The sequence below is a fragment of the Pelophylax lessonae genome (genome assembly GCF_965119305.1).
Source record: "Pelophylax lessonae genome assembly, chromosome: 1".
In the NCBI taxonomy this organism is placed as follows: domain Eukaryota; kingdom Metazoa; phylum Chordata; class Amphibia; order Anura; family Ranidae; genus Pelophylax; species Pelophylax lessonae.
Window position 1 is genome coordinate 313,312,112 of NC_138768.1, and position 144,179 is coordinate 313,456,290.

The window sequence follows — 144,179 nt, forward strand, 5'->3', positions numbered from 1 at the left end:
ACACAAACATTCCGTCAACTCCGAAAATTTTGAAGCCTTTGGAATAGCATGATAGCTAGCCAACTAGCATTTTCCAAAGTACATGTCGCCAACATCAGCCCCTTATGTCAGTCAATATGGGTTTATTTTAAGAAGTTGTAAAGACATACAGATAGCAACAAGCAGAATAAAAGAATATACTAATCTGTATATGTAAACCAATAACGGTACAGCAAGCATGAAAAGAGGGAAAGTTAGACCCAGTTCAGACATCGCATGTGATTTGCAGCGTCCAGCGTTGTGAATTCAGCCATACAGATTGTAAGGCTCAATTCGCATCGCATTCGGACCAAAGTCGCACAGAACCCTTTTTTGGATCCGCACCAGAATCAGATCGCATGGGTGTTTACACCTTTACGATCTGATTCATGTCCGAACTGACAGTTTGCACTGCAATATGCGAACTGATCTGGGGGGTGCCATTAACTTTGTATTGACACACCCAGGGATTCGCATTTGGCAGTGTGAACTGCCTGCGAGTCTAATGCGATGTGGGAACCCGCAGTGGATTCAAAGGGTTCCCGCATCGCATATGTGTGAACTGACACTTAAATCTACATTTATTTTTTAACATTTTAATAACAACTCAAAATACAGGCTTGTTGTAAATGTTTTGTTTCCTAGTAACAGGCAGAAAAACTTTGTAACTTTATCTGTACTTTGCAATAAACATTTTGCAAGTACAACATATAACGATCAACAAACAGGATTACAAAATGTACCTTGTGAGGAATTGAGTATCCATCATATATTTTTGATGTATGTAAAGGACATAGATCAGTTTACAGTGTACATTTCAGTAACTTTATTACCTTTCAAAATGAATGGATAATATTCATAGTATACAGCAACAATATCATTTTGCACAACATCTGTACCTTTTATTAATAAAAAGTCACGTACAATGGTGTATTGAAATGCCATTAATCTTAAATGGTACCAGAACGTATTAAAGAAAAGGAAACTTTAATGCACCTGTTTTGTACCACACTAATATGCACAATCACGCACTACCGCAAGCCGTGATGCTCTACATCTGGAAGTGTAGTTCCGGTGGGTTTTCTGGCCCTTTTTCCATCAACGGGCAAAGTGATGGAAGTCTTCTGGGATTCCGAGGGTGTGCAGCAGAAGTGCAGAAGACCGTTGCCATCACTTTGCCCACTGATGGAATGCTTCAAGCCTTTCTTCTCCACTTTCAAGTTGTCTACAGAGGGTGCCAACTGTTTGCAAATAGTGCATGAAAACCATATAGCGTGCATGTGCCCTTTTCTGAGCTTAACATCTGGAAAAGTGGCTCGGTGCAGTGATAAAGTATCATGTCTGTGAGGTCACTCCTTGAGTGTTGGCCGTGAAATTTTCAGACTACCCTTGTATACCAGTCTCTTCAAATGTCCCTTCTATAGCTTTACCCAGCCAGGCATGCCCCCCCGAAAACAGCTTTTTCCAGGTTTCACATATTGGTCACATAAGAGGACTCTGTCCCAGGCCCCCCAAGGACATAAACACCATGCTAGAGGTCCTACAGTAGAAGGTCAGTGGTAGACAGAGCGAATTCAGCTAGTCCTCATATGATCTGTACCACCTCACCAGGGATTTCAGTCCTGCATAGGGCCCTTAAGAACAGCTCAGTGTAGGTCTACATCTTGGCATTAAAACAAATGGCACTGCCCCCACCTATAACTGGCCTTTGCAACAAAGAGCACATGGAAGGGCGACTCATGTCAAACAAAACCAAAAAAAAATCCCAAATCAACTTAACAACCAGCCTGCAACCTACCAAATTATTCTCTCTAACAATATGCATTGAAACAGGGGTTTAGTTTGTACACATTTACAAATACATCTTGGCAGCTCTGGGGTATCCTGCTCACGTACCTTGACTGATCCCACTGGTCTCACCCACACCTGACATTTTTATAGGCTCTAACCAAATATATGACATAGCAACAGGAGAGATTAAACCTAATGAGCAATGCATCTGACAACACTTTGTAGTTCATTGACTGCTCATTCAATTAAAGCTGACCATTCCCCACCAAAACTAAAAAACACATGTGCATAAGGCCCCTTTCACACATTCAGTCCGTTCAGTTCAGTCACGTCAAAATGTATCAGTTTTTCATCCGTTTTTCATCCGTTTTTTTTACATCCGCTACCAATGCTAAAACGGATGAAAAATGGACCGTTTGTCCGTTTACATCAGTTTTTCATCCGATCCGTTTTTTTGACGGATGAAAAATAGGGCATTCATCCGTTCCAAAAAACGGACATTGACGGAAGCCGATGAAAACGGATGTTAACGGATGATCATCCATTGTCATCCATTTTTACATAGAGATGCACTGATGTCCGTTTTTCATCCGTCAATGGATGGATGAAAAACTGACAAACGGCCCGTATGTGTGAAAGAAGCATAAAGCTCTGCATGCTGGAAAACATATGCCATCTTATGTTCAGAGCTGAGCTGCAGGAATTATGTTTATTGCATACATACATTGGTCCAACTTGGCACAATGTAAGTATACATACTGTATCTCATACTCAATAGACCGCTAAGGAAGATAACAATCACTGTCAGGAATACTACAGTTATGGCCTTTTCCAGGTCCTGCTTGTGTTCTGCTCAAGTGGCTTTTCCTCTGCACAATGACCACAGGGAGCCACTTGATCAGCCCAGTGATTAATAGACTACCTTCTGTTTTTTCCTTGAATACAAGGTATTCTCTGTTTTGAGGAGGGATGTTCTATGAATGGCAGCAGTGGTGAGTGAGAAAGCTTGTGTGGTAAGTGTGCAGAGGGAAGCCACTCTTAAAGAAGCAGGACCTGTAAGATTGCAGCTATCACTGTAGTAGCACTGACTACTACAGTGATCTTCAGCTTCCCCAGCAGCCCCTCAGGTATGAGATAAGCATACTTACATTGTGCCAAGCTGGACCAATGTAACTATGCAATGCATATTAATCCTGAAGTTTAGCTTTAATGAATGATATTTTGCTGAATATAAATGTGCCTTTCTTCTTCTTCCTGTTTTTGTGTTTATTAAGAAGAGAGGTCCATCCCAACAAAATTCACACACCAATGCACAACTTATCACGCATCCATTAAAGCACCACACTGAAACGTAAAGTTTTGAATGGGCCTTACATATTGCTTCGTACGCAAGCACTAAACATGAAAAATATATCGGATTCCAGAAATTCTATATTCTGATATAACATGATACAGGTACTTGTAACGAAAAAATACATAAAGATGCAAAGAATAAAGTATTGTTAATTAAAGCACAGAGCTTGAAAATGACAAACTGTCCAAAGAACACAGCCATTAACTATTTTATATATGTTATTTGTGGACTTTATTTTGCAAAATACAAGGTATATTAAAACTCACAGCAAGGTTGTGTATGTTAACAATGCAAGCACTGCTATCAAACTCATTCTGTGTCCATACGTATAGTCATGGCCAAAAGTTTTATGAATTAAACAAATATTAATTTTTACAAAGTCTTCTGCCTCAGATTTTTTATGGCAATTTGCATATACTCCAGAATGTTATGAAGAGTGATCAGACGAATTTCAATCAATTGCAAAGTCCCTCTTTCCCATGAAAATGAACCTAATCCCCCCAAAAAACACATTTCCACTGCATTTCAGCCCTGACATCAGGTCAGTGATTGTCTCATTAAGGCTCCCATTCACCATGGCGTTCCTGATCACGGAGTAAATAGCTGCGATTCTGTCGCTCTCCTGAATCATCGAAAAATGCAGGAGGTGCTTGGGATACCAGTAACTTTTACTGACATCACCTACTGATAATCACCCGACAAATCTAGGTAAAATCGTTCCGAAACTTCTTTTGGATGACAGGTGTCCTTCAATTCTGTTTGCGTGATTTTACCACGATTCATCGGGGTGCTGTTGAAAGTAATGGGGATCACAAGTGCGTCACACGTTTTGCAGCGATTCAGGATCACAGGCAGAATCACTGCAATTCCGAACGCGAACCTGAAAACCATGGTGTGAACGGAGCCTAACACTGGTGTCAGTGATGATGAGGAAAAGGCTGGAAATCACTCTGTAATGCTGATTAAGTTAGAATAATAGACTGGAAGCTTTAAAAGGAGGGTGGTGCTTGAAATCATTGTTCTTCCTCTGTTAAACATGGTTACCTGCAAAGAAACACGTGCAGTCATCATTGCTTTGCACAAAAAGGGATTCACAGTCAAGGATAAATCTGCTACTAAGATTGCACCTAAATCAAACCATTTATCTGATCATCAAGAACCTCAAGGAGAGAGGTTCAATTGTTGTGAAGAAGGCTTCAGAGTGCCAAAGAAAGTCCAGCAAGCATCAGGACTGTCTCCTACAGTTGATTCAACTGCGGGATCGGGGCACCACCAGTGCAAAGCTTACTCAGGAATGGCAGAAGGCAGGTGTGAGTGCATCTGCACGCACTGTAAGGGGAAGACTTTTGGAGGATGGTGAAAAGTTACAGGGATTGGATTGCTGAGGACTAGAGTGAAGTCATTTTCTCTGATGAATCTCCTTTTCGATTGTTTGGGGCATCCAGAAAAAACCTTATCCGGAGAATAAAAGGTGAGCGCTACCATCAGTCCTGTGTCATGCCAACTGTACAGCATCTTGAGACCATTCATGTGCGGGGTTGCTTCTCAGCCAAGGGAATGGGTTCACTTACAATTTTACCTTGGAACACAGCCATGAATAAAGAATGATACAAAGACAACCTCTGAGAGCAACTTCTCCCAACTATGCAAGAACAGTTCGGTGACGAACAATGCCTTTTCAAGCATTTTATATAAGGATGATGGTGGGGTGCTATTCATACATCTGTGTGTTATTCATACATCTTCATAATCAACAGTGCTTGTTCATAATATACATATAAAGTTAATGACATAAAACAAATAAAAATGTGATAAATATTTGTTAACAATCCATAAATTAAAAAACAGTAATGATCTATTGTACAGTTCGTAATTATTATCAATGCATGCTGTGCTTTTCAATGCAGGTTCACATATATTGACGTTGTGATTAAAAGACTTCTTAGAACGAAAATGGTATAAAGTGCTTGGTGCTTAATCCTTCCACCTGCTGGAACACCTCTGTGTGCAGTGCCCGCTCACCTGCAGCACAAAGTGTTTGTGCAATAACCAAATTTCTCCACCTTCGAGCTTCATCAGCTTCCACACCTCTTATCACAATGGACCGATTTGACAGTTTATGTAAATAAAAGAGGATGTTCCGTAGTGCATTATCCTTTAAAACATTTAATCATCATAAACATTAGTAGATACACTCACATTTGGGATGTAGGGACAGGTGGAGTTGAATGTAATCTATAAACAATCTGACTGGTTTTATTAGCCTCTGCCACAATATAGTCCTGCTCACTCGCTTTGATCGCCATGGGACAACTGAGTCTAATGTCATTGGCTACTCCTACGCATTACATCACATGACATGTGACTTCATCAGGGTAACTAGAGTGAGGAGTACAAACACAGGTGTGTCTTGCCTACAGTCAAGCATGGTGGTGGGAGTGTCATGGTCTGGGGCTGCATGTGTGCTGCCTGTACTGGGGAGCTAAAGTTCATTGAGGGAACCATGAATCCCAACATGTACTGTGACATACTGAAGCAGAACATGATCCCCTCCCTTGGGAGACTGGGCCGCAGGGCAGTATTCTAATATGATAACGACCCCAAACACACCTCCAAGGCGACCACTGCCTTGCTAAAGAAGCTGAGGGTAAAGGAGATGAACTGGCCAAGCATGTCTCCAGACCTAAACCCTATTGAGCATCTGTGGGGCATCCTCAAACAGAGGGTGGAAGAGCGCATGGTCTCTAATATCCACCAGCTCCGTGATGTCGTCATGGAGGAGTAGATGAGGACTCCAGTGGCAACCTGTGAAGCTCTGGTGAACTCCATCCACAAGAGGGTTAAGGCAGTGCTGGCAAATAATGGTGGCCACACAAAATATTGAAACTTTGGGCCCAATTTGGACATTTTTACTTAGGGATGTACTTACTTTTGTTGCCAGCGGTTTAGAAAATAAGGGCTGTCTGTTGAGTTATTTTGAGGGGACAGCAAATTTAAAGCCAATATAAAGGAATAGTAGTGATAAAAAATAAATTTGTGGGGTTTACCTAATTACTTTTTTTTGTATAATTCTCCTCTAAGAGGGCGTGTCGGGGGGGGGGGGTGTCCTATGCCTACATACTTATGCTAATAGGTTTCCTTTGTTCGCGTCTCAAAAAGTTGGGAGGTATGTAGTATCTGAAATAAACATACAAATATATACATATGCTTTTCCTTCTTGGAATGCAGTGAATGATGAAGATATTTTCCAGCACAGCACGGAGCATTATGTTGAGTCCAAGTAAATTTTATTGAAGCATGATCACATCACAATACACACAGTGCAACGTTTCCAAGCCAAGCAAGGCCCCTTTGTCAGGCGTGTGATAACAGGCCTGATGAAGGGGTCCTGCGTGGCTCCAAAACATTGCACTCTCTTTATTGTGATGTAATCATGCTTCAATAAAAACGGCTTGAATTCAACTTGATGATCCATGGTGTGCTGGTAAGTATCTTTATTGTGGCTTTCTGATCCAGTCTCCAGCTGGTGGTTGCTACAGCACCCAAAACTCTAGAGTTCTCTCCTGGAACCTGTGCAATGGGAATATAGAGTATTACTACTTCACTCCACCTGAGTGTACAAAAAAAATCTATGAAATTACAAAGTAGCGGGCGTTCTCCACTTCAACCTTCAAAGGCACACAAACTTTTCAATTATACAAAATTCTCACTTAAAAATTTGAACTCAAGGAAGGGTTTCATTCATTTTTTCCCCACCAAGGATATAATCTCCTCGGTAGCCTTTAGTACAATTCTAGTCCTCCTCTGAAATACCCTTGTCATGGAAAAATCTCTTCCGATAGATCTCTTGATAGCAAAAAAAAGCCAAAAATAGCCAAATAGATATAAATAGACAAACATCATTATGTTTGTCTTCTTACTGACTGCTCTCACAGTTATGAGTTTTTGGAGATGGTTTTGCCTCTTTATTACCAACACTTTTATACAAAATTTTCTTAAGGCCCCCTTTTACCTCCTGATTTCGTAAACTATATATGAGAGGATTTAACAGAGGAGTTACCACGCTATAGAGCAGAGACAATATTTTGTCATTATCTGGAGTATCACTGGTCTTCACTCTTACGTATGTAAAAGCTCCTGTCCCAAAGAACAAAGTAACTGAGACAAAGTGAGAGGCACAGGTTGAAAAAACCTTTTTCCTCCCTGTATTCGTGCTGATACGAAGAATGGCAGCAATAATTCGTACGTAAGAATAAAGTACTAGAGAAAAAGGTAGTGGTAGTACTAAAAAGCCAGTGACGGAAACTGAAATCTCATTAGCTCTAACGTCAGTGCAGGCAAGTTTCAGCAATGGGGGTATATCACAGAAAAAATGGTTGATGAGGTTGGGACCACAGTAAGGTAAAGAAAAGATGGAGGCAGTCTGGCCAAGGGAGATAACATTGCCAGAGACCCAAGATGCTGCAGCCATTTTTAAGCATGTCGTTTTGTTCATAACTGAAAAGTATCTCAAGGGATTGCAGATGGCCACAAAGCGGTCATATGCCATGACAGCTAGGAGGAAACACTCAGTGACACCAAGGGTGAAAAAACAATACATCTGTGCACAGCAACCATAGAAGGGAATTGTCTTCTTCTTGGCTACAAAGGTTTGGAGCAGTTTAGGGAGGGTGACAGATATGTAGCACATTTCAAGAAACGAGAGGTTACGCAGGAAATAATACATCGGTGTATGGAGTAAGGAGTCCAAGGTGGCCACAGTGATGATAGTAAGATTGCCCAGTATTGTGAATACATAGATTAGGAGAAAAAGGGTGAACAGAATGAGCTGAAGCTTTGAATTGAAATTGCTAAATCCCAATAGGATAAACTCTTCAATATGAGAGGTGTTTGCTGATATTTTGTCATAGGAATATCTCATCTAGATATATAATGAAGATGTAATTAACTTTTTAATTTGCAAAAACACAAAGGATACAAAATGCCATGTTGTTATTGCTGTTTGTGAGCCCAATGGTGGAGACTTTTCTAAGCGTTCTTTGTGGTCACCAGAAAAGTAAATAAGGGGGGGTCACCCCAACAAAAATAAAGCAATAAGAGCATTTTTAACAAATTTTTACACTGTAACATTTGTAACACCACAAAACAAATACACCGTTTAATTAATTGTTAGTGATCAAAGTAAACTCACCTATCCATTCATGTCTCCATGCTTTATTTTGCTGAGAAATCACTTTGAAAAACACCCCCTAGAATTTCTAGCCATTGCCATCTTGAGTAAGGGCAGATGATTCACGAAGTATTTACTTCCTAGAATTCACCTGCCCTTAGCTTAGGCATGCAGAGAGGAGGGTGTGCTTAGCTGAGAAAACCCCTCCTCCCCCCCATAAAGACTTCTGGGATGTATGACATCATTTGCCTAGGCCTGGAAACCAGAAAGTAACTGACAAAATGGCTGAAAATGTTTAAAACAAGTAGATATAATATACTCTGTAATAGTGAAAAGGGACTGGGAAAGAAGTGCCAAGCCATCAACAGTGTAGCATGTTTTATTAGTAGAAAAAGTTAAAATACAAAGCTTATGCACTCACAGACATCACTGGTGTTAACCCCTTGGAACCGACACCTCCGAAGCCCTTTAAGGGGTTTAGGATGCCAGGAGGCAGGGTGGGGTTTATGATCATGTCACCAAAGCGATTGGCTGTCACGGGTGTCACATGATCGGAAAACTCCCGATCACAAGTAGTTTCCATTATCATCGGTAACTGTGTCGGGAGCGCTGAGGGTGCATGCTCTTGGTACAGCTATATTTACACTAAATCACACAAATAAGTGGGCGCTCTGCACCAAGGCCCACCCGCCGAGAGGCCACATATTTATATGCGGTTGGCACCATGTGGTTAAGCATTGAATCACGCTCCATGTAAAAGTCATCAGTTCCGAATCCAAACCACACCAGAGCCACTGACAGATTGATGGACTGGATGGTTGACGGTTTCCTGACAGCTTCTTGACAGATTGAGTCTCCCTCAATGGCTCACCGGCGGCTTGCTTGGAATACTCCCCCGGCTTCACAGTGCTCCTGTCAGTGGCTCTGTTGTGGACTGGATTGGGAGCTGATGACTTTTACATGGAGATTGTTTCAATGCTTAACACCAGCGATGTCTGTGAGTGCATAAGCTTTGTATTTGAACTTTTTCTATTAATAAAACTTGCTATATTATTGGTTAGCCACATACTGCCCGCCCACCGTCAAATGATGGCGGATCGGTGCAGCTATTGTTCTGGGACGCCGTCATATGAGGGCGCACCAGAACTGCCTCTCTCGTGTGCCCGTGGCCAGTGGGGCACGGCGCAACCCCGATCTCGGTGAAGAGCCAATGACTTGGCTCTTTACCCATGTGATCGGCTGCGTGCAATCACAGCTGGTCACATGTAAATTAGGAAGTGCCATTTATCGGCTCTCCTCGCCTCACACTGTCAGAGTGTGTGGTGAGGAGAGCCGATCAGCGGCTCCTCCTCACAGGCGAGACTAGGACAGGTAATTAGGGCACTGATCGTCAGTGCCCTGATTACAGAAATTTGGAAAACAGTGCCAATCAGTGTCCACCATCAGTGCCCACAGTGCCCACTATTAGTGCCCACAGTGCCCACCATCAGTTCCCATAATGCTGCCAGTCAGTGCCCATCAATGCCTGCTCATCTGTGCTGCCCATCAGTGCTCATCAGTGCCCATCAGTGCTGCCCATCAGTGCCCATCAGTGCCGCTCGTCAGTGCCCATCAGTGCTGCCTCTCAATGCCCATCAGTGCCACCTCTCAGTGCCCATCAGTGCTGCCTATCAGTGCCACCTATCAGTGCTCATCAGTGCCGCCTATCAGTGCCCATCAGTGCTGCATATTGGTACCTCCTCATCAGTGCCACCTCATCAGTGCCCATAAGTGCCACCTCATCAGCGCCCATCAGTGCCGCCTCATCAGCACACATCAATGAAGGAGAAAAATTATTTATTTTCAAAATTTACTCACAGAAAATAAGAAAAACTTTTTTTTTTTTCAACATTTTCTGTCTTTTTTCTTTTTTTTTGTAAGAAAAACCCAGCGGTGATTAAATACCACCAAAAGAAAACTCTATTTGTGTGAAAAAAATGATACATTTTTTTTTTTATGGGTACAGTGTAGCATGCCTGCGCAATTGTCATTCAAAGTGTGACAGCACTGAAAGCTGAAAAATGGCCTGGGAAGGAAGGGGGTGAAAGTGCCCGGTATTGAAGTGGTTAATTATACTGTAAGTGATGAAATCACTCTGTGACCAAACTGTAACATAATAAGAAATTATATGAAGACTTACAAATGCATTTAAAAAAAAAGGATCAAAAGATCTGGTATTTCATTTTAGCTATTGGAATTAACCTTTTAAAAGCAATACAAATTACCCACAAAAGTAACCGGAGTGACATATTTTTGGGCAACCAATTATCTGATCATAAGTTGACATCCTTTTGGTAAACTGAATTAGGGCACAAGAGAGAGATGCTATCCTTTTTGAGCTGTCAAGCCACTCATATGCAGAAATAATACCACAATCAGAGCTGCATCCCACAGAATGGAATAGCTTGGGCTCATTTATACTGTACCTGTGTTGCTCTGGAAGAGTAGTCCATGGTTGGTTGCTTTTTACAGAGCAGTACAGGCGTGGCTAAAAAGTCATTGCGGCAGTGATATTGCCCCTGCTGAATGTTTTGTTTTTTTGACAGCTGAATGGGCTTTTTGAATGAGAACACTGCTGTAAACGTAAGCCTAGTGTTTGCCATGCATTTAGGGTACAGCTTTATTCACTTGAATAGGTAGCATTCAGCAGCAGTGATAACTTTTGCCATGCAACAAAGCAAGCAATGCAGCTGTGGAATGTCCACACCCCCATATGGCTGCTAAGAGGGTGGCTGGAAGGTGGTAAAATACAGCCCATCCACCTAAGGGTCCATCCAGAATTTGTAGTGTAAATGCAAGTACAAACAATTGGGATTTGATCACAAATACTGTATATCTTTTCTCTGTTGCAACACAGGTCAGTGGCCCTATCTGAACCTAGTCGCCATGGGAATCCGCAGAACTTTTTTCAGGGGGGGCATCATTTTAAGGTCACCCATGCTTTGCCCCTTTTCGCCCCCGTAGATCCCCCTTTAGAGCAGGCCAGGCCAAGGTTCCCCATAGATCCCCTTTAGAGCAGGTTCCCCATAGATCCCCCTTTAAAGCAGGCCAGGGTCCCCTATGAACTCCCCCCTTTAGAGCAGGTCAGGGTCCCCATAGATCCCTCTTTAGTCTTACCTTTTCACCTATATTCCCCGTGCTACCAGGTTTTCCTGCACCACTAGGTACTCCAGGCTCTCCCAGCAAAGAATATATATATATGTATATATATATATATATATATATATATATATATATATATATATATATAGCCAATATTACCCCCTTAAGAGCAGGCCAGGATCCCCATAGATCCCCTTTAGAGCAGGCCAGGGTCCCCATAGATCCCCCTTTAGAGCAGGCCAGGCCAGGGTCCCCCATAGATCCCCTTTAGAGCAGAGTCCCCATAGATCCCCCTTTAGAGCAGGCCAGGCCAGGGTCACCCATAGATCCCCCTTTAGAGCAGGCCAGGCCAGGGTCACCCATAGATTCCCCTTTTAGAGCAGGCCAGGAAATTTCCAGGGGGGGCACTTTCCCTCCCTTGCAGATGACCATGCTAGTTTCTCTTCCCCATCTTGTGTCTCTATGCCCCAGGTTGGCATGGTGTCCACCGTAGCATTTGCAGTGGCATAAGAGGGATTACTTTGATGCAGTTGTCCAGCTTAAGCATGAATTGCAATATGTGTGAAATAAAAATCCCTGTTTTTCATTGCATAGTGTGCTGGAAAGGGTGTAAAGCCGTGTGCAGAGGGTCCATCCAGAATTTGTACTGTTATTATGTGACCACACCCCTTTAGCACCTAATAGTTTAAATACATGAACAAGCTATTGGGATTGGAGCACAGGTAAATCTTTTCTCTAAAGTAAAAATAACTCTCTATAAATAATAGTTTCAAGGAAAATTTAATAAATTATACACTCACCGGCCACTTCATTAGGGACACCTGTTCAATTACTTGGTAAGGCTGGCCATACACATTACAGTTTTCTTGATCAATTTTCCTTTAGATTTACCAAATCCATATAATATGAGGTCGAACCTAAACACTTTCAATTTGCATGCAATCAGGCAGGCCTTTGCACTACACAGTTGAAGGTAAATCTAATGGAAATTGAACAAGAAAATTGTATAGTGTATGGCCAACCTAACACAAATGGCTAATCAGCTAATCACATGGCACCACATCAGGGCATTTAGCCATCTAGACATGGTGAAGACGACTTGCTGAAGTTCAAACCGAGCAGAATGGGGAAGAAAGGGGATTTAGGTGACTTTGAAAGTGGCATGGTTGTTGGTCCCAAACTGGCTAGTCTGTGTATTTCAAAAACTGCTGATCTACTGGGATTTTCACACACAACCATAATGGTCCAAACAAGAGAAAATATTCAGTGAGTGGCAGTTGTGTGGACGAAAATGCTTTGTTGATGTCAGAGATCAGAGGAGAATGGGCAGACTGGTTAGAGAAAATAGAAAGGCAACAGTAGCTCAAATAACCACTCGTTACAACCAAGGTATGTAGAATACCATCTCTGAAACCACAACACATCGAACCTTGGAGCAGATGGGCTACAGCAGCAGAAGACCACACCGGGTGCCACTCTTGTCAGCTAAGAACAGGAAACTGAGGCTACAATTCACATTAAAGATTGGACAATAGAAGATTGGAAAAGCGTTGCCTGGTCTGATGGGTCTTGATTTCAGCTGCAACATTAGGATGGTAGGGTCAGAATTTGGCATAAACAACATGAAAGCATGGATCCATCCTGCCTTGTATCAACGGTTCAGGCTGGTGGTGGTGGAGTAATGGTGTGGGGGATATTTTCTTGGCACACTTTGGGCCCCTTAGTACCAATTGAGCATCGTTTAACCACCTCCCACCCGGGCCATTGTAGATATACGACCGGGTGGGAGTCTCGTCCTTCTGATCGGACGTTCCGGAACGTCCCTCAGAAGAAGAGAGATCGCGCCGCCGCGGGCGCGCGCAGCGGCGCGATCTCGATGTGCCTGTGTCCCTAGGACACAGAGCAACAAGACTCGGCAGGAGGGCCCTGTGATTGGCCCTCCTGATCACATGACGGCTGTGTCCAATCACAGCCGTCATGTAATGTCAATACAGCCGTTGTAACGGCTTCGATCTCTTCTCCTCCTGACAGATCCTGTCAGTGAGGAGAAGAGGAGAGGATCGGTGCTGCAGCCGGGGTGATCAGTGAGTATTTCTGATTACTCACTGATCACAGGGGGGGTCTGTGCTGGTAATCAGATGATTGATTACCAGTGCAGCCCTGGGGGGAGGGGGTGCCACTAGAGCCACCAGGGATGCCCACCCATGACCACCAGGGATGCCCACCATGGCCACCAGGGATGGCAAACAGGGCTCAGAGAGCCTGCCAGTGGTGCCCCCCTATCAGTGCTGCCCACCAATGCCATCTATCAGTGCTGCCCACCAGTGCCCATTATTGCCATCTATCAGTGCTGCCCACCAGTGCCCATTATTGCCCACCAGTGCTGCCTATCAGTGCCCATCAGTGCCCCCCATCAGTGCCGATCAGTCCCGCCCATCAGTGCCACCTATCAGTGCCCATCAGTGCCGCCTATCAGTGCCCATCAGTGCCACCGATCAGTCCCCATCAGTGCTTCCTATCAGTGCCCATCAGCGCTGCCTATCAGTGCCCACCAATGCTGCATATCAGTGCTATCTATCAGTGCCACATATCAGTGCCCATCAGTGCTGCATATCAGTGCTACCTATCAGTGCCCATCAGTGCTGCATATCAGTGCCACCCCATCAGTGCCACCCCATCAGTGCCACCCCATCAGTGTCTCCTCATCAGTGCCTGTCAGTGCGGCGTCATCAGTGCTCATCAGTGCAGGAAAAAACGTATCTATTTACAAAATTTTATAACCTAAACAAAAAAACTTTTTTTTTTTTTCAAACTTTTCGGTCTTTTTTTATTTGTGCACCAAAAAAGAAAAAACCTGGCGGTGATCAAATACCACCAAAAGAAAGCTCTATTTGTGGGGAAAAAATGACACAAATTTGGTTTAGGTACAGTGTTGCATGACCGCGCAATTGTCATTCAAAATGCAACAGCGCTAAAAGCTGAAAATTGGTCTGGGAAGGAAGGGGGTTTAAGTGCCCGGTATTGAGGTGGTTAAATGCCACGGCCTACCTGAGTATTATTGCTGACCATGTCAATCCCTTTATGACTACAGTGTACCCATCTTCTGATGGCTCCTTCCAGCAGGATAATGTACCAAGTTCAGATCTTCTCATCACTGGTTTCTTGAATATTACAATGAGATCACTGTAGTAGGGAATTACCGCTCCAGACATCTGTGAAAACGCCCACTGGGAGGGGCAAAACGTGTCAACGAGATTCCAGGCTTAGTAGCAACGTATTACTTTATATCCGGGCCGGTGGACCGCAAGCGAAAGTGCGCTGGAACGCGCACCGCTTTCTTTGCATGGTGATTCTTTCTAAGGCATCAGAGTCATCCTAACCTGCCTCTTACAACATCTCACATATATTGCGATGAGTGTATGGACTTCTTTTAAATTGTAAGTTCATATTTATATGTTTTTCCCAATAAATTTCTTGGAACGTACTACACCATTTCTTGTCTTCCCATGTCGAGTATTGAAGACTAGGAACACCTTAAGGAGCCCCATCCACACTTACCAGTACCAGGCTTGCTTAGACCCCTACGCAATACTGCTGGGGGGGGGGGGGGGGTGAACACAGAGTCACGGTTCACAAGAGTCACTTGGATGTTTATATTTTTTTGAGCACCTACTTGCGTTTTTCACTGGACACTTGCTTAAAAATTGGTTTATATAAAAAAAAAATGTTTCCTATATTAATTTTTTCTTTATACATATATTTATGAATATAAGGCACGTTTATGGACTGTTCATTTGTTATTTTGATTTAATCAATTAATCACGTATGTATAAAGATATACACTTTAGCGCTGTGGTTGAGTTATATGCTTTTTTGAGTTCTCTAAATCAGTGTTTCTCAACCTTTAAAAATTATGGACAGCCTCCAGGCACCCTTAAAAAATTATGGACAGTTTTAAGGCACTCTTAAAACATTATGGACAGTCTCGAGACACCCTTTAAAAATTAGGGACAGTCTTGAGGTACCCCATTCTAAAATGTAAAAACTAATATTAGTTTTGCCTAACACAGCAACATCCACACAAGTAGGAAACCCAACTTTAAAGGTGATTAATTCTTCCATAGCAAATACACTTTTGCAAACTGGTACCACCTAGTAGTCCACTTCATTTCCTCTTCTCCCTCAATTTTTCCCCATCACTCAGCTAAGGTGCCCTTATGAAGTTTGTAATGGTGCCCAATAGAAACTTGTGGCTTTGTGTAACTAAAAGGCAGCTTTATCCACACACTGGCTTGGTTACAAATTTGAGGCAATTTTTAGGCATTTTGCCAAAGCACCCCTAAAGAAACCTCAAGGCACCCCAGGGTGCCTGGGCACCCTGGTTGAAAAAGGATGCTCTAAATGCTGTATGGATTTTATTATATTTAATAAAGGTGTTTTCATTTGGAGTGCAGCCATCTAGAACTTCTTAATGAGATCACTGTACTCCAATGTCCTCCACAGTCACCGGATCTCTGAGGAATGTTACCAACGCCTTGTTTAACCACTTTACCACCGGAGGATTTTGCTGTCTTACGTCTGGGCCACTTTTTGCGATTCGGCACTGTGCGAATTTAACTGACAATTGTGCGGTCGTGCGACGCCGTACCCAAACAAAATTTATGTCCTTTTTTTTCCCACAAACAGAGCTTTCTTTTGGTGGTATTTGATCACCTGTGCGATTTTTACTTTTTGCGCTATAAACAAAAAAAGAGCATAAATTTTTTAAAAATAACAATATTTTTCACATTTTTTTTATATGCAATTCTTCCCCAAAAAAATGTAAAAATCTGTTTTTTTTTTTAAATTTTTGGCCAATTTGTTTTCTGCTACCTATGTTTGGTAAAAAAAAATCACAATAAGCGTATTTTGATTGGTTTGCGCAAAAGTTATTGCGTTTACTAACTAAGGGAAAGATTTCTGTCATTTTTGGTGTTTTTTTTTTTTTAACGAGTAATGGCGGCGATCTGCGTTTTTTTTGTGGGACTGCGACATTGCGGCGGACAGATCGGACCCTTGACTGACATTTTTGACACTTTTGGGGATACCAGTGACATTACTGCAGTAATCAGTGCTATATATATATGCACTGTTACTGTAAAAATGACACTGGCAGGGAAGGGGTTAATTTTATTGGAGAGGGAGGGGTTAATGTATGCCTGGTGCTTACTGACATGTGTGGGGGGAGGTGACTGAGTGACACAGGGACAGATCGTAGATTCAGCTATGCTGAACCCTGCAATCTGTCACTGTTTGTCACTTAGGAGATCCGCCCACTTGTGTTTACACAAGCGGGGGATCTCCACACTCGATTCCCCGATGATCAGGGAAGAGCAGCGGCGATCGCCGCTGCTCCTCCCCTGGCCCGACTCCCGCTGTGACTGAATACAGCGGGAGCGAGCCTCCGGCGGCACGCTCGCGCCGCCGAGAAAGGGGAATGTCTGGTGACGTAGTACTACGTCGCCAGACGTTATCGAGCCACTTTGTCACAGTAGTGCTCTAGTGAGCAGTCGGCAAGTGGTTAATCTATGCCACGAAGAATTGAGGCAGTTTTGAAGGGGTCCAACCCGGTACTAGCAATGTGTATCTAATAAAGTGGCCGGTGAGTGTATATATTTAAACTATTTGGCTGTTTACCTGGAGGTTAGCTTTAATTCCTTTGCACATCTACTATCTAACTAGTATCTATGATCTAACTAAATAGGGATATAGTAATTTTGGATTTATTTACCACTTTAACTGCCAACACATTGAGTTAATGGATAATGCTCGGTTCTGAATTTAATATCTCTTCTAATGTACTATAAATAAAGCAAGGAAACAGGATGTACACCTGATATTAGCAGATCATCTTCTAAGAATAACATCAAGAAAACAGCTATATGACTGATGAGCTATGGGACACTATGTACAATGAAACCACGTCCGTGTACCCAGACGAACTATCAAGTGATCTATCATCAGGTCATTCTGAGGGTGGGGGAAGGGGAGAGCATGAACAAAGTATGTATAATGCCCTTCACTGGCAGATATAATTGAAATACATTTTTAGTGGACAAATCAGGCACATGTTTTTCCTCTAATAATCCAAAAACGTACTGATCAGTTAACCAATTGCCGACCACCTGCCACAGTTTTACTGCGGCAAGGTGGCCCGTCTGCGCGAACCGTCATACCTGTACGTCGGTCACACGGGGGAGGGGGGGGAAGTGCCCACCGTTCCCACAATGTGCTGGTTCAGAACTGATCAGTCATCAGTTCCAGGCCAATGATTTTTAGCCTGGACCCGGTGATCGGTTCTGTCCAATTGCAGAATGTCCTGTGCCTGTGTAATGTAAACACAGGCACAGGACATGATGCAATCTCCCCTCCTGGAGCCCAAATATCTCCCTATAAAGATGTAACCCCTAATCACCCCCAGTTAACCCCTTTACTGCCCTGTCACAGTGTCACTATTATAGTGTGCAGATCTTTTTTCTGATCACTGTATTAGTGTCACAGGTGACATCGGTTAGTGTTAACGTTAGTTAGCGTCAATCCAGGAAAGCGTCAGATTGCCCACCACATATTTAGTAATACATTTTAACACTTTAATTGCTAGTGGCACACACACACACACACACACACACACACTATACCCCTCCATTACTAGTATAGTGTCTGAACAGATCAATATCTTTGATCAGATTAGAACTATGCTAGCGTCCCCAATAGTATCAGCCCTGACACCTGCCAGCAGCTGCGTTTAGCCCCTGCGCCCAGCCCCCAAGAAGTGCAGTATCAGCAGATCACTTTTACTTCTGATACACAGCGCACTAAACAGCAGCATTAGCAGAGTCAAGCCTGATCTCTGCTATTACTAGCAGCTCAATTTTTTGGTAGCAATTCAAACAGTCCTTGACAACCAGGTGCTTTTTTACCTGTGAGTCACACTAGGTACCTGTACATTTTTTAGCCAAAATGTCCAAACAGAGGTACACTAGTGAAGAGGCCTAAACGATGCTGAGCATGACAGATGAGAGCGATGGAGAGGCCTCACTGTCAGTATTCAAACCTGTTGAAAGCAGTGGCACCCTGACAGATAGCTCTGACGACAGAGTAGGGGTCCCTGCTAAGGTCATTCGTACCCGACCCCGTTCTTCTGTTGCTGAGGTGCAACAATCACAGGGTTGCAGAGTACTAGTGTCGCTTAACTTTCTGGTGAACTGGCAAGCACCAGCGGCCTAGTACATCGTGGTCATAGTCAAACCAGCACTGCAGTAACACTAGGTGACGTGGCGAGTCCCATAAGTGCAGTTCAAGCTGGTGCAGTGGCTAGCACAAGTAGTGTCCCGCAGCCACCCATAATTCGAAGACAGGCCCATAGAGCCAATAGTGTCCTTCCTGATGCACTTGCAAATCCTGATTGGGAGCCCCCCAGTTCTGCAGCGCCCCTACTTCCCTCATTCACCTGCCAACCCAGAATTCAGATGGAAACAGCCAATTTTACTTCCCTTGATCTTTGTGAGCTGTTTTTCATAGAAGATCTCTACAATGGCCAATGGCTCCCACTGCTGCCTCAACCAATGAGAAGTGACAGTCTCCGGAGAGTCAAGGATCTATTGCACATCGCTGAATGATGGACTCAGGTAAGTATCAGGGGGGCTGGGGAGACTGCTGCACAGAGAAGATTTTTTACCTTCATGCATATAATGAATAAAGGTAAAAACATTGAGAGCCTTTAGAATCACTTTAACCGATACCTGTAGTGCAATATTGTGAGACTATAAAAGTAATTCACAGCTACAGTATATATCAAATTTGACGGTCTGCAGGAAAACTACATAGTATTATATGTCTTTTTTCTGTCCCGAGCCTCTCCTTCCTGATTGGCAGAGATGCAGTGGCAGGAGTCATTGTCTCCCGCTGCTGTCAATCACAGCCAGTGAGGCAGGAGTGAGGGGGTGGGGCTGAGCCATGCTCTCTGTGTCTTATGAATGCAGAAATCTGACTCAGGAGCGAGCACGCATGAGTGCCCCCACAGCAAGCAGCTTGCTATGGGGGCACTTGGCAAGGGAGAGGGGCCCAGAGCGCCGGCGAGGGACCCCAGAAGAGGAGTATAGGGTCTGCTCTGTGCAAAACCACTGCACAGAGCAGGTAAGTATGACCTGTTATTTCTTTTAAATACTTTTTTTTTCCTTTACAATCACTTTAAGCTTAGATCCATGCATTGACCATGATAACCACAGGCTAAGCCTTTAGTGAAAAGGCTTCTGTCCGTACTTATCCATCTGTAACTCACATATATTATTAAAAAGACCTGAACATTAATAAGTGGACCCTGGCAAAGCAAATCACAAAACCCTGAAAAAGGGCAGTAGGAAAGTCATTGAAAAGACAATGCTTCATTCACAAAACTAAAACTATAGGATAGTATTCTTATTTTAAATATTACAGTTACGTGGTTAAAAAAAGACCCATCTCCTCGTGAAAAAACTTTATGAATTAAGCCTATTGTCACCTATTTTGATTTATTGCTTTTACTGTGATCACTTTAGATTAATTGTGTGGAATACATTGTATTCACACTTCCTGTTCTCTTCCTGTTTTAATATCTTTCCTACTGTTTATATAGGTATGAAGACAAGGGCCCTTCTGTCTTTGTAAAAGTAGGCATACTGGAAACACCTCAAAGCATTTATTGTACACTGCACTACCTTCATGTGATAGAAATCGTAGAATAAATAAAGATAGAAATATCCACGCTCAAAAATTAAAAATACGGATAAGAAAGCAGCCACTTAAAAAACTGTGATACCAGTCAAATAATTAAGAGACAAAAAAAAGCAGCGCTAACTCGCTCACAACGCGCTAATTAATAACTAATGTGCAAACACGAAAAAATGAAAAATGCAACTAACAAAAATGTGATACCAATCAAGTGGTTAAGTGAAACAAAATAGAGCCACGCTAACACGCTCACAATGCGCTAAATTATGATTACAAATATGGTGCTAAACACTGCAAAATAAATCTATAAAAAAAGTGCAAAGTCCAATCAAACCCTTGAACCTGTCCTACTGAAGCCTGGTTTTAGTGAATTATGGTTTTGGAGGGGTGTTTCCTAATCCTGCATATTTTGCGAATGGGTGGCCCTCATTTCCATCTCAAAATGTTGGGAGATTATGGATTCCCACACCTGCAGTCTGCCTTCCCATCCATGACATCCATCTGCCCGTTCTGAGCGTATCTGACCATTATAATTTATGGTCTTGGAATTCGGTAGGAGGCGCATGTTGGTGGTGGCTGGTGATGGCACTTTTTTACAGATTTATTTTGCAGTGTTTTGCACTATATTTTTAACCACTTTTGGACCGGAAGATTTTCCCTCTTAATGACCAGGCCATATTTTGAAATTCGACACTGCGTTACTTTAAGGGACAATTGCTCGGTCGTGCGACGCTGTACTTAAATAAAATTGCATTACATTCCCTTTCATTTTGACCTTCTCGGGTTCAGCCACCTGCTGCTTACATTATGCGAGAGTGTCCCTGTACCGGTAGGGCACTTTTTGCAATTTGGCACTGCGCTGCTTTAACTGATAATTCTAGGGTCATGTAAAGCTGTACCCAAACAAAATTTGTGTCCATTTTTTTCCACAAATAGAGCTTTCTTTTGGTGGTATTTGATCACCTGTGTGATTTTTATTTTTTGCGCTATAAACTAAAAAAGAGCGACAATTCTGAAAAAAAAAACAATATTTTTCACATTCTGCGATATAACATTCTCAAAAAATAAAAATAAAATTAACAATCAAAGTTTTTCTGCTACATATTTTTGGTAAAAAAATCGCAATAAGCATATTTTGATTGGTTTTCGCTAAAGTTATCGCGTCTACTAACTCCGGGAAAGATTTATGTCATTTTTTTTGTTTTTTTTGTTTTACTAGTAATGGCGGCGATCTGTGATTTTTTGCGGGACTGCGACATTGTGGCGGACAGATCAGACACCTAACTGACATTTTTAACACTTTTGGGGGTACCAGTGACATTACTACAGTAATCAGTGCTAAAAATATGCACTGTTACTGTAATAATGACACTGGTAGGGAAGGGGTTAACATTGTGGTTGATCAAAGGGTTAAATGTGAGCCTAGGGGAGTTATTCTAACTGTGGGGGGCGTGGCTTCTGAAATGATCATAGAGACCTGTGATCCTATTTAGAAGGATCACAGGGGCTCTATGATCATTACAGGGAGAAGAACAGTCAGCTGGTTTACAACAGCTGACCGTCCTTCTCTCTCAGTGGGGAACGATCACGGGTGTCAGGCGGCATTCGGAGCCGCCTGACCTGTGCATCGACTTCCTCGCTGCCGAGTGAGGGCGGAAGCGCGCCGCCCGCAGTGCGCGCTCGCCCCCTAGCTGCCTGCTCGCGATCTACGTCTATTTGCGCAGCAGAGCCACATTGCCACAGTAAATAGGCGGCGGCCGGTCGGGAACCGGCTAATCATCATCTCACGCATTGTGAGCGTATTAGCATGGCTATATTTTGTTTCACTTAACCACTTGATTGGTATCACATTTTTGTTAGTTGCATTTTCCATTTTTTAGTGTTTGCACATCAGTTATTAATCAGCGTGTTGCAAGCGCGTTAGCGCTGCTTTATTTTGTTTTTTTTATAGAAATAGTGGAATCCTCAATAAAATACATTAACATTTATGTTATAAATTGCAGAATTGTAATTTAAATTCTACCAAAAAGATTCATAAAACATTTACTTTATTTTATAGTAATTGTGTGTTACAATTTTTAATTAGATTTTGGCTAAAGTTCAGTATTTTCTCTTTAAATAGCCTTCACTGTTTGCAATAAAACACAATAGTTAATGTTTATAATGTATCATCTACTTAATAAACCACGCACCAATGACCTTTTAAATATGTTTATATCTTGCATTTTACTAAGTTAAAGTGTAGTCTCAGTTACAAATAAGAAAATGTCATGGAAAAAGTATTTTAAAAACACAGTAACAGAAAATGACAACTTTAAATTACCTGACCTAATCGTTTTCTCTACAGAACATTCTCACCTCTGCTATGAGTCTTGTTAAGGTTGATGTAGCACCCACAGTGTCTAAGCAAAGGGGCTGCATCTTAAAAAGTATGGCCTGGTATCTTTAAATTTCTCTGCTTTTCTACTGGGATGTCTATTTCCCCTGACATCTCATTAAATCTGTACAATTTTCACATTGTTATTGAAACTTTCCCCCTCTGGATTTAACAATTATATCTTTTTACTTTGTTCAGTTATGTATTTATGCGTTATAAACCTAAACTTACACTCTATACAGTATAGTGAGAATAACTTTTTTCAACAACGAGTTATGAGTTTGTTTTGTTTTCCATAACTTTTTATTATTTTCTGGATAATTTGTAGAAGCAAAAAAAAAAAAAAAATTATACAGAATGTGTCAAACTTAAATTGGAAGACTGGTCTTTATTTCCATATTAGTTTTATTAAGGAAAATTATACTTTTAAAGAAAACGTTAGCCCTAACTAAATGACATTTAGCTTTAAAAAGCACTGTTTATGATTGTGATAACTATACAATGCCTTGCAAAAGTATTCATTCCCAGTGGCGGCTGGTGCTCAAATTTTTTTGGGGGGAGGGGGGGGGTGCAAACAGAAAAATGTAATAGGCATTGCTTTGCGGCAAAAAACGCTGTAAAAAATTGCGTGACTTTGAGGTCACAAAAGTGTGAAAGGGGCCTTCAGTAATTAAGGTATAGTGTGCCCCCTTTCAATGCACAGGGACCAGCGTGCCCCCTTTCAATGCACAGGGACCAGCATGCCCCCTTTCAATGCACAGGGACCAGCGTGCCCCCTTTCAATGCACAGAGATCAGTGTGCCCCCTTTCAATGCACAGAGATCAGCGTGCCCCCTTTCAATGCACAGAGATCATCGTGCCCCCTTTCAATGCAGAGATGCCAGGGTGCCCCCTTTCAATGCAGAGATCACCGTGCCCCCTTTCAATGCAGAGATGCCAGCCTGCCCCCTTTCAATGCAGAGATGCCAGCGTGCCCCATTCAATGCAGAGATGCCAGCGTGCCCCCTTTCAATGCAGAGATGCCAGCGTGCCCCCTTTCAATACAGAGATGCCAGCGTGCCCCCTTTCAATGCAGAGATGCAAGCGTGCCCCCATTCAATGCAGAGATGCCAGCGTGCCCCCTTTCAATGCAGAGATGCCAGCATGCTCCCTTTCAATGCAGAGATGCCAGCGTGCTCCCTTTCAATGCAGAGATGCCAGTATGCCCCCTTTCAATGCAGAGATGCCAGTGTGCCCCCTTTCAATGCAGAGACACCAGTCTGCCCCTTTCAATGCAGAGATGCCAGCAGGCCCCCTTTCAATGCAGAGATGCCAGCGTGCCCCCTTTCAATGCAGAGATGCCAGCGTGCCCCCTTTTAATGCAGAGTGAACAGCGTGCCAAGCCCCCCCCCCCCAAGACCAGTGCACTTACCTGTAGCGGCGGCTTCTCTTCAGTCCCCCAGCGTCTCCTCGAGTCCTCAGTCCTCCCGCCTCCTCCTCGGCAAATGGCATGGGGTTTGCCTTTCGGCCAATCAGGAAGCGCGTATCGGACCCGCTTCCCGATTGGCCAGGAGGAGGATCCGTGTGACAATAGCCAATTTTAATTGGCTATTGTCACACAATGGGTGGGCTCGGGGCCCACTGCTCTGCGCCCCAGGTCCACCCTTTGCTGAAGCCTATTAGAGCCTCTGGCTCTAATCAGGTGACTGGAAAAAAAAAGCCCCATTGAACTGCATGTGTCTGGCGCCCCACATGCAGATTAGGGGGCCGGACGCATGGATAGGGGGGGGGCGGTGCCCCTGCGCCCCCAACGCATCGGCCGCCGCTGTTTATTCCCCCTGAAATTTTCCACATTTTTTCATGTTACAACCAAAAACATAAATGTATTTTATTGGGATTTTATGTGATAGGCCAACACAAAGTGGCACATAATTGTGAAGTGGAAGGAAAATGATAAATGATTTTCAACATTTTTTACAAATAAATATGTGAAAAGTGTGGTGTGCATTTGTATTCTGCATTCCCCCGCCGAGACAATACTTTGTAGAACCACCTTTCGCTGCAATTACAGCTGCAAGTCTTTTTGGGAATGTCTCTACCAGCTTTGCACATCTAGAGAGTGAAATTGTTGCCCATTCTTCTTTGCAAAAAAGCTCCAGCTCTGTCAGATTGGATGGAGAGTGTCCGTAAACAGCAATTTTCAAGTCTTGCCACAGATTTTCAATTGGATTTAGGTTCTGACTTTGACTGGGCCATTCTAACACATGAATATACTTTGATCCAAACCATTCCATTGTAGCTCTGGCTGTATGTTTAGGGTCGTTTTCCTGCGGGAAGGTGAACCTCCACCCCAGTTTTAAGTCTTTTGCAGACTCTAACAGATTTTCTTCTAAGATTACCCTGTATTTAGCTCCATCCATCTTCCTATTAATTCTTACCAGCTTCCCTGTCCCTGCTGAAGAAAATCATCCCCACAGCATTATGCTGCCTCCACCATGTTTCACGATTAGGATGGTGTGTTCAGTGTGATGTGCAGTGTTCTTCAACATGTTTGCTGGGTCCCGCACATGGCTTCTGGTAAACTGCAAATGGGAATTATTATGGCTTTCTTTCACCAATCGCTTTCTTCTTGCCACTCTTCCATAAAGGCCAGATTTGTGGAATGCATGACTAATAGTTGTTAAGGGGACAGTTTTTCTCATCTGAGTTTTGGATCTCTGCAGCTCCTCCAGAGTTAGCATGAGCCTCATGGCTGTTTCTCTGATTAATGCTCTCCTTGCCTGGCCCGTAAGTTTAGATAGACGGCCATGTCTTGGTAGGTTTGCAGTTGCACCATACTCTTTCCATTTTTGGATGATGGATTGAACAGTGCTCCATGAGATGTTTAAAGCTTAGGATATTTTTTTATAACCTAACCCTGCTTTAAATTTCTCTACAACTTTATCCCTGAACTGTCTGGTGTGTTCCTTGGCCTTCATGATGCTGTTTGTTCACTGAGTTTCTCTAACAAACCTCTGAGGGCTTCACAGAACAGCTGTATTTATACTGAGATTAAATTACACACTGGTGGACTCTATTTACTAATTAGGTGACTTCTGAGGACAATTGGTTCCACTAGATTTTAGTTAGAGGTATCAGAGTAAGGCTGGGTTCACACTAGCTGCGGCAGTGGCTCACAGCAGGGAGTGCGGTGCATCCCTGTTCTCCATTTCAGGTGTGAATCAGGTCCATATTTTTGCCTGTATTTGGACCTGAAACAGAGCCAAAGACGCATAGGACACTATTCCAGTGCAAACTGCAGCCGCCCTAGTGGTGTGTGAACCGGCTCCATTGAGAGCTGGTCACACTCTCCTGGCATGCAAAGTGGATGCGGTAAAACCCGTATCCAATTCGCATGAGTGTAAACCCAGCCTAAAGGGGGCTGAATACAAATGCACGCCACACTTTTCAGATATTTATTTATAAAAAAAATTTGAAAAACATTTATCATTTTGCTTCCACTTCACAATTATGTACCATAAAACAAAGGGACAAAGGAGATTCAGGTGCCCCAGGTGCAGCGCGACCATGGGCGGGAGGGGGGCCGTGTCATGGTAGGTGGCACCCTCTGTGATCCCCATCTGTGAAAGTTGGTGGAGTTTCTAAGGGGAGGAGAAAATGAGGCAGTGGAGGGGGAGAGTGTGCAAAGGTCAAAACTGAGGAGGGGTGGAAATGAGATGTGGATGGGGGAAGACGGTCGTGAAAGAGAGCTGAACTCTGCACTGTGCATAGCTTACTCCTAAACTCTTCACTCTTTGTATTGCGCATTCCTGAACTATTTTTTCTAGGGCCACCCTAATGTTGTCTCTGTGTCGCTATTTGAACTAACCAGTTGTCTTACCTACATAGTGTATGTCATGTGCACATTGGCACTTTAATATGTAAACACAGTAGTCAGTATTGCAACTCAGGTAATTCCATAAGCGGTATTGATTGCCCTTATGTGGGTGTGAAAATGTTCACCACATTTCAGTGAGTTACCGACATTGTAACTGTGGCATCTATAACATCCTGTCCTTTGCAGATTTTTATAAGGGACCTTTGTATATTTTTGTCTGGGAACTGCCTGTACCAAAAGATTAGGTAAGATTCTTTTACACCTGTCTGCAAGTAGGGGGCGGTATCTTGAAAATGTGTGAAGGAACTGTCTGCTCTGTATTGCTGCCTGTCTGATTATTTCTGGCTCATAGTTAAATGTATGCACAAACATTGGTCCGTCAGCCGTCCTGGGGTTTTTATATGACTGGCCAAAGATTTGGCCAGAGTTTGGTCAAATACTATAGTAGGATATCCACATTCCAGAAAGCTCTGATACAATATAACTAACTAATGTCTTCTGTCAGTGTCATTAGAGCAGGTGAGCGGGACCCTTGTCAACTGTGAGATAGGTAAGCTCCTTACAAAATGTTTTTAATGTGCATTCTGGTAATGCAGTAATCTGTTCCTGTCAGTGGGTATGCTATAAAAGGATGTCATCAGAGTACTTTGTGCATTGATGATCTTTATGTCAAGAAAAATAACACTTTGCAATGAGATCTCTGCATTAAACACGATCCCAGGGAAACGTTTTTTCAGAATCTCAGCAAAAGCAAAAAAGTTTTATAACCATCCCGAATGAGGAAGACATTATTTAAATAGTGCATCCATCATTTAACATGATCTGAGAAAGAGATGGGCAGATAGATGTCATATTCCTCAAGGTAACCCACAAATAAGGTTTCCAAATGAAGAGGCTGTAGAACTGTCCATGGCCAAGACAACAGTTGTCCCGCCCTTATCATTTGCCTCCTATTGGACGGCAGTCCGGTCAACTGGCATTGGTGACACTGATATGCAGTCTTTTCTCTTAATATCAGCATTCTTTTTAGTACCCATCCTACTCATTACCCACATTACCCACTGCCTATATCTGCTAGTATGGTTAACATGTATGTGATGTATGCAGGGCCGCTGATAGGGGGGACCACCAGCCCTCTTGTAGGGGGCCCAGCACACAGGGGGGCCCACACAGAGATGGGGATTAGTGATGGACAACAAATACAGAAATCTTCCTCCAGCACCTGAATCTGATCTGTCCCTCTCCCTGCTATCAGCTTTTATCTGTTGAGAAAGAGACAGTTGTGCCTCACTAATCCCCCTCCCTTGTGTGCCCCCCCCCCTCCCAGCTCTTATCTCTGCTCAGGAGTTTATTTGTAAATTGTAACTTTGTTTCTCTCTCTCTGTCTCTCTGATCACTGAGCTCCAACTGCCCAGCCTGTATATTTTTCTCATCTCATCTTCTTTTTTATTTAACATGGTTGTTTTTTTTTTAGATTGAGCAGGAATTATGCGAGTTATGTTATAGTTGTGTCTGATAATAGTGATTTTGTTGTAATTTTAGCTAAATATATCTTTAATATTTTCTTGGGGGGGGGGGGGGCCCTGCCAGGTAGTCTGTGCGATTTCTAACAGCAGCCCTGGATGTATGGATAGGTAGGGCCATTTACCTTATCTTTTGCATTTCTTTTGGGAAGTTTTTATGACATAACATGACATGAGGTCAGGGAGTTGCACCCTAAACTGTTTTTTTTTTGGTGGATGGCATTTTAAATGTTTTTGCACTGCACTATTCACATATCTCATGCCTAACAAAGGGGTCCTGGGTGTCCACGAAACACTGAACCTTATTGCTGTGTAGGGTATCAAACAGAGAAGGTATTGGCCAATCGACCATTGTAAAAGATAAAAAGGGTAAATTCTCCATGGTAAAGTACCGTTTATCGAGTAAAAAACCAAAGTCAGATGCACTTACAAAGTTAATTACCTGTGCTAGGAAGTGAGCTGTATCTGAATCCAGCATTTGCTCCAAGGAGCAAATGTGACTTCACTGGGAGTCCCTGCCCAACACGTTTTATTATCAACAAGGGAAGACTTCAAGAGTCCTGAAGACACCCCTTGTTGAAGGCTTCTGAAGACTTCCCTTGTTGACGATGAAACTTGTTGGGTGGAAACTTCTGATGAAGCCACATTCGCTCTTTGAAGCACATGCTGGATTTAGATACAGCAAAACTTCCTAGTACAGGCGTTTCTTGTCATTATCTATGTAAATGCATCTGCCTTTGGCCTTTTATTCAATAAACTGTACTTTACCATGGAAAGTTTCCCCTTTTTCCCATTACAATGGTAAATACCTGGGGGATGAGCCTTTTATACCTACCCAAAGAAAAACAACATAATCTGTGCCTGGGGTTGATTCAGAGCTTCATTTGACTCGCTTGGTAAAACAAGGAGTTAGTTCCATCCGGTGAGTGGTGGTGAATTTGGAGGTCACCTGGGTCGCACTTGACTTGCACCCATGAGAAGCTCACTTAATTGTACTGGCTGATTTGTACATATGTCACAACTTTTTTTAAAAAAGTTTTTTGGTTTTTATTTTTATGACATTTACTATAAAGACTTTTTTCCAGAATTGTATCTTTAGATGAAAATATATGTTTTACTTTAAATATAAGTTTTGTCAACTAGTTCTCTGGCCAATAATTGGCCTATGTTGTAAACTTAGGGGGACAAGGAATCGTTACATCATATATTTATTTATTTGCTATATATATTTTTGTGTTTATGTATTTTCTCCACATGTAATTTTTAACATTGACCACAAGATGGCGTTGATATTTGGACTTTTATCTGACCATCGTAAATGGCCATTTGCAAATAATGATTGGCAACAGTTTAATTAAATGCATAGGTGTGTTGTTACACTCATCCAATGGAAACATTTCCTTGTCTCCCCAGCAGTATATTTATAGTATGGTTCTTGGCATGTGTATGTACCCCTGATGATGTCACCTATGACAAAATGCATTGGGTGGAGCTACGTAGACACGCTACTGCGCATGCGCAACCAATGTTCGGCCATCTTAACTTTGGGAAACTGACCTGTTTTCAACAGGACATGTGTTTATGCTTGCTAATGCCGTTTTAAATGTAAGTGCACTACTTTTTTAATAAATGATATGCTTAATACAGTATTGCACCATGTGGAGTTTTATATTTTACATATACTCCAGCCATTAAACACGATTGAGGGTCCCCTGAAGCGGCTTCCTGGATTATCTGTTTATTTTAAACTTAAACTTACTATCTGGGGCTGTCCGAGAGAACACCTGAGCTTATGAGAGTGGATCTCAGGTCTGATTGCGCATTTACTGACCTCCCTGAGTAAGGGGGGGTCGCTGATTTTCTGGTAAGCCTCTATTGTGAACTTGTCTTGGGTGTCACAGTTGTGATGTCTGAATTTCTTTATTCAGCACGGATTTTCCTATGGGACTGTCTTTCTATGGACTTTTTTTGATTTACCTCCAATGGTACTTGATGATCCATGGTGTGTTGGTAAATATGTACTTTGACTTGTGATGTCTCCAGCTGGATGTTGCTGCAGCACCTGCTACCTTTGAGCCTATTGCAGGAATGTGTGTAATGGGAATATTGACACTAAGGTAAAACAGTGGGACAGTCCTGCATGATCCTCCACTGTTACTCTTTTTCATAACAAATCTTTTCTGGCAAAAAATGTAATATAAAGTAAATATGAACTGTGACAAGACAAGCCAAATTAAACCAAAGAAGGCACCATAAAATGCCCTTGCTTAAAATTACTGCAAAGTCTCACCATCCTTGTCCTTTGCCAGAGCCCCGAGAAAAACCTGGTACTGTTTGGTGTTTGGCACATGTGATCCAGCTGCTGCAATTCAGCACCTAGTGCCTGACAAGCCAATGCTGAGACTGGTAATACACAAAGAAAAAAAAAACAAAATATCAAAAAGGGCAAACTGGATTGATTGCTTGGTCTATATCTACTGTCACTTTTCTATGTATTACATATTTTTATTTTTTTTTATAACTGAATAGATTAGGTTCATCAATTTAGTGTCTGGATATTACTTGTTGTTGGGTGTCAACGTGTGACCATGGCACACACGAGTAGATTCAGAAATTCTATTTGCCACAGTTATCAGAATTAGTTAAATATTTTCCAAGACTCCATTATTTTCAAGAAGCCACACATGTTGCAAATTGAATGTACAATCCCCTTTAGATCTACCAGCAACTATGTAAGGTAAGGGTCTGATTGGATACAAATTGATTGTATAGATTAGGTAGGGCCTCATATTGCATTGTTTTAGTAAATCTACAGTTGATTGTACAAAGATTGTATAGACAGATTGTGTGAGGTCACCCTCTATAAGAAGCAGTGGGCAAGCCTATATACATTATGGACATTCTACATGTATCACCTTTGATGTTAGTCTAAATAATCACTATTCCACTCATCTATACATATAAAGTACAAGTGTCTCTGCGTCCAGTCCCTGTGTCCGTGGGATTGCGCTACTGCGCATGTGCCCCACGGACAGCCGTTGGGACTTGGAGCGCAGAGACTTTGGGCGGCCGGGCAAAACTGTTGGAGCGGCGGGTGTGCGCGGGCGCGTGGAGGGTGCGCGCTCGCGTGGACTTACTGCTAAGTCTGTTTTTACAAATGTTTGACCACATATGTTCTAGCTCCCGTTAATTTAACGGGCTTAATGTCTAGTAGCACATAAAACTATTTGCCTTACAGTTTGGTTTTGTGTGTGGTAAAATATTTATATGTTTGGTTCACTAAAATATGTATGAATGCCTAGATGTTGGGAGTTATTTTCCAGCAGTCTGACTGATACATAATAATGGACTGTGCAGGTTGTGCTATATTTTTGTGGCATTTCTGGAGTGAACAATGCCCTGGCCGTTGATCATACTGCAAGCAGTGAAGGGAGCCCACAGCAATGCTTTCTGTAAGAAACTTAAGTATTTCAGCTTAAATAACTATTACTTGAATAGGCTGGGCTTAGCACAGCAGATCAACACCAATATTTTCCATACAGGTCTGTTTATTAGGCAACAACATTACTGCCAGCAGTATTGAGTATCCTCCAAGCATCACAAATAAACCTTACACAAGCTAATGTATCAGGCTTGGTTAAAGGTAGCCAGATTTAAATATATCCAAAACACCTTGCTAAGCAGGATAGTAATAATCTGAACTTAGTCTTTTTTTTTTTTTTTTATATCAAAGAACTTTATTAAACATTGTGCACAAATGATACAAATTCCAGAGGACGCGTACACCCATAACACATAGTAAACAGTGCTTCAATCAAGGCCATGTAAGAACATTAGCAAATCAAAGTGATCATTCACCAAAGTATTTAGAAACCACTCTCGACAATTCAGCAAATTATTTTTGTCACACTATACCTAGACTACAAGTTGATGAATTCTCACCCCCTCCCAATCAACATGCAGTCCATGACCAGGTCTACCGGGGCCAGATCATTAGGCCCAAAGTTTATCTAATTTCCCAATGCACCCCCTATGTTGAAATATATACTTTTCCAGTTTTAGGGTATCTCCCATTTGAGCTATCCATTCCTTGCGCATTATAGCTCACAGATATGCCCACTTAATGCTGTCAAACGCTTTATGCTTGACAAGATATAATAGCGCCCTATATCCCCCATTATCAGTCCAAGAAACAATCTGCGTAGATTGATGAAGGTAGATTTTCGGGGCATAAAGCCAGCCTGATCAGAACGTATAATGGCTATAAGCTATGACTTTATTTAGCTGTAAGGCCAGGACTTTTGCCAGGATTTTAATATCACTCTGCAGGAGTGAAATGGGTCTATTTAAGCCCGGATCTAAGGTGTCCCTTCCAGGTTTTAACAGCAATACAATATTTGCCCTAATCAAGGATGGAGGTATAGTCTTTTGTTTAATTGGGGCTGGACTACCGGTATATCTTCTGCATTAAACTGTTAGAGCTGTCAACAGTGGCCAACCAGAGTTTAGGTAATGTGTTCCTAGCTGTTGTAGGAGACCTATTTCATTCAGTTTTTGGAAACTAGCTTTTCTAATTGTAGCCCTCTTTTGGGGAGGTTATAAACCATAATATTGCACTAAACCTATGGGTAAATAAGAGAACCAGAAGCTGTGCTAAGTGGAAGAGTGTGGCTAATAACAAAGTTGGCAAGACCCCCCCCCCGGTCCAGCTTTTTAAATGGGGGCATAGGCACACTCCTACATGCCCAAAATGCGAGAGGGAGCAGGGTACCCTTTTTCACATGATATGGAGCTGTCCCAAGCTATTTCGATATTGGGCTGTAGTAACTGACACAATGTCCAGAGTCTTTAATTTTCAGCTGCTCAGAGATCCAGTTGTGTGCTTGCTTGGTGCACTGGAGGTGGAGGCCCTGACCCCGAACGCTCCTATAGCCATCTTACGTTTGCTTTGCATGACTCACAAACTTATAGCTAGATATTGGATCTTCTCCCGTGTACCAACGGTGGAACAGTGGATCACACAAGTCAATGCTTTGTTAATTAGAGAAAAACTGACCTACCAGCATCGTAATGCCCATAAAAAATTTTACTCCCTCTGGCAACCATGGTTGGATGACCCCCACTGGCTCCACATCAGCTGGGTATGAACAGGCTCCTGGAGGGTTGAAGTGTTGATTGCCCTGATACTATGTTCTCTTATACTGCCCCCAGTGGAATGACCTACCCCCCCTCCTCCCTTTTTCTTTTTTTTCCCTCCCTTTCCCTTTTCCGTCCCCAATCCTCCTTTCCTCCTCTTTGACCCCCCCCCCCCCCACCCATCCTTGTGGTTCTTAATTCTGCTTTTTCCTTTTGATGTTAGGTTTGTTCATCCACTCTGTTATGGCGGTTGTATATTCTGCTGGACAGCTCATTGTCTTTGTACGTTGATATTGCTTTACAATACTGTGCCTATTTTTTGCATTTCTCATTGTACTAGATTTTGAGTTCCACATGTTACTTTGACGAATGATGCATGTACAATGCTTTTCTTATGCTCAATAAAATCTATTTTTCTTGAAAAAAAAAAAATAAGAACCTCCACCCAAGACAGAGCCTCTGTCAACAGAGTGGGCTCTCTTTCTGGGAAATTAACTAGTAATCTTATCAAAGTAATTGGGAGCGGTGGAACTAGTGAAACCAGCATAAAACATTACCCATAAGTATACAGATGCACACCAGAATGGAAAAAATTCAAGATTTATATAGAAAAAGTTTAATAATAATACATACATTCAATGTACAAACAGGTATTATCAGAAAAGAGCCCAAACATAGTCCTGGTGGAATTGTACACATATACTGGGTTATATAATTAATAATAGAGATAACTCCAGAAAAACATTGCAGCAAAGTCCAGTTGCAGGGGCCTATAAGGATGATCGTGACGCGCCATTGGTCTTTGAGTCAGAGACCTGAAAACAAGATCAGTGGGGAGATTCTCCAACTTTTGTCCAACCAGGCTGGAACGTAGCTTCTCACATTCAGAGACTGTGGTGTGGCACTGGAACTCAGAGTCATCCTACCTGCTGTGCTTTAGCCCCTCCCTAGTAGTTTCTAATCTGACATGCAACCAGTCCTATAACTACCAGAAGACCTTGCTACCTGGCACTGTGCATATGAGGTAATAATCTCTGTGAAAGATAGGTCTCATATGGAAACCAAACTTGATCACTGCAGACAGTGGAGCCAGGATACACAGACAATAGACCACGACTCAAGAGTGGATTTAGCTTACTGACAGACATACCCTAGATGTGGTACAGGAAGTTCCTAAGAGAGAATCAGGAAAAAATATATTGAAACTCCTGCCCCTTTTTTGAGCGGGCTTTCACAGAAAGAGGATGTTTAACCACTTGCCGTCCGGGCTATAGCCGAATGACAGCTAAAGCTCGGTCGGTTTAGTCTGGGAGGGCATACTACGATGCCCTCCCAGAATCGCGTTTCCTGCTGGCTGGGTCAAACGGATCATTGTAAAGACCCAATGACAGCGTCCCTTTACCACATAATCGCTCCGTCCTATGACGGAGCGATCACTTGTCAACAAACCTGTGCAGCGTGCAAGGAGAGGAGAGAAAGTGTAGCTGCACTCATCCTCTGCCTCCTCCATACCTCAATTATGCCCATCCGTGCCTCACCCATGCCTCATCCATGCCACATCCATGCCTCATCCGTGCCTCATCCGTGCCACATCCATGCCACATCCATACCTCATCCATGCCTCATCCATGCCCATCCGTGCCACATCCATGCCTCATCCATGCCACATTTGTGCCTCGTCCATGCCCATCCATGCCACATCCATGCCTCATCCATGCCACATCGATGCTCATCCGTGCCTCATCCATGCCACATTCATGCCTCATCCGTGCCAATTCCATGCCTCATCTGTGCCCATCCGTGCCACATCCATGCCTCATCCGTGCCACATTCATGCCCATCCGTGCCACATCCATGCAACATCTGTGCCCACCCATGCCACCTCAGTGCTCATCCGTGGCTCATCCATGCCACATCAGTGCTCATACATGCCACGACAGTGCTCATACATACCACGTCAGTACTCAACCGTGCCACATCTGTGCCACATCCATGCCATGTCAGTGCTCATCGATGCCACGTCAGTGCTCATCGATACCACATCAATGCCACGTCAGTACTCATCCATGCCACGTCACGTGTTCATCTGTGCCACATCTATGCCACGTCAGTACTCATCGGTGCAACATCAATGCCACATCAGTGCTCATCCATGCCACATCCATGCCACGTCAGTGGTCATCCGTGCTTCATCCATGCCATGTCAGTGCTCATCCATGCCACATCCATGCCACATCAGCATGTCAGTGCTCATCCGTGCCACATAAGTGCTCATCCATGCCACATCCGTGCCACGTCAGTGCTCATCTGTGCCACATCTATGCCACGTCAGTGCTCATCCGTGCCACATCAATGCCACATCCATGCCACATCAGTGCTAATCTGTGCCACATCAGTGCTCATCCGTGCCACATCAGGGTTCATTCGTGCCACATCCATGCCACGTCAGTGCTCATCTGTGCCACATCTACGCCACGTCAGTGCTCATCCATCCCTCATTCATGCCACATCAATGTCACAGCAGTGCCACTACAGTGCTTATCAGTGCCCTACAGTGCCTCACAAAATTGTAATGGGAAGTAAGGAAATGACGGTGCTCCCTGCATGTTGGACCTCTGTATGTGGCCAGGCTGTGTAAAAGTCTCACACATGTGGTATCGCCATACTCAGAAGGAGTAGCAGAATGTATTTTGGGGTGTAATTTTTGCTATGCACATACCATGTGTTAGAAATATCTTATAAATGAAAATGTAAAAAAAATGTGTTTTCATTTTCTTTCCACATTTTCCAAAAACTTGTGGGAAAAAAAATGACATGTTCAAAAGGCACATTGTGCCTAACAGATTATGTGTTGGAGTGTTTGCTTTTCAAAATGGGGTCATTTTGTGGGCATTTCCATTGTCCTGGTGCTCCAGGACCTTCAAAAGTGTGGGATAGGTTGTCAGGAAATGATATGTGTAATTTTTGCTCCTAAAACACCTGGAGGTGCTACTTGGATGTTGGGCCTCTATATGTGGTCAGGCTGTGGAAAAGTGCCATACATGTGGTATCGCCATACTCAGGAGGAGTAGCAGAATGTATTTTGGGGTGCAGTTGCAAGTATGCCTATACAGCGTGTGAGAAGTAACTTGGTAATATGACCATTTTGTGAAATAAAAAAAATCTTCATTTTGCAAAGAATTATGGAAAAAAGTTACAACTTCAAAAAACTCACCATACCTCTTACTAAATACCTTGGAATGTCTGCTTTCCAAAAGGGGGTATTTGTACTTTACTGGCTTGTTAGGGTCTCAAGAAATGAGATAGGCCGTCAGTACATCAGATGTGATCAATTTTCAATGATTGGCACCATAGCTTGTAGACTCTATAACCTTCACAAAGACCAAATAATTTATACTTATTTGGGTTATTTTTACCAAAGATATGTAGCAGTATAAATTTTGGCCAAAATGTATGAAAAAAAATTACAAAATTTGTAAAATTTTGAAACCAAAACAAAGAAAAATGCATTTGTTTACAAAATGTTTGGTCTTTTTTCATTTATAGTGCAAAAAAAAAAAAACCCCAATGATGATTAAATACCACCAAAAGAAAGCTCTGTTTGTGTGAAAAAAGGACGAAAATGTCATATGGGTACAAAATGTGAGAGCACTGAAAGCTGAAAACCGGTCTGGTTAGGAAGGGGGTTTAAGTACCCAGTGGGTAAGAGGTTAAATTGTGAGTCACAGCATTTGTTTGAGACTAAATGGAACCCCCTACAAATACAGCACCAAAATAAAAAAGGGTCTAGCCGACCATAGAGCATATGTTCAAAGTAACGCTTATTTAAAAAGAAGGGGGGCTGTCACAACTAGGTACTATGTGTGGATGTTCTGTTTCAATTGATTTTAAAATGTATAAATAAAATAAATTATTTTATTGATAAAAGCTTGTTAATGGTTGGGAAATTTTGAAAAAAGTTATATATTTCAGTGATTCGCCATCCAAAAGATACATTTTTCCTTGTTTGATTTAATAAGATAACACCCATTAAGTCTAATGCACACTGGGGCTCTTCTAAATGCTTTTCTCCTGGCAGGAGAAAAACAGCTGCAGAAACGCTCTTAAATCCACTTGCCAACCAGTCACATTGACTGTACTGCGGCAAAAGTGGTTCGTTATCGTCCAGCGACGTAGACCTACGTTGCTGGACTCCTCCCCTTGTAGGCGGCGCTCGCGCGCCGCCGGAGGCGCGCTCCCGCTGTTTTCAGTCACAGCGGGAGTTGGGCCAGGGGAGGAGCGGCGGCGATCGCGGCTGCTCTTCCCACGATCGTTGGGGAATCGAGTGTGGAGATCTGCCCGCTTGTGTAAACAGAGCGGGCGGATCTCCTAAGTGACAGGCAGGGACAGATAGCATGGTTGACAGCATAGCTGAACATGCGATCTGTCCCTGACTCACTCAGTCACCTCCCCCCACACACGTTAGTAAGCACCAGGCATACATTAACCCCTCCCTCTCCAATAAAATTAACCCCTTCCCTGCCAGTGTCATTTTTACAGTAACAGTGCATATATATAGCACTGATTACTGCAGTAATGTCACTGGAACCCCCAAAAGTGTCAAAAATGTCAGTCAAGGGTCCGATCTGTCCGCCGCAATGTCGCAGTCCCGCAAAAAAAATCCCAGATCGCCGCCATTACTCGTTAAAAAAAAAACACCAAAAATGACAGAAATCTTTCCCTTAGTTAGTAAACGCAATAACTGTTGCGCAAACCAATCAAAATACGCTTATTGTGATTTTTTTTACCAAACATAGGTAGCAGAAAACAAATTGGCCAAAAATTTTAAAAAAATTAGATTTTTACATTTTTTTGGGAGGGAATTTCATATAACAAAATGTTAAAAATATTGTTATTTTTTCAAAATAAACGCTCTTTCTTTGTTTATAGCGCAAAAAGTAAAAATCGCACAGGTGATCAAATACCACCAAAAGAAAGCTCTGTTTGTGGGCATTTATTAATTTCATTGGCCCAAATATTAATTTATTCCAGCCATTGAAATGAAAAAAGGTCAAGCACTAAACGTGCCTAATGTTAACAGGAGTTTAGACGCTTTTACCTGCAATTACCCATGTTTAGGTGCATCAGGTATTTTGCATGCTCAAAAGCTCCTCTCCTGAATGCACAAGTGATTGGGGTTTTTTTTTCTGCCTCTAAACTCCTGTACATGCCTATTGTGTGCATGAATACATAGGCTAACACGGAGGGGAGTTTAGAGACAGATGAAGAACAAAAAGCTCAAACACCTATAAAAGCAACGTGTTTGAGCTCAAGTATACATGAGGCCTTAAAGTAATTGGGGAATCGAGTGAGACGGGGGGGGGGAGGGGGGGGAGGGCCCAGAAGTAGAATCAGTCAGGAGGGAGCAAAGGACTGAAGGCAGTGGTAGGGTCAGCAGCGACAGTAGGTCCACAACGTCAATTGGTAGGTCTGTGCGGGAAAACCTCAGACCAAACAGGAATAAACATAACCGCCAATCACGCTTAACTTCCGTGAAACTAAGAGGGGTATATGCTAATGCCAGGAGCCTAGCTAATAAAATGGATGAATTGGAAATGTTAGTACATGAGGATGACATAGACCTTGTGGGAATAACAGAGACTTGGTTCGACCCCTCACATGACTGGCTGGCCAATATCCAGGGGTATTCGGTGTACCGGAAGGACAGGGTAGGAAAAAGAGGGGGAGGGGTATGTCTCTATGTCAAGAACAATATAAAAGTGATAGAAAGGAGTGACATTACGGATGGGATGAGCATGGATTTAGAATCTGTGTGGGTTGAACTCCATAGGGAAGGAGAAAAGGGAAAAGTAGTTGTGGGGGTTTGCTATAGGCCACCTAACCAAGGGGAGGAGGTAGAGCTGGAATTTTTAGCACTTTTGGGTAAAGTGGCAAAACTGGGATCAGTCATCATATTGGGGGACTTCAATTATCCCGACATTGACTGGGATGAGGGGACTGCACACTCACAGAAGGCCCGTCTATTCACGGAAACCTTACAGGACAACTACATGTCACAGTTGGTGGACTCTCCGACTAGAGAAAACGCAGTCCTGGATCTATTGATCACTAATGAGCCAGACATAATCTCGGAGGTAGGACTCCAGGACAACCTGGGCTCTAGCAATCACAGGATGATCACATTTAGTGTAAATAACAATATAACACGGCAGGTAGGGAGCATAAGAACCCTAAACTTCAGAAGGGAAAACTTTCCAAAATTGTACTCATTGATGGAAAGGGTAAACTGGGACCAAACCCTGGGATCACTGACCACAGAGGAAAAATGGGGAATGCTTTAGGAACATATTAAGCAAATGCATCTTGAAGTGCATTCCTATGGGAAATAAATTTAGAAGAGACAAAGCCAAACCTGGCTGGCTAAACCGTAGCGTCAAAAAACTTATTGGGGAAACAAAATTGGCCTTCAAGAAATATAAATCAGAGGGCACAGTATCGGCTTTCGAGCAATACAAGGAGGCAAATAAGAAAAGTAAACAAGAAATCAAGATGGCTAAAATCAACTTTGAGAGACAAATAGCGGAGGATAGTAAAAAAAACCCAAAGAAATTCTTTAAATATATAAACAGAAAAAAAACTAGGGCAGAGCATATTGCATACATAATTAACGATGATGGGAGGATGGTTACAGAGGACACTGAAAAAGCAACCGTGCTGAATGCTTTTTTCTCATCAGTCTTTACACAGGAAAAGGAGGGGTACACTGACCATGACTGTATGGTTAGTAGTAATACACAGGACTTGCCACTATGGCTAACAGAGGGTGAAATCAGGGAAAGGTTGGATAAACTGAACACAAACAAATCACCAGGCCCGGATGGCGTACATCCGAGAGTACTCAAGGAACTCAGTAAAGTTATATCGAGACCACTGTTCCTGAACTTTGCTGACAGTATTAGGACAGGAGATGTACCAGGGGATTGGAGGAAGGCTAACGTGATTCCGATATTCAAAAAAGGGCAGAGGCATATCCCGGGAAATTATAGGCCTGTCAGTTTGACATCAATAGTATGTAAACTTCTGGAGGGGATGATAAGGGACTATATCGTAGAGTTTGCTAAAGACAACAACATCATCAGCAGTAATCAGCACGGGTTTACAAATGGGCGTTCTTGTCAAACCAATCTCTTAACATTCTACGAGGAGGTGAGCTGTGAGCTAGATAGGGGCAGACCAGTGGATGTGGTGTACTTGGATTTCGCTAAGGCGTTTGATACAGTTCCCCACAAGCGCTTAATTTATAAAATAGGGTCTGCAGGTATCGACAGCAGGGTTTGCTCTTGGATACGAAACTGGCTAAAAGGCCGTGTCCAAAGGGTGGTAATAAACAGCGCTTACTCAGACTGGTCTGAGGTAGTAAGCGGGGTGCCCCTGGGCTCAGTCCTGGGACCAACCTTGTTCAATTTATTCATAAACAGCATTGAGGACGGGATCAGTAGTTCGTTATCAGTTTTTGCAGATGACACAAAATTGGCCAGGGCAATAACTACACAGCATGAAGCAGATATCCTACAGAATGACCTGGACAAAATAACGGAGTGGGCAACGACATGGCAAATGAGGTTTAACGTGGAGAAGTGTAAGGTTTTGCACTTGGGGACTAAAAACATAAAAACACAATACACGTTAGGAGGGAAACCCTTGGGGGAATCAAAAATGGAGAAAGATCTGGGAGTCTTGGTTGATGATAGATTAGGCAACAGCATGCAATGTCAAGCGGCAGCTGCCAAAGCCAGCAGAATATTAGCATGCATAAAGAAAGGGATGTATTCCAGAGACAAGACAATAATCCTTCCACTTTATAAAACTCTGGTCCGACCGCATCTGGAGTATTCTGTCCAGTTCTGGTCGCCAATCTTCAGGAGGGATGTGTTGGAGCTGAAGATGAAGATGAAGAGCGGCTGCAATCGCTCGATTTATTCTCCCTGGAGAAGAGACGTCTGAGGGGGGACATGATAGCAATTTATAAATATCTTAATGGGGATCTCAGCTTAGAAAAAAACTGTTCATTCGAAGGAATTGCATGAGGACTCGAGGACATACAATACGATTAGAGGAGAAGCGTTTTAACCTCAGGCAACGAGGAGGGTTCTTTACTGTTAGGGCTACAAGATTGTGGAATTCTCTACCACAAGAGGTGGTTTCTGCGGGTAGTATGGTGGCTTTCAAGAGACTCTTAGACTTACATCTCAAGGATCAGGACATTAAGGGCTATGTGAGATGATTACAGCCACACACACCTACACAGGTTGAACTGGATGGACTATTGTCTTTATTCAACCTCACCTACTATGTAACTATATGTAACTATGTAATTGTAAACCCTCAATTTTTTAAGCAAATTCAGTAGTTGAATAAAAGAGTTAATTGGTATGCCTCCTCTTTCTGTGTCCAAACTTTTCTTTATACCCGTTCTATACTTTCCACTCAGCGCTGGCCGCAGTTTCCTGTTTGAGGGTGGCTCCTTTCCCCTACAGGAACATATGGAGCCACCCTATGATCCCAGCATTAGGAATACATATCCCCATGAGGATGCTGCCTGTGCCATAACGCACAAGCAAACTGAAATCTAAGCATACAGGATCCCTCCCAGGGAAGGTGATTGACAGTAGCTCCATCCTGAGGCAGCATTGTTCCCTCATCGCCAAAGGATTTTTTTTCAAGGAAGGCAGACCAGAGATGGGTCTTCCTATAGTTGCCTTCTTGGAATACTGGGGTATGTCTTTAGAGAGCGCATTTTCTGTCTGGAAGTTCTTGTAACGCATGATATCTTTTATTGATTCATGATATGTTTCAAGAGACTTGTTTTAATAAAAGTTATGAGCCTTTAGTATTACTTTAACAATTATTCTGGCTTATTCTCAATAGGTATATTTGATTAACTTTTATAAGCTGAGATATGTTTTGGACCTTTGTTCTACTTCCAACAGTATAGTTACAGTGGCTAACATGACAGAATGTAGAGATACGTAGATGCTGGTATGGAAAATTCTGAGCTCGCTTGGTAGGATTCCAAAAGTAGTTTTACCTGCATATCTACATGAAAATGTATAAGCAGATTTTCCTTTCATGGCTTAAAGCTTTCATGCTTAGCAGTTTTAGCAGATTTTCATGTTTTGTATGTTTCCACCTGTATTGACGACCGTGTTTTTCTCTACAAGGACCTCAAACTGATGGCCTCTGACTTAATTGCTTTTGGCAAATAGAAAAGACATAAGCACGAAATGTATTTATGTTATTCAGGTTCTCATGGTCATTTGAGCCTAAACATTATACAGAACACACCTCATAATAATCAAGTTATTTTGTGTAATCTTATTCACTTTCTTTGCATATACAGTATGTTACCTATACTGTGTATGTGGTATCTATACTTGTAGCTGACCAAGCAACTAAAACAGAACCCGGTAGGGGCAGCAAAAGCATTTTAAAATGTTGTTTAAAATCATTATATTACGGGGCTTGGCCTGGACAGCAATAGAGTAGGATGCCCATGCTCTGAGCTCCGCTCTCGGCTTTTCCTGTGACTGATATCCTGGGTGCCCTAACCCCTCTAACGACTACCAGACCCGTGTGGTATGCTGCCTCGGTTCTCCCCGCCATGTCGCCACCTCGGTAAACTGCCTCCGCTGCTCCCTCGCTGGACAAATTCCGGAGACAAGATCCGGGCCCGCCGCTGGAAGATGGCACCTCCACTCCTGAGACCGCAGCTGCTGCTGACACTGCAAAGGTATTGGACGCGATCTCTTAAGAAGCAGGAAAGTGTAGCCGCTCAGGTGTATGTCTAAAAATCCGGTGCAGGTCAGAGCCGTAATCCGGAAGCATGCAAAATATGGGAGGATTGACCGCACTCTGGTAGAGATATTTCTTGAAATCAAAGATGTTTCCTTTATTGTTCCAATAAAATCAAGTGACAGACAGTGTACAAGCAGACAAAGGTCGACGCGTTTCATGACATTACCAGTCGCTTACTCATAACCACACTGTGAAATTGCAAAAAGCCGCAGGATATTTGTAAGAGAATCATCATTTAAGAAATATAAGAAACACATGAATAAACCTCTTCCCTGTTTTTTCTTGTTGTCCTACTCCTGGTTTCCTAACCAGCGTTGGTTCGTCCCCTTTGTTCACAGAACACGAAGTAGAGGTGGTTACCGGTTTTTCTATATTTGCCTGTGTTTGAACTGCCTATTTGGCTCTTCTACTTGCCAATTGTGATTACTATCTCTGCACTGGTTTTGGGCATCATGCTCCCGCCGAGTTTGGGTGGCGGAGAGCGGGGAGGGGAGTTTATTGTTTGACTCTTTATTACTGTTTAGTATATACTTTGTCCCTTTCTATACATGGTATGCACTTTGTGATAGCACTATTGTTTCTTTATTTTGTTTTCTACTCCTACGTTGTACCCTGAGCAGACCTGCCGTGGGGGCCCCAAATGTACCCATCCGCACTATTTACTTTAAGACTCCGACATGGGTGGCATAAAATTCCTTACATGGAATGTTCGTGGGTTAAGGGATAAGTTCAAACGATCTGCGGTCTTCCACTGCCTTAAGTCCTACCGGGCGGATGTGGCGGTCCTGGTGGAAACCCATGCCACAGGACAACTCCAGTTAGCACCTGGGTTGGCTGGGCCTATCCTGCTGTTTTTACTTCCCACTCCAGGGGGGTTTCGGTCTTGGTTGCCAAGACGGTCCAATTTTCCCTTATTGCTGTGCACACTGACCCCCAGGGCAGGTTTGTTTTCCTTCATGTCCTCCTCTATGCCAAACCGTATCTTATCCTTGCATGCTACATCCCCCCCCCCCATATAGCTCTGTGGTGGTCACTGAGGGTGTCTCATATATGGCCCAACATTCCACTGTCCCGGCTATTTGGTTGGGGGACTTCAATATGGTCTTGCACCCTCTGCTTGACTGTTCACACCAGCCCACATCCTCCCATCCACTTTCTGCCACCCAACTCCCCCGACTGTTGAGAGACTTTGCATTGACGGACACCTGGCGCCACCACCACCCTGACACCAGGGCGTACTCCTGTTTCTCCTCTACCCAATTATTGTTATCCCGCATAGATTTTATAATTGTCTCTGACCAATTACTCCCTGCATTGACCAACGCCGGATTTCACCCTAGGTCGCTGTCCGATCATGCTCCCTGCTGGGCGACCTGTGATCTGACCCCCCCAAACAGTGCCGCGCCCATGGCGCCTACACCCTTTTTGGCTTCTAGCCTTGGCGGACCAGGAGGACTTGTCTCTTGAGTGGCAATTCTTTTTTGCTGCCAATAGAGACTCGGCCTTCGTTGCTAGTGTGTGGGAGATCTTTAAACTCCGCGTATGCTCCACCCTGACTAGACGTATTAATCAGTTGAAGACATCGTCCAAAGCGCTCTTCAACAAGCACTTGCCCACTTTGCGGCGGTTACTGACTCCTGTACCCTAGACCCACTCCGGCCCATGTCTCTGCGCTCAAGTCCCAGACTCGCATTGTTGATCAACTGTACTATGAGCAGGCCAAGCACAAATTTTTCTTCTGCAGACAGCGTGTGTTCGAGCAAGGGGAACATGCGGGTAAACTCCTGGCTTATCTGGCTCATTAGGAGTTCACGCCACCGGTGGTAATTTCCTTGTTGGATGCTCACGGAGTGGAGGTCACTGACCCGTCCCTAGTCGCATCGCTGTTTCGCTCCTTTTATGAGACTCTCTACACTTCTCAAACAACTGTTTGTGACTCGGAGACCCGGGACTTACTGCACCGTCTTGTTTTTCCTCAATTGTCTGATTCCCATAGATCTGACCCTGAGGCCCCACTCTCTGCAGATGAAATTGCCGATGCTATTGCCTCCCTTGCCTCGGCTAAGGCCCCTGGCTCAAACGGTATACCTTCTCGACCTCTATGCCTCGTATTCCGACGTCTTGACCTCTGAAATACTGTCTACCTACAATCACGATACCGGCACTCTACCAAGCTCAATGCGGGAAGCCACCATCTTTGTGCTACCTAAGCCCGGTAAAGACCCCAGGTTCCCTGAGTTCTATCGTCCCTACTGCAGGCCGACATCAAGATCTTGGCTAAAGTTCTTGGTCGGGTTATCCTTTCCCTCGTCCACCCTGATCAGACGGGGTTTATGCCCGGGAAGAACGCAGCAATGAACATCCGATGACTATACTTAAATATTAAGGCGCAACATGAATGGGTGGGTGCTAGAGCGGTAGTTGGCCTAGACGCGGCCAAAGCCTTTGACTCTGTAGAATGGGGCTACCTGTGGGAATGTTTGGCAAATTGTTGCTTTGGCCCATCCTTCCTACGGTGGGTTAAGCTGCTGTACTACCAACCTCTTGCTAGCGTGGCTTTTTTAACGGTTGGATTTCTGACCCCTTTCCCTTAAGCCGCGGCACCCGGCAGGGTTGTCCGCTGTCCCCCTCACTCTATGCCCTAGCTATGGAACCCCTGGCCATTGCGCTCAGAGCTCACTCCAGAGTGCGAGGGCTCTGTACGGGTCCCCTCACTGAGACAGTGGGCCTCTACACAGACGATATGGTGCTTTACCTTGAAGACACTGGCCCGTCACTACATACTGCTCTCCAGACAATTAATTATTTTGGGCAACATTCGGGCCTGCAAATTATTTGGGCAAAATCGCAAATTTCATCATCATTAGACCCCTCCCACGGCCGCTTCTGCCCAACTAGGGTTTTACAAATATGCTAGTTAGGTGTACTGATTACTAGGACACCGTCAGACTATGTCGCTGATAACGTAGAACCCCCTTATCTCTATGCTCAAGCTGCGCGTCCAAACATGGGCCAGACTTCCCCTGGGTGTGATGGGTAGGGTGAATAAGATGATCATATATCCTAAATTCCTCTATGTGTTCTGGCACTCCCCCATCCTAATCCCTCTAAAAAAATTTAAGGTAATAGACAGTATTCTCAACTCCTTTGTATGGGGGCGGAGATGGCACAAACTTCCATGGTTGACACTAAAAAAACAGACTACAAGGGGGGAAGTGGCTATGCCTGATTTTCATACCTACTACTTGGCGTCACAGCTGCCCCACTTTCACCACTTCCATAACTCAGAGGCTGACTGATACCGCGCTCTGTTTTGTGACCGACCAGACCAGGCTGCTCGCACCCCAATGCAAATAATACTTTGAGGTCGCGGACTGGCGCCCCAGGTGACCACCCTGACTCCCCAGTGACTCTGCACAGACAGATTTGGGAATTGGCCCTTAAGAAACTGAAATTGATGCACATTCATGCCTATACCCCTCTGTGGCACAACCCCCACCTGCCTGAACTGTCCTCATTTCCGGGCGCTGAGGTCTGGGCGACTAGGGTGTGCTTTTCCTCCATCAGGTCCTTTGCGGGACAGGGGTGAGGTATTTTCAATCTCTAATAGACAAATTTGGCTTGCAACCCTACATGCTATTCAGATGTCTTCAGTTATGGCATGCGCTCCAGACTCAGTACCCGGATCAGCTCCCTGACACTCCCAACATACCGGTCCTTACTATTCTTATGGGGGATGACTCGACCAAACTGATATCTGCCCTATATCTCGAGCTACATTCCCGGACAGTTGATGGAGTGGTGGAGGGGATGCAGAGGGAATGGGAGACTGATGTTGCTCATCTAGACGAGACTGACTGGGATGCAATTCTCGACAGCCCCAATCTGTCCTCTCCCAAACTCTGGGATCGCCTGACACAATTGTACATCCTACATAGGTCCTACCTCACCCCTCTTAGGATCTCCAAGTATCAGGAGGATGTGGACTCTAGCTGGCCCAGGTGTCATAAGCAACCTGGCGCCTTTATGCATTTACTCTGGACTTGTCCTGACATTCAATCCTTTTGGCTACAGGTCATCACATTTTTTGCACAATCACATGGGCTCACCACTCCAACTGGACCCCAAGCCTTCTATCCTTGGTCTCTTTCCGGATGATAACACTGACAGATTCCTAACCATTTTTCTTCATGCAACTCTCTTTCACACCCGCAAACTAATAGCAAAGCTGTCGATGCGTGCACACCCCGTACCCTACAGGCATGGCTATCAGAAGTCAACTCCACTCTCCCATATAAAAAACTGGTCTACCTTCATAGGGGTTGCCCTACCAAATATGACAAGGTTTGGTGACGGTGGATGGAAAGCTCTCTTACCTGTGCTGACTATGCTCTGGACGACATCCCATTGGTTCTTATGAACCATGGTTGCTGGGTGCTACCGTGTGCATCCTCGTAGGATGGCCCTCGAGAATTCCTCTTTTGGATTTATGCTCTGGTACTCCTTTTTTTCATATGTACATGATAATTCTATTTATCCCAGCTGTATTCTATCTGTGCTAGCTGTTTAAGTGTATATGACACAGTGGTCCTTCAAGATTTAGTCTGTATTTTGTTCCACTCTGTTTTTAACTGTGTATTACTATGCTGTTCTGTTTTTTCCCTCAATAAACTTTGTTTTGAAAGTTAAAAAAAAATCATTATATTACAGTTAGATATCATTACCTTTATCTATCTTTAGCAAACAAAAGCACATCTGTACCAGATTTCTAAGGGTTTCAAAATTAGAAGGGCACCATCTGTCAACAGGCTTTTAAAAATGTGATTACATTTTTTTCCCTATGGACCTTTTTTGGGCATTTGTACATACATTTGGCAAATATCTATAGGAGAAAGGGGTACATATGTTATCATTCTTTGTAAAACTTTGCAGAAAAGGAGTAGCTCAGTAGACATGAACAACTCACACTTACATTATTGTTTCAGTTTAGCAAAAACTGAAAAAAAAGTATAAATAAACTTAAATTTACGCAAAAGAGGTTGAAAAAAGCTTCTTTTTTTTTTTTTTGCTTTTGTTTTTGACTATCTTCTTAACTGCAACTTTACCTATTCTCCTGGGTAAGCTCTTTTAAAGATTCTATTTTTATTTTTTTTTAGTTTTTTTTCCATAAAAGCTTTATTAAGAAATAGAACAAATATCAAGGGATATAGGTACTTATATCATAATGACGTAGTGCATCGGAAAACACAATATGTTGACAAAAGTATTGGGATGCCTGCCTTTACATGCACATAACCTTTAATGGCATCCCAGTCTTAGACTGTAGGGTTTAATATTGGCCCACCCTTTGCAGCTATAACAGCTTCAACTCTTCTGGGAAGGCTATACACAAGGTTTAGGAGTGTGTCTATGGGAATGTTTGACCATTCTTCCAAAAGCGCATTTGTGAGGTCAGGCACTGATGTTGAACAAGAAGGTCAGACTCGCAGTCTCCGCTCAAATTCATCCCAAAGGTGTTCTATCGGGTTGAGGTCAGGACTGCGCAGGCCAGTCACATTCCTCCACCCCAAACTCGCTCATCCATGTCTTTATGAACCTTACTTTGTGCACTGGTGTGCAGTCATGTTGGAACAGGAAGGGGCCACCCCAAGACTGTGCCCCCAAAGTTGGGAACATGAAATTGTCCAAAATGTCTTGGTATGCTGACACCTTAGGAGTTCCCTTCACTGGAACTAAGGGGCCAAGCCCAACCCCTGAAAAACAACCAAACACTATAATTCCCCTTCCACCAAATGATTTGGACCAGTGCACAAAGCAAGGTCATAAAGACATGGATAAGAAAGTTTGGGGTGGAGGATCTTGACTGGCCTGCACAGAGTCCTGACCTCAACCCAATACAAAAAGAGAAGTGGTGGGGAGCTGAAAGAATGAAATCATCCCAATTAATGTAGAACAAAGAAGATCCTCCAAAAGATGAATAGGGAATATCGGACCTCAACCCGATAGAACACCTTTGGGATAAATTAGAGCGGAGACTGTAAGCCAGGCCTTCTCATCCAATATCAGTGCCTGACCTAACAAATGCACTTCGAGAAGAATGGTCAAACATTCCTATAGAAAAACTGCTAAATCTTGTGGACAGGCTTCCCAGAAGAGTTGAAGCTGGTATAGCTGCAAAGGGTGGGCCAATTCAATACTGAACCCTACAGACTAAGACTGGGATGCCATTAAAGTTTATGTGCGTGTAAAGGCAGGCGTCCCAATACTTTTGACAATATAGTGTACAAGAACACTGCTTAGGAGTCTCACTCTCCTCAAGAAACAAGACAAATCCATATTTCTGGAAAGGCATTCAACCCCACATGCTATACATTGACAGTCAAAAGTTATCTAACGAAAACCGGAAAACTGATGAAGAGCATCCTTCAGAGTAGAAGTAAGGAGCGTAAAAATACGTATGGAAGTAAAAACCCCCGAAGGTTACTGAGTTCCGTATAGAAGTGTAACCCAGCAAAAGCCAGGAAAAAGTACAGGAAAGCAGATGAGGAGAGCGAATAGTGGAAACAAAGGGAGAAACCAGAAAGGAGACATAAGAGAAAAAAAGGGGGGGTGAGAAGGGGAAGAGGAAGGGAAAAGGAGACAGAAGAGAAAGAAAGGAAAGGAAAGGAAAGGAAATAAGGGAGAGGTAAGAAAGGGGGGGGGGGAGACTCCACCAAATGATTCTTTTTATTTAGACAATCTTTTCCATATTTTCATCTGACTTCCTAGCTAGCTTTTCTCTACAAGAGGAGCCTCCCAAGAACAAATCCTGGAGATATTCTTGATGGTACATTAATTATATCGCAATATACCTGATTTACAGGATTAAAAGTATCATATAATGAATCCAGACTAATTATCATTTATTACTATCATTTTGAATGAAGTATGCAACATGCATGTTCCTGCTGGTCTTATCTGCATAGATGAAACAAAACACAGATATTAAAAGCTGGATTTCTTCCAGTATAATAGAAGGAACTAGTTATGGCATAAGAAATGTAAAAATACTTTGCTACAATTATCTTACCTTTTTGTTATAACTGATCCCTAGGTGTACAAACGTTTCCCAAACCATGACTTGTAGATCTTGTTCCTTGTATGCTGTTAAGACACCTAAATGGATTAATTCAGTAGAACAAATTGTAATAAACAGCAGCCACCAATCACATTTATCCTTTTACTCATCTGACTACAATGCACTGAAATATGGCTGCTTGGATATTGGATGTTTATATCATAATCATGTATACTGTCCAAAATTGTCCATGGGCAATGATTTAATAACTTTCAGCTCATCAGTGTAGAGTTAACTAATGATGACCCTAGAATTACTGCTTTCACTCTGATGTTCACCTTTCATGTGTGGTGCAATCGCTCTTTACATACATGTGCACACCCACTATATGTGCGCCTTTGGAATTATATGTATGCTTTGGGAGACGAGTTCATTTAAAAAACAAAAAATTGTTCTAATCACTTAATTTAATTTATTGCAAGAGCACTAACAGGCTCCCTATGTAATAGCATGGGCAAGTGACTCTTTATGGAAACATCAGAGGTCTATTAGACCTCCTATGTACCCCTGCCCTCCACTGCAGCAAATCATGTGCAGATTATGACAGCTCTGAACCCAGAAGTGATAAAATGCTTGCCGCTTCGGGGTTCATTATTCACAGAGGAGATTGGGGAATGGATTTTCCCCAACTCCTCTAACTCAGCATCCTGACACCATTTACATGGCCTGGCCATTTGCCTGGTGGTAAGTGGATATGATTTTGAGCAGCAAATAAAAAAGAGAAAACAAATAAAAATACTTCTGTATCTGTTTGTTCCCCATGACAAATATGATAACCGGCCTGTCACCGCAAATTTAAGCTGCTTTAGTATAAGAGAACTTGTCCTTTATTCTGAAAAGTCAAGATCACATGTGTGGAATTCTGCTGCTTCGCAGGAATAATCACATCACTCTATCCTAGTTTCATCTTTCACCACTTGGAAAATTATTCAGCATTTTTCATTTCAAATATCCGTACTCTAAAAATGATTTCTTTAGTAATATGCTACCTTTAACTTAACCATATTTTCTGTCTGTAATTGAACTCATTATGCATCCATATACACATCTCGGTATTCTGTGTTACCTGACCTTTTGAGATCTTTCAGAAAAGCAGTTTCATATGCCTAGGTTTCACTTACTTTTATATGATGAGGGTTGTTGAGTTCAGGAAATGAGGCTAAACGACACATGCTCACTTAATTAGATGATACTCATCTAACTTGGCAAAATAGAAAAAATAAACCGCACTAGTGTGTGAACAAAAAACTTAATAAAAGTTGTAAATGAGCAGCAACTATTTTGTGAGATATGCACAATTTAAATTTTAATGTATATATAAGTTGCGCTAATAGTGAATGTCAATGTTAGATCAATTATCAAAATCGGTCCACAAGTGATGAAAAAAGGGTCCTTGATAGGAAAAACACTGCTGTCCATCACCTTAAAGTGAACTCAGGCACCACTACCAAAGGCTAAAATGCTTGCTTACCAGCTCTTATTGACCTTGTACTAGGAGGTCAATGGCGCTTTTGGCTTATTACCCAGCCGGGGCCTTTATGTAGTCCAGGGTCCTCTCAAACTCCACACAAAGATATCTCAAATGGTACCATCATAAGGACACCCAAAAACACAAAGAGCTCCACATAGCGTTAAATCGTTAACACTTTTTATTAAAATATCGTTTAAGATTGCAATTACATGGTATACAAATCAGAGTCGCTTTAAGAACAAACACACCAGCCAGCATGTAAAACACAGCCCGTCCTTCCGGGGTTGCATGATTGTGGTGACATCAGCAGGTTGCTCCACCCTACGCATTTTGTCATACGTTGTTGTCTTCCAGGGAGCCCCAGAATGCGTAGGGTGGAGCGACATGCTGACATCACCGCAATCATGCAATCCCGGAAGGATGAACGTGTACCTTACCAAAAGAGTTTAAAGAACAAAAATATATAAAAAGGCAATGCAAAAAATATTTGGTAATCTGTTAGGGGAAAGTACTAACATATGGAGGACAACTTTTGTGGATTATGGAATATTTTTGTTTTATAGGAAACAGGAATATGACTGAACAGAAAAAAAAACGTTGATTTGGTAATTTTAGGGTTTTTGCAATTGATTTTCAGAAAGCATAAACATCGGGACCAATTCAAAAAATGTGTGGCCTATTGTAATCATGATGATATTGGCAGCAAGTGTTAATTTTTACATTACATTTCAATTTAGTTATAGTCATAGTCTTTTGACTGAAATTCCATTTTAGGTTTAGTCGTATTTTAAGTAATCTCAATTGTTTTAGTTTTAGTTGTATTTTAGTGGTTTAAAATCTCCAGTACATTTTAGTTGACTAAAATCGAATGGGTTTAATTAAATTGTAATTTATTATTTAACCACTTAAGCCCCGGAAAATTTTACCCTCTTCCTGACCAGGGCCTATTTTGCGATTCGGCACTGCGTGACTTTAACGGACAATTGTGCGGTCATGCGACGCTGTACCTAAACTAATTTGACGTCCTTTTTTTCCCACAAACAGAGCTTTCTTTTGGTGGTATTTCATCACCTGTGTGATTTTTCTGATCATGCGCTATAAACAAAAAAAGAGCGTCAATTTTGCAAAAATAACAATATTTTTAAAATTTTTTATATGAAATTCCCAATAAAAAATTTAAAAATCAACATTTTTAACATTTTAGGCCAATTTGTTTTATGCTACCTATGTTTGGTAAAAAAAATGCAAAAAGCGTATTTTGATTGGTTTGAGCAAAAGTTTTTTTTTTTTGAAAATTTATATTTATTAAAGTTTTCCAACAAAACAAAACAGACAAATACAACACAACGCCACACAGGGAAGCACTAGAACAAAACAAGTGACAACAGGTCACAAGCAACGCCAGCACTCCGCAGAAGATGTCTGGTAAATACGTGCCAGCCTCGCCGGCATATAATAGATCCTATGTAGAAACTTAAAATGAATCAGGCGATCCCTTGCAGAGACTAAGTAAGCGAAAGGGGAGCTCCACATATCATCCCAGTCGTCACCATCCAAGTCAGGTACTTCCTCAACCCAGCGTTCCCTACACCTGCGCACCGCTAATGGAGTGGTAACAAACAGTTCTTTATACAACTCCGAGAGGGGTTTCCGCATATCCGCCGCTTGCACAACCGTTTCCAGCGTCGAAGCTTTAAGCTCCACACAGGGGGAACCGAACTGTGCCAGAAAGGCATGACGGAGCTGAAGATAGCGAAAAAGATATTGATTTGGTAGATTATATCTTGCCTTCAGGGCATCAAAAATGCAAAGTTCACCACCGGAGGTAACATCTCCCAGTGATTTTACCCCTCTAGTCGCCCAGATAGCAGGATCAGGAATCGTGGCAAAATGAGGAAACTTAGGATTCCACCACAGAGGGGAGGCCGGGGACACACCAGTCGCTCCAGGCTCCATCAGCGCCCGCATATGGTCCCAGGCTTTGATGGTGGAGTGCATCGTTCCGGTTAGCATAAAATTAGCCTTGGCCCCGCGATGTAAAAGAAGACGAAGGCTCTCATAGGAACCCAAAACAGCCGCCTCCAGCACCGTGGCAGAATCCCCATCATCCCCACGAAGCCAGCGACGCGCAACCACTCCCTGCCCAGCCAGAAAATATTTATAAAGGTCAGGCAAGGCCAGACCCCCCTGACCCCAGGGCTCCTGTAACACCTGCATACCAATCCGAGGAGGGGAGTTACCCCAAATAAAAGAACCTATCAGGCCATAGACCCGGCGAAAAAACGAACGGGGGACCCACACCTGAGGGTTCCTAAGGAAATACAGAAAGACAGGGAGAAGTTTCATCTTTACTAGATTAATGCGCCCCAAAACCGACAAAGGCAGGTGACGCCACACCTCCGCCCTGTGTTTAAAGACATCCAGTAACGGGAGAAGATTAAGAGCAAGGTAGTCCCTAGCCGACACCCTGACTCCCAGGTAGGTGAACTCAGTAACCCATTTCAATGGCAATGAACCATCAGCTGCAGCAATAGTACCCGGATCTATGGGGAGCATGGTAGATTTATCCCAATTAACCCTAAGGCCTGATAATCTGGCAAAAGTATCCAGGATAGTAAACACCGCATGTAGGGAAGCATTAGGATCCTTCAAGAATAACAGCATATCATCCGCATAAAGCGCCAGACAATCCCTAATGGAGCCAACTTCCAGCGCACCCACCTTGGGAGACGCGCGCAACGCAATAGCCAAGGGTTCTATCATCAGGGAGAACAGGAAGGGCGAAAGAGGACAGCCCTGTCTGGTCCCCCTACCCACTGCAAAAAAAGGGGACAGGGATGACCCAATTTTCAACGGCATACGAGGTGAAGAATACAAGAGGGAAATCCACTTACAAAACTTAGGACCAAACCCCATGCACCGCAGCACCAGCCCCATGTACACCCAATCCACCATGTCGAAGGCCTTGGCTATGTCCAGGGACACCACCACTCTAGTGCCCACAGAAGCATGCTACACCTGTAAATGTGTAACCAGGCGGCGTAGGTTAGTGTCCGTGGACTTGCCCGGCATAAAACCGGTCTGGTCAATATTTACCAGGGCAAAACTACTGCCAGTCTAGTAGCCAAGACCTTCGAGAGGATCTAGGAGGAACAAAGGGTGTGGTCCTTACCCGGGTTAGGAAGGAGGACAACATACGCCTCGAGCATGGAACCCGGCAGGGCCCCCTCATCAAAACACGCAGCATATAAGGCCTGGAGCCTGGGAGCCAGTGAATCCGAATACTGCCTATATCATTCCACCGGGAATCCGTCAGGGCCCGGGGATTTATTGGAGGGGAAGGATAGTATGGCCTTCTCAATTTCCTTCAAGGTGATGTCATTGTCCAACCAAGCACTATCATCACCCTGCAAGATCGGCACCGGCAACACAGACAAAAGGCGCTCCAGTTCTTCCAGGTCATATGCAGGCAGGGGTGAATAGGTGTCAGCATAGTAATCCATAAAGACCTGAGAAATTTCCCCCGGGTCCCTAACCAGCTCCCCAGTACTAGACGTAATACAGGGGACACTTACCGAAGTCCTCTGATCCGCCACCAGAAAAGCCAGCAGCTTACCATTTTTGTCCCCCTTCTCAAAAAGTGACTCTGCTCTATGTTTTAAGTTGGCATGCGTCTGGCCTTGCGTATCCAGCAAGGCCAGACGCCTCCTGGCCTCCTCCAGGGCCGCATAGGCAGCAGGCCCCGAAGCAGCCGAGTATTCTTCCTCCAACCTACGGACCTCCAATAGAACAGCCTCTCTGGCAGCATTAGCCTCCCTATGGGATGCCTTAATCGCAGAGATGTAATGACCCCGCATGACAGCTTTAAAAGCATCCCACAGGACCACCCCAGCTGTGGAGGAGGCATTATCCTCCCAATACGCGGGCATATGGGGTTCCCCATTTGCACCACCCTCTCCGTCTGCAGCCAGCCGGGCGACAGGCGCCATGCACCGCTACCCCCCCCCAGCCACCATCCGTAAAGTCAGAAGCAGCGGATTATGATCGGAGAGTCTGCCCGCCAAGTAGGTGGCATCCTGTACCAATGGAAGACAAGACACATTAGCAAAGGCCAGATCTATCCTGGACGCCGTCCTGTGCACCCCGGACCAACAGGAGTAGCCCCATACCCCAGGATTTTTCCAGCGCCACAACTCAGTAAGCTGAGCCACGGAAGACCAGGACACGAGGTCGGGGGCAGACAATCTTCCCGGGTTAGAGGAGTCCAGGCCGCCATCCAGGATAGCATTAAAATCCCCCGCCAACAGAAGGGGAAGGTGCGTGTAAGGAGCCAAGGTCACCAGGAGATCCACTAGAAGCTGAGAGTGAAACGGCGGAGGCAAGTAGACACTCACCAGTACCACCTGTTGGTGATGCACATCCAAGAGAACTATGACATATCGTCCTCCAGGATCCGTAATTACCTTTTGAACCGAGCAGCGTGCATTCTTACCAAGCAAAATAGATACCCCACGGGCATACGTGGAGTACGTGGCGTTGAAGATCCTTTGGATCCAAGGCCGCTTCAAAGCGAGCATCCTGCCCCCATCCAAATGTGTCTCCTGGAGGAGGATAACATGAGGTTGAACAGTTTTGATATACCTAAATACGGCTGTGCGCTTCACCTTATCATTAAGACCCCGCACATTCCAGGACATAATCTTAAATAACTCCATAGAACAGTAGAAGGGTAGATATAAGGAGGGGGCCAGGAGACCAGGGACAGCCCAAGGGCCAATCCGATCCCCCAGCCCCATCCACACATCCAACAATATATACATGTATGCAATGCAAAAAGTGACCACTAGATGGAGCCTGGAGCCAAGTACAAAAACACCCCTGCTGTAATACCCAAAACTGAAAAAAGAAAAAACACATCATGGTATCCAGCCTGATCCCAAAACCCAGAACAAAAATTAAAGGCATGGCTGCAACATAGAACAGCAGCCGGCAATACCCGCGTCCACAGAAGACAGCCCTAAAAAGAGGAAAAAGTGCACCAGCAAGTAGAAAAAAAAAACAAAAAAGTCCATACTCAAAAAGGGTCAAGTTCAACGACGTGTAGAAAACAGAGCTCCGATGTACTGCAGGCCACTCCACAGCCCCAGGGACAGAAGCAGAGGATCTAATCCAGGGCAGCCCAGGTAACTCCAGAGCAGGGCGGAAGATGTAAGACTGAAAAAGGCCCCCCCTGTAGTAGCTCAAACAGCTAGGTAGTTATTAGGCAGGAGCATGAATTAGGGGGTACAGCAGGACAGCTCACAAGAAACTGGAGACCTCAAGCAGTCCGAGAGAACAGACACAGGAAGAGAGATCAAATAGATTCCAGCCAGTCCGCAGCCTCCCCCGCTGAGTTGAAGAAAAGGACGGATCCCTTATAATCCACACGCAGGTGGCTCGGGTACATCATTCCATACTTCAGGCCTTTGGCCCTCAGGAGCTTACGCACTTCATTAAAGGACCTGCGTTTCTTCTGCGTCTCGACTGAGAAATCAGGAAACAACATAATCTTGCTGTTCTCAAACTGCAACTCCCCCCGTCTCCGGGCTTCAGATAGAATATGGTCACTGTCACGGAAGTTCAGAAAGCGAACCAGAAAAGGGCGCGGGGGAGCCCCCGGCGGGCGAGCCCCAGTGGGGACCCTATGGGCCCTCTCCACCACATACATTTGAGGAGGGGGAGGCAAATTGAGCAATCCCACCACCCTGATATTGTTGCGACGCTGCCGATTCTCTGCCTCCTCCATTTTATCCACCATAGCATTCACTTGGGCCTGCACAGCAATGAGTTGAGCTGAATGAGAAGCAGTAACATCCTCCACCTCAGAAATGCGACTTTCAGTTTCAGTCAGGCGCCCCCTTATCTTGTCCAAATCATGCCGGATCAGGGTACATTCAGAGGCCAGGTTATCAATCCGGAGCATCAAGGCAGTCTTACAGCCATCTATAGCAGCCAGGATAGGAGCTGTAATATCCCCCCCACTAGGAGACCCCCCAGGCTGTCCAGCGGTTCCCAGCAATGGCCCCGGGGTACCTGACTCCGCAGACTGCTCCACAGGAGGGTTCCCAGCCCCCGCAGACATCTTCTCCGATCTGGAGGAGGCTCGGGTGCCTGGAGATGCCGATGGAGAGGGGGGAGGCCTGCACAGACAAGATGGCGGCGGCCGCACTCGCGCCTAACAGTCCGTTGGGGCCGCGGGGTAAGTACCGAAACTCCGGATTTTCTCCCCGGCATTCGTTCCCCACCAGTGCCCGATGCGAAGGAGGGCAAAACCGCCGCGATCCGAGGAGCAGGGGCCGCAGATGGAGCTGGATAAGTTCAGGATGGTGAGGAGCTCTGTGCAGACACGTCCGGCGCCGTCTACATCCCGGCCACGCCCCGGTTTGCACAAAAGTTATTGCGTTTACTAACTAAAGTAAAGATTTTTGTCATTTTTGTTGTCTTTTTTTTTAACGCGTAATGGCGGCGATCTGCGATTTTTTTTTTGCGGGACTGCGACATTGCGGCGGACAGATCGGACCCTTGACTGACATTTTTGACACTTTTGGGGTTACCAGTGACATTACTACAGTAATCAGTGCTATACATATGCAATGTTACAGTAAAAATTACACTGGCAGGGAAGGAGTTAACTGTATTGGAGAGGGAGGGGTTAAGTGTGTCCTTAAGGGCGCGATTCTTACTGTGATTGGATGTGGCTAATGGTGTAAGAACAGAGATCCTACATAGTAGAACCGTGTGATCTCCATTCTTACACAGGGGAGAATGACAGGCGGCTGTGTTTACATTAGCCGCCTGCCTTTCTCCCGCTCTAACGGACGATCGTGAGTGCCCGGCGGACATCGGGTCCACCGGCACACACGCGGGGGGTCCGTGAGGGAGCGGGAGTGCACCTCCAGCAGCGCGCACTCGCTCCCCAGAGCCTCGCAGGCTACCGACGTAGACCTACGTTGCTTTGCCTGTGAGGGGGACAGCCGACGTAAATCGTCGTTAGGCAGTCGGCAAGTGGTTAAGCAATTCTCTAGAATTGCCAAACTAATTATATACTCCTGGAGTAAAAATCGAATAACATGTTAATATTTATGGTATTAAGGTTTGAACAGGCACTACAGACACACATTTAGCCATTGTGATATAACATCTGGCGCAGAGACAGTTGCGGGAGCCATTGGGAGGACGAGGCCAAGCCTCACTGTCTGTATCTATAGACACAGGCAGCATGGCTCAGGCGCGAGCCTGCAGGTGCGCTACCTTAAGAAGCAGCTTCCTATGGTGGCACACCAAGGAGAGGAGGAGCCAGGACCACCAGTAGGGAATCTAAAAAGAGGAGAGTCTGAGCTTTTCTTTGCAAAACCATTGCACAGAGCAGATTCGTATGAACCTGTGGGTTATAAAGAAAAGAAATAACCTTTTCAATCACTTTAAAGCAGTAGTAAACCACCACAAAAATAAAAAAAGGTGCCCCCTGCAGGTTCAAGTCATAATGTACTAGTATGCATTGCATGCTAGCACATTATGACAGACTTACCTGCACACTGAGCCCTCCAGAGCAGTGCTATCATGGCTCCCCAGTACCTCCATCTTTACCCGGACTTCCTTCTGGGTTCGCGGGCACTAGCTGTATGAATGGCCAGGGCAGTAATGACGTCACAGAGCTCTGAAGGTACAGCACAGGTATGCCGTCCCTTCAGAGAGTTTAGGAGATATTAACTGTACCTACAGGTAAGCTTTATTAAATTCTTACCTATAGGTACAAGTTAAAAAGTGGACTTCCACTTTAAGGTGTAAGAAGACTCATAAGTGCTGACCTCTAGAGTTCACCCTCCTCTGTTGGACCCTTTGTTTTTTTTTTGTCTCCCCAATGTACTGGTCTATTTATCCCTTATTACACTGGACCACATATACCCCGGTATTTTGCTTGCACCTAGATGGTGGGTCTGTTGGATTTACACTTTTCTGTGTCAGTGTGTGGCTTGGCTTGATAAACAGGAGGATGCAATGCTTGTTAAAAAAACATTGGATAAATGAAAACCTTCATAGGCTTATTTATCCATGGTAAAATTTGATCAAAGGTTCACATTAAACAGGTTTGACCTTAAGACAGCCCTACGTCCTGGGCTCCCAAACTTTAAATAAATATACTTAACCAAAGATGTAATTAGATGAAGAGACCATTAGAATAAAAAAGATACAAGTTCATGAAGAGGTAATGCCTTGGCACAATGAAGCCATTGAAACTTTTTGCCATAGAGAATAGTCATTTTAATTTAAGATATGAACATGCACTCTTATTTTCATGATTAAAGCACAGAAAATATTTATCCATAAAACTACCTCCCAGAATTAGGTTCTTTTGTTCAGCTCTTAACCACTGAATAAACCACAAAATAATACAGTACGCATATCACTTTTTTGTACAACATAAATATGGTTATAGTTAGAAAGCAGTAAATGTGGCATTAACCAAATATTCGTTGCAAATGAAAATTTCTCATACTAATTGATTTACCAGCAATGAATGTTTGGTGGATATCGCAATCACTGCTTTATAAATATACCCTATATACTGTATGTCTAGAATTATTAGGTTAAAATAAATTTAAGTGGATAGTAATGATACAGGTCTAATCATCAAATACAGTGAAGCCAACACCACTCATATAATACAAAAATAAAGTTTATATATAAATTGTAGACACTCCAAAATTAATAAAAATAAAATAAGCTTAATTGAAATTATAAACAGTCCAGCACCTAGTGCTCTATGTACACATAAATCTCTCAAGTTCTTCTCATGACAAAGTGCTCATCCACCACCAGGTGCCCTCTGATTGGGCTTCCTCAGTAGGCCTACTGAGGAAGCCCAATCGTAGGGAGCAACGTGTCTAGGAGGGAGGAGCTGAGCCTGTGATGTCATGCCACCGCCACGGTACAAGTGTAGTGGTGAGCTGGCTGGCAATTTGATCGTATAAGTGCACTGTGGGGGATAATACTTCTTTTTTAAAGGGGAAAGCACTATGTTGTTGCCCTTTTGTCCCATTTAACATATGGTGAACACTACATGAGTTAAATTGGAAGGAGAAGAAATCGATATCCAGAGTTTGAGAGGAGAGAGAGGAGGTTACTGCCTTGAGAGATTGATACCAATTGGAAAACACAGATGAGCGTGCGATTATTGTGTTGCGGTGAGCAGACATTTCACCTGGTGGTGGATGAGTACTTTGTCACAAGACGAACTGGAGAGATTTTTCTGTACATAGAGCAAGGGGTGCTTCAATTTCAATTGAACTTTTTTTTATTATTATTATTACTTTTAGAGTGTCTACAATTTATATACAGTATGAACTTAATTTTTGTATTATATGAGTAGTGTTGGGCTTCACTGTATTTGATGATTATTTTGGTAGCGGGTGAGGTGAAAACACATTAGGAGAGTTTTAGCTAGCAACACAATATCATTTTTTCATATATTTAATCACATACATTTCTGTGATTTTTGGCAGCGCAGACTGAAAAAGGGCATGAATGATACAAGTCTGCATGATTTCATTTTTGATGTGGCATAATATGCAGAAATATTGTCATTTTATAATTTTTCAAAATGTGAGAGGTAATAAATACCTGTAATTCTACAATTACACATTACTTTGCATTCATGTACTGTAAGTAACATGTAAAAAAAATATTTGACCCCCTAGGTCTAATTTACTTTGTGGCGTTATAATGGTCCAAACAAATTGCCAAGAGCATTTGCAAAGTTATTCCGTATTCCTAAGATGATAAAATGTTATTGTATATTTTTGGTTGCTGCAGATAATTCTCCCAGGTAAGGGAAAATTATGTTTGACTGTTCCAGCATTTGCCTTGGAGATGTATTTTATCTAGAGGGACCGTCAACACTATAAAGCTGGCAGTTTGAGCTCTATAATATCTCTCTGCAGCAAGAAACGCTATAGCTGCGTAAAGAATTCCAAGAACTACAAGTAGGTTTGGAAGTTGGATCAACTTTCCACTTAGGTTACAATAAGACCAGTTTATCATCATGACCTCAAAAACAATTAGAAAATAATAACTATAAATATTAATTGTCATCTAGATATAAATGCAGATGTGAAGTAAATAAACTCCTTTAAACTTTTAGAAATCTTTCCATTCAGGTACAACTGGGCACATAAATAGGAAAGGTTCCACTTTAACACACCTTCTTTAATTACTTTCTTCACTGGTATGATCAGACTGTCTGCACTTTAAGCCAGCTAATATGCCTGATGGATTTAACTCACTAATATGTTTAATCCTCTTAAGCAAACAGTGGGGGATATCTCATAAGTTCTGAAAGGTTGGCGATCAAGCTCTCTCAGGTCAAGCATTGGGTCCGATGCTGTTTGTGACATTAAAACGAGTTGATAAACTATAAAATTAGTTCAATATCAAATATGCATAATGCTAGCCCGATTGTCCTATTATTGGATAATGTAAAGACAGTCTCTGTTCCCTGTAAGGAAAAGCATAGAAGTTCAGCCCTTCTGTTACTATGTTCTTAACCATCGCTGGAAGTAGTTGACATTCAACTAGACTTTGAAAAAAGGAGTAAGAAAAGCACAATATTGGCTACAGCAATGCAATACTTACTCACCCAGCGCTAAAAATTAAAGAAATACAATTATTTTGAATACAATTATTTTAGCGCTGGGTGAGTAAGTATTGCATTGCTGTAGCGATTATTGTGCTTTTCTTACTCCTTTTTTCATAGTTTGTATTACAACCTAGCAGCTATGGATGCTATATCCTTTCTAAGAGATAGACAATTAGAAATTGATAGTATCTTCTCAGAAGAAGTAGATATTAATCCATCTCAAGATCTCACCTCCAACCTAAACTCTCTAGGGAATTCCTTAGAGAAACAGGTTCGGACGTGGTGGGACATCTGCGCCTTTGAGAAATACATCAAAGAACGCATTATTATGAGAAGTCTTAGGTGGGAAGTGACCCCCCCAAGATGCGCTAGATGATGAGGGATCCATGTCAGAGTGGTTGGATTTTTTTAATAATGTTGGCATTAAATTGCAGGAATTCGTTTTAAAAAGAAAAAAACGTAAAATGAAATTATTAGAGAAAAAAATAGCAGATTTAAAAGCTGTTTTAGATAAAGACAAAGATTTACCAGCAGTTATGAAATTTAATACAGACATCAAAAAGAAATTAGAGAAAATTGATAGGGATACGCATAAGAAAAAAGTCAAAAAATACCATAGAGACCTGAAGGATTTAGGAAATAATTGCATCTACCCCTGGCAGAACCCAGTAGTAGGAGCCAATCCTAGGCCGATCCGTACAGATGCCCAGCCGGGTGTACATCAGGGGAACATTATACCAGCACCCATTCCCAGCACTCCCAAAGGTCCTTATAAGTCTAATCAGGGACAGCAGGGTTTTAAAGGGGCAAGGCCGAAAAATTCTAATCCTTATTATTATCAAAGAAATTCTAATGGTCATCAAGGAAACACTGAATCATATGTACAATATACAGATCAGAGACCCAATTCCCCCTATCCAGTTCCCATGCAAAATCGGTATGAACCACTAATCCAATATAATGAACATAACTCTCCAGCCCCAAACCCACCTCGCCCTTTTTTATGGAGGGGAGGCAGGGGCAGAGGGGGGAGGAGAGGAGGCAGACCCTGGAGAGGGAAACCCCTAGGGTGGGGTGCACCAGAACAACAGGGGATGTACGACTCATGGTGGGGACAGCAGTCAGGTCCACACCATTTCATGGGAGACCGAATGCAAGGGGATGCAGGGCCAGGCGGAAACAGCAACAAAAAAAGACGAAGGGAGTTCGATTAAAGGGTATCTATAATCTAGCAGATGTTTCCTTAACAGACAAAGAAGTAAATATACTACATGCAGGTTTAAAGTGCGCCAAACAAAAACCAGTAAATAAATGTAATGTATATATTGACTTGCATAAATATATAAGGAAAATTAACCTTAAAAAATATTACCTTAATCCTAGTCGGAGTATAGGGACAACTAAAACTGGCAACATGAACTACACAGTGGGAAAGGACAGTGGTCTTAAGAACAATTTGTTGTTCAATCCACAACAGTCCTCGAACCAACATATTGAGGTTTTCAAAAATCTAGTTATTCGGGATCTGAAAGAAATTCCCCCCAAAAAATCAGTCAATTCTAGACACATCCAGGAAGGTTTGGAAGCTCTAGAAAAAAGAAAAAATGTGATAGTGAGACCTGCTGACAAGGGAGGAGGAGTAGTGTTATTAAAAAAGGAATATTATCACACCCAATTAACCTCTCTCTTGGCAGACACAGATACATATTCAGTCTTAGAAAGGGATCCAACCTTACAATATAGACGGGAATTGAACGTTCTGATAGAGAGAGGATATGATACACATATCCTCTCTAAAAAAGAAAAACAATATTTAGTACCAAGTTACAGTCGGATTCCGACCATTTACACCTTGCCGAAGGTCTATAAGGACCAGGTAAACCCTCCGGCCTATTGTAAATGGGATTCAGTCAGTGGCCTCTCGGCTTGGCGAGTACTTAGATTATTTCTTACGAATCAGCGTAGTCAAACTCAAATCATATCTACAGGATACGAAGGCCTTTTTACTGGCATTAAAGGAAGTCACTATCCCAAGAAGTGGGGATGTCTTTCTGGTGACTGGTGATGTCGCTTCATTGTACACGATAATCCAACATGAAGACACTCTTCTGGCTTTCAATTGGGCCTTTAGTAGCAGGGAAGACATCCCAGAGTGCCAGAAAAGATTCCTTAAAGATGCACTTGATTTTTGTTTGGCGCACAATTATTTTTGTTTTGACGGGGCTTTTTACCAACAAAAGAGAGGCGTGGCTATGGGAGCAAAATTTGCTCCCAGCCTAGCTAATATCTTCATGGGTGAATGGGAGGACCGCTTTATATATGCCGCCCAGTATGAAGAACTCGTCATGTATCGTCGCTACATAGACGATCTGTTCTACATATGGGTAGGCGAAGAATCCTCCCTATTGAAGTTTTTTGAGAGGCTCAACGACAATTCCAATAACATCAGGTTGGATTTCAACTGGAGTCGTACCAATATTCATTACTTGGATGTGGAGATGTCCCTTGTGGACGGTGGGCTGGAGACCAAAGTGTACTTCAAGCCTACCGACCGCAATGGATATCTCCCCATCCAAAGTGGGCATCACCATCAATGGTTGTCCAATATTCCGAGAGGGCAGCTTCTCCGAGTGAGGAGAAACTGCACTACAGATGAGGATTTTGAAACCCAAGCCCAGATAATAAAACAAAGGTTTGTGGAAAAAGGTTATGAAACAACAAAATTGGATAGAACCATTGCTGAAGTAGGTAGTTTGTCTCAGGATGACTGCCTGAGAGATGTTGTAAGACAACCTAGACAGGAACATGAGTGGAGTTTCATCACCCAATACAATGCGCAGTATCATGAGTTTGAGCAAGTTTTTAAAAAACACTGGCCAGTGCTATGCATGGATAAGGTTTTAGGCGGAGTATTACCTGATGCCCCTTCATTTATATATAGGAGAGGACCCAGGTTTGGAGATCAGGTTGTTAAAAAAATTCTTGACCCCCTGTTAAACCAACCATGTTTTGGGATAAAACTACCGGCTTCTTTGCGTGTAGGAAATGCAAATCATGTAGAAAAGTACGTACACATTTAAGGAATTTTTTAACGTTTACGTCCACATCTAATGGACAAACCTTTGAGATCAAAGATCTGATAACATGCAATAGCACACATGTTGTGTACTGTCTTCAATGCCCGTGTAATTTAATTTACATTGGAAGAACTAAGCGCACAATAGCCATCAGAGTGTCCGAGCACATTGCGAATATTCGCAAGGGCTTTAAGGACCATAATGTATCCCTGCATTTCCGTCAGTTTCATAATTCTGATCCTACACATTCAAAATTTTGGGGTATTGAAAGGGTGGATCCAGTGTGGAGAGGGTCTAATAGAGTTCTCAAACTCTCGAAACGAGAAACACACTGGATATACCTAACAGAATCCCTGCACCCCAAAGGGTTAAATATTGATTTAGATATCAATTGTTTTATTAGTAATTATTAATTTTTTAGGTAGGCTCAATCTGATTTGACCTACATTAGATGTCTGGAGTGTATTTAAAATTTTAAAATTATTTATTCAAATTCTGATAGTATTTATTGGTTTAATCTATCCATTTTATTAGTGATTGTGGAATTTATATCTTTTTAATATTAACTGCTGGTTAATGTATTTTATCAATGAGATTTGAATGGTGGTACCTTTTAGATTACATATTTCTTAATTACAAATTTTTGCATAGGGTTGCCAACATAATGTGGTTTTAAATATTTAATGCATTCCATGAGTTTTGGGTGATAGAAGTATCCATTTTATAAAGTGAATAGAATTAAATTTTTATATTATATTTTATGTTTCGCTTATAATTGTATTTGTACAATGATAGGCATTGGCCAATGCATGGATGCTGCAAAGTAAACCTATGGGGTCATGAGTTATACATTCATAGGGATTTCCTGCCTTCTGTGCACTTCCAATGTCAATTCAATTAAATTCGCCCCTTACGTGCTGGACAATGTATGAGATGTTGGGCAGATGTAGATTGTATTTTGGAAGTGTTGACACAGAGTTTGGGCGGATGTTCCATAATCTGCGTCGAGATAAAGAGGGCGGAAGTTAGTGTGAGATCCGGCTTTCCGGGTAGGCGGAAAGCGTGTCTAGCGCGCCTGCACTGTAAGACGCATAAATATTGGTCAGTCGCGCCGCGCACTCACGCTCTCAGTGGAAGTCCGTAATGACGAAACGCGTCAGAGCGTGAGTGTGCGGTCGCCATAACAACAACAGGCGCCACGCTCGGCCACGCTACGAGCTCCGGGAGGATACGGGATAGCAGCGGCGGCTTTACAGTGCGTGCATGTATTCGCAAATGCCTTTATTCTTTTGGCTCCTGTAAGTAGGACTTGGAGGGGAGTGGGGTCAGTGTATTTTCTGGTTTGTTACAATAAAGTGTTACGGAATTACGCTATGTGCCCCCACTCTATTTATTCCATGATACGGTGAATGGAACGGTATATGAAGGCTTTTTGTGTCTTTTGGAACCGGGATTCAATAGTGAGGAGATGCAAGATCTGATGATCCTTTTGAGTCTTATAGGCGAGTTGTGATCAAGTGTCTGGTGAGTGTCCAGAATGATGGGGAGCACCTGTCGTTGGTGGAGGTCTATTGGAAGATATAGTTGTCCTTCACACCCTTCCCTTTTGATCGGATATAGCCAGACTGGATTCAAACTGATCTTTATCAGAGTCTCCTTATCTGTTGATAAAACGGTCCTTTTATGAATGATATCTACAGTGATGTATCAGTACATTTCTTGTGTGCATTATTAGCGCTGCTAGTGTTGTAGTTTTATCTATATATGTTAGAGTGATTCCTTTACACCTCATTTTACATTCAACTAGACTTGTTCTATAAAGTTTAAAGATGTTTAGCTGCTTATTCAAGTAGTTCTTTAGCTCTAATGAGTGTTGGGAGCATACCCCAGCATTTTTAGCCCCACTGGTCACTGTGAAAACAGCAGTGTCAGATCCCACCATGATGCCACCAATATGTGATGAAAATTGGGTAAACTCATGCTGCACTGCAGGGAACACATGAGGATGACACTCTCTGCCTCAACCTGCACAAAGATTTTACATCTCACAGGACCACAATCTAGGTGTCAGCAGACTGAGAGCGATCAACACTGGGTTTTTGTTAAAGAATATGTTATCCCAACATTTCATATTCCTGATAGGTGTCTGTTCATGTACCATGTACTTGTGTTAAAAAGTATCCTGTTCTCTTTGTATTCCTTCCTTTGTGTGAAATACCTGGTGTTCCTGCCAATCCCCCTGCTTTCCCATTTCTAATTATCCACGTTAGGCATGATAGGCACATCAAACCCAGCATCGTCAGCAGTGGCGTCGGCAGGGGGGGGCTGACCTGGGCTATAGCCCCCAGTGTGCTCCCCAAAAGCCCCGGGTCTCCTGTTGCTTTTTTAAAATGATTAGCCCCGAGTCCCAAAGCCTGGGTTTGGCCGAGAACTCGGGCTACATACCTCAGCAGTGTAAGATTTATAAAGCACATCCAATGATTGGTGGGCAATCCGGGGCAGCCGCAAGGAGAGTGAATGCAGCTGTCAAGTTTCAGCATTGATGTCGGGTGTGGGCGGGGACGGTATGCCACGCCTACCTTCCTCCCCAGACAGCTTCTGTTTCTCTATGCACGGAACAATGGGGCGGAGCCCCGCATACCGGTCCCACCCACACCCGAAATCAATGCTACTTGACAGTGGCAATCACTCTCCTTCCTTGCGGCTGCCCCAGATCGCCCACCAATCACTGGATGCAGTGGCATAAAGGGCACTGTGTAAAGGGCAGGCAGTGGCAGCTCCTTCAGTCCGGGGACTAGCGGGGGCGGAGCCGCGGCGGGAAGGGGGCGGGGCCTCGGCGGGAAGAAGGGGCGGAGCCTCGGCGGGAAGAAGGTGAGTGCCCATTGCCCAAGTGTGTGTGCTGGGTAGTAGAGGGATGGGGAAGCTGCATATAGAGGAATTCATTTTTCCCTATTCTTTCTGCAGCTGCTGAATAACTGATTCTCCTCCTCTCCCTCCTGCAGGAAGAATAGGGAAAGATCAATTCCTCTATATGCAGCTGCCCCATCCCCTCCTATACAACTTCCTTTGCTGGCTCACCAGTGCTCTTAACCCCCCCTCCAGTGTTCTTATCCCCCCCTCAGTGCTCTTATCCCCCCCCCTCGGTGCTCTTATTCCCCCCCCCACCCTCAGTGCACTTATCCCCGCCTCAGTGCTCTTAACCCCCCCACCCAGTGCACTGGACTGCCCCCTGTTCTTTAGCCCTCCCCCGGTGCTCTTCAGCTCCCCACTGTGCTTTTCATCTCCCTCCCCCCTATGCTCCCTGTCCCCCCCAGTGCTCTCCACCCCCTGCGCCTTCCAACCCCCCTGCAATGCTTTCCAAACCCCCTCTTAATACTCTCCAGTCCCCCACCCCCACCCCACCGTGCCCTTCAGCTCCTCCAGTGCTCTCTTCTTCGCCTGTGCTCTCCGGCCCCCCTAGTGTTCTTCTATCTTCTATCATGTCCTCAGTCTCTGAGCATCTCTTGTAACGTGTCTGCAGTCTCTGACCGTCTCCTGAACCATGTCTGCAGTCTCTGACCATCTTCTGTATCATGTCCTCAGTCTCTGACCCTCTCCTGTTTAATGTCTGCAGTCTCTGACCATCTCTTGTATCATGTCTGTAGTCTCTGACCACCTCTTGTATCATGTCTGCAGTCTCTGACCACCTCTTGTATCATGTCTGTAGTCTCTGACCATCTCCTGTACCATGTCTGCAGTCTCTGACCATCTCCTGTACCATGTCTGCAGTCTCTGACCATCTCCTGTACCATGTCTGCAGTCTCTGACCGTCTCCTGTACTATGTCTGCAGTCTCTGGCCTTCTCCTTTAGCAAGTCTCCAATCTCATACTCAAACTTAAACACATTGCTAATAGTATTAGCTATCTATTTATGCTGAAGGTAGGACTGTGCAGGGGAGGGAGGCAGAGAGTGCAAAAGGGGGAACTGTGATTAGAGAGACAGAGGGCCACTGCAAGGGGCACTGTGATGGGGGGCTGTGAAATGTGTGCAATAAATATTCTTGAAAACATTACAAATTTCTGTGGGTGTTTTTACATTTTAAAGTTGGGGGGTGCCAGATATAGGATCCGCCCCGGGTGCCAAATGCTCTAGGTACGCCACTGACTGGATGTGCTGTAATACATTTTCTTTCTAAAAAACCCCAGTGAGTCGGCGCACAATAGAAGAGATCTCAGAAGAAACTCAGACCGAGTCAACCAATCGCAGTGAGACCTCCCAAACTAAAATAAGAAAGGGGTCTCACCATAAATATGTACCAATGTTTAAGAATGACCAAATAAATAATCTATAAGCAGCTAAAAAATCAACTGATTGAAGCAAACAACATATAAAATCCAACTCTTGTAGGCTGATCCGATTCCTTAAAAAAATTCTTAAAAAATCCTTAAAAAAATTCCTATATTTGCCTAGGATATATGAAGATAGGAAAATATATCCAACTTGTAGACAACTCCCAATCTATATTAAAAGACGTGTATGATGCGAATCCTAAAATTGATCCAATTCCTTAACACTAATCATAAATAAGTAATCTAAATATCTGTTCCCAGTGGAATTATGGCTTCTTTTCCTAAAACAATATGAGATGAAAACAGGCTAAATAGTCGCAACAGCCGACTGGATCGCAATACTAGTTCGTAATTCACAAATATAGCCAATATTCTCACAAATGAATCAGTGATGATGCATGTGTACCCAAAGATCGTAAAGCTGTTGCAACTATTTAGCCTGTTTTCATCTCATATTGTTTTAGGAAAAGAAGCCATAATTCCACTGGGAACAGATATTTAGATTACTTATTTATGATTAGTGTTAAGGAATTGGATCAATTTTTGGATTCGCATCATACACGTCTTTTAATATAGATTGGGAGTTGTTTACAAGTTGGATATATTTTCCTATCTTCATATATCCTAGGCAAATATAGGAATTTTTTTAAGGATTTTTTAAGAATTTTTTTAAGGAATCGGATCAGCCTACAAGAGTTGGATTTTATATGTTGTTTGCTTCAATCAGTTGACTTTTTAGCTGCTTATAGATTATTTATTTGGTCATTCTTAAACATTGGTACATATTTATGGTGAGACCCCTTTCTTTTAGTTTGGGAGGTCTCACTGCATGGGGTGGTATGGAGAGGAGTACAGGGGGTCAGTCATGGGGTGGTATGGAGAGGAGAGGAGTACAGGGGGTCAGACATGGGGTGGTATGGAGAGGAGTACAGGGGGTCAGACATGGGTTGGTATGGAGAGGAGTACAGGGGGTCAGACATGGGGTGGTATGGAGAGGAGAGGAGTACAGGGGGTCAGTCATGGGGTGGTATGGAGAGGAGTACAGGGGGTCAGACATGGGGTGGTATGGAGAGGAGTACAGGGGGTCAGTCATGGGGTGGTATGGAGAGGAGTACAGGGGGTCAGACATGGGGTGGTATGGAGAGGAGAGGAGTACAGGGGGTCAGACATGGGGTGGTATGGAGAGGAGTACAGGGGGTCAGACATGGGGTGGTATGGAGAGGAGAGGAGTACAGGGGGTCAGACATGGGGTGGTATGGAGAGGAGTACAGGGGGTCAGACATGGGTTGGTATGGAGAGGAGTACAGGGGGTCAGTCATGGGGTGGTATGGAGAGGAGAGGAGTACAGGGGGTCAGACATGGGGTGGTATGGAGAGGAGTACAGGGGGTCAGACATGGGTTGGTATGGAGAGGAGTACAGGGGGTCAGACATGGGGTGGTATGGAGAGGAGAGGAGTACAGGGGGTCAGTCATGGGGTGGTATGGAGAGGAGTACAGGGGGTCAGACATGGGGTGGTATGGAGAGGAGTACAGGGGGTCAGTCATGGGGTGGTATGGAGAGGAGTACAGGGGGTCAGACATGGGGTGGTATGGAGAGGAGAGGAGTACAGGGGGTCAGACATGGGGTGGTATGGAGAGGAGTACAGGGGGTCAGACATGGGGTGGTATGGAGAGGAGAGGAGTACAGGGGGTCAGACATGGGGTGGTATGGAGAGGAGTACAGGGGGTCAGACATGGGTTGGTATGGAGAGGAGTACAGGGGGTCAGACATGGGGTGGTATGGAGAGGAGAGGAGTACAGGGGGTCAGTCATGGGGTGGTATGGAGAGGAGTACAGGGGGTCAGACATGGGGTGGTATGGAGAGGAGTACAGGGGGGCAGATATAGGGTGGTATGGAGAGGAGCGGAGTACAGGGCGTCAGTCATGGGGTGGTATATTGAGTTGGTCTCACCTTTGCATCTGTAAACAGCTTCCACTTTTCTGGGAAGGCTTTCCACAAGATTTTGTATTGAGCTTGTGAGAACTTGTGCATTTTTGAGGTCAGGTACTGATGTTGGACAAGAAGACCTGGCTGTTTACATTTACGCCAAAGGAGTTTAATAGGATTGAGTTTAGGCTGCATTAATTTATGTTCCATCTGATGCCGGCAGTACTCCTCTCCATACCACCCCATGTCTGACCCCCTGTACTCCTCTCCATACCACCCCATGTCTGACCCCCTGTACTCCTCTCCATACCACCCCATGTCTGACCCCCTGTACTCCTCTCCATACCACCCCATGTCTGACCCCCTGTACTCCTCTCCATACCACCCCATGTCTGACCCCCTGTACTCCTCTCCATACCACCCCATGTCTGACCCCCTGTACTCCTCTCCATACCACCCCATGTCTGACCCCCTGTACTCCTCTCCATACCACCCCATGTCTGACCCCCTGTACTCCTCTCCATACCACCCCATGTCTGACCCCCTGTATTCCTCTTCATACCACCCCATGACTGAACCCCTGTACTTCTCTCCTCTCCATACCACCCCATGACTGACCCCCTGTACTCCGCTCCTCTCCATACCACCCTATATCTGCCCCCCTGTACTCCTCTCCATATCACCCCATGTCTGACCCCCTGTACTTCTCTGCTCTCCATACCACCCCATGACTGACCTCCTGTACTCCTCTCCTCTCCATACCACCCCATGTCTGACCCCCTGTACTCCTCTTCATACCACCCCATGTCTGACCCCCTGTACTCCTCTCCTCTCCATACCACCCCATGACTGACCCCCTGTACTCCTCTCCTCTCCATACCACCCCATGACTGACCCCCTGTACTCCTCTCCTCTCCATACCACCCATGACTGACCCCCTGTACTCCTCTCCTCTCCATACCACCCATGACTGACCCCCTGTACTCCTCTCCTCTCCATACCACCCCATGTCTGACCCCCTGTACTCCTCTCCATACCACCCCATGTCTGACCCCCTGTACTCCTCTCCATACCACCCCATGTCTGACCCCCTGTACTCCTCTCCATACCACCCCATGTCTGACCCCCTGTACTCCTCTCCATACCACCCCATGTCTGACCCCCTGTACTCCTCTCCATACCACCCCATGTCTGACCCCCTGTACTCCTCTCCATACCACCCCATGTCTGACCCCCTGTACTCCTCTCCATACCACCCCATGTCTGACCCCCTGTACTCCTCTCCATACCACCCCATGTCTGACCCCCTGTATTCCTCTTCATACCACCCCATGACTGAACCCCTGTACTTCTCTCCTCTCCATACCACCCCATGACTGACCCCCTGTACTCCGCTCCTCTCCATACCACCCTATATCTGCCCCCCTGTACTCCTCTCCATATCACCCCATGTCTGACCCCCTGTACTTCTCTGCTCTCCATACCACCCCATGACTGACCTCCTGTACTCCTCTCCTCTCCATACCACCCCATGTCTGACCCCCTGTACTCCTCTTCATACCACCCCATGTCTGACCCCCTGTACTCCTCTCCTCTCCATACCACCCCATGACTGACCCCCTGTACTCCTCTCCTCTCCATACCACCCCATGACTGACCCCCTGTACTCCTCTCCTCTCCATACCACCCATGACTGACCCCCTGTACTCCTCTCCTCTCCATACCACCCATGACTGACCCCCTGTACTCCTCTCCTCTCCATACCACCCCATGTCTGACCCCCTGTACTCCTCTCCATACCACCCCATGTCTGACCCCCTGTACTCCTCTCCATACCACCCCATGTCTGACCCCCTGTACTCCTCTCCATACCACCCCATGTCTGACCCCCTGTACTCCTCTCCATACCACCCCATGTCTGACCCCCTGTACTCCTCTCCATACCACCCCATGTCTGACCCCCTGTACTCCTCTCCATACCACCCCATGTCTGACCCCCTGTATTCCTCTTCATACCACCCCATGACTGAACCCCTGTACTTCTCTCCTCTCCATACCACCCCATGACTGACCCCCTGTACTCCGCTCCTCTCCATACCACCCTATATCTGCCCCCCTGTACTCCTCTCCATATCACCCCATGTCTGACCCCCTGTACTTCTCTGCTCTCCATACCACCCCATGACTGACCTCCTGTACTCCTCTCCTCTCCATACCACCCCATGTCTGACCCCCTGTACTCCTCTTCATACCACCCCATGTCTGACCCCCTGTACTCCTCTCCTCTCCATACCACCCCATGACTGACCCCCTGTACTCCTCTCCTCTCCATACCACCCCATGACTGACCCCCTGTACTCCTCTCCTCTCCATACCACCCATGACTGACCCCCTGTACTCCTCTCCTCTCCATACCACCCATGACTGACCCCCTGTACTCCTCTCCTCTCCATACCACCCCACGTCTGACCCCCTGTACTCCTCTCCATACCACCCCATGTCTGACCCCCTGTACTCCTCTCCATACCACCCCATGTCTGACCCCCTGTACTCCTCTCCATACCACCCCATGACTGACCTCCTGTTCTCCTCTCCATACCACCCCATGTCTGACCCCCTGTACTCCTCTCCATACCACCCCATGTCTGACCCCCTGTACTCCTCTCCATACCACCCCATGTCTGACTCCCTGTACTCCTCTCCTCTCCATACCACCCCATGACTGACCTCCTGTACTCCTCTCCATACCACCACATGACTGACCCCCTTTACTTCTCTCTTCTCCATACCACCCAATTTCTCACCCCCTGTACTCCTCTCCATACCACCCCTTGACTGACCCTTGACTGAGGGGGCCATCGGGTGGAGCTTGGGCGGTACTTACTTTTAAATATGGGAGGAGCTTGGGCGGGGCTTACTTTAAAATGTGGGAGGGGTTATCAAATTTATCTTCGGGCTGAAGCCCCTGGTCTTTTTCCCACCTAGCAACGCCCCTGATCGTCAGCTTTCTGGCTGTGCTGGGAGAATAGGTATATATTATTTTTTATATAAAAAAGGTGTGCACATGTTTGAATGTGTGAATGTTTTTGCAACTAGCCTGTTTTGTTTCCATAATTCAGTCACCATGTTGTCAGACAGTCTGGGACATGAGTTATTTGGCCACGTTACATGGGTGAAGGGGTGAAATGTTATTAAATTGCCAGGATGTTAAAATGTAATTATATGTTACAGATGGTGGTGAAGGCCCCACTCATGTTTAGGAATGATTGTTCCAATTTGACATAGATGGTCTCTTTTATGCCTTTTGTGACCCAGTTGCCTTCTCGGTGCAAAATGTGCACCTTACTGTCTTTGAAAGAATGTCCCTTTTCCTTTATGACATAGGAAGACTGCTGAGCACTATGGACCCTTTGTTTGTTTTGTCCCGCTAACGTACAGTACAGGTGTTTGCATTCCTGGCCTACCAAGATAGCGGAAAATTTCTTGGTAGGCTGACAATCCTGCCTGCCCTGGGGCCGCTTTGAGAGCAGCGGCGCCCGTAAAAAATATGGCTGCGGGTTTGGGCTGACATGTCAACTGCGCATGCACCGTTCCGAAGCGGGCCGGGCTCAGGAAAGCACATACATGCTCTGCAATTTTCGGGCATATGGGTGCATGCGCAGTACCATGTTCGCACTGCCTCTGTAACATTATGCTGTTTGGCTGGTATAATACTGATATGGGGCTGGTATGAAATTATTCCCAGAGCTGGTTTTTATTCCCAGTCCGGCCCTGTTTGCATTCCTCATTACATTTAAATACATATACCACCAGGTTATTTCATTTAGAAACTAGGTCTTGTGGATTTACAAATTTCTGTGTCGGTGTGTTGCTGATCTTGAGGAACACAGTGATGCAATCCTGGAAACGAGTCTCTATGTTAAGCTGTACACTGCTAGTGAGGAAATCGTTACCAATTTAGTCAGAAAACACTCATTGAAAACCTGGTAAAGGATTATGCTGCTATTTAAAAGGAGGACTGTGTATTATTGTGAAGTGTGGAAGCACATGAGTTAATGTGGTTGTGGGCAGTGCCAGGACAAGATCATCCAATACCCAGGGCAAAGATGCCAAATCACCCTCCCCCCTGCCCCACTTCATAATGTGTAAGCTTTTGAGGAAGAGTGGGACGAGAGAGAGCACAGCCCACACCTCATCCTGGCTCTCTCCTCCTCTCCTTGCCACTTCCAGCGCTGGGCTGACAGAAGTAGTGATGCCGCTGTCGCTACTCCTGTCAGCCTTATAGTAGAAGGAACTTGCAGTGCCCCCATCTGTACAATACACGCTGCACCTAGAGCAGCTTTCCTTTCTGCTCACCCCTTGTCCCGGCTTTGGTTGTGGGTATACCCGGTGCCCACCATGGTCAACAGAACTATAGCAGCCTCTTTTCTATCTGATATCAGATGTTTATACTCTTAGTCCCTTTAATGATGAATATTGACAATGCAAATACATGGCCTAGTAGGCAATGGGTTTCTTTTAGTAATTTATGCTGTGTACACTGCATTGGATGAAGAAGAACATGCAAAGCAGATGGACTGCTCTAATCAGGAGAACTAAGAACACAATATTCACCTTTGGCCCAAACACTGTTTATAGTGTTCAGGCCGCCACCCTGCAGCGCCTGCTCATGGAACACAGACACATTTGATGAGCACACATTTAGAGCCACCACACAGGGCATGCTTGCAGGGATCAGAAACATAATGTGAACAAGCTCCTGAATGTAATTTTAGAAATTATGCTAAACAAATTAGAGACTTTAAAAATCCAGCTGCAGGTGAATGGACTTGCTTACATAATTTTAATAAGTTTTGGCTGGAAAAAATGAATCAATCCAGAGTTTTTATCTCATACAAACCTTGGGACATTGTAATACAGCAGTTTCTGAGACAGGGTAACTTATTTTATTTCTGCTGTTGCAACAGAAACAGAGGCTTGGCAACTTTCCTCTCTTATATAGTGGCGTTACAAAAAAAAAAAAAAAAGATAACTCAACCAAGTCCTTCCTTATAAATGTTTTGTAATTCCCTTAATGTGACAAACCCAACCAAGACAGAGGCCTTTGCAGAAGACTAGGGGCAAGCAGCCTCCTACCCACTGACTATGGGCCCTGGCATTTGAGGGAGCTATAAGCATTAGGAAGAAGTCCTGTTATATAATGTAAAAGGGCATTAGCAGTCAAGGAAGCCACGACGGTCTCTGCCAACTTGAAACTCAGTGAACATATGTATGTGAATAGAAAGCTGGTTAATGAGATTTGGACAGCCCCGGGTCTTCTTGAATAGGTCTTTCCTGTTGTTCTATTATTTCTGCCTGTCTGACCATCTCTTGGGGTTGAGAATATTCCGGTGACCACTTTAACATATTACCAAGGTATTGAGGAATGTTATATGTTTGTTGATTACTTTACTGTTTATTTAACTTACTGTTTAATTAAGATAAATGTTAGATTTTAATTGTATGGGTGTTTGAAGTTTGCATTGTCATACTACTATCATCAGGAGGGGAATGTCCTCCTGTGGGGTATAAAGTATGAGTCTGAGTTTCAATACAGTCGTTCCTTTGCATTTTACTTCACATTTTGTCTGTGTATGATGCAGATGCTTGGGGTAAAAAGGGCTGGTATTAGCTCTCGGTCTGCTCAGAGCGGTTTGGAGGGCAGGAGGCACTGTTTGGCGGAAGGAAGCGCCTAATCGGGGTGCTGCATGATTCCGTCACACTTAACAAGAAACAATATTTTTACCAGCTCCTAATTGTAATTGGATTGGTCAACATTCTAGTATGAATTTGTACTATGCACTATGTATTTTTACTATGTAATCCTTTATATTTTATTATTTTAGGAAACCATCCGATCCTCTTTTAAAAAAATCTACTGGATCTAATTAATAAAAACTGTTACGGTGGAACCACTTTGCTTCTATCAGCGAAAAGTACAGCAATGTTTTTCTTTTTTTCTGATGTGTAAATACAGCTTTCCACGAGTTTCCTAAATGTGCCATTAATATAATGGAATCATATTCTCCCTCATCCATGGATCTTCCCTTGTAGATCAAGGCTCCTATGTCCCTTGTTAATTAAAGCAGTTGTAAAGGAGAGTGGCCCAAAAAACCTCCTCTTCTAAGAACCCCCCACTGGCACAGTCTGCTCGTCCTCTTCTGTGTCTGCTCCCCTAGAAAGCTACTTGCAATATGTACATACGCGAGGGCTCGATCCTGAGCAGAAGTGTGCGTCCATAGACGCACACAGCATGTTGTGCCCCACCCTTCTTTTCCTCCTCACATGATTTGACTGACAGCAGCAGGAGCCAATGGCTCCCACTGCTTTCAGCCAAATCTGTGAGAGCAGCAAGAGGGGAGTGAAAAACTAAAGCTGGGCACGCACAGCACTGAATCGATACAGGACTCACGTAAGTGTTTAACCACTTGAAGGTCAAGCCTTTTCTGGCACTTTTTGTTTACAAGTTTAAATCAGTATTTTTTGCTAGAAAATTATTTTTAACCCCAAAACATTATATATTTTAAGGGAATAAAATGGCGATCATTACAATTTTTATGTCACATGATATTTGCGCAGCTGTTTTTTAAACACAATTTTTTTTAAATGATTAATTTTAATGAAAAACAAAACAAAAAAACAAAAGCGTAATACAATAAAAGCAAAATTTATTGAATACAAAGTCCCCTTTCCCCGTTACAAATGCACTCACAAAAGCAATCCAATAATCGCATGTATCAAATAGAAAAGAAAACCTGCGTCCATACGAAACTATCCCCGACTCTGCTGACTCGCCGCTCGGTACCTGAAGCGAACGAGTTCCGGGTGTGACGCCTGACGCCGATTTTCAGGGTGACCGCGTGCTCACGCTCTTACGCGTTTCGTCATCAAGGACTTCTACGGAGGTTTTTATTGTATTACGCTATGGTCACCTCTTTCTGATTTACATGCTGCCACATATCTAGTGGAGCGTATGGGCCTTGGAGAAAATAGTTCTGTGGAGATTTGAAGATCCCAAAAAGAGTGACAGATCTATATTGGTTTTCCCTGGTGTGGCAAGCCCATATGTATATTAAAGGCTCCATTTATTCAATTTTCTAGCGCTGCTAGTGTAATTGTTGTTCATTTACTTTGTGTACATCATTGCACCTTTATATTTACTTATCAGTTTCTGAATAGCAGCTGCTGCGATACATGCTTTAGTGTTTTATTTGTTCTTATTAGTTTGATTTATAGCGCTGGGTGAGTGGGTCACATTATATTTCTGATATACCTTCTCCCTTCTGTTCATCCATAATAATATCATTTAAAAAAAAAAGTATTTGACACAATAGAACCACAGGAACTACTGATTACAAAACTAGGCCCCACGGAGTATAAAAAAGTAAACACAACTTTCTTTACACAGCCTTTTCTGTATATTTAAGAGTAACTCCACTTTTGTTGCTCCCCTCTGGGTGGTCTCTGTACATTGCAAAGATTATAACAGTCTTTGTTGCAGATTCCTCCCTTTTGTTGTTCTGAAGAAATCATTGTTTGTTTCTCTGTGCCCCTGTGCTAAGCGAATCATATCGGAGTGGTTTCGTAATTATCAGCTGGGAAGCTGCAGGGCACTAATGAGGAAATCTGGTGGGCTTGCATACCTTTAGACATGTTCCTATTGGGAGTATCTCAATAAAAATTACATTTTCTGCTGCAGAGGATGCCTGAAATCTGATTTGCATTTTAGTGCAGACTTCTGGGAAAATCAGTGAGCCAATCGCACAAGCAGGAAATATTCTGTACACATTCTGTGTACATAACTCCTCCATGTAGTCATATTGCAATGCATTTTCAATTTTTTTTTATTTTTTTATATTTTTTAATAACATTCAATTACAATATGACTTTTATCACAATTGTATATGCTTTAATATTTTTACTTTATTTTCAATTTTTTCCCCATGAAAGTGGAGTTACCCTTTAACTATATACATTTTATATTCTAACAAACATTTACTTACAGACTAGACAACTTTGAAATCCTGTGTGAAGTCTTTAGTAGTATGTAAATTTGCAATATTCACAGACATACCACCACTGTCTAGATTTCCACATAGTCTTTTAAAGTTATTTTCTATGAAATATTATTGTATGCTGTCCCTTTAACAACTCCTCAGACAGCCTTTTAACTACAGACGTTAGGCAGACCATACACAGTTCGAATGTCAGCTGGTTCAGCAGGAACCGGCCAAGATTCGAACCTTGTATGGGCAGACTTAATGTACCATGTTAACCGATTTGTCCCTCTCCTCAAGGCACATGTACAGGCCCATCTGAAGTTTTCCAATGAACACCCAAATGATTCAGAGAAGGATTGGGAGAAAGTGCTATGGTCAGATGAGACCAAACTTGAGCTTTTTGGCATTAACTTGGCTCGCTGTGTTTGGAGGAAGAAAAATGCTGACTATGACCCTAAGAACACCATCCCTACAGCCAAGCACGGAGGTGGAAACAATGCTTTGGGGCTGTTTCTCTGCTAAAGGTACAGGCAGACTTTGCTGCGTTGAGGGGGCCAAAGGATGGGGCCATGAATTGCAAAATCTTGGATGAAAACCTTTTTTCCTCAGCCAGAACACTGAAGATGGGTCGTAGATTGATGTTCGAGCATGACAATGACCAAAAACATACCGCCAAGGCAACAAAGGAGTGGCTCCAGAAGAAGCACATTAAGGTCATGGAGTGGCCTAGCCTTTACAAAATTTATGGAGGGAGCTGAAACTTATAGTTTCCAAGCAACAGCAAAGAAACCTTAAGGATTTAGAAAATGTCTAGTGGACCAAAATCCCTCCTGAGATGTGCGCAAACCTGGTAATCAACTGCAAGAAACATCTTTTGCTTGGGGATCAAATACGTATTTTACTCACTGAACTGCACTCAATTAACAACATTTGTATCATGTGTTTTTTCTGGATTTTTGGTTGATAATATGTCTCTATCATTTTAAATACACCTATGATGAAAATATAGACCCTTCATTTCTTTTTAAGTGAGAAAACGTACAAAATCTGCAGGTTATTAAATAATTATTTTCCCCCATGTAGGTAGATTTGAAGCACACCTATTTATGTTCTGTCTTTTTACAATATTTTCACCTAGTCCAGAGGTGTCAAACTCAATTTCATTGTGGGCCGTATCAGCATTATGGTTGCCCTCAAAGGGCCAGTTGTATCTGTAAGACTAGATGTCCAGAGCCCCCTTACATCAGATGTCAAGAGCCACCCCCACTATCAGTGGTCTAAAGTACCCCACCCTCCCTTACATCACAGTACCCCCTCCCCCTTTACCGTGTGCTGCTGCCTGGAAGAAGCAGTGGATAGAGCTGGGAAGCAGAAAGTGCAGGGTCTGGAGGAAGACCAGAGGAGGGCTGGAGTTTGCTGAATGCTGAGACGAGGGGAGGCAGAGACAAGGGGTTGGTGCAGCTGCACAGAATCTTTATGAGGAATTCTGTCCTCCTCTTTGCTGCCAAATGCAGAGACAAGGTGGAGACAGAGATGAGGGGAAATGGCCATGAAATGGCCTGGAGGGCCACATTCGGCCCCCGGGCCTTGTATTTGACACATGTGACCTAGATTGTGCATCCCTCAGCATCATTGGCCATCTTAAAGCCCAACTTGACCATTTCCATCTATTACTGCAATGTATTTAGTACAATACAGTAACTAATATGTTTGTAATTTTTATTTTTTTTTAATGTGTCAATATGTGTTAAAAAATCCAGCACTTTTTTCTCCAGCAATCTAAAATGTCTACTGCACTGTCCTCCTAAGGCTACATGCACATTGATACATGGCTAGTTTGGCCCATATGTGTCAGTTTCCGTGTTTTTGGATGCTTTGGAGGCACAGGTGCAGTGTTCAGCCCCACTGTCAGAAGCCTGTCAGAATTTATGACAAGCTGAAATACTTAACGGCTGAATGCTGTACCTGTGTTTTGGGTATACGAGGTGTGTCTATTAAATAACAAGACTGATTAAATAACTCACCTTTATTTATATTTATTACAAATTTAATGCTTGTCCCATTCAATATATTCCCCATTTGCACTAATACATTGCTGCAGTCTTTTTTCCATTGGTCGAAGGCATGGAGAAAATCAATTTCTGTCAGCTGCTTCAACACATCAACACATTTTTGTGAACGCAACTGCCTGCAAATGACTGTAAATGACCTGGTGTACATGGACAGATAAGATAAAATGTAGATGGGTTCAGGGGCTTCTGAAAAAAACGCCCAACTGCTCCTAAACGGCCATTTCCAGCATCCCGTGTACATGGAGCCTAAGACTTTTGCTCTTTTTTAACCCAACTGGGGGACCATATCACAAATAGAAAAAAAGGCCTGAAGTTAAGCTTTAATGGTTAGTCAGAACTGATGTCATGGTGAGGCATCCTGAAATTAGACCTTCCTTTAATGTTAATATTGTTCATACAGAGTTTCCTATTTTTTCCGTAGTAAGGGTACCTATCTATAAAGACACAGCTCTACCTTCTGACCAGTGTCTAGTGCCAGTTCAATAGTCTTTTCAAATACGTTTTTATATACCTACACTAGCACTAGGAATAAATCATATTAAAAAAATTGTTCTTGTTTATCAATTTCCTGAATAAAAAACTGTAATTGCTGAATTATAATAACCCCACAGATAAAACCATCTGTCTTTACTGTGAAAGAGAATGAAAGGAAGATTGGGTTTGCTTGCTATAAGCAGTATGAAAAGTTTGCCCTTAAGTCTGGGTTCAGACTCACGCCGGATTCCTGTAAAAATTACATGCAATTTCAGTGCGTTGCAAATTGAGCCTTACATTATGTATTGCTCAATTTGCACTGGATCCACACCAAAAAGGTGCAGATGTTCAGACCCATGCGATCTGATTCCATTGGATTCCACAGTTCGCGCTGTGTTCTGTGAACCGATTTGGAGGTGTCATTAACTTTATATTGACACCCGCACTGGTTCACAGAGTGCAGTGTGAACTGCCTGCAATTCTGATGCGGTGCGGTAAACCCCACAGGAATCTCTGATGTTCCCGCACCGCATAAGTGTGAACCCAGACTCAAACACATAGGTTCCAATGTAGAAAAAAAAAAATAATAATTGTCTTTGTGAATTTGTTAGATTCTTATCAAGATGAAAGTGACAGTAAACTCTCTGTTAACTAATTGTATTCTATTATTACAGATGAAACATCCTGAAAGCTATCACATACAAAACCATAGTATCGTCACAGAGTTTATCATTCTTGGCTTCACACGCTCTTCTAGAGTTCAATTTGCTATTGCTGTCATATTTCTCCTGATATACCTTGTTACTCTGTTAGGAAATGTCATTATCCTGCTTCTCATATTTACTGACTCCAATCTTCACAGCCCCATGTACTTCTTCCTGAGGAACCTCTCTTTCATTGAAGTGTGCTATGTCTCTGTCATCATCCCTACAGTACTAAATAACTACTTCTCAGGATGCGATCGGATCTCATTTGTTGGCTGTGCCACTCAAATGTATTTCTTCCTTTTTCTTGGCACAGCTGAGTGTTACCTTCTTGCTGTCATGGCATATGATCGTTATGCTGCCATCTGTAATCCCCTGCACTATTCTACCATCATGAGCATGAGTACATGTACTAAAATGGTGGCAGGAACGTGGATCAGCGGCATTCTACTTTCTTTGGCTAACACCAGTTACATCTTCAGTCTACCGTACTGTGGACCAAATGAGATTGACCACTTTTTTTGCGATACACCTCCAGTCATCTCACTTGCATGCACTGACACCTCAATGGTAGAAACTGACCTTTTTGCCTACACTGTTATGGTTGTAATTGTCTCCTTTATTATAATCTTAATTTCATATACCCGTATTGTCCATGCAATTTTACATATTCGATCTTCAGCTGGACGAAAGAAGGCTTTTTCCACATGTGCCTCCCACATTACTTCAGTATGCCTGTTTTTTGGAACTGGAACTTTCATGTATCTAAGACCCAAGTCAAGTCACTCTCCAGAAAGTGATAAGATTATAGCCCTCTTATATAGTGTTATAACTCCTTTACTTAACCCCATCATTTACAGTCTTAGAAATCAAGAGGTCAAAAGTTCCCTCCGGAAATTGATGAACAGGAACATTTTAAGCAAGATCTGAATCTGAATGTAAACCCAACGCTATGCGTTATGTGTGTCTATGGGAATGTTTGACCATTCTTCAAGAAGCACATTTGTGAGGTCAGGCACTTATATTGGATGAGAAGGCCTGGCTCGTAGTCTCCGCTCTAATTCATCCTAATGGTGTTCTATCGGGTTGAGGTCAGGACTCTGTGCAGGCTAGTCAAGCTTATCCACCTCAAACTCACTCATCCATGCCTTTATGGACCTTCCTTTGTGCACTGGTCCAAATCATTTGGTGGAGGGGGATTATGGTGTGGGGTTGTTTTTCAGGGGTTGCACTTGGCCCCTTAGTTCCAGTGAAAGGGAACTCCTAAAGCGTCAGCACTCAGCATGCCAAGACATTTGGGCAATTTCATGTTCCGAACTTTGTGGGAACTGTTTGGGGATGGCCCCTTCCTGTTCCAACATGACTGCCTGTCAGTGCACAAAACACGGTCCATAAAGACATGGATGAGCGAGTTTGGGGTGGAGGAACTTGACTGGCCTGCACCTGAACCGGATAGAACATCTTTGGGATGAATTTGAGAAGAGACTGCAAGCCAGGCTTTCTCGTCCTCATCAGTGCCTAACCTCACAAATGCACTTTGGAAAGAATGGTCAAACATTCCCATAGACACACTCCTAAAACTTGTGGACAGCCTTCCCAGAAGAGCTGAAGCTGCTATAGCTGCAAAGGGTAGGCCAACTCATTATTGAACCCTATGGACTAAGACTGGGATGCAATTAAAATTCATGTGCGTGTAAAGGCAGGTGTCACAAAACTTTTGGTAATATAGTGTATGTGTAAGTGTTTTCCCAAAAATAATTCTGATACCTTTTTAATTTCTTTAATTCAGTGGTCACATGACCACAAAGCCTCCTCTGAGTTGTATACCAGGGCTGTGGAGTGCGTGTTAGTGTTGGAGGAGAGGCAGGCTGCTAGTGACGTCTAACACAGTGGTGAGTACTTTCTCCGCTGTGCACGTTGCATTCCAGGAACTTGCCTCTTCTGCGTTCGAGGCTGTGAGTGACATACACAGTGGAGAACTACTTTCCTCGTCTGTGTACATCTTCTGCTGTCTGCGCCCCTGCATAAGACAGGCTGTGATTGGCTGATTAGTCACAGCCTTCTTTCAGTAGCGGCATAGGTCAGGAGGAGTGTCTCATATGACTACAGAGACACAGGCTTAACGTGCCTACACATTGCGTACCTGTGTTTCTAGTTAGACACAAACTGACCACGCTAGCACAGATGTGCTTCTGAGCTTAGCGTGGTCAGTTTTAAAATGTAAATGAAAAGGACTGACAGATCACAAGTTATTTGTCCCTGAAGCACAAACTATAACACAAGAGGCTACTCTTTCTAGGAAAGACATACCCTGATGGACATATACAGTATCTCACAAAAGTGAGTACACCCCTCACCTTTTTATAACTATTTTATTATATTTTGTCATGTGACAACACTGGAGAAATGACACTTTGCTACAATGTAAAGTAGTGAGTGTACAGCTTGTATAACAGTGTACATTTGCTGTCCCCTCAAAATAACTCAACACACAGCCATTAATGTCTAAACCACTGGCAACAAAAGTGAGTACACCTCTAAGTGAAAATGTTCAAATTGGGCCCAATTAGCCATTTTCCCTCCTCGGTGTCATGTGACTCGTTAGTGTTACAGGGTCTCAGGTGTGAATGGGGAGGAGGTGTGTTAAATTTGGTGTTATCGCTCTCACTCTCTCATACTGATCACTGGAAGTTCAACATGGCACCTCGTGACAAAGAACTCTCTAAGAAACCTGAAAAAAAGAATTGTCTACATAAAGATGGCCTGCCCTAGGCTATAAGAAGATTGCCGAGACCCTGAAACTGTGCTGCAGCACGGTGGCCAAGACCATAAAACGGTTCAACAGGACAGGTTCTACTCAAAACTGGCCTAGCCACGGTCGACCAAAGAAGTTGAATACACGTGCTCAGCATCATATCCAAGGGTTGTCTTTGGGAAATAGACGTATGAGTGCTGCCAGCATTGCTGCAGAGGATGAAGGGGTGGGGGTCAGCCTGTCAGTGCTCAGACCAAATGCCGCACACTGCATCAAATTGGTCTGAATGGCTTTCGTCCCAGAAGGAAGCCTCTTCTAAAGATGATGCACAAGAAAGCCCTCAAACAGCTTGCTGAAGACAAGCAGTCTAAGGATATGGATTACTGGAACCATGTCCTGTGGGCTGATGAGACAAAGATAAACTTATTTGGTTCAGATGGTGTCAAGTGTGTGTGGCGGCAACCAGGGGAGGAGGAGTACAAAGACAAGTGTGTCTTGCCTACAGTCAAGCATGGTGGTGGGAGTGTCATGGTCTGAGGCTGCATGAGTGCTGCCGGCACTGGGGATCTACAGTTCATTGAGGGAACATGTATTGTGACATACTGAAGTAGAGCATGATCCCCTCCCTTCTGCCCCAGAGCAGTATTCCAACATGATAACGACCTCAAACACACCTCCAAGACAGCCACTGCCTTGCTAAAGAAGCTGAGGGTAAAGGTGATGGACTAGCCAAGCATGCTCCATACCTAAACCCTATTGATCATCTGTGGGGCATCCTCTAATGGAAGGTGGAGGAGTGCAAGGTCTCTAACATCCACCAGCCTTGTGATGTCGTCATGGAGGAGTGGAAGAGGACTCCAGTGGTAAACTGTGAATCTCTGGTGAACTCCATGCTCAAGAAAGGCAGTGCTGGAAAATAATGGTGGCCACACAAAATGATGACACTTTTGGGCCCAGTTTGGACATTTCCACTTAGAGGTGTACTCACTTTTGTTGCCAGTGGTTTAGACATTAATGGCTGTGTGTTGAGTTATTTTGAGGGAACAGCAAATTTACACTGTTATACAAGCTGAACACTCAATACTTTACATTGTAGCAAAGTGTAATTTCTTCAGTTTTGTCACATGAAAAGATATAATAACATATTTACAAAAATGTGAGGGGGTGTATTCACTTTTGTGAGATACTGTATGTGCTATAATCATTTTAACGGTTACATATACTTTAACTTTCATTGCTTTTTATCTGTAAGACACCAGCCTTTTTCTATTTTTTATGTAACCTCTCATTGTATTAAATGTGTCAAAGTCAAAACAACCATAAAAATAATATACACAAATATGTTGTAGCGTGGGATAAAACAGAAAAGAAAAGCAAAATGCATCCCAGTGTTCTTCATATGCATCATCTTTTTGTTTTAGCTTTATGCTGCCACATTTTTTACAATACCCATCAAGGAGGGTAGGTTGGAAGAAGAGTTGTAAGAAAATGGCCTTTGTCTTTCAAATTTGTCTTTTTTATTAGGTGCACCTGATGCTGGTCTGTGATGAGGGTCATTGACTTTACTGTTGTTGGCATTCAGAATTCATGTAACAATTGTGTATGTACTGTATATGTAATTACTTACCAGAGTTTTATTTTAAACAAAGACTCAATAAAAACCTCTGATTAAATTTATTAAACAATACTTATTGAACTGAGTTATGTGTCATTTTCTGAAAACTTCTACATGTAATTCCCCAAATCTTCTGAACACCAGCTGATTCTTCAAGTTTGTGGATACTAACATAGGAAGAAAGAGGCACTATAGTGGAGCTCACGTCAAGATATTTTTCTGGATGTAGCACCTCCCTAGGTACAGTAGGTGCTAGAAGAGAGAATATAGTTTTTGGATATTTTCTGCATACCAGAGAGAATGCCAGGTAAATTTATATCTGCCTACAAAAGAGCAGGATCTGTTAGTGAGGTCTGCTCATGGTGCTCAGGTGCAGCTCAGCTTGTCTGAAGTGTTTCACACTGGTCCAATAGGAAGGTATATTTAACAGTGGGAGGAAACCTGACAAATGAGTGCATGGGCATTTAGTAAAACCCTGGTGATTGGCAGAGGAAAGTGCCTCGATGCATGCTGGGATACTGTATAAATGCCAAGGGCACATGTGCTCGGGTTCTTTCAGCTGGAGAGCGGAGTCCTGGAGGGAGGGGATGGATGACCCTCCTCCATAGAAGCTGGAGGAGCATGCGGCCTCAGATGGTCGACCTGAGGGCTGAAGAGTCAGAGAGGGGCTGAAGAGTCAGAGAGGAGCTGAACCCAGATGTCCTGCAGAGCTGACTCGAAGGGAGACACTGGAAAGGATTTTAACTGCCTACAGTGAATACAGATCTGTGTCGTGGGGCCTGTCCTAAGAGGGTCACCCCTTCTGCTAGAAGAGTCAGTGGACGTGTGTCAATCAATGGGATTCTAGAGAGTGTCCTGAAGATAATGTAGTTCCAGCAAGTCTGTTGCTAGAGAGAGCAAGATGACTTAATTCTTCCATAAAAGTATTAGTATGGCTAGAGCAGTGTGTCTGCTTCCACAAATAACCCAGTGAGACCAAATGAGAGTTGTCCTTATCTACTCTGAGTAGTTGAAGTTGGAGTATCACACAATTCCCTTCTCCCATCCAAGTTCCACTATAAATACCAAAAACCAAATCCCCTGGACTGTTTATTGAGTGACGAGCCATTGGGAGTAAGGATGGATGTGTGAACTGTCCCCTAGTGACTGTCTGCAGGTAATCAGAGGAGACCTAAGAAGTCATCGCACAGCAAGCCCTACGGGGACAGTGCTACATGGATATGAATTAGAAGGAAAGAAACATAATGCGAAGTATTGGAACCACTGTTAGGCTGTTGTTACAGTCCGTGTTCTTGTTGGGGAGATTTCCTTGGGTTTCATGTGCTAGTCATATGCATATGACATGAGGACAAACCTTTCCACCAGGAACATGGATGGCAAAGATGTTTTAGCTGAACATTGAAATGTGTTAGATGGTATTGAGGACAGGAATTCAAGGGAATTCTCTCAAGAGAAAACACAAATAGGAACGAAAGGTTCCATTACTCTCCATCTTTCCAATACCAAAAAGAAAAGACATGTTTTACTCAGTATCATGCCTGGATGCTTTCCTGAATATAACTCTGAGTGCCGTATTTCATGCACTATTAGTAGCTGGTGGGGCAGATATTTAGGCAGAACATAAAAAGTCAAAAACAGTTAAAGCTGAACTCTAGCCTTACTTTTCTCATCTTGTCCTCATCTGTGTTGAATCAGATTCATCAAACAATGGATCTGGCTTTGTGCACAGGGGAATAGTCATGCTAGAACAAAAGCCACAAGTTGGAAGTGCAGAGTTTGGGGGAAGTCCACGTACTTTTGGCAATACTTTGTATGTCAGAGTTGAAACATCTTAGGGAAATAAATGTAACTTCAGCCCTTGTTCACACTGCTGTAGCTTCAAACTCACGTTTAAAACTCAAGACTTTAAATCTGACATCCCTGAGAAACTTTATCACAGCTTGCATACGACTTATTTAACCACGTTAACCACTTCAGTGCCATTTTTTGCAATACGGCACTGCGTTGCTTTAACTAACAATTGCACGGTCGTGAAACACTATACCCAAATAAAATTGATGCCTTTTTTCCCACAAATACAGCTTTCTGTTGGTGGTATTTGATCACCTCTGCGTTTTTTATATTTTGCGCTGTTATACGTTTCTGTATGGCTGGGTCGCAGAGTCCCATGACAAACATGTCACGGAGAGCTGTCTGCAGGTAGTCTCCAAACTGAGAAGTGGCAGCTAGTTTACGTAAAGCAATGATAAATGTCTTTATGTCCTCCCCTCCCTGCTGCCTCTTACTGTAGAATTTAAACCGCTCTGCGATTTCTAACGGCTGCAGGTTGTAGTGTGCATGTAGCGTCTGAATTAACTCCGGCAGGGGCTGAGAGGCCGGCTTGTCTGGAGAAATGAGGTCTCTGAGAGTACCATATGCAGCTTGTCCCAATGCTGTGATGAAAACTGCAACTTTCTTTTCTGCAGCCACACTATTTGCTTCCATATACTGCTCTAGCCTCTCCACCCAGGAGCTCTATGACTCAGCAGCAGGATCAAATGGTTGAATAAACCCTATGAAGGCCATGTGTGCTAAGATCCACAATCCTCGTCGCCACTGTTATGTCCCTTAGACACGGGGGTGTTGCTAGCAATGCTGCCAGTATCTGCTCAGCAAGTTACACACAGGCTGGATTTACTTCTTAATTAGGGTTGAGCGAACACCTAGATGTCCGTGTTCGACGGGTTCGGCCGAACTTTAAAAAAAAGTCCGGGTCCGTGTCCCGGACTTTTACCGAACTTTTCCCGGACACCGAACCCCATTGAAGTCAATGGGGACCCGAACTTTAAGGCACTAAAATGGCTCTAAAACACCAAAGGAAAGGGCTAGAGTGCTGCAAATGGCAGCAAAACGTAATTAAGAGCATGGCAAGTGCTCTGCAAACAAATGTGGATAGGGAAATAACTTAAAACAACAAAAAAAAAACAGAAAAATAAAACAATGTTCTTCTTCATCTCTGAAGGACGAGGCCCATATGGAGTAGGAGGGAGGTTGAGGTGGTGGTGGATGTGGCGGTGACATAGGCGTGCGCACAGGGTGTGCTGGGTGTGCCTGGGCACACCCTAATCACCTAGGGCACATAGCATTGCCAGTGAGGAGATGGGAAAGATCTCCCTGGGACCTGCTCTGCTCTATTTCTCCTTGCCTACAGGTACATGGCCCCGATACATTACTCTCCCTGCTGGCAAACACATGCATGTGTATTTCAACTTTGGGGTGCACACCTTAATGCAATAGGCTGCGCACACCTATGGGCGGTGTAGGTGGAAGCGGCGGTGGAGGAGGACCAGGGCCGGATTAACAGCATCATGGGCTTGGTGCTGAGGATTTTGAAGGGCCTTAAGGGCCGTGCCTTGCCATGCACCCAGAGGAGGAAGGGTGCAGCCATGCATGCCTAATTCAACATGGGATGCTGTCTCTGAAGCCCATAAACACATCCATGCATCGCCAACTGTCCCTCCTTGTCCGGCCTTCACGCTGTGTGGGGAGGTTCTGAGGGTGCTGCCTGGGGAAGCGAGCATAGAAGCCAGACTTCTGTGTTTACAAGTGACAGAAGAGCGGTAACAGTGAATATGGCCAACCCGGGGCCTATATAAAAGGTAGGGGCCTGGAGCTGCAGCTCCAATAGCCCCTACATTAATCTGGCCCTGAGGAGGAGGACGAGGTAGCCAACACTGCTTCTTTTCAAAAATTTTAAATGAGGGTACACCCCAAAAGAGTGAGAAAGAGCAAAAATGGAACAATGGGTGGGTAAGGTCGGTATCCATTGCTATTCTGCATAAGGTACGGAAAAGTACCGTGGGATCCATGCCTGGTTCATTTTAATGAACGTGAGCTTGTCCACATTGTCTCTGGACAGGCGGCTGCGCTTGTCTGTTATAACGCCCCCAGCCGTGCTAAATACCCGTTCAGATAATACACTGGCTGCAGGGCACGCCAGCACCTCCAAGGCGTAAAGGGCAAGCTCAGGCCATGTGCCCAATTTGGAGACCCAGAAGTTGAAGGGGGCAGACCCGTCATTCACTACATGTAGGCGTGTGCACACATACTGCTCCACCATGTTGGTAAAATGCTGCCTCCTGCTAAGACGTTCCATCTGAGCTGCTGGTGCTGCTGTTTGTTGTGGCGTGCTGACAAAGCTTTTCCACATTTCGGCCATGCTAACCCTGCCTTCTGAGGTGCTGGCGGTGCCCTGGTTGCGTTGGCGACCTCCTCCTCCTCCTCCTCTGCCTTGTGCTTCCACTGTGGCCCCGCTGTCAGATGGGAATGCCAGCAGCATGGCGTCTACCAGCGTGCGCTTGTACTCGCGCATCTTGCGATCGCACTCCAGTGAGTGAATTAAGGACGGTACGTTGTCCTTGTAACGGGGATCCAGCAGCGTGGCCACCCAGTAATCAGCACAAGTTAGAATGTGGGCAACTCGGCGGTCGTTGTGGAGACACTGCAGCATGTAATCGCTCATGTGTGCCAGGCTGCCCAGAGGCGACGAAAGGCTGTCCTCTGTGGGAGGTGTATCGTCCGTGTCCTCTGTATCCCCCCAGCCACGCACCAGTGATGGCCATGAGCTGGCCTGGGTGCCACCCTGCTGTGAACATGGTTCCATCTCCTCCTCCAGCTCCTCCTCCTCCTCATCCTCCTCATCCTCCAGAACTGTGCCCCTGCTGGACAATTGCGTCCCTGGCGTTTGCGTGTGCAGGAACCCACCCTCGGAGCCCCTTGCGAATGACTGCCCTGAAAGCCTTGGAAATGTTACCTCTTCATCCTCCTCCTCCTCCTCATCCTGTGCCACATCCTCTTCCATCATCGCCCGAATTGTTTTTTCAAGGAGGCATAGAAGTGGGATAGTTAAGCTGAGAACGGCGTCATTGCCACTGGCCATGTTGGTGGAGTACTCAAAACAGCGCAACAAGGCACACAGGTCTCGCATGGAGGCCCAGTTATTGGTGGTGAAGTGGTGCTGTTCCGCAGAGCGACTCACGCGTGCGTGCTGCAGCTGAAACTCCACTATGGCCTGCTGCTGCTCGCACAGTCTTTCCAGCATGTGCAAGGTGGAGTTCCACCTTGTGGGCACGTCACATATGAGGCGGTGAGCGGGAAGGCCGAAGTTACGCTGCAGCGCTGCCAGGCGAGCAGCAGCAGGGTGAGAACGCCGAAAGTGCGCACAAACGGCCCGCACTTTCTGCAGCAGCTCTGACATATCGGGGTAGTTTTTAAGGAACCTCTGCACCACCAAATTCAGCACATGCGCCAGGCAAGGGATGTGCGTCAAACCGGCTAGGCCCAGAGCTGCTATGAGATTTCGCCCGTTATCACACACCACCAGGCCGGGCTTGAGGCTCGCTGGCAGCAACCACTCATTTGTCTGCTGTTCCATGCTCCTCCACAACTCCTGCGCGGTGTGTGGTTTGTCCCCCAAACAGGCAAGTTGTAAAACTGCCTGCTGTCGTTTACCCCTGGCCGTGCTGAAGTTGGTGGTGAAGGTGTTACGCTGTCCGGATGAGGAGGCGGTAGAGGATGAGGAAGCGGAGTAGGAGGAGTTACGAACAGGAGGCAAACTGAAGCGCCCTGCAATCCTCGGTGGTGGAAGGACATGCGCCAAATTGCTATCCGCCTCAGGCCCATCCGCCACTGCATTTACCCAGTGTGCCGTTAGGGAGATATAACGCCCCTGACCGTGCTTACTGGTCCACGTATCCGTAGTTAGGTGGACCTTGGCACAGATGGCGTTGCGCAGTGCACACCTGATATTTTCCCCCACTTGGTTGTGCAGGGAAGGGATGGCTTGCCTGGAAAAGTAGTGGCGGCTGGGCACGACGTACTGTGGGACAGCCACCGACATAAGGTTTTTAAAACTGTGCGTCTCCACCAGACGGAATGACAGCATTTCAAAGGCCAATAATTTTGAAATGCTGGCATTCAGGGCCAGGGATCGCGGGTGGGTAGGGGGGTACTTCCTCTTCCTCTCAAGTGTTTGGGAGATGGAAAGCTGAACGCTTCCACGGGACATTGTGGAGATGGTTGTTGGTGACCCAGGTGGTGGTGTTGCTGACAGATCGTCTGTTTGCGGGGTGGCAGGTGCCGGTATCACTACAGATGTGGCTGGAGCGGCCGAGACTGCAGCAGAAGAGGAAGCAGGATGAGCCAGAGACGTTTCTTGGTTTTGAAGGTGTGTACTCCACTGCAGCTCGTGCTTTGCACTTAGATGCCTGATCATGCAGGTTGTGCTCAGGTTGAGAAGGTTCATGCCTCGCTTCAAGCTCTGATTGCACAGGGTGCAAACCACTCGTGTCCTGTCATCAGCACATTTTCTAAAGAACTTCCACGCTAGAGAACTCCTTTGAGCTGACTTTGGTGCGCTCGTTCCCTTGCTGCGTTGGGCAGTAGCGGGCGTAGTGTCTAGGGCACGGCCGCTCCGCTTCTGCACCCTGCTCCCTCTTCTGCTGTGCTGGTGGCTCTGTGCGACCACCGCCTCTTCCTCCAAACTACTCAGGTCACCTGCATGACGTTCATTCCATGTGGGGTCGAGGACCTCATCGTCCTCCACATCATCTTCCACCCAGTCTTCACCCCTGCCCTCCTTGTCGGTCTCCACAATGCTGAACGCCGCAGCAGTTGGCACCTGCGTTTCGTCATCATCGGAGACGTGCTGCGATGATCCTTGCATGTACTCATCTTGAGAAATAAGTGGTTGGGCATCGCTGCACTCAATCTCTTCCACTTCTGGGGCAGGGCTAGGTGGATGGCCCTGGGAAACCCTGCTGACAGAGTCCTCAAAAAGAATAAGAGACTGCTGTATGGCTTGGGGCTCAGACTGCTGGCCTGATTTGCAAGGGGGTGAGGTGAAAGACGGTTGGACATTGGCTGCAGGTGCCAACTCTGACCTTTCTGCAGTAGACTGGGTGGGAGACAATGTGAAGGAACTGGAGGCACTGTCAGCAGCAAACCAATCTACTATCGCCTCAACTTGTTCTGGCCTCATCACTTCTAGGGGCGTTTGATGCCCTACCAAATACTGATGCAGGTTCTGTCGCCTACTCACACTTGAGGAAGGTGTTTCACTTGTGCGTGTAGCTGGCACAGATCGACCATGTCCTCTCCTTGCAACAGGAGCTCTACCAGCAGCACCACGACCCAGGCCACGGCCCTTATTTGACGGTCTCCTCATATTTCTGTAATTTAAGATCTTGCCCTAGAAAGGTTTTTATTGAATAGCGGAATAGAAAATATGATCCAAAAAAAGTGTATGTATATCACACGTACACAACCACACTAGGCCCCAATTACTATTGTTTGTACCCCTAAAAGGCTAGATGAGGAGTAGGGGGAGTATGGAACAGGCAGCACCCTCAAACCTTCAGAAGTATGAGATGAACCCCAACAACTTGGAAAGGTGGATCTCTCTCACACGTACCAACACAGACTATCCCCCAATTTAACTGATCCCCAAAGGTTTTTGATTAAATAGCGGAATAGAAAATATGATCCCAAAAAAGTGTATGTATATCACACGTACACAACCACACTAGGCCCCAATTACTATTGTTTGTACCCCTAAAAGGCTAGGAGTAGGGGGAGTATGGAACAGGCAGCACCCTCAAACCTTCAGAAGTATGAGATGAACCCCAACAACTTGGAAAGGTGGATCTCTCTCACACGTACCAACACAGACTATCCCCCAATTTAACTGATCCCCAAAGGTTTTTGATTAAATAGCGGAATAGAAAATATGATCCCAAAAAAGTGTATGTATATCACACGTACACAACCACACTAGGCCCCAATTACTATTGTTTGTACCCCTAAAAGGCTAGGAGTAGGGGGAGTATGGAACAGGCAGCACCCTCAAACCTTCAGAAGTATGAGATGAACCCCAACAACTTGGAAAGGTGGATCTCTCTCACACGTACCAACACAGACTATCCCCCAATTTAACTGATCCCCAAAGGTTTTTGATTAAATAGCGGAATAGAAAATATGATCCCAAAAAAGTGTATGTATATCACACGTACACAACCACACTAGGCCCCAATTACTATTGTTTGTACCCCTAAAAGGCTAGGAGTAGGGGGGAGTATGGAACAGGCAGCACCCTCAAACCTTCAGAAGTATGAGATGAACCCCAACAACTTGGAAAGGTGGATCTCTCTCACACGTACCAACACAGACTATCCCCCAATTTAACTGATCCCCAAAGGTTTTTGATTAAATAGCGGAATAGAAAATATGATCCCAAAAAAGTGTATGTATATCACACGTACACAACCACACTAGGCCCCAATTACTATTGTTTGTACCCCTAAAAGGCTAGGAGTAGGGGGAGTATGGAACAGGCAGCACCCTCAAACCTTCAGAAGTATGAGATGAACCCCAACAACTTGGAAAGGTGGATCTCTCTCACACGTACCAACACAGACTATCCCCCAATTTAACTGATCCCCAAAGGTTTTTGATTAAATAGCGGAATAGAAAATATGATCCCAAAAAAGTGTATGTATATCACACGTACACAACCACACTAGGCCCCAATTACTATTGTTTGTACCCCTAAAAGGCTAGGAGTAGGGGGAGTATGGAACAGGCAGCACCCTCAAACCTTCAGAAGTATGAGATGAACCCCAACAACTTGGAAAGGTGGATCTCTCTCACACGTACCAACACAGACTATCCCCCAATTTAACTGATCCCCAAAGGTTTTTGATTAAATAGCGGAATAGAAAATATGATCCCAAAAAAGTGTATGTATATCACACGTACACAACCACACTAGGCCCCAATTACTATTGTTTGTACCCCTAAAAGGCTAGGAGTAGGGGGAGTATGGAACAGGCAGCACCCTCAAACCTTCAGAAGTATGAGATGAACCCCAACAACTTGGAAAGGTGGATCTCTCTCACACGTACCAACACAGACTATCCCCCAATTTAACTGATCCCCAAAGGTTTTTGATTAAATAGCGGAATAGAAAATATGATCCCAAAAAAGTGTATGTATATCACACGTACACAACCACACTAGGCCCCAATTACTATTGTTTGTACCCCTAAAAGGCTAGGAGTAGGGGGGAGTATGGAACAGGCAGCACCCTCAAACCTTCAGAAGTATGAGATGAACCCCAACAACTTGGAAAGGTGGATCTCTCTCACACGTACCAACACAGACTATCCCCCAATTTAACTGATCCCCAAAGGTTTTTGATTAAATAGCGGAATAGAAAATATGATCCCAAAAAAGTGTATGTATATCACACGTACACAACCACACTAGGCCCCAATTACTATTGTTTGTACCCCTAAAAGGCTAGGAGTAGGGGGAGTATGGAACAGGCAGCACCCTCAAACCTTCAGAAGTATGAGATGAACCCCAACAACTTGGAAAGGTGGATCTCTCTCACACGTACCAACACAGACTATCCCCCAATTTAACTGATCCCCAAAGGTTTTTGATTAAATAGCGGAATAGAAAATATGATCCCAAAAAAGTGTATGTATATCACACGTACACAACCACACTAGGCCCCAATTACTATTGTTTGTACCCCTAAAAGGCTAGGAGTAGGGGGAGTATGGAACAGGCAGCACCCTCAAACCTTCAGAAGTATGAGATGAACCCCAACAACTTGGAAAGGTGGATCTCTCTCACACGTACCAACACAGACTATCCCCCAATTTAACTGATCCCCAAAGGTTTTTGATTAAATAGCGGAATAGAAAATATGATCCCAAAAAAGTGTATGTATATCACACGTACACAACCACACTAGGCCCCAATTACTATTGTTTGTACCCCTAAAAGGCTAGGAGTAGGGGGAGTATGGAACAGGCAGCACCCTCAAACCTTCAGAAGTATGAGATGAACCCCAACAACTTGGAAAGGTGGATCTCTCTCACACGTACCAACACAGACTATCCCCCAATTTAACTGATCCCCAAAGGTTTTTGATTAAATAGCGGAATAGAAAATATGATCCCAAAAAAGTGTATGTATATCACACGTACACAACCACACTAGGCCCCAATTACTATTGTTTGTACCCCTAAAAGGCTAGATGAGGAGTAGGGGGAGTATGGAACAGGCAGCACCCTCAAACCTTCAGAAGTATGAGATTGTGTTCACTGTACCCCACAAAGATTGAGTTCACTGCACCCCACAAAGATTGTGTTCACTGCACCTCACAAAGATTGTGTTCACTGTACCCCCCAAAGATTGTGTTCACTGCACCCCACAAAGATTCTGTTCACTGTACCCCACAAAGATTGTGTTCACTGCACCCCAAAAAGATTGTGTTCACTGCACCCCAAAAAGGATGTTGTTCACTGCACCCCAAAAAGGATGTTGTTCACTCCACCCCAAAAAGATTGTGTTCACTGCACCCCACAAAGATTGTGTTCACTGCACCCCAAAAAGATTGTGTTCACTGCACCCCAAAAATGATTTTGTTCACTGCACCCCAAAAAGTATTTTGTTCACTGCACCCCAAAAAGGATGTTGTTCACTCCACCCCAAAAAGATTGTGTTCACTGCACCCCAAAAAGATTGTGTTCACTGCACCCCACAAAGGATTTTGTTCACTGCACCCCAAAAAGATTGTGTTCACTGCACCCCAAAAAGGATGTTGTTCACTGCACCCCAAAAAGGATTTTGTTCACTGCACCCCAAAAAGATTGTGTTCACTGCACCCCACAAAGGATTTTGTTCACTGCACCCCACAAAGATTGTGTTCACTGCACACCAAAAAGGATTGTGTTCACTGCACCCCAAAAAGATTTTGTTCACTGCACCCCAAAAAGATTGTGTTCACTGCAGCCCAAAAAGATTGTGTTCACTGCAGCCCAAAAAGATTGTGTTCACTGCAGCCCAAAAAGATTGTGTTCACTGCAGCCCAAAAAGATTGTGTTCACTGCAGCTCACACACAGAAAAATGGATGTGGATCACTGACACCTGCCTATCTCCAATCCCACACCACACAGCAATATCGATTGTAGTTTGTAGAACACAGTTTCCCTAAAATTCAGCAGACTCTGTCCCTAACAGGATTGAGAAGAGATCGTAGATCAGGATTGAGTGCAGACCCCACCCCCCACACAGCAATATCGATTGTAGTTTGTAGAAGACACTGACCCTATAATTCAGCAGACTCTATCCCTAAAATGCCTACAACTCGCCCTGCCTAAACACTCCGACCTGTCCCTCAATTCTATCCGGACACAAATGGTTTTTTCCTGCCTATCTTTCCCTAATCAGCAGCCAGCACGTTGATGTGTGCTCTGTCCCTGAATCTAAGCAGCATAATGACGCCGCTGCGGCTGCCTCGAACTTATAAAGACTTGGTCACATGCTTCAGACGGCCAATCACAGCTACTGAGACATTTGCAGGCATGGCTGGGATGGCTTAAGGCACACCAGTTAAACGATTGTTGATTGGCTGTTGAAAGCCCGCCATGAAAAGAGCGCCAAAGCATGCAAAACCCGGAAATAAAACGACCGAACACGGATTTTTACCCGAACATACAGTAAAGTGTCCGTGTCCGTGTTCGGGTACAAAAAATCCAATTATTCGGTACGAACACGAATAATACAGTCCGTGTTCGCTCAACACTATTCTTAACCATGGAGAGGTTTATTACTCACTCAGAGACATGCTGACATGAGGAGTCATAATAAAACAGCTTCTGTTCCTAACAGATGTAATCTCTTCTCTGTACCATGCTGCTGCTTCCAGTCTCACACACACTGAGTCTGACTTCCTGGTACAGCCCCTTCCCCATCATGCATCAGGAGAAAAGGGGAAAGGTCACAGGTAATCTGCACAAACATCACATGCGCTATAAACAGAAAAAGACCGACAATTTTGAAAAAAAAAAAAACAATATTTTTTATTTTCTGCTATAAAACCCATCCAATAAAAAAAATTTAAAAAATCTAATTTCTTCATCAATTTAGGCCAATATGCATTCTGCTACGTGTTTTTGGTAAAAAAAATCCCAATAAGCGTATATTGATTGGTTTGCGCAAAAGTTATCATGTTTACAATATATGGGATAGATTAATGGGCTTTTTATTTTTTTTATTGTTTTTACTATTTATGGCGGCGATCATCGTTTTTTAGCGGGACATCGATTTTAGTGCCACTTTTTGGGGACCAGTGACAACAATACAGTGATCAGTGCTAAACAAAAAAGGCACTGGCACTGTGACTGTATAAATTACATTTGCGGGGAAGGGGTTAACATCAGGGGCAATCAAAGGGTTAAGTGTGCTCCTAGGGAGTGATTTCTAACTGTGGGGGGAATGGATGCACTACAGGAAAACAGAAATCCGTGTTTCTGCTTAGCAGAAACACAAGATCTCCATTTTTCTCTGTGTCAGAACGGCCTTGTTTACATAGGCAAACCGCTGTTCAGCCTCTCCTTTGGAACGATTGGCAGGACTTGCTGATTGGCTCCCGCTGTGTCCAATAACAGCGAGAGGGAGGCTCTAGCCGCGCGCGTGCGCCCCAGATCTCGTGCACAAAATCACGTACAGGTATGTGATTTTGCGCAGCCGGGCCGCCTGCCACAGTATATGTGCAGCAGGCGGTCCGGAAGTGGTTAACAGGAGTCAATGGAAGTCATGTTGAAGTTGCTCCAAAGTAGTGCAGGAACCTTTTTCTATGTTGGAGCCACTTGGGTCGCACCAATTAGAACGGTTCCATTGCCGTTAATGGGCCACAACTTGTCATGCGACTTTGAACTCTCAAGTCGCATGACAAGTCTCAGCAATGTGAACCTAGGGTTAAGATGGGATGCTAGAATGAGAGTCTGGGACATCAGGGTAGAGCAATTAAACTGCATGAAGCTGAAGGCACCAAGAGCTGAACTGCGCAACAAAGGTTTCATAGTTAGCAAGAGTTGTCATAAAATAAAATTAAAAATAATAAACAACAAATACACATAAAAAATATAAACAATTATAGCACATGCATTTCTTTTCCAGAGTGTCCCTATAAATTTTACTTGCTGTGTTTCTTACAGACTTAACTGGGGTACACACTCTAAGGAAATCGGGCGAACGATCGTCTGATTTTCCCTCGTTGTTTCACAGCAAATCGGAACCAATGAACGTAAATTCGTCTGAAAATTCTCGTACGACACAGGCTTTTTTTTGTTGTTTATTGTTTCTGATTATGCGCAGTCTTTCTTTTCTGATTTTTCAGTCTTTCTTTTCTGATTTTTCTTGTACAAAATTGTACAAAATCAGTACACATTAAAGGAAAATCGTTTGTTTTTTCCCGTACGAGAAAGATTTTGGAGTTTGTCTCTTCGAGTTTTTTTTTCTTATAGTCTGAACGAGCCTTTAGTAGGATGTTTTGTCAAACAAGCAGAGTAGATACTCTTATACTGGATATTAAGTTGTAACAAGTAGAAGTTTTCCATGTGCTTAGTCCATATCCAGTTCGTCTCCAGAGCAATTTTTTTTATTTTACGCATACATGTAAAAATCTTGCTTTTTGGCAAAAAAATGTACTTAACCACTTAAAGACCGGAAGGTTTTACCCCCTTAATGACAAGGCCATTTTTTGCGATACGGCACCACGTTACTTTACCTGACAATTGCCGTGCAACACTGTACCCAAATAAAATTGATGTCCTTTTTTTCCCACAAATAGAGCTTTCTTTTGTGGTATTTGATCACCGCTATAAACAAAAAAAGAGCGACAATTCTGAAAAAAAAAAACCCAATGTTTTTTTGCTTTCTGCTATATAACATTCCCAATAAAAAAAAAATAAAAAATTCTAATTTATTTATCAATTTAGGCCAATATGTATTCTGCTACATATTTTTGGTAAAACAAAATCTCAATAAGTGTATATTGATTGGTTTGCGCAAAAGTTATCACGTCTACAAACAATGGGATAGATTAATGTCATTTTTATTTATTTAATTTTCTTTTACTAGTGATAGCGACGATCAGCAATTTTTAGCGTACTGCAACATTGCGGTGGACAGATCGGACACCTAACTGACACTTTTTAGGAGACCAGTGACACTGATACAGTAATCAGTGCTATAAATATGCACTGTTCCTGTACTAATGTCAGTGGCAGGGAAGGGGTTAACACAAGGGGCAATCAATGGGTTAAGTGTGTCCCTAGGGGATGCTTTCTAACTGTTTGAGGGGTCGACTCACTGGATGAACACAGACCTGTGTTCCTAAATATAAAGGAACACAGGATCCCTTGTTTATACAGTGCCTTGCGAAAGTATTCGGCCCCCTTGAACTTTGCGACCTTTTGCCACATTTCAGGCTTCAAACATAAAGATATAAAACTGTAATTTGTTGTGAAGAATCAACAACAAGTGGGAAACAATCATGAAGTGGAACAAAATTTATTGGATATTTCAAACTTTTTTAACAAATAAAAAACTGAAAAATTGGGCGTGCAAAATTATTCAGCCCCCTTAAGTTAATACTTTGTAGCGCCACCTTTTGCTGTGATTACAGCTGTAAGTTGCTTGGGGTATGTCTCTATCAGTTTTGCACATCGAGAGACTGAAATTTTTGCCCATTCCTCCTTGCAAAACAGCTTGAGCTCAGTGAGGTTAGATGGAGAGCGTTTGTGAACAGCAGTTTTCAGTTCTTTCCACAGATTCTCGATTGGATTCAGGTCTGGACTTTGACTTGGCCATTCTAACACCTGGATATGTTTATTTGTGAACCATTCCATTGTAGATTTTGCTTTATGTTTTGGATCATTGTCTTGTTGGAAGACAAATCTCCGTCCCAGTCTCAGGTCTTTTGCAGACTCCATCAGGTTTTCTTCCAGAATGGTCCTGTATTTGGCTCCATCCAACTTCCCATCAATTTTAACCATCTTCCCTGTCCCTGCTGAAGAAAAGCGGGCCCAAACCATGATGCTGCCACCACCATGTTTGACAGTGGGGATGGTGTGTTCAGGGTGATGATCTGTATTGCTTTTACGCCAAACATAACGTTTTGCATTGTTGCCAAAAAGTTTGATTTTGGTTTCATCTGACCAGAGCACCTTCTTCCACATGTTTGGTGTGTCTCCCAGGTGGCTTGTGGCAAACTTTAAACGACACTTTTTATGGATATCTTTAAGAAATGGCTTTCTTCTTGCCACTCTTCCATAAAGGCCAGATTTGTGCAGTATACGACTGATTGTTGTCCTATGGACAGAGTCTCCCACCTCAGCTGTAGATCTCTGCAGTTCATCCAGAGTGATCATGGGCCTCTTGGCTGCATCTCTGATCAGTCTTCTCCTTGTATGAGCTGAAAGTTTAGAGGGACGGCCAGGTCTTCGTAGATTTGCAGTGGTCTGATACTCCTTCCATTTCAATATTATCGCTTGCACAGTGCTCCTTGGGATGTTTAAAGCTTGGGAAATCTTTTTGTATCCAAATCCGGCTTTAAACTTCTCCACAACAGTATCTCGGACCTGCCTGGTGTGTTCCTTGTTCTCCATGATGCTCTCTGCGCTTTAAACAGACCTCTGAGACTATCACAGTGCAGGTGCATTCATACGGAGACTTGATTACACACAGGTGGATTCTATTTATCATCATTAGTCATTTAGGTCAACATTGGATCATTCAGAGATCCTCACTGAACTTCTGGAGAGAGTTTGCTGCACTGAAAGTAAAGGGGCTGAATAATTTTGCACGCCCAATTTTTCAGTTTTTTATTTGTTAACAAAGTTTGAAATATCCAAAAAAATTTGTTCCACTTCATGATTGTGTCCCACTTGTTGTTGATTCTTCACAAAATATTACAGTTTTATATCTTTATGTTTGAAGCCTGAAATGTGGCAAAAGGTTGCAAAGTTCAAAGTTCAAGCAAGGCACTGTATAGGCAGACCGCCGTTCTGTCTCCATGGGGAGCGATCGCGTGGGTGGCCCGCAGGCATCACGTCCGCCGGACCCGCTAATTGGCTTCCCCCTCTGGCCAATCGCACAAAGCGATGTACAGGAACGGCGTTTCATGTAATAGAGCCGACCTGCTGCAGTAAAACTACAGTGGCTGGTTGGCAAGTGGTTAAACCCAGAGACATTATATATTTTCTAAAAGCAGAGGCCCTGTAGAATAAAAAGCTGATAGTTGCAAATTAATTTATGTTTCACATGATATTTGTGCAACAGGAAAAAAATATAATACCATTTATTTGCGTGCAAAACCACACCATATAATACCCATTTTTGGTTAAAATATAAAAGATGAGGTTGCATTGAGTAAATTGATACCAAACATTCCATGTCCTAAAATTGCGTGCAACCACGAAATTGCTAAAATATATGATGCCAAACAACCCCCATAGATGATGCTTTAAAAGACTCCGCAGCTCATCAGTTTAGAGATAACTAGGAGCTTTTGTGCTAGAATTATTGTTCGCGGCGATATGTCAAACGTATGATACGACTGTGGCTTACATGCGCGTGCACACCCTGGGCTTGCGTTCGCTTTTTGCATGGGTGTACGGGGCTGCAAGGGTTTTCGGCAATTTTTTAAAATTATTTTATTATAATTTGATTTTTTAAAACTTTTTTCTTTCATTTTAATATTTATTTTCACTTGATTGCTATCACAAGGGGTTAATAAACCCCTAAGTGATAGCATTGGGCAGGTGACAGGTACTCTTTATGGAGACATTAGCAGTCTAATAGAACCCAATGTTTCCCCTGCCCTTCGCACCATCCAACCAAGCACAGATTGGCTTGGTTAGATGTGTCCCCTAGCTGTACTGGCCAGGAAAGTGTGCTTCTGTAATCAGAAGTGACATCACTTCTGGTTTCATTGTTTGCATGTGAGATTGAGGCATGGATTTGCCTCGGCCTCACTGCAATCTCTCTCCCCCAGCAGCCGGCTGTGTTCCTGGCAATTGGTGAACGTGGGACAGCCTGGGAACCATGGGAGAGGACAGGCCGCCAGTGGGGGGGGGGGGGGGGGGGAGGGGGGGGGTTATGATTCAAGGTTCACTCTTTGGACATACATAGCACGTCCAAAGATGTATGTTAAAGGTTCACTCTTTGTACATACATAGTACATCCAAAGAGCTGAACTGGATATAAATAAAAGTCACTATATGATATTGAGATGGGAAAAGTCAAAGAGGAGCTCCAGTCTACCCCAAAAAATAAAAGCCAGCAGCTACAAATACTGAAACGTACCTGTCCAGGGATCCAGCGTCATTGCGTCATTGTTAACCGAGCTGATTCTTCAATGGACTTCGGGTCAAGGCGCTGGCGTTTTAACTAAAAGAAACCGGAGGTGAAGCCTTGAGGAAAGGTCCCACAGTCTAACAGGACAAGTGATGCGAACGAAAAGGCTGCAGGTGAAGGGGGGGGGGGTGAATTTCTGCTACGATCTCCACTGCGATCCGGGCAGGAGTGGGAGCGGGGTACCTATCAAAACCAGGTCCCCCCCCCCCCCCCCCGCTCAAAAACACTATGTACCAAATGTGGCAGAGCAGGGGGCAAGGAGGCAAACAAGCAGAATTTCCCCTTTTGGGTGAAGTTTCGCTTTAACCACTTAAGCTCCGGAAGATTTTACCCCCTTCCTGACCAGGGCCTATTTTGCGATTCGGCACTGCGTGACTTTAACGGACAATTGCGCGGTTGTGCGACGCTGTACCTAAACTAATTTCATGTCCTTTTTTTCCTAAAAACAGAGCTTTCTTTTGGTGGTATTTGATCACCTGTGCGATTTTTTGATCATGCGCTATAAACAAAAAAAGAGCGTCAATTTTGCAAAAATAATATTTTTCACATTTTTTTATTTGAAATTCCCCCAAAAAAATGTAAAAATCAAAATTGTTTAACATTTTCAGCCAATTTGTTTTGTGCTACATATGTTTGGTAAAAAAAAAAAAAATCGCAAAAAGCGTATTTTGATTGGTTTGCGCAAAAGTTATCGCGTTTACTAACAAAGGGAAAGATTTTTGTCATTTTTGTTTTTTTTTTTAAACGCGTAATGGCGGCGATCTGCAATTTTTTTTGCGGTACTGCGACATTGCAGCGGACAGACCGGACCCTTGACTGACATTTTTGACACTTTTGGGGTTACCAGTGACATTTCTACAGTAATCAGTGCTATACATATGCACTGTTACTGTAAAATTACACTGGCAGTGAAGGGGTTAACTTTTTTTTAGAGGGAGGGGTTATGTGTGTCCCTAGGGGCGTGATTCTAACTGTGATTGGCTGTGGCTTGAGGTGTAGGAATAGTGATCAACGGTCCTACATAGTAGAACCGTATGATCACTATTCCTACACAGGAGAGAATGACAGGCGGCTTTGTTTACATCAGCCGCCTGCCTTTCTCCCTCTGCACCGACGATCGCCGGGTGACCGGCGGACATCGGGTCCGCCGGTCACACGCGCGGAGGGGTCCGTGACCACGCGGGGGCACGTGCTCGCTCCCTAGACCCTCACAGGCTAGCGACGTATTACTACGTCGCTTTGCCTGTGAGGGGCTGACCGCCGACGTAAATAGTTGTGCGCCGGTCGGCAAGCGGTTAAAGACAAGGAAATATACAAGGGAGACTTGGAGAATGAATATATGGAACAAACAGCTCGTATGAAGTAGATAAGGGCTCGGTCAGTTTGTCTAAAATAACAACACTGAATTGGAAATTACAATCAAACACTTCTTTGTTGAGAGTTATATCTTTGTGTGAGGGCTGGCAAAAGGCCTGCCTTTGTAGGAAGGCCACACAGGCGCTGGGCCCATTTTTTCCATGTTATTTATTTTTTATTTTTAGGCATGCTTTCATATGTAAAAAAAAATTGTGACCTATTTTTTTGCAAGTAGTTGTGTATACAAAACGATGCGATGTAGAAATTGGGGTAATGATAAGGAGAGTGGAAAGGTAGGGTGCCAAGAGGCGTTTGACTCCTCGACTCCTAGGGGTGAAGTTACTAAAGGCAAATAGACTGTGTACTTTGCAAGTGCAGTTGCTCCAGAGCTTAGTACATAAGATGAGACTTCACTTTGTAACGAAATCACAGGCAAGGAAAATAAAAAACAGCATTTTGCTTGGACATGATTATAGGATGGAAGTCAGCAGAACTTCACCACTTTTACTAAGCTCTGGAGAAACTGGTCTTGCAAAGTGCACAGCCTGTCTTAGAAAATCAAACCCCCATGTTTGTTTTGTAAAGGATTTGAATAATCCATTATGGGTATAGAAGATAAGGTGCAGAAACCTGGAATGGAATGGGTTCCTCTGCGTTTCACAAGCATGCTCAGCAGAGTACAATGGCCTCTTTAAGAACCTGTTTTGCGATGGATAGCCCCTCTACTAGCGTTTAAATGTTAGGGCAGGGGTCTTCAAACTATGGCCCTCCAGTTGTTCAGGAACTAAAATTCCCATCATGCCTAGTCATGTCTGTGCATGTGAGAGTTTTATGCCCCGTACACACGTATCGATCGTCGGCCGAACGATCCGCCGTCTTTTGTCCAGGGCTGTCGTGTCTGTTGAAAACTGCAAAAGACTGCACACGAATTTTGTCGGCCAACAGTAGCCGACTGCAGAAGTGATGTCATGTGATGGTTAACTTTCCGTGTGTTTTTTCTTTTCTGAGCATGCCCAGTCTTGCAAATCTGCTGATTGTCGGCCGAATTCTGTACTGACTGGCGAACAATCGGCCGTTCTGGTGTTGGCCAACAAAAATTTTAATGCCTACACGACAGATTCTTTTCGGCCGAAAGTGCGCTGTCGGCTGTCGGAAGCATCATACTAACAAGCCTACAATCGGCCAATCGGTCGTCGGCCGAATATTTACAGCCGACAATCGGTACGTGTGTACGGGGCATTACAATGCCTCATGGGATGTATAGTTCTGAAACAGTTGGAGGGCCATAATTTGAGGATCCCTGTTTAGGGCATTGTTAAAAAACGTACTCTATCCCCATGCTCCTGATTGCCATCCACAACTGCAGCTCGATATGTTGACAACAGGTGCACAAATCGCTCATGTCGACTAGGAAGGCTCCAAATAACTGTGGGTGCTCACCTCGGCTCACCACCGCCAAACTGGAAAATACCAACGAAAATGGCCGCACTCCAACAGATATAATGATGCTTCTTTATTAAACCAACGGACAGTCAATACAGGATACAAAAAGGTAGACGTGTTTCACACACAAAGTCATGCTTGTTCACCACCACGAAATGAAGCATCATTATATCTGTTGGAGTGCAGCCTTTTTCGTTGGTATTTTCAAGCTCGATATGTTGCCTTATGAATTTAATTAGACCTGGTGGTATGCTTAAATTACCTAATACTGGGACCCCATGGGGTCTCCGGACTCCTGCATGTTAGGATGCCTGGAATGGAGGGGGTGTGTTGGGGAATGAGCAGTTGTTTTTCCCTTGTTGTTTTGGGGATCTTTTCCCTTTTTCTTCATTATTTTTCTTTTTTCTGCTCAAGCATTAAAGTGGAGTTCCACCCTCAAATTTGACTTTTCACGGTTCGCTTGCTTTAATGTACCTGAAAAACAATTGGATAATTACAATTTTTTTAATTTACTTACCTTGTTTTTAACCACTTCCGCACTGCTCACTAGAGCTCTACAAAGTGGCTCGATAATGTCTGGCGACGTAGACCTACGTCGCCAGACATTCCCCTTTCTCGGCGGCACGCGCTCGCCGCCGGAAGCTCGCTCCCGCTGTATTCAGTCACAGTGGGAGTCGGGCCAGGGGAGGAGCAGCAGCGATCGCCGCTGCTCTTCCCCGATCGTCGGGGAATCGAGTGTGGAGATCCGCCCGCTTGTGTAAACAAAGCGGACGGATCTCCTAAGTGACAGATTGCAGGGTTCAGCATAGCTGAACCTGCGATCTGTCCCTGTGTCACTCAGTCACCTCCCCCCACACATGTCAGTAAGCACCAGGCATACATTAACCCCTCCCTCTCCAATAAAATTAACCCCTTCCCTGCCAGTGTAATTTTTACAGTAACAGTGCATATTTATAGCTCTGATTACAGTAGTAATGTCACTGGTACCCCCAAAAGTGTCAAAAATGTCAGTCAAGGGTCCGATCTGTCCGCCCCAATGACGCAGTCCCACAAAAAAAAATCGCAGATCGCCGCCATTACTCGTAAAAAAAAAAACACTAAAAAACGACAAAAATCTTTGCCTTAGTTAGTAAACGCAATAACTTTTGCGCAAACCAATCAAAATATGCTTATTGTGATTTTTTTTACCAAAAATATGTAGCAGAAAACAAATTGGCCTAAAATGATAAAAAAATTTTGATTTTTACATTTTTGGGGGGGGGGGGGAATTTCATATAAAAAAATGTGAAAAATATTGTTATTTTTTCAAAATTGTCGCTCTTTTTTGTTTATAGTGCAAAAAGTAAAAATCGCACAGGTGATCAAATACCAACAAAAGAAAGCTCTATTTGTGGGGAAAGAGGGACGTAAATTTTGTTTGGGTACGGCGTTGCATGACCGCGCAATTGTCAGTTAAAATCGCACAGTGACGAATCGCAAAAAGTGGCCCAGACGTAAGACAGCAAAATCCTCCGGTGGTAAAGAGGTTAAAGAAAATATACTTACCTTCCTTCCTCTTCCTCCCTCTGCGGCCGCAGCCTGCACCATCACTTTCTCCTTGCATTGACTCCTGTCATCGATCCCAGGAGTCAATGCGCCTGCACCGGCTCTGCTTGTCACTTCCGGTGCAGGCGCGTCATTCCCTGCTGAACAGCTTCTGAGCTTGCCCAGAAGCTGTGCAGGGATTATGTGATGAGCAGGACCGGTGCAGGGCATTCTGGGACTCCAACGTCACCGAAGAGGACACTCCAGCTTCAGCTGCCCACACCTGAGATGGCAGCGCTGGACAAGACATTTTCAAGGTAAGTATTTCTTCTACAAGGTAAGTGAAACAGGGGACAGTTCAGAGGCTATCGTTGCTTAAATGCACTAGCCCTGACTGTCCTGGGGGTATTTTTATCTAAAAAAACTTTTCAGGGTGGAACTCCGCTTTAAGTTGATGGTCCTGCGTAACCAATTCCGTTTTTGCACTAGCTAGCAATTATTTTTTATTGTTTATTGTATGTTTTACAAATAATTAATAAACATTTTTTTTTTTTTTTTTTTAAAGAAGCTTTTTTGCAGTTGTGCCTTGTGAAAAAATGAAAAATAACCATCTTCCACACAAATTAAAGGCCAGCCTTACAAAAGCCCCAGTTTGTATTTGGGTTTCCCATTTCCTAAAGAAATGTAGTAAAAATGAAGTTTGGTCAGATCAAGGACTGGGCTAATGTTCTGATGTTAATTTAACCACCTCAATACAGGGCACTTAAACCCCCTTCCTTCCCAGACCAATTTTCAGCTTTTAGCGCTGTTGCCATTTGAATGACAATTGCGCGGTCATGCAACGCTGTACCTAAACCAAATTTGTGTCATTTTTTCCCCACAAATAGAGCTTTCTTTTGGTGGTATTTGATCACCGTCAGGTTTTTTCTTTTTTGGTGCACAAAAAAAAAAGACTGAAAAGTTTGAAAAAAAAAAAACATTTTTTTGTTTAGGTTATAAAATTTTGTAAATAGATATGTTTTTTCCTGCACTGATGAGCACTGATGATGCCGCACTGACAGGCACTGATGAGGAGACACTGATGGGGTGGCACTGATGGGGTGGCACTGATATGCAGCACTGATGGGCACTGATAGGTATCACTGATATGCAGCACTGATGGGCACTGATATGTGGCACTGATAGATAGCACTGATATGCAGCATTGGTGGGCACTGATAGGCAGCGCTGATGGGCACTGATAGGCAGCACTGATGGGCACTGATTGGCAGCACTGATGGGCACTGATAGGTGGCAATGTTGGGCGGCAATGATCGGCACTGATCGGCACTGATGGGTGGCACTGATCGGCACTGATGGGCACTGATAGGCAGCACTGGTGGGCAATAATGGGCACTGGTGGGTGGCACTGATAGATGGCAATAACGGCACTGGTGGGCAGCACTGATAGATGGCATTGGTGAGCAACACTGATAGGGAGGGAACTGGGGGGCTCTCTGAGCCCTGTTTGCCATCCCTGGTGGCCATAGTGGGCACCCCTGGTGGTCATGGGTGGGCATCCCTGGTGGCTTAGTGGCACCCCTCCCCCCCCCCAGGGCTGCACTGGTAATCAATGTTCTGATTACCAGCACAGACCCCCCCTGTGATCAGTGAGTAATTAGAAATACTCACTGATCACCCCCGCAGCAGCACCGATCCTCTTCTCTTCTCCTCACTGACAGGATCTGTCAGGAGGAGAAGAGATCGAAGCCGTTACAACGGCTCTATTTACATTACATGACGGCTGTGATTGGACACAGCCGTCATGTGATCAGGAGGGCCAATCACAGGGCCCTCCTGCCGAATGATGTTGCTCTGTGTCCGAGGGACACAGGCACATCAAGATCGCGCCTCTGCGAGTGCCCGCGGCGGCGCGATCTCTCTCCTTCTGAAGGACGTTCCGGAACGTCCATTCAGAAGGACGAGACTCCCGCCCGGCCGTATATGTACTATGGCCCAGGTGGGAGGTAGTTAAGGTGATAATGAAGTTTCTTTTTTAAAAAAATAACAAACATGTCATACTTACCTGCTCTGTGCAGAGGTTTTGCACAGGGAAGCCCTGATCCTCCTCTTCTCGGGTCCCTCGCCGGCACTCCTGGCCCCTCCCTCCCACTGAGTGCCCCCAGAGCAAGCAGCTTGCATTGGGGGCACCCAAGCAGGCTCGCTCCCGAGCTGCGGTTCTGCATGTCCACTCACACCCAGAGCTGTGGCTTGGCCCAGCCATTTTCTTTCCTGATTGGCTTAGTGGAGAGTGTAGGAGCCATTGGGGCATTGTGGCAGTGTCCTCAGAGAGCCGAGGCACTCGTGCACATCACTGGATCAAGAGGTGGCTCAGGTAAATATTAGGGGGGTCTGGGAAGGATACTGCACAGAGATGGTTTTTTACCTTCATGCAAAGAATGCGTGAAGGCAAAAAACCATGAGCCTTTAGAACAAATTTAAGTTGGGAGGTATGCATTTATACATATTGAACAGTGTTTAGTTGAGGATGACATTATCCTGAAAAAAAGTCAAAAGTACAAATTAACATTTTGAAATGTAGTAGACTTATTTGATATCTAGAAAAAGCTTGCCTCCGTTTACATGACAATGGTCCTGAATTAATTTACTCTATGTACAGATCATAGCTCCACATATTGATATACACTTACGGGTCACTTTATTAGATACACCTTGCTTGTATCGGGTTGGAGCCCATTTGCCTTCAGAAATGCCTTTATTCTTCATGACATAGATTCAACAAAGTGTTGGAAACATTCCTCAGAGATTTTGGTCCATATTGACATGATATCACGCAGTTTCTGCAGAGTTGTGTGCTGCACATCCATGATGTGAATTTCCTGTTCTACCACATCCCAAAGGTGCTCTATTGGAATGAGATCTGGTGAGTGTGGAGGCCACTGGAGTACAGTGATCTCATTGTCATGTTCAAGAAACTAGTGGTGAGAAGATCTGAGCTTTGTGACATGGTGCATTAACCTGCTGGAAGGAGCCATCAGAAGATGGGGACACTGTAGTCATAAAGGGATGGACAAGGTCAGCAATAATACACAGGTAGGCTGTGGTATATAAACAATGCTCAATTGTTACTAAGGGGCCCAAAGTGTGCCAAGAAAATATCCCCCACATCATTACACCACCAGCCTGAACTATTGATACAAGGCTGGATGGATCCATGCTTTCATGTTGTTTACTCCAAATTCTGACCCTACCATCTGAATGTCGCAGCTGAAATCGAGACTCATCAGACCAGGCAACGTTTTCCAATCCTCTATTGTCCCATTGTGGTGAGCCTGTGCAAATTGTAGACTCCTTCCTGCTCTTAGCTGAGAGGAGTGGCACTCGGTGTGGTCTTCTGCTGCTGTAGCAGCTGCTGTATCTGCTTTACGATTCAATGTGTTGTGCGTTCATAGATGGTATTCTTCATACCTTTGTTGTAACAAGTGTTTGTTTAGTTACTATTTAGTTACTATTGCCTTTCAATCATCTCAAACCAGTCTGCCCAATCCCCTCTGACATCAAGAAGGCATTTTCGTCCACACAACTGCCGCTCACTGGATATTTTCTCTTTTTTGGCCATTCTCTGTAAATCCTAGAGATGATTGTGTGTTAAAATCCCAGTAGCTCAGCAGTTTTTGAAATAGTCAAACCAGCCCATCTGGCACCAACAACCATGCCATGTTCAAAGTCACTTTAATCCCCTTTCTTCCCCATTCTGATGCGGTTTGAACTTCAGCAAGTTGCCTTCACTATGTCTAGATGTATAAATGCATTGAGTTGCTGCCATGTGATTGGTTGATTAGCAATTTGTGTTACCAAGCAAGTGAACAGGTGTACCTAATAAAAGTGGCCAATGAATGTATTTTATTTTTTATTACCGTAGCTGCTTTTTATTTTTTTAATCTCCTGTTCATATGACCTTAAGATGATATTGCTAAATGAAGCTTTGTGCTGGCACGCCTAATAGGCAGTTTGCATTAACTAGTTAGCACAGGCACTGCAGAGGTTTGTTTATTTAGACTTGTGCAATAAGTGGAAAAATACAACCATATAGCCAAATAAAGCATTAGAACCTTGGAGTTCCAAAAGTGATGTCAGCCTGCACAGAATGTCGCCATGAGCCCATGACACCTACTAGCTATACCTTTTACTCTTAGCTGGATAATATTCCTATTAATAGATATGTACTTTTGCCACATTGCGGACATTTACCCTATGTGCAAACAGCAAAGACCTCCCTCTGATTCTCCTACCAGGCTCCAGCTCCTGCTACACCCTCCCAATTTCCTTTTTTAGATTCTGATATCCATTGACGACTCTGCAAGACGCTGACCAATCTGCTGCTCACCCCAAGTCTACTGTTTTTTGTACAATTTCTGTTTGCAGACTGCCCTGGTTTCTTGCTCATCTTGGACCATGATCTTGCCTCTCAATTCTGTAGTTCGACTCACTGCTTTCAGCATTGGGGTGCAACCTGGGAGCCGTTTTGCTGCAAAATCTATCATCCCTTGGGGGGGCATTGTTTAATACTGGATGGCTCCTTCCATTTTTCACCTTTACCCTTTTTAGGGCCTACATTTTAGCTTTCCAACAGTAAGAAGAATCCATGATACAGTTTTGGTCTTTTAGCCCACGTTCACCTTGGAGCGATTTGTCATACGATTTGACAGGTCAAACCGCATGACAAGTCGCATCCTATTGCTGGCAGTAGCACTGTTCACATTGATGCGACGCCGACTTTGCCGCATCGATTTGAAAAAGCAGTACGCGCACTACTTCTGGTGATTTTGGGTGTGACTTCAATAGACACCTGTGCATGAAGCCGCAGAAATGTCTTAGATCGCTTTTCTACTGGGCACCTAAATCCCCTTCCTGCCCAGGCCGATTCTCAGCTTTCTGCGCTGTCGCAGTTTAAATGACAATTGCGCGGTCATGCAACACTGTACTTAAATTAAATTTTTATCATTTTTTTCAAACAAATAGAGCCTTCTTTTGGGGGTATTTAATCACTACTGTGGTTTTTATTTTTTGCTGAACAAACAAAAAAAGGCTGAACATTTTGAAAAAAAATAAATAAAAAAAAAACAGTTTTTATAGTTTGTTATAAAATTTTGCAAACAGGTAATTTTTCTCCTTCATTGATGTGCGCTTATGAGGCGGCATTGATGGGCACTGATAGGCACTGATAGGCTGCACTGATGGGCACTGATAGGCTGCACTGATGGGCACTGATAAGGTGGCACTGATAAGGAGGCACTGATGGGCACTGATAAGGAGGCACTGATAAGGCAGCACTGGTGGGCACTGATGGGTGGCACTGATGTGTGGCACCGATGGACACTGATAGGCAGTACTGAAGGGCACTGGTAGGTGGCACTGAAGGGCACTAATAGGTGGCACTGATAGGTAGTACTCATGGGCACTGATGGGCACTAATAGGTGGCACTGGTGGGCCCTGATAGGTGGCACTGATGGACAATGATAGGCACTAGTAGGTGACACTGATGGGCAGCACTGATGATGGGGCACTGATTGGCACTGATAGGTGGCACTGGAAGGCACTATTAGGTGGCGCTGGTGGGCACTAGTAGGCACAAATGCTACTCTCCTCTTCAGGACTGATATCCCTCTGACAGCAGCGGCAATCGGCTTTTATTTCTCCTCACGCTAACAGTGTGAGAATGGGTGGCACCAAACATGCATAAAATAAATCAAACCACCAAGCGAATTTAATCCCTTGCCAACTGCTCACAGTAATCCTACTGCGGCAGTGTGGCTCCCCTGGGTCCAGCGAGGTAGTGATGTGTTTAGACACAGCGGGAGTCGGGCTGGAGGAGGAGAGACGGCGATTGCCACCTCCCTTCCCTGATCATTGAGGAAAGTGTGAGAAGACCCGCCTGCTTGTAAACAAAGCAGGTGGATCCTCTCAGTGACAGACAGGGAGAGATCACAAAATTCAGCATAGCTGAACATGCAATCTCTGTCTGTGTCACAGAACCCCCTCCCCCACACAAATCAGTAAGCACGAGGCTCACATTTAACCCTTTGATCACCCCTAGGTTAACCCCTTCCCTGCCAGTGTCATTATTACAGTAACAGTGCATATTTTTAGCACTGATTACTGTAGTAATGTCACTGGTCCTCCCAAAAGTGTCAAAAATATCAGTTAGGGGTCCAATCTGTCCGCCGCAATGTGGCAGTCCCGCTAAAAATCACAGATCGCCACCATTATTATGTAAAAAAAAAACAATAAAAATTACAGAAATCTTTCCCGTAGTTAGTAAACACGATAACTTTTGTGCAAACCAATCAAAATATGCTTATTGCGTTTTTTTACCAAAAATATGTAGCAGAAAACAAATTGGCCTAAAATGTTAAAAAAATTTGATTTTTAAATTTTTTTTAGGAATGTGTGAGGGATTAGCTCGGTGGCGGGCGTGGATGACCCCTTGGGGGGTGCGTTTTCACAAGAAGATTGCCGATAAGTGCTTGCAAACAACAGTTTGGTTTATTAATGCATTTTCTTCACCAGACTGCAAGCGTCAAAACAGCAAAATAAAATAAAACAGAAAATAAATCCTTGCCTCTGTGGGCGGCTACCTTCTCACACTGGAACCTAAGAGTCTGTCTCCAACCTACTGTTGGGCAGACTTTCTTGTCCTACAGCGGACACTCAATAGTCCATTTATAATCTCTTCACACAGCACAAATGTCAAATGAACATGTCGCTTAACTCATCACAATGAGAATGTCTCTTGGCTTGTCTCTTCACCTGGCAAACATTCCTTTATTTCTTTCACATAGAAATAGTTTGTTTTCTCACCTTTGAGACGTCTTCACACTTGGTTACCCTCCTTAGCACACATCACTTCAGGGGGTCTTCTCCCATGCCCACACAGCTTGTCGGGAGGTACTCATCTGACTGCTCTCCTGTCCCCAGCCCACACGGCTTCAGGAGACAGCTTCCGGAGGCAGCAATCCTGAGACTTCCTTTGGACAAATTATAGAAGCCTTTAACTTCCTCATTCCGAACAGCTGAAGTCTGTTCAACGTCTTTAGACCTTCCTGCTGGCTTCTGCAGCCGACACCCTATAGTAATTGGTGAATTGTATCTCCGATCTGTGACAACACTCACAGATTTAGCTGACTTCCTGTCACATTTATTTGACGTCCTGTTACATATCCCCCCCCCCCTGTCTCAAGCCTGGGGTTGGGACACAGTTTTCCAGGCACGCATGTGTCTGGCACTGCTCTTGACTCTCACTGATAAGCCTCTCAGTATCTTCCCAAGTAATGTTCAGTCCATTCAATTCTTTGTCTTCTTCAGCTGCCAGAGATACATCCCTCTGATTAATCCGCCCTGCTCTCTTCAAGTCCGTCAGCTTGTCCACATACACTTGTTTTGGCTGATCCTCTCCATCTTCATATAGCCAATTCTCTGTATCTTCAAGCTTCAGGATGAAACTGTTTCTGTCCTGTTCATTGACAGATTTCTCATATACATATTCCTCAACTGCATTTTTGGCATCATTTAGCTCCTTCTCAAGTTTGTCCTGCATAACCGTCTGTCCTATCCGCCATGGAGGACCGTGATCCATAGGCAACTCAATTGTGCTATTCTTAATGTCTTCACCAGTCTTGAGTCGCCTTTCTCTGCAATCAACAAATGATGTCCACAAAACTTTGAGAACCTCTGCTTCACTTAGCTTTGTTCCAAGTAATATCTGTACTTTTTCTGGTGGACCCGTTTTGTCTTTATCCACGCTGACTGTTCCTACTACTGTTTCCTTTAAGGTTTGAAGGACCCCTAGAGAGTCCGCATGTATTCCCAAGAACTCTCCCAATCTGGACAGGGACTCTTGATGTCCCTCTGTGACTTGAATTGCCTCTCCATACAGCTGTACACAATCATTGGCTCTTTGTTGTAAAAGGGAATGATCTTCCTTCTTGAGCTTAGCTTGCTCTAAGATGCTGTGCAGAGGATTTTTCATTTGCGACACCAGGCTGTCACCCATTTCTTCAAAGTGACCCCTGTTCCTTTTTCCAGAGACATCAATATCATTCACCAAACATTTTATATTCAGAGGCAGATCTGAAGCATTTGCACTCATCAACTTCTTAAACTTTTCGCCCTCCTGAGCGAGTCGCAGAAAAGGCCTACTATTTGATATCCAGTTTATATTTCTTGCCCAACTCTTCACAGAAGTAGCCAACCAGAACATTATCAACTTTCCTTCCACCAACATAGGGGTCAATGGCAACAACACAGTCTATTACAGGTTTCTTCAATGCACTTTCTGCTGAACTATTTGACCGCTCAAGGTCATCTGGTTCCTTTTCTTTATCTGAACTCCACATGGAATGCATCTCAAACTTCTGCCACCTGTCTTTCAGTTCCATTTTGGAAACACTCCCTGAAAGGCACTTATTCATTTGCTTCACGTTTTCACCAACAGCCTTAGTTTTCTCCACTAGGTGGTGTTTACTTTTTTCTCTCAGCTTTATATCACTTGCTTTAGTTTTCTCCGCTTTAGTTTTCTCCACTAGGTTTTCAGCTTGAACTGAGAAATCATCACATTTCTTACCCAGCTCCTTTGTTTGCTGAAGCTCTAATGATACATTTTCCAATGCTTGAAGTTTTTGAAGGAACTGTTTATTCCAGAGGGGTGATTCAAGCAACACGTCATCAAATTTCTGATGCTTATTCAGTACAGACCCCAAGACACTGTTCCTTTTAAAAACTGCATCAGGCACACTATCCCGTCTTTGGGAAAGATCCTTTGTCGCCTGTAATTCCTCTTCAAGTTCTTCCAACTGAATCTTCATCTCTTCTACTTGCTGTTCTAAGGCTCGCTTAGACTTTTCTAGCTCCTGAATGCTTTTCTCTACATCATCCTTGAAGCTGACCACATCTTCCATCTCTGTACATAGCTGCTTGTTAACTCTTTCTAGTTCAGCCTTAGACTCTAGAGCTTCCTCCAAGCAGCGAGCCAAGAACAGGGCTTTGCTCTCTTGATCACGCGCCTCCGTTTTTGCACGGTCGCGTTCCTCTGCATATTTTGCAGACACAGTCTTCTCCTCACCAAGTATCTGATCAAACTTCTTTTTCACATTTTCAACATTTTCTACTGAAGCAACGCTTTCTTCCATGCGTTTTTTCCTATCTGAGCTTGCAATGTTGTGACTTGCTCTGATAGGTTTTTCTTTGCTTCCTCCTCCTCTTTTAATTGTTCCAGGAAGCCATTGTTCTCATCTTCCATTTGTTTGAGCTTTGTGCCAAAACTCAACCTTTGACACCTCTCTTCCTGTAAGAGTTCCTGCGTGTCTTGCAGCTGCGATTCCAAGATAGAGAAATCCTTGGCAATTTTTCTAGATTTGCTGTCTGCTTGAGAAAGCTGATTTGTAACATTGTCCAGCTCATCCTGCAGTCGGTTTGCAGTCGGTTTGCCTTCTCTGACAGCTTAGCACACACTCGGTCACCTTCTGCCACCTTGACTTGCGATTCCTGCAGCTGTGCCTCTACTTTTTTTCTCTTGTGTTCAGAATCTCCTTTTCCCTGCATAAGAGCCTTCACCTCATTGGCTAGTTTCTGGGAATGAGACTGTAATTCTGCCACACAGGCTTCTTTCTCCTTTAGCTGCTGCTGGAAACATTGGGCTTCATCTTTCCAACTTTCACAGTCTGCACGTAATTCATCTACCACATTGCTCAAAGTGGTGAGCTCATACACAGTACTTAATAATTTAGCCTCTCTCTCACGTTTCTCCTTGTCGCTGAGAGTGTTCCTGCCCCCCCTGCAGGTCTATTTTTGTAGCTTCCAAAGACTGAAGACTTTTTTCCAGCTGATTTCGCAACTCCAACATATCACGCATACTTTGCTCCTGCAAAGTCTGAATTTCAACCTCCTTTTCCTTGAGGATGGTATCTTTCTCCATTATAGGCTTTCTAGGGTTTTTCAACTCGGAAAAAAGAAGAGCAGTGGTTTCTTCCCACTGTAACTGTGCCCCCAGGGGTTGTTCCTTTTCTTCCATTTTCTGTTGCACGACATCCAGCTCAGCCCTGCACACATACTCGGTTTCCTCCATACCGATGGCCTCCATTTGCTGCTGGCGTCTCTGTTTCCAGCCTGCCATGCTCTCTTGATGAGCCTTTTGTTGAGCTGCAAAGCTCCGCTGAAAATCCACATTTGCCTGCTGTTGAGCTGCATTTGCCTGCTGTTGAGCTGCATTTGATATAATCAGTTGTTTCAACATCTCCTCCATTTTGGTCTTACTTTCCATCTGAGAACACTGTGTCTCCATAACCGTTTCATTTACACCAGCGTTGCTAGGGACAACAACCTTTCTCTTTAGCCGATTCCGTTCAGGCATGGATGGGGCTGGTTCAGACGGTAACATCCCCTCCATCAATAGAATCCGGTCTCTCATTTCAGCGATCCTTGCATCTTTCAGGCGCTTTGACCGCCCCATCTTCGGTCACTCCACAATAAATTTTTCACAGTCCAGCAAAACTTTTAAGACCACTGTCTCTTTAAAACTTAGAAGTTTTTTTCTCTCTTGCAGGATTTCCTTTCCTGTACACACAGTTTGTGCAGTCCCTTGCACCAGACACAGTTCATCAAAAATTTTGAGACCGCTGTCTCTTTAAAACACGTTTTTTTTCTCTTTCAGGATCTTCTCTCCTGCACACATAGATTGTGCAATCTCGTGCACCAGACAAAGTTCATCAAACATATGCACTTCTTTGCAGGGATCTCTGCTTCTGCCCACTGCATACCTCCACCATATGTGAGGGATTAGCTCGGTGGCGGGCGTGGATGACCCCTTGGGGGGTGCGTTTTCACAAGAAGATAGCCGATAAGTGCTTGCAAACAACAGTTTGGTTTATTAATGCATTTTCTTCACCAGACTGCAAGCGTCAAAACAGCAAAATAAAACAGAAAATAAATCCTTGCCTCTGTGGGCGGCTACCTTCTCACACTGGAACCTACTTAAGAGTCTGTCTCCAACCTACTGTTGGGCAGACTTTCTTGTCCTACAGCGGACACTCAATAGTCCATTTATAATCTCTTCACACAGCACAAATGTCCATTGAACATGTCGCTTAACTCATCACAATGAGAATGTCTCTTGGCTTGTCTCTTCACCTGGCAAACATTCCTTTATTTCTTTCACATAGAAATAGTTCATTTTCTCACCTTTGAGACGTCTTCACACTTGGTTACCCTCCTTAGCACACATCACTTCAGGGGGTCTTCTCCCATGCCCACACAGCTTGTCGGGAGGTACTCATCTGACTGCTCTCCTGTCCCCAGCCCACACGGCTTCAGGAGACAGCTTCCGGAGGCAGCAATCCTGAGACTTCCTTTGGACAAATTATAGAAGCCTTTAACTTCCTCATTCCGAACAGCTGAAGTCTGTTCAACGTCTTTAGACCTTCCTGCTGGCTTCTGCAGCCGACACCCTATAGTAATTGGTGAATTGTATCTCCGATCTGTGACAACACTCACAGATTTAGCTGACTTCCTGTCACATTTATTTGACGTCCTGTTACAAATGTTATATAGCAAAATGTGAAAAATATTTATTTATTTATTTTTTTCAAAATGGTCGCCCTTTTTTTTTATAGCACAAAAATTAAAAATCGCACAGGTGAGGGATGGGAGCTCCTTACTCTGTTCTGGCGACTGGCAAAAATTCCTGTCAGGCAGCTCCTTAAATAAGCTAAAGAGGCCTTCCAGAGGGTTCTTACAGGTCACTTGACCTTAAGCGACCATTCCTGAACTGACCTTCCAGAATTTTCGCTAGTCACCTGACCCTAACCAATTAATCACCATGAGCTAATAGAAAAAATCCCTAACAATTTTCCCTTTTGCCCGCGCCGCAGTAGTAACACTTTAAGTTCATTTTTCATTCAACCCAGTGGGCTGGAAAAAAAAACTGAGGAGGTCGCTGTACTAACTATGAAACCATAAAAATATCCCATAGTTTGTAGACGTGATAACTTTTGCGCAAACCAATGGAGTTGCCAGCTACACTTCTTTTAAAAAAGCATGCTTTACTGCATGTACAGACTGATTTTACTGTTGTGGGTTTAGTAACACTTTAAGTTCATTTTTCATTCAACCCAGTGGGCTGGAAAAAAAAACTGAGGAGGTCGCTGTACTAACTATGAAACCATAAAAATATCCCATAGTTTGTAGACGTGATAACTTTTGCGCAAACCAATCAATATACACTTATTGGGATTTTTTTTTACCAAAATTATGTAACAGAATACATATTGGCCTAAAATATTGAAAAAAATTGGATTTAAATTTTTTTTAATGGGAATGTTTTATAGCAGAAACTAAAAAATATTGTTTGTTCTTTTTTTTCAAAATTGACTTTCTTTTTTGGTTTATAGCGCAAAAAATAAAAAATAAAAACCGCAGAGGCGATCAAATACCACCAACAAAAAGCTCTATTTGTGGGAAAAAATGGACATCAATTATATTAGGGTACAGCGTCGCACGACTGTGCAATTTCAGTGAAATCAACGCAGTGTCGTATCGCAAAAAATGGCCTGGTCATTAAGGGCGTAAAACCTTCCGGAGCTGAAGTGGTTAAAGGCGTGTCGCAATTGCGACAAACATGATGGTAACACTAAAACTGTTGTATCTTGTGCCACAGGTAAAGAGTTTAATATTTGTGGTTTTGTTAACTGCAGTACCAGAGATGTAGTGTATGTAGTGGAATGAACCATATGTGCCCTACAGTATGTGGGGTGAAAATCCAGAGCCCTTCGGGTTAGAATAAGTGAACATTACAACGGTGCATCCTACTCTAACGATAAGAATCTTTCTAATGTGTCCAAACATTTCAAACTACATGCGAGCAATATGGACTCTTTTGTTTTTAAAGGTCTTGAAATGGTTAATAAATTTCCTCGGGGGGGGATCTCCATCATAGACTTCTTTAGTCCTGGTTCACACTATAGTGATGACAGACATCACCTGTGATTCGGACGCACTGTTCTGAAAATCACACATGATGCCTGTGCGATGCAAATTCAGCTATATAGATTGAAATTCGGACACAACTCACACAGGACCTTTTTTTGGGTCCGCAGCAAAATCGGTCTGCATGGTGGTTCACACCTATGCGATCCGATTCATGTCCAAACTGACAGTTCACACTGCATTATGCAAACTGATCTGGTGGCGTCATTAATTTTGTATTGACACCCCCAGCGATTCGGATATGGCAGTGTGAACTACCTGCGATTTGAATGCGATGCGGGAACCCGCAGTGGATTCGCAGGGTTCCCGCATTACATAAATGTGAACCAGCACTGAGAGAGAAGTCTGGTGGATTTTATCTTTGAATATCAGAATCCCTGCTGGCATGCACTCCAAATGGGATCTGGATTTATTTTTGAAATAATATGTTTATATGATCTAATACTGCCGGTCCTGTTTTTTGGAGATTTATTTTGTGGGGAATATGTGTGAACAAAAGCTTTGCTTTTGTTGCAGGTGACAACATCTCATAATTCTGAAATTCATTTCCCTCTGGAATATGTCACTTTTATCTGTCAGAATATACAATCCAGTGCTGCTTTTACCCTCTGTCCTTTGCTGAGAGTTTATTTTATTTATTTCATTGTTTTATTGATGTATCCACCCTCACATGAGGTATGTAGTGTATGTATGTATGTATATATATATATATATAGATATATATATCTATATACATAGATATATATATATATATGTATGTATGTATGTTTTGTCTTTCCTATTTACAATATGCTGTGACCAAGGCTCTTGTGCCGAAACGCGTAAGCTGTTATAACCGTACCTGTATGTAGCAATAAAGACTTTATATTTGGATTTCTGGAGTTGCCAGCTACACTTCTTTTAAAAAAGCATGCTTTACTGCATGTACAGACTGATTTTACTGTTGTGGGTTTAGTAACACTTTAAGTTCATTTTTCATTCAACCCAGTGGGCTGGAAAAAAAAACTGAGGAGGTCGCTGTACTAACTATGAAATGTTAGTACACTAACCTTCCTGCAGTGCTATTGTGTTCTGCCAGGGGGACCGCCACTCGCAGCCATTGCCTGCAAGTGCTGATCAGGTGACAATATACTGCTGGTTTTCCATCATGCTTGTTCGACAGAAGCCAGTCGTGAGATCGTCTTCTGTCGGACAAGGAGCTGTACACACAGAGCCTAATGTTGGTTGGTTTCTACTGTACCGGCTGATTTCGGCTGATGTTCAACTTGTTTGTACGGGGCTTAAGGTAAGTTTTAGGAAGGTGGATGGGGTGAATGGCCAAACTGAGCAGTATCATGAGAGGTGTTGTCCATGAGCTAGAGGTGGCTAATGCACTTTGGGTTTTATTCTCCAGGCAGTTAAATGCTGAGCTGTACACTACATATAATAAAAAAAAAAAAAAAAAAAACACCCCAGTGTGGGTATTTGGCTGTACATTACATACTCAAGACTGCTACACTGTGTACAATAAAGAGACCATACGATTCCCTTCCATCCACTGCTCTGCGTGCTCCATACTTCTGAATGCTGCACTCATTAGTAATGATGGGCTCAGGTGTGCTCGGATCGTACCCGCCAAGAAACCGTCACTGCACACCGCCAATCATAGGCAGCGTGTGTCTGTGCTGCTGCAAGCCGGCAAATGCCTCACTGCCTATGATTGGTGGTGTGCAGTGACGGTTTCCTGGCGGGTATGATCCAAACACGCCTGAGCCCATCCCTACTCACTAACCTGATCATGTTATATACTGTACCGCTTCACTAAAACCTTTATCAAATTAGGATTCAGATCTGTTAGTACTGCTTTTATAAAGGCCAAACAAAGATTGCAGATTTCAATCATGAAATGTAAAAATACTTACACATCATTTCCTGACGTGAATTTCTGTATTTCCAGTCCCATAAAAACACCACAAAAAGAGTCTTGCAGAACATAAAAGAAACAATTTAATGTTATACCCAAGCAGACACATTCCCAAGTCGTTGCCAGTTCTACATTGTAATGGTCATAGAGGATACAATTAATTATGTTTTGCCTCAGGGATCTACCCTCCACCCTCCTTCACTCTCTGACAGATTTAAATTAAACTGTTTACAGAGCTCTCCCTGCCAGGAGTTCTCTCATTTCTGAACCGGGCAACGATCAGGGGCTCTCAACACCCCCACCACTTTGGCACTGTGGGCTTTTTGTTTTCCTTGCCAAACAGCTTGCAAGAGAATGCTCATTAACTGCTAATTAATGGCTTGGGACCCAAAGGTGGGGGATTTGGAAAGGACAGAAAAGGCTTAGCTCTAGGAGAATCAGACTTGACCTTTAAAAAATGTTTTTGCAACAACATTTAGGGAGTGCTTAGATACCCACAAAGCTCTAACTAACCCTTTCATTGCTCAGACTATATTAATAAAGTTCTCCAGGGATCCGACCATCTCTTTAACACAAAGCACAGAGTTATTTTGCACATGGAACATCGCCCTTTTAAATAATTTGCAGCTGTCCAGTTTTTAACCTCAACCTCGGACTCAGTCCTTATGTGTGAGCAAAGCTACTGAGACTGGTTGGTTAGAAGTGTACAAGTATCTATGGCAGCACCTCCACCTAAGAGCCCATTCACACTAGCGCAACCTCTAAGTCGCCTCATAAAGGGGCGACTTCTAGCGCGACTTTTAGCGCGACTTCGGCGCGACTTGTGAATTTTTTCACGCGACCTGTATGATAGACGACTTTGAACGACTTTGTATTTGGCCAATCAGAATATGAAAAAAGTGTCCCTGTGAAGTTTCATCTCTGTAGCATGTCCAGAACCAGAAAAAAAAGAGAGTTTTTCTTAGAATTTTTATTAGAACAGGAATATGGCTCCTCTCCACCTGGCCGTTTTTCTTGCAGGCATTTATCGGGCATTTTTGGAGGCAGGCATTACTTTTTTTGGATTTAGTGTCTGGGGGGTCCAAATAGTGTCCCTGTGAAGTTTCATCTCTGTAGCATGTCCAGAACCAGAAAAAAAAGCATTTTCTTATAATTTTTATTAGAACAGGAATACGGCTCCTCTCCACCTGGCATTTTTTCTTGCGGGCATTTATCGGGCATTTTTGGAGGCAGGCGTGACTTTTTTTGGATTTAGTGTCTGGGGGGTCCAAAAAGTGTCCCTGTGAAGTTTCATCTCTGTAGCATGTCCAGAACCAGAAAAGAAAGAGCATTTTTCTTATAATTATTAATACAGCAGTGTGGGTTCAGTGTGGGTTCTGGACATGCTACAGAGCTGAAACTTCACAGGTACACTTTTCTGACACCCCAGACAATAAATCCAAAAAAGTCATGCCTGCCTCCAGAGACGCCAAAAAAATGCCCGATAAATGCCTCCAAGAAAAAATGCCAGGTGGAGAGGAGCCGTATTCCTGTTCTAATAAAAATTATAAGAAAATGCTTTTTTTTTTTTGGTTCTGGACATGCTACCGTGATGAAACTTCACAGGGACACTTTTTAGACCCCCCCAGACACTGAATCCAAAAAAAGTCATGCCTGCCTCCAAAAATGCCCGATAAATGCCAGCAAGAAAAAATGCCAGGTGGAGAGGAGCCGTATTCCTGTTCTAATGGCAGCATACAGGTGATAGAGCTCCGCCTCGACTCCTCCCTCAGGACCAGTGAATAGCATAAAAGAAGACCTGGCCCCCTATCCCATCATTCTCAGTAATATAGAATACCAGGGTGGGAGCGTATGCTGCCATGGATAAGCACCAGGAAAGGAAAATTACGATAAATAGGATACAATTTTCCGTTTTCCTGGTGCCTCCATAGCAGCATACAGGTGATAAATAACTAGCTCAGACGGGTGGGATAATGCTGAACTTAAAGTATTTTAATTGGTTATAGACATTGCCACTTGGATTGCTCTCTTTCCAAACTCCACAGTTGTGAGCGCACCTGGATCGATATGGTAGTGTCTCAGGAATGTGTGGCGAGAAGACCAGGTGGCGGCCCTGCATACTGTTTCCAAGGAAACGTTAGCCCTTGCTGCCCAAGAAGCCGAGACTGTTCGAGTTGAGTGAGCGCTCACCCGCGCCGGAAGGGACCATGCTCCTCGACTTGTAAGCTTTTTGAATCAATTTTACAACCCAAGAGGCTAATGTTCTGCTGGTTGCCTCTTTTCCTCGGTTTTTGCCGAAGGGAATCACCAAGAGTCTCTGAGATTTTCTGAAGGATCTAGTAGATTCCAGGTAGGCCCTCAGAACTCTAGAGAGGTCCAAGTTGTGACATGCCCCTGAATCCGTATCCAAAAATACCGGTAATGCCCAGGGTTCCAGGAGATGACACGGGGTTGTGACCTTAGGCGTGAAACCACGCAGGGGGCGCAGTTCCACCCTGTCTGGGAAAAAAGATGTAGTCCTCGCCTATTCCCAAGGCGTGCAACTCTGAAATCCTTCTCCCTGAAGTGATGGCCAACAGGAACGTGGTCTTCAGGGTCAGGTTCCACAGTGACGTATCTTCTGAAGGGGAAAAAGGTTTATCCGATAAGGCTTGCAGAACCACTGACAGGTCCCACTGAGGATATGGATGCCTGACAGGTGGCCTGATTTTCAGGACTCCCTTGGGAAATGTTATCACTAACAGGTCTTCTGCCCATCTCCTGTTGGTTGCGGCTGAAATAGCTGCTACTTGTACTTTTAACGAGCTTAGGCTCAGTCCTAGGTCGAGACCTGTTTGGAGGAAGTTGAGTATATCCGTTGTGGAGGGCGAGGCTGGATCTACCCCGCGTCCCGTGGCAAAGGATAAGAATTTGTTCCATATTCTTGAATATACCACATTTGTGGATGACTTTCTGGCCTTCATTAAGGTAGCTATAACCTCTGAGGAACAACCTAGGGCCTGAAACCTCTTCCTCTCAAGTTCCAGATTCGCAGGTCCAGTTTCTGGGGATCTGGATGGGTCAGTCCCCCTTGAGATAGAAGGTGAGGGAAGGGGGGGATTCTGACCGGAGGGCTCATCAAGAGATACATGGCCAGGGGAAACCAAGATCTCTTCGGCCAAAATGGTAGGATCGCCAGTATCTGTACATGCTCCCTCAGGAGCCTCTGAAGAAACTTCAGTATCAACGGCCGAGGAGGGAAGGCATATGCTGTTCTAAACTCCCACGGGCATGAGAGGGCATCCACTGCTTCCGCCTGGGGATGTGGTAGACGAGAGAAAAATCTCGTTAGCTTTGTGTTCTCCGCTGTGGCAAACATGTCCACCTGGGGGGTTTCCCAGAGTTTGCAGATCTGGCTGAAAATGTGGGGATGTAATGACCATTCGTTGATGTCCACAAATGTTCTTGACAACCTGTCTGCTTCTGAATTTGCGCTGCCTGGGAGGTAAACTGCCCTCAGGTCTAAGAGATTTTTTTCCGCCCAAAGTATTACCGGCTCCACTTCCCTGAGCAGAGATCTGCTTCGGGTTCCTCCCTGCCGTCTGCAGGTAGGAGACTGCTGCTCTGTTGTCTAGACGGAGCACTACTCTTTGACCCTGTATCAGCGAAGCAAATGATGTTAGCGCTAGGAAGGCTGCTCTCATCTCTAGGATGTTCGAGACTATCCCCCTCGTGGGGTAGGACCATCTCCCCTGTACACTGACTTCCCCGCAGTGAGCTCCCCAGCCTAGGCCACTGGCATCGGACATAATTATGGTCCAGGGGAATGAGCCCAGTTGACGAGAATTGGATAGGTTCTTCCGATTCGTCCACCAGTGCAGGCTCCTGCGCATCAAGCTGGATAGAAGAATCTTCTGAGAGAGACACCGTTTCTTCCATTGCGACAGGAAGCCCGTCTGAAAATATCTTAAGTGCCAATGGGCCTATTTAACCACAGGAATACACGCCGACATTGTGCCTATGAGGCTCAAACACTGGGATGCCGTTATCTGGTGGGCTGACATAACCTTCTTCATTCTTTTCATAATGACCTCTATCTTCCGGAGGGGCAATGACACAGTTCCCCTCTGCGTATCGAACAGTATGCCCAGATACATCATCTGTTGGGAGGGGACGAGATAACTCTTGGCATGGTTTACAAGCCAACCTAGCTCCGCTAGGGACCGTAGCAGTATGTCCCTGTGGGAAATGAGCTGTGCTGGGTTGTTGGCTAAGAGGAGGATGTCGTCCAGGTAGTGGTTTACTCGTAAGCCTCTCTCCCGTAACGGTGCCAGTGCTGAGATGAGGATTTTCGTGAACACCCGAGGTGAGGTGCAGAGACCAAAAGGTAGAGCCTGAAACTGCAGGTAGGTCTGTCCTACCACAAACCTCAGGAATCTTTGGAATCTTGGATTGATCGGAACATGCAAGTAGGCATCTTGTAAGTCGACGAAACCATCCAGTCCCCTGGTTGCACCACCTGGATGATCATCTGCAACGACTCCATCTTGAAGCTCTCCGGAATTTATATACCTGTTGAGCCTTTTCAGGTCTATGAGAGGTATCCAGTCTCCTGTTTTCTTCTGCACCAGAAAAAGAGTGGAGTAAAAACCTGTGAAGCGCTCTGTAGCTGGCACTGGAATAGCTGCCCCTTGTACCTGAAGCAATTTTATGTACTGAAGTAAGGTTTGAGCCTTCTGAGGCGATGTTGGAATTCTTGTTTCTTGAAATAAGGATCGAGAAGGAAGATGACAGAAACTCCAGGAGTGGCCTGAACGAATTGTAGACAGGACCCAGGGATCCTGGCAATGCTGAACCCACTTTGGCAGAAAGAATCTCAATCTTGTTCCCACCTGAAGGTCCAGCGCACTCCTGGCGTCAAAAGGGCTTAGCGGGTTCTTGCGGAGCCGATAGGGTTCTGTTTTTACGGGAAGTCAGGAAGGTAGACTGAGTGCCCCTCCAGGGTCTTCTACCGTCTCTGTGAGGTCTTGGGTTTCTGAAATCCCTGACATTGGTTGGACGAAATCTTGCTGTATGAGCTCTAGGATTTCTCACCTTTCGATCTTGAGGTAAAAGACCTGATTTTCCTCCCGTTACTCTTGAGATAGCCTGGTCTAGTTTGTCTCCGAAAAGAGCTTTACCATTGAAAGGTATCTTACACCATGACTGCTTGGACGTCATGTCGGCCGCCCAGGGTTTTAGCCAAAGGGCTCTTTTAGCCATAACCGAGTGTAGCATAGCCCTGGCTGAGCAGTGAATTGTGTCGATGGCTGCTTCACCAACAAAATCCGCTGATAGTCTGAGCTCCTCTAGTGCCTTGATTATATCTTCCCTGGGGATGTTTTGTCTCAACGTTATCCGTCCAGGTTCTGATAGCGTTTGAGACCGAGGTAAGTGCAATTGCTGGTTTGCATGCTGCCCCCGCCACGAGATAGCCTCTCTTGAGGACTAAATCGATCCGTCTGTCCAGGGGATCTTTGAAGGCGGCAGAGTCATCCAAAGGGAGGGTGACATTTTTGGCCAGACGGACTACAGCCGCATCTACCACCGGCATGGAATTCAACATTTGAGAATCGGATTCCGCCAGCGGATACAGTTTGTTGAGGTGGCCTAGAGAGAACTTTTTGTCTGTTCTCTGCCACTCATCCTGGATGACCTCCCTGATTTCTCCCATCAACGGGAAAACAATTTGTTTCCTTTTGAGAAAAGGAAAATATCTCTTAGATGTTTGAGGAGGTTCCTCTGCGTCTTCCCAATCAATTGCCGGTTTAACCGCTTGAATGAAGGGAGAAACCATCGTATAGCTGAACCCTGAAGGTTCTGATTCTTCTGCCGACTTCTCTGAGTGTTCCTCTGGGGAGGTCTCTCTGGCTTGACTGGGTTGAGGAGGTAGGAGAGGGCTGGCTGATGACGGGCCTGGTGCTTCGGAAACTGCCTGCTGAGTTTGTCCGGAAGGGGGGTACCTCCGCAGGCCCAGCACTTCTTCCCTAAGGAGCGGGAAGGAGGTGAAGGAGAACGGTATCGGTGCCGTGACCTTGACCTGTCATGGGATCTTTGCCGAGATGATCGGGACCTTTGATCCGGGCTGTAGTCCTCGCGCTGTCTGGAGGATTTCCCAGATCTCTTGGAGTGTGCAGGACTGGAGAAAGAACAGAACGAATATCTCCATCAGCCGTGCTCTCTTTTTTCTTTTTTTTTTTACTTACCGATAGTTGGTCTCATACCTATTGCAGGGAGGATCTTGATTGCGGGATGAATGGCTCATGGTAGGACGGCCAGAGGGTCAGCTTAAAGGATAAGAAAAGAGAGCGAGAAGGAACAAGTAAGAATTTGTCCTTATATTACTGGTGGAAAGGAAGAACTATTTCCTCCCTTCCATTTCCCCATATATATTCATATATTTACCAGCAGGGCTTTCAGATTTAGGAGAAGCAAGGCGCCACCTAAATAGAAGAGGCCCTGAACTGCTCCCTGAGGTTGCTTAAATATACTAAGGATACTAATTAGGGGTGGGGGAGGAGGTCCAGGAACCACTTAATTTTAATGAGTAGCTTTTAAAAGGGAAAAAAAATCGCCCTTTTTCCCTCATCCAAGATGGCCGTCGGAGTGTCCCAGACTGAGCAAGGAGGAGGCGGTGCCTCGGATCAGGAAGTGTTGGAGAATGGAGCTGCGAGCGGCCAGAGGGGGCATCTATGGCGCTGCTGCGGCGGCATTACAGAGGTATACATACCTGAATTCAATAACTTTAACTCATGTAAATCCTAGGAAATGATCCAGAACGGAGGGAGGTGGGAGGGAGGACTAACAGAAACCCCCTGTAAGAAAGGAAAGGGAAGGACAATGATAAAGCTGATCCCTCAGCTATCCCACGCTGCCAGACATCCAAAAAGAAAGGCAGGATGGTGTTTCTATGAGGAAACCCTGCAAACGATGCCCCAAAGATCCACAGAAGGGGGCTCCCAGTCTATTTAGTGCTTTGAGCGACCCGAGAACAGGGACTGCGCATGGGAGAGGCTCAACCCGGCGGAAGCTGCCAACGGCAGAGGTATGGACGTGCTGCTACTCTTCACCAGTCAAGAAGGTATGAGGAAAAAAAGGAGAATGATGGGATAGGGGGCCAGGTCTTCTTTTATGCTATTCACTGGTCCTGAGGGAGGAGTCAAGGCGGAGCTCTATCACCTGTATGCTGCCACGGAGGCACCAGGAAAAATGCTTTTTTTTTCTGGTTCTGGACATGCTACAGTGATGAAACTTCACAGGGACACTTTTTAGACCCCCCAGACACTGAATCCAAAAAAAGTCATGCCTGCCTCCAAAAATGCCCGATAAATGCCTGCAAAAAAACGGCCCGGTGGAGAGGAGCCATATTCATGGTCTTATAAAAATTATAAGAAAAATGCGTTTTTTTTTTCTTGTTCAGGACCATTTTTATGGAAAGTCGGATCACAAGTCGGATCACAAGTCGCGTCAATTAAGATAAGGAGGCGACTCCCATTGAAGTATATGGGACAAGTCGGATCACAGGTCGCCTCAAAGTAGTACAGGACCCTTTTCTGAAGTCGGAGCGACTTCAGTAGTGCCAATTAAGACGGCACTCATTCATTAACATTGCTTTTGTTATGTCAAGCGACCTGGGGCGACCTGGGGCGACACAAGTCGCCTCATAAGTTGCGCTAGTGTGAATGGGTTCTAACAGTCTGCCCCATCAATGTAGATCACAGAGACGGAAGCTTAAAAAGGTTCTCTCCTATCCTGAGCAGGAGAATGAAGACCCAGTTTCTTAACCACTTCTGGACCGGAAGGATTTGCCCCCTTAATGACCAGGCCATTTTTTGCGATTAATTTAACTAACAATTGTGCGGTACCCAAAAAAATAAAATTGATGTCCTTTTTTCCCACAAATAGAGCTTTTTTGGAGGTATTTGATCACCTTTGCGATTTTTATTTTTTGCACTATAAACAAAAAAAGAGCGACAATTCTGAAAGAAAAAAAACAATATTTTTCACTTTCTGCTGTAGAACATTCCCAAAAAAAAATTTAAAAATCATATTTTTTCATCCTTTCAGGCCAATTTGTATTCTGCTACATATTTTTGGTAAAATAAATCCCAATAAGTGTATTTTGATTGGTTTGCGCAAAAGTTATCGCGTCTAGAAACTAGGGAAAAGATTTATGTCATTTTTATTTTTATTTTTTCTTACTAGTAATGGCGGCAATCTGCAATTTTTAGCGGGACTGCGACATTGCGGGAGACAGATCGGACCCCTAAACTGACATTTTTGACACTTTTGGGGGGACCAGTGACATTACTACAGTAATCAGTGCTAAAAATATGCACTGTTACTGTAATAATGACACTGGCAAGGAAGGGGTTAACCCAGGGGTGATCACAGGGTTAAGTGTGAGCCTAGGGGAGTGTTTTCTAACTGTGGGAGGGACTTGTGGAATCAACACAGAGATATAAGTGGGTAATATATTATATTTTCAGAGATTATAAATTTACATTTATTTTTGAACATTTCCCTGAAAATACATTTGAAAAGGCCTTTACATTTTTAGTCATTGCTTGGCCCAAATTTTAACGATCATATTTTTTAATACCAAAAATTGGAACTGTTCTCTCTTGTCATCATTAATACATCAGTGAATGTAAACAGCAACCACATTTAAAGTGCCTTAAAGTGCCTTTTGCATTTTTTAACATGCGTTTTTTTATGCACTTTTGCATACGTTTTGCTGTTTTTTTTTTTCTTTTATTGCATTGAAGGGGGCACAGCACATTGTTCATTGCATTGAAGGGGGCACAGCACAGTTGCATTGAAGGGGGCATGCACGCTGAACTCTGCATTGTGGGGGAACAGCACAGTGTTCATTGCATTGAAGGGGGCACAGCACAGTGTTTATTGCATTGAAGGGGGCATAGCACAGTGTTCATTGCATTGAAGGGGCACAGGACAGTGTTCATTGCATTGAAGGGGGCACAGCACAGTGTTTATTGCATTGAAGGGGGCATAGCACAGTGTTCATTGCATTGAAGGGGGCACGCACGCTGATCTCTGCATTAAAGGGGGCACGCACGCTGGTCACTACATTGAAGGGGGCATGTACGCTGGTCTCTGCATTAAAGGGGGCATGTACGCTGGTCTCTGCATTGAAAGAGGGCATGTACGCTGGTCACTGCATTGAAAGGGGGCATGTACGCTGGTCACTGCATTGAAAGGGGGCATGTACGCTGGTCTCTGCATTGAAAGGGGGCATGTACGCTGGTCTCTGCATTGAAAGGGGGCATGTACGCTGGTCTCTGCATTGAAAGGGGGCATGTACGCTGGTCTCTGCATTGAAAGGGGGCATGTACGCTGGTCACTGCATTGAAAGGGGGCATGTACGCTGGTCTCTGCATTGAAAGGGGGCATGTACGCTGGTCTCTGCATTGAAAGGGGGCATGTACGCTGGTCACTGCATTGAAAGGGGGCATGTACGCTGGTCTCTGCATTGAAAGGGGGCATATACCATCTCCTGTACCATGACCTGTGACATGCCTATACCATATCTGTGCCATGCCTATACCATATCTGTGCCATGCCTATACCATCTCCTGTACCATCACCTGTGCCATGCCTGTACCATCACCTATGCCATGCCTATACCATCACCTGTGCCATGCCTGTACCATGACTTCAAAGTCACGCAATTTTTTACTGCGTTTTTTTTTAACGCGAAGCAATACCTATTACATTTTGCTTTTTGCGCCCCCCCCCCCCCCCAAAAAAAAATTTTGGGCACCAGCCGCCACTGGTACAAAGTACAATGTACAATGTTCACATGGGGGAGGGCCGGGATCTGGGTGCCCTCCTTTGGTATTTTTTCTATACTGGCAATTTTTTGTTTTACATTCAGCGGCCACTGAGGAACCATGCTTACAGCTGATGACTCATGAGTTGTTAAGGACGCGGCAGCCGCCCACTCCTTAACAACCGGCTATTCATAGTTTGTTAAGGAGTAAAAAAAAAAGTACAAACACATGTAAAAATGCAAAAAAAATGCAACGCTTTTTTGGTGTGAGTCTATTGAAGTCTATTATATGCAAAATGCAATCTGCAGCAGGAAAAAAGTCCCTGACCTTCTCCAAAAGTGCAGCGGCTGAAAAACGCATAGATGTGAACGTGTCCCATAGGAAACCATGTAAAATGGAATGTAGTGCATTTCTGCAAAACGCACTAAATAAAGCATAGGTGTGAACCGATCCTTACTGTGTTTTTCTGCCTCCTTGTAAAGTCCACCATGAGTTTCTAAACCTCGTTCCCCACCTCTCCCATATCTGTTTGTTTGGAATGAGCAGTGCATGTTATTTGTGGTCATGTGCACTGTTCTGTGCACACTACAAATCTTACTTCATAGTACTTAGTCCAGGGTCTCAAACTGGTGGCCCTCCAGCTGCAGAATTACAATTCCCATGAAGCATTGCAAGGCTGACAGTTGCAAGCAAGACCCATAGGCAGAGGCATGATGGGACTTGTAGTTCCACAACAGCTGGAGGGCCACCAGTTTGAGACATCGAGCAAGAGAGGTGGCAGGGTTGCCAACTGCCAGTAAATTTATGGACAGTTTGTAAAATTCAGTAAATGTTACAACTGTCTGTAAAGATCAGGGGGTGATAATTTGTCATGCTGTGTTGACTATTTAAGTGTTCAGATTTTCAGTAAAAAATGTGCTTCGTCAGTAGATTTCCTGTGTTTTGTCAGGAAAAAATGCTTGGTTGGTAACACTGGAGGGTGGCTACATTTCTTACAGTGGGACCATGGAGAACAAACATGAAGTCAGATGTCAGCAGCAGCTAACAAAAAAACAGGAAATGCAATAGATTGTACTTTTTGCATTGAAGTAGTTGTAAAGGCTGAAGGTTCTATTCTATGCATGAAGGTAAAAAACCTTCAGTATGCAGTCTCCCCCCCCCCCCCCCCCCAATTACTTACCTGACCCCGATCCAGCGATGTGCACAAGATCAGCAGTTGTCCCAGCTCTCTGCCTCCTCATTGGCTTAGAGGCAGCAGCAGGAGACAGTGGCATCCGCTGCTGTCAGTGTGAAGAGGGAGTGGGGGTGGGGCCAAGCCCTGATCTGTGTGTCTTATGGGGGAGGAGCCCAGAGTGCCAGTGGGGGTACCAAGAAGAGGAGGATCGGGGCTGCTCTTGCACAGAGCGGGTATGGCATGTTTGTTATTTTTTTAAAGAAATTAAACCTTTACTATCACTTTAATTATACATACTTGGATAGATTTTTTTTTGAAGACCAGAGTTTAAAGTAACTTAAAAGACTGCTGATATGTTGAGTCACTTTTATAAAGAATCTGTGGTTTTAAAGCACAACTAAAACCTCCTTTCATTTCATTTACAGCCAATGAAGCTGCTGCCTTAGCTTCTATTTGATCTTCACTTGCCATGATGCTACACATTTATGGCACCTGCCACTTGATGGCTTGATGGTTCAGTTAAGAGCACAAGCAACTATCACAATTATAATGAATGGCCTGTGTGGTTTTGGGAAACCATTCAATTGATGGGTTTAGTTCCACTTTCACCGCAGGGCTGTCAGGCTCGGACTGGCTGATACAGTTCTATACCACCAGGCAGCTTTGAACACAACAAGAGCGGCACCCATGGTCCCGCCCACCCCACCAGGCAGCATTGAGCACAGCAGGAGCGGCACCCGTGGTCCCGCCCATCCCACCAGGCAGCATTGAGCACAGCTAGATTGCTGCCCATAGTCCCGCTCACCTCTCTCTAGTGGAGTAGTAGAGACACTGCTACAGTGACATTCTACCTCCCTTCTCCTCTAGTTCATGCAAAACACAACTGTTAGCCATACCAGAACTTTCTTATCAGATCCTTGAGAGGAAAAATCCAGACCCTCTCGTGCCTATTACTAGTGACGGCCCGAACACCCCGCACCAGAACATCTCAAATGGGGACCTGGGTACTGCCCTGGGGGACATGCATCAATGCAAAAATGAAAAAAAAAAATGTTTTTAAAATTATCATTTTTACAAGAGCAGTGATTTTAATTATACCTAAAGTGAAACAATAAAAATGAAAAACTCCTTTAAATATCGTGCCTGGGGGGTCCCCTTAGTCTGCCTGTAAAGTGGCACATCTGTACAATGTATAGATCTTGCTGCATCAATACTGACATTTCTAAAGGAAAAAATGTAATTTAAACTTGCTCGTGGCTGTAATGTATTGCTCCCGGCAATTCATATAAACAAAAATGAAAAAAATGGCGACATTTTTTAAAGAAAAGGGTCCCCCAAGCTGTTTTTACCCCAATTTTTTTTTAATTTACACTTTCTTTTTACAATTCTTTTTTTAAATTCAGCTCTCAGCAGGGAAGCCTTAACAACCTATTAACTGTGTGCTCGGCAGGCGAACATTCCGCTAAGTGCCAAGAAAATTCAGGTGTTAGATGAGTACCTAAATGGGTGATGTTTAGGCCAAACTTATGCTCGGCCCAAACCGTACACCCATCCCTAGTGGTGCCTGAACACTGTAATCCCTCACAGTTACTCTTGCTGGGTGCAGGAACAGACCCTGCAATTAAAAATTAGAAACAAAAATTGAAACTACATGTACTTGTCATACAGGTGCAGAAAAATTGGGCCTTGGGTGTTGGTGGTGCCTGAACACTGTAACCCCTCACAGTTACTCTTGCTGGACACAGGAACTGGCCCTGCTGTTAAAAATTAGAAACAAAAATTGATATTACATGTACTTGTCATACATGTACAGAAAAATTGGGCCTTGGGTGTTGGTGGTGCCTGAACACTGTAACCCCTCACAGTTACTCTTGCTGGACACAGGAACTGGCCCTGCTGTTAAAAATTAGAAACAAAAATGTAAATGACATGTACTTCTCATACGGTTGCAGAAAAATCGGGCCTTGGGTGTTGGTGGTGCCTGAACACTGTAACCCCTCACAGTTACTCTTGCTGGGGGCAGGAAAGGGCACTGCATAGCCAGTCTTCAAGGGATCCCAGATCTCTAGCAAATTCAATCAGTTACATCAGCATCAGGGGCTTGATAGCTGCTGTTGATGCAGGACTGATTCATTTTGATAAATGTCAGCCGGTCAATGGAGTCTGTGGACAGACGCACTCTTTTATCCATCAGAAAACCTCCAGCAGCACTGGAGCACTGTCAAAACCCCCCTTTGATACCAGAGAAAAAGGGAATGCCAACACATTGTGTCAGCTCTTGTTTTACCATCAAACTAAGGAACACTTAACCGGACTAAATATTCTTCATTTTTACTCCTTTTTATTTCTCTGTCGCATTATTGTCTCTTCATTTCTTTGTAACACCCTTTTTCTGTAAATTTTTTGTTTGCACCACTTTGACCTTTTCATTATTAAACCATATTTTGAAAAGTGTTAAAACTGTCTCTAAGGGGGGTGCGGGTGGGGGGGGCTTGTTACGGGCCGGGGGACCCGGGGACCGCCGGCCTCTTCAGCTTCCTTCCTGTTTCCTTCCTTCCCCCTTTCTTCTGTCTTTTACCTTTTTTCTTTTAGCCCCGCGTTTCCTACTCCTTTTCTCTTTCTCTTCCATTTGTACCTACTCGCACTTTCTCTCTGAGACTGGGATCTTCTATAGCTTTTATCCCTGCTACCTGTTCATTCGCTGACTGACTCCATGGTTTGGAGTTACCATTTCCTGCTCCTGCTCTGTACAGGAGCCCGTCCGTCTGTAGTACCCTGGTACCCGACACCCATAAGTTTGTTATAAATTGAGGTTGTTTCCTTATTATCATGTCCTTTGTAACATTTGGCATGTCTGTTCTCTTGCACATCCAGGGGGGGACTGATTCCACCTTTCTGTTCCAGTGGACTATATTCTTTTTACAGCTATGGTAACCTTGGTGAAGCGCTGTTTATGATGCTGTTGTCAGATTGTACTGTTTCATCTTTACCTGATGTGCCTTCACTCTGTTTGTATTGCAACCTCTTAATAAATAAAGGAATTTAAAAAAAAAATGTCTGTAAGGCTTTTAATGTAAACTAAAAGAATCCCTGTCTCTTGAAGAGTGCTACTGTAGTATAAATCTCTGAACATATCTGTCTGTGGGGACAGTGTGTGTTACAGATGCTTATTTTAAAATCATAATTGTCATGCTGATATTGTGAAGGGTTGACAGGCCCAAAGCTATCTGGTGTCAATTTGGGTTGTAAAGGGTTAATTGATCAGACAACTTAACCCAGTGACAATTGCTCCCAGGCTGCTGGCACCTAGATTGTGGTCCCACGAGCTGGAAAATCTTTGTGCGGGCTGCAGCTGAGAGTGGCATTGTTACGTAAGTGTCAGCGAGGTGTGAGATTGGCCAGTCCTTTGTCAAGAGTTGATGAGAAGAGCAGGGGTCTGGCATCCGCATTCGTGACAGGGGGTGTCAGGACAAGCCTGATCATTGAAGGAGAGCACACTAAGTTTCCAGCACAGTTATAGAACTGACCGCACTGTGCTTGCATGCCTAGTGTGGTCAGTTAATAGGAAAAGAGAGAGACTGGCAGAAACACCAAGTATTTCACACATACATAGAAGCATAGAAAAGATCTACATAGAAACATAGAAAACTGATGGCAGGAAAAAGTGGCCAATCAAGTCTGTACCATTTTTTAAATGTATAAATGTTTTTCTATTTGTTGTTTTTTTTTTGTTAACTTTGAGGATAGATCTGTGTTTGTCCCAAGCATGTTATAATCCACTTACTGTTGACTGACTCACTACCTCTGCTCGAAGTCTATTCAAAGGATCAACAACTCATTGGTGCCACTGGATGCACAAAAAATACCCATCATTGGTGTCAGTGAGTTAAGGGTACCATGTGTTCCGGATCGCCTGGGACAGTCCCACAATTAGCAGATCTGTCCCGGGTCCCGTGTACCTTCATTCCGGGACAATACAGTGTCCCTGAATGAAACTGACAGAGCCCGCAAACCCCACCATAGCACCAGCACTGGCTCCGTCTCCCCACCTCCACCTGAGACTCTTTTACTTCCACTGGCCCCTGGTTGCTAGAGCCAGTAACGTTACAGACGCGACTCCCTGCCAGGAGGAGTTAACTTCCTCATCCTCCGTGCCTAGTGCTCTCAACGGGCCAACTCCACCGCAGACATCCACTCACCTCCTTTATCTTTCCTGGGCCAGCTCCAGCCTCCAACATGCTCTAAAGCAGGGGACTCCCCAACCCCCGGGCCACTGCCACTGGGAGGAGCCACATCGTCATCCAGCGCTGGGGGGGGCATTCACCTTCCCCAGGAGACCAGGGCTCTGGTGTGTCGAAACTGGGGGCAGGCTGCGGGTGGCTAGTGACACTGTATCTGGGAAGGCTGCAGACGACAAGCGACACTGCATTTGGGCAGACTGCAGGTGGCAGATGACACTGCATCGGGGCAGGCTCTGGGTGGCAAGTGACACTGCATCTGGGCAGGCTGCAGGTGGCAAGTGACACTGCATCTGGGCAGGCTATGGGTGGAAAGTGACACTGCATCTGGTGGCAGGCTATGGGTGGCAAGTGACACTGGCAGGCTGTGGGTGGCAAGTGGCACACTACATCGGGGGGCAGGCTGCAGGTGGCACACTGCATCTGGTGGCAGGCTATAGGTGGAAAGGGACACTGCATCTGGTGGCAGGCAATGGGGGATAAATGGCACACAGCATCAGCTGGTAGGCTAATGCAGATGGCAAGTGACACACTGCATCTGGTGGCAGGCGACGATGGGAAGTGACACAATGCATCTAGTGGCAGGCAACGATGGCAAGTGACACACTGCATCTGGTGGCAGGCGATGGTGGCAAGTGACAAGCTGTTTCTGGTGGCAGGCGACAGTGGCAAATTACAAGCTGCATCTGGTGGCAGGCGACGGTGGTAAGTGACACGCTGCATCTGGTGGCAGGAGACAGTGGCAAGCGACAAGCTGTATCTGGTGACAGGTGATGGTGGCACTCTGCATCTGATGGAAGGCGACGATGGCACGCTGCATCTGGTGGTGAGTGACAAGCTCAGGGTTCCCACTAATTCTGCATTATGGTGAGTTAAACTATTTCATTATATATTTCAATGTAGTAGTAGAAATAATGTGATTTCATCATCCTGACACCATACCAAGCATGGTGTCGGCATGATTTAGGTGCTAACACCAGCCATTCACCCGACAAATCATCCACCTCCAAATTCCCCATTAACCCTGAGACTACATTCTCCCCAGATCCTCTTCCACAAAACTGGTCCCCAATGGCAAAAAAGTCAGGGACCACTGCTCCAAAGTGACATCACTTCCTCTTAGCGCTCTATGATAGAGATAGTCACGCAGGAAGGAAAGGAGTGACAGATTCCATCGTCGGCAAAGGTTTTGAAATCATCTTTTTTTGCGGGGAAGGGGGGTGGTGTCCCTAAATGGCAGTATGGAAATTTGGTCGCCCTATAGTGAGTATATAACCCTCAATAATAACCCTCAACACTGGTGTCAATGGACACAGTAATAACCCCCATCATTAGTGTCAGGGGATGCAATAATAATCTCCAAAACTGGTATCAAGAGGCACAATAATAATCCCTAACATTGGTGTCAGTGTACACAATAATAACCCCCAGCATGGGTGTCAGTAAGTGCAATAGTAACTTCAACATTGGTGTCAATGGATGCAATATTAACCCCTAACATTGGTGTCAGTGGACGCAATAATAGTCCTCATCATTAGTATCAGTGCTATTAACAACCTTCCAATCAGTGGTTACTGGCAGTGAAACCTATTCCCCCCACCCTTGCATTGGTGGTCATGGCAGTGAAGGTTAACCCCATCCCCCCTGCATTGATTGATCATCGTGGCAGTGAAACTTAACTGCAGACCTTTCAGGATATGAATTCTATTTGAAAAAAAAGAAAAGAACGAATGTTATAAACCAGAAGAGAGCCTTCATTAAAAATAATAAAAAGCATATTTAGAAACATTTGCGAAACACTGCAGATTGTTAATAATGCAATAAGGGATTCATTTGGGAGAATGGTCATCACCAGGGTGTGTTTTAAGAAGTTCACCTAGATCTACTAATAAACACCTAATGTGGGTGCCTGCTTCACTAGTTCACATTAAGTTAGTGCAAACAAGATCAACTTCCTTACTGGCAAGCACATACACTGCTTGACAAAAAAAAACATTTAACTATTCCACCTGTTGTCAACAAGTTGCAATAACTGATTTTGTCAATAGATGGCAGTGGTGCTCCTTCGTACTTTTTTGAATTTTGTATTGCAAAAAAGTTACATATATTGTACTGTAATTATTTGAAATTTCACGGTATACATAATTTACTGTGGATATTACAATTTTTTTGACAATGTGCAATGTACAATGCATAGGTTTAACCCTACACCCACGCAACTGAAAATGTTTTAAATTATAAATGAAATAAATACCAAAGTGTTCGTTTACAACATAGAAGATGGGGAGCTGCTCGTTATAAAGCTACTAATAGCCTAAAATATTAAATAAAAAATTAATTAACCGCACTCTCAATTATACAAATAAATTAACGTACTCGTGATTCCAGTGAAATCGTGACAAAATATCATGACAAAGTAATATGACAAAATATTGATAAATGCAAGAGACAAATATTGATAAATGCAAAGACATTGCCAAGTGAGTCCAACAACACCACAGTAATCCCACACTAACAGTGGTCATTAGTGTCTCCTCTTCACCAGCATCCAAGCACGCAGTCCACTCACCGAAACGTTTTGACCCCTATTACAGGCAGTCAAAAACAGCATTGGGTATTTTGATTCTAGCCCCACTGATTTTGGTCATAAAAGGAATATCTCGGGACACCCTGCCAACTGCAGCACTCCTGCGCCCTTACATTTTAATACCAGACCTCGTTCAGAAAGGGAAGGTAAAGGAGAGAAACCTCTCATGGTGCAGTATATCCAAATTTAGTTAACAAAGAACACTTACAACGTTGTAAGTAAAGCACAGCCTTCCATACAAGAATGGGAATGCCAGTTTGCACTCCACCTGCGTTCCAAGAAGGTGGAAGTGACGTGTGCCGTTATTGTTACTCTACGTGTTTTGTCAGCATACGTCTGATGTCACTACGACATCATCTGGACACGGCAAAAGCTGTTTTCGCTGATTAGAGATTACTGAATCTGTAAGTTTACAGAATTTTCTTTGAATAAACCTTTAACCGCTTCCGGTCCGCGCTATAGCCGAAAGACGGCTGCAGCGCGGACTTGAATTTTCGGGAGGCCGTCTTTAAACGGCCTCCCAGTCACAGGCTCCCCGCGCGCTCCCGCGAGCGCGCATCGGGGAAAATCTGTGTTGGCCGTGTCCCTTGGACACAGCCAATCACAGATCGTGGCGAATGGCCAATCACAGCGGCCATTCATCACTCGATCGATGGCATCCAATGAGAGATGATCTCAAATGTAAACATATGAGATCATCTCTCATTGCCAGCTCTCCTTCCTCACACACAGACTGCAGTGTGAGGAGAGGAGAGATCCGTGAGTTCACAGTGTATTATCTGAGTTGCCCACAGTGCCCACAGTGTCCACCAGTGTGCCCATCAGTGCCCATCTGTGCCCACAGTGCATATCAGTGTGCCCAGTGCTCATCAGTGTGCCCACAGTGCTCATCAGTGTGCATATCAGTGTGCCCACAGTGCTCATCAGTGTGCCCACAGTGCTCATCAGTGTGCTCATCAGTGTGCCCACAGTGCCCATCAGTGTGCCCACAGTGCCAGTGTGCCCATCACAGTGCCCATCAGTGTGCCAGTGTCACAGTGCCCATCAGTCTCACAGTGCCTATCAGTGTGCCAATCAGTGTCACAGTGCCCATCGGTCTCACCGTGCCCATCAGTGTCACCGTGCCCATCAGTGTCACCGTGCACCATCAGTCATCAGTGTCACGTCTCACCGTGTCAAAAGGGCCTACAGTTCAGTGTCATAAGTGCCATTAGTGTCACTGTGCCAGTGTGTAGGATCACTAACGATGGCAAAGAAATTTTTTTCAGCTGAGGAGGCCTTCAATATCCTGAGTGTGGACGAGGATATCAACAGGGAGCTTTCTGCTTCGGAATCTTCTTCGGAGTCAGAGTCTGACTCCGAAGTAAATTACGAGCCGGTCATAAGCAGTGGGATGCAGACAGACTCCGACGAGGAAGAATATTGCGTGCCTGCCAAACAAAGGCGTTCTGGTGAGGAGGAGGCAGTGCCATCCACCAGCTCCACAGTGCCATCCAACAGCTCTGCAGTGCCATCCACCAGCACCACCGTGCCATCCACCAGCACCACAGTGCCTCGGCAAGAAAGGCCAAGTTCAAGTGGGGTGTCACCTCGCCCCCAAAGGGTTAGGACCAACGCCAGCCTTCCCTATGCCCTTCAGAACCCCTTGTGGCTTCCTCCCAACTCAGGAGAAGCCATCATCCCCCCTTTCACTGCCCAGCCAGGAGTCCAGGTTAACACGGAGAACTTTGCCCCAATAGACTTCTTCAGTTTAATTTTTACGGAGGACCTGCTGACGTCAATTGTGGCCCAGTGCAACCTGTATGCACAACAATTCATTCAGAGTAACCCCACGTCATTTTATTCCCGTCCCTTTGAGTGGAGAGACCTAACGGTGGAGGAGTTCAAGATCTTTTTAGGCCTCACCTTCAACATGGGACTCAATAAAAAAAATGAATTGCATGCATATTGGTCAACCAAACCTATCTACCATATGCCCATCTACTCTGCAGTAATGCCCAGGGCCAGATATTTGATGATAATCAGGTTCCTCCATTTTAATGACAATACCCAGTGCCCTCCCCAAAATTCCCCATCATTTGACAAGCTTTATAAAATTCGGCCACTTCTAAATTATTTTTCTGAAATATTCCCTCAATTATTTACCCCAGACCAACATGTATGTGTGGATGAGTGCCTGGTTAAATTTACCGGCAGGCTGGGCATCAAACAATTTATTCCCAGCAAACGGGCCTGCTATGGGGTGAAGGTGTATAAATTATGTGACCGAGCCACAGGGTACACATATGCCTTCAGGGTGTACGAAGGGAAGGACACCCAGCTGCATCCCCCTGAATGTCCGGACTACTTGGGATCAAGCAGGAATGTTGTTTGGGACCTCATTTACCCTCTCCTAGAAAAAGGCTACCACCTTTACGTAGGTATCTTCTACACAAGTTTGCCCCTGTTCCGCAACCTTCACAGGAAGAAGACTCCTGCATGTGGCACGGTCCGAAAAAACAGGAAAGGCTTTCCTCAAAAGCTCGTTAACACCAAGCTGAGAAGAGGGGAGACGGCGAGTCTGCGAAATGAGGAAGTTCTGGCTGTGAAGTGGAGGGACAGAAGAGACGTGTACATGCTGTCTTC

The 144,179-nt window shown here is 44.3% G+C and overlaps 1 protein-coding gene across 1 annotated transcript; it reads right to left on the reverse strand.

Annotated features, from left to right (window-relative positions):
• Nucleotides 1-7,079: 7,079 nt before the first annotated feature.
• Nucleotides 7,080-56,254, reverse strand: LOC309545118 (olfactory receptor 10A7-like; the record flags this gene model as incomplete). The annotated part of the gene is made up of 4 exons (XM_082244250.1): nt 7,080-8,084; nt 50,039-50,124; nt 53,108-53,300; nt 55,727-56,254. The coding sequence occupies 4 exons, from the start codon at nt 56,252-56,254 to the stop codon at nt 7,080-7,082; spliced, it is 1,812 nt and encodes a 603-aa protein (XP_082100376.1).
• Nucleotides 56,255-144,179: the final 87,925 nt, after the last annotated feature.